Source organism: Mustela nivalis (genome assembly GCF_964662115.1).
Source record: "Mustela nivalis genome assembly, chromosome: 11".
Classification (NCBI taxonomy): Eukaryota; Metazoa; Chordata; class Mammalia; order Carnivora; family Mustelidae; genus Mustela; species Mustela nivalis.
In genome coordinates this window covers 102,434,411-102,552,617 of record NC_139030.1, presented here as the reverse complement: position 1 = coordinate 102,552,617, position 118,207 = coordinate 102,434,411, and the positions used below count along the sequence as shown (strand labels likewise).

The window sequence follows — 118,207 nt, the reverse complement described above, 5'->3', positions numbered from 1 at the left end:
TTAGGTTACATACCGATACAGTAAAGCAGGGGGTGTCACAGCAGATCACACAGTAGTCCCACCAAGCATGTAAGAGAATACAGGAAAAAAGCTGGAGAGGTAGTTTAGACTTTACATGCTGGCTAAGGAGTCAGTAATTAATTTAGAAGGCAACTGTAGTGTAATTAAAGGCAGCAATTAGCAGAAGAAAACTATTACAGCAACTGTAATATTCTGAGTGAGGAGTTACAAGGTCACCTTTGGCAGATAGTATAGACAAGCAGACAGATCTGGGACACTTATTGGTGACATGATCTTGAACATGTTATTTAAATTAACAAACCCCAAATTTCCTAATTTATTTTAAAAGAATGCTGTAATTAAATTTATGTAAAGAGATTAGCACAGAGCTTGGCATGTACCAAGTGCTTGAATTAATCAGTGATAGTTCAGCTGCCACTGATAAAAATTCAAGTCAAATCAACATAAGTAAGTAAGGGAAATTATTAAGAGGCTAGTGACAAGATTAGTGGAACAGAATAGAGAGCTCGGAAATAGAACCACATGTAGATAATCAAATGATCTTTGACAAAGGAGCAAAGGCAATACAATGGAGCAAAGATAGTCTTTTCAAGAAATGGTGTTAGAAGAAGTGTACATCCATATGTGAAAGAAAGAGAAAATGAGAGAGAGAGAGAGAGAGAGAGAGAAAAGAAAGAAAGAAATCTAGACATAAATTTTATACCCTACACAAAAATGAACTCAAAATGTTAGCATAGGCCTAAATGTAAAATGCAAAACTAAAATAGGCCTAGAAGATAACATATGAGAAAATCTAGATGGCCTTGGGCTTGGTGATGACTTTGTAGATACCTTACTCAAAGCTCAGTCCATGAAAGAAAAATTGATAAGTGGGATGTCATAAATATTAAAAATTCCTATGAATTTTTGTCAAAAACACAAAAAACTTCTGTGAATTTTTGTGAAAAACACTGTTAAGAGAATGAAAAGACAATCCGCAAGCTGGGAGAAAATCTTTGCAAAACACTTATCTGGTAAAGGACTGACTGGTGTCTGATTTCTATACAGAACTCCTAAAACTCAGCAATAAGAAAGCAAACAGTCTAATTGAAAAAGGGCAAAAGATTTGAGCAGACACCTCACCAGAAAAGATATAGAGATAGCAAATAAACTTATGAAAAGATACTCAACGTCACATGTCATCAGAAAATTACAGAATAAAACAATGAGATACCATTGCACATCTCCTAGAATGGCTGAAAGCCAAAATGCTGACAACACCAAGTGCTGGCAAGGATGTGAGGCAGCAAGAGCTCTCCTTCATTGCAGGTGGGAATGCAAAATGGTGCACCCACTTTGGAAGACAATTTGGCAGTTTCTTACCAAACTGAATATTCTCTTACCATATGATCTGGCAATTACACTTCTTGCTACTTACCTAAATGACCTAAAAACTTGTGTTCACACACAAAAACCAGAGCACGAGTGTTTATTGTAGCTTTATTTATGATCGCCAAAACTTGGAAGCAGCCAAGATGCCCTTCAAAGAGGTGAATGGATAAGCAAACTGTGGTACATGGGCACAATGGAACATGATCTAACCATGAAGAGAAAAGAGCTATTATACCATGAAAAGACATGAAGGAAACTGAAGGGCATACTGCTAAGAGAAAGAGGTGAATCTGAAAAGCCAATATACTACATGATTTCAAATATATGATGTTCTGAAAAGGGCACAACTAGAGACAGTAAAAAGATCAGAGATTGCTAGGGGTGGCGGGGGGAGGTTTGAGGGAAGGATAAATAAATAGAGCACAGGAGATATTTAGGGCAGGGCAACCATTCAGCATGATACTGTAGTGGTTAGTATATGGCATTATACTGCTAACAAAGTCCATAAAATAAAACATAAAAAATGAGTCCCAATGTAAATAAGCTATAAACTTTAGTTAAAAACAATGTAAGAATATTGGCTCATCAATGGCAACAAAAGTACCACACTAATGGAAGATGTTAATAGCAAGGAAACTACAATGGAAAGATAGAGGGAATATGGGAATTCTTTGTACTTTCCATTCAATTATTTCTGTAAACCCGAAACTGCTCTGAAAATAAAGTTATAAATTTAAAAATTCACCAAGCAGTATATATAAAATTCATGCAGTTTAATAAAAAATAGAAAAGTTGAGGTGCCTGGGTGGCTCAGTGGGTTGAAGCCTCTGCCTTCGGCTCAGGTCGTGATCTGGGGTCCTGGGATCGAGCCCCACATCGGGCTCTCTGCTCAGCAGAGAGCCTGCTTTCCCCTCTCTCTCTGCCTGCCTCTCTGCCTACTGTGATCTCTGTCTGTCAAATGAATAAATAAAATATTTTTTAAAAAATGGAAAAGTTGTGTTTAAAAGAAAAAAAAAAAAAAAGCTACTCAGATAATTCCCAGAAACAAAGACAACCCAGAGCTTTAGGGACTAAACCTGGGAATTTGATTTCTCTTTTCTTCTGTTTTAACTCTCTGATAAGTAAACAGGTTTTCTTTACATGTCAGAAATAATGACGTTCCCCACTCCCTCCACCCAAAAGGACCTAGACTGGTATCTGAGGCTGGTGACAGTGTGGAGAATCTGGGATACTTAGTCAACAGAGAAATTTTACTGAACCCCTGAACAATAATGACCCGTGTTACATGATAGCAAACAATGGGCATTACTGTTGCCTACAGTAAGGAGATAAAAGGGGAGCCTAATGAAATGTTAAAAAACTGAACTTAGAGAAGTCTGGGTGGCTCAGTCAGTTAAGCGTCTGCCTTCCTTCAGGTCGTGATCCCAGGGTCCTGGGGTCGAGTCCCATATTGGACTCCCCACTCAGCAGGGAGCCTGCTTCTCCCTTTCCTACTCACCTTGCTTGTGCTCTCTCTGTCTGTCAAATAAATAAATAAAATACTTTTCAAAAACCCCTGAACTTATTTTCAAATTGTAGATTCATGTGCCATTATTCCTGAGGTATTTTCATTGGGTATAGGATTCTGGGTTGACAGTTCTTTTCTTTCAGCACTTGAAAAACATTGTTATTTCATTCTGACCTCCATGTTTCTGATGAGAAATTTGCCGTCATTCCCATTGTTTTTCTCCCATAGGTGAGGTATACTTATATAAAATTAACAGACCTTTTAGAATCTCTAGCAGTAAGAAAGTTTTATTCCAGCCCAAGTTAGGACGGCTGTGAGGGATACACAAACTTCACAAAGAAGACAGTGCTCCTGTAAAGGGACATTTGGTGGAGAGTTATATACATCTTTTTACATTAAAATGTTACAAATTATCAGACAAAGGACATTTCAGAAAGTTGAAGACCTTATCTTAAGTTTCTAGTATATGCAGGGCTGTATGGCTTTATGGGAATCAGGGAAGTTTCTTTCTTTTCCTTATATTTTGTGTTCAGAATGTTCTTTTTTGGTTATTTTAACAGAATAGATGTACAACGTGTGCTTGGGGCAGAAACAGACCCAGGATTTGGAGTTTTGTCAAGTCACTTTCACCTTGGTTAATGTTAAAGAATAGCTTCCCTGGGAGCCCAGAAGCAGGGCCCACGAACACTGGAAGTTGAAAATTTCCTTTATCACGTGTCAGTTCTTTCTAGGTGCTGTCATGATTTTTCCTTCGTCTTCAGTTTCCACAAGTTTAAATATGATGTATATTGGCATAGATTCCTTTTGTTATATCCCGTTTGGGGTTCATTCAGATTCTTGAGTCTATAGGTTATGTTGTTAAATTTGGTAATTTTTTAGCCATTATTTCTTTAAGTAATTTTTCCACACTACTCTCTTTCTCCTCTCCTCCAAAACTCTAATAACATGAATGTTAGATATTTTGTGAAAGTCTCACAATCCCGTATGGTTCTGTTTATTTATTTATTTATTTTTTTTAGTCTATTTTCTTTTTGTTGTTCAGATTGGGTAATTTCTATTACTCTATCTTCAGGTTCACTGACTCTTTCCTCTATTTCCTACACTGCTTTTGAGCCCATCCAGTATGGTTTTTATGTAAGTCCTCCTTTTCCTCCTCCTTCTCCCCGCCCCCTCACCACCACCTTCTTTTTTTAATCTTCTATTGGATTGTTGAGACTTCATTTTTCTTGAGGCACTCTAATTTTAAATATTTTTTCAAGTGTGTTTGTAATTGCTTGGTGCAGCATTTTTATTAGTGCTGCTTTAAAAGCTTCAGAAAATTCTAACACCTCTGACGTTTCACTGTTGGCATCTATTATTTGTCTTTTTTTCATTCAGTTTGAGATCTACCTCATTCTTGGTATGACAAGTGGTTTTTAAACAAAACCTGGAATTTTTCATATTATATGATTCTGTATCTTATTTAAACCTTTGGTTTTAAACGTTGTCTGATACCACTCCAGCAGGGGAGAAGGGTTGTTACCCTGTTACTGCCACGTAGTGGTAGAAATCTAGATTCCCTGCTTGGCCTGATCTGACAGTGGATGGGAAAGAAGAGCTCCTCATTACTACTGGGTATAGACAGATGTTCCAGCTCTCCACATGGTCTGTAAATGACACTGTGGTAGGTTTGGCCTCATTATTCCTGGGTAGTGGTGAAGGTCCTGACTCCCCATATGGTAACCACTGACAATATGAGGAAAGGAGAAGGCTTGTTACTGGTGATGGAGATGATAGTCCAGGCTCTTTATATGGGCTTCTCTGATACCACCCAAGCAGGGGTATCAAGGCATCTCATTTAACTTGAGGGTAGAAGTCTAGGTCCCTACTCAGCCTTCGCTTCTTGGGTAGCCCACAGTTTTTTCTGAGATATTTTGCTGGAGTAGAGCAGTCATTTTCTGTTTTGCCTAGTGACAGCAGCCTTTTCTTGAAACTTTTGTTGTTTGTGCCTATCAAGAGTTTCTGAGTTGTTAGATTCTTTAACTTTAATTCTGTAATATATGAGGCAAAAGAAAAATCCAAAGCTCTCATCATCAACACAGTACGGTACTGGCACAAAAACAGACATGCAGATCAGTGGAACAGAATAGAGGACCCCAAAATGGACACTCAACTCTGTGGTCAACTATTCTTCGACAGAGCGGGAAAGGCTATTCAATGGAAAAAAGATAGTGTCTTTGACAAATGGTGCTGCATGGGACAGCCACATGCAGAAAAATGAAACTGGACCACTTTCTTACACCATACGCAAAAATACACTCAAAATGGATGACAGACCTCAATGTGAGACAGGGATCCATCAGAATCCTAGAGGAAAACACAGGCAGCAAACTCTATGACTTTGGCTGCAGGTCTCTCTTGTGTTCCCTCTCTCACTGTCTCTCTGTCAAATAAATAAATAAAATCTTTAAAAACAAAACAAAACTACTCACTAAATCTAGCCCACAAAAAAGGGAAAAAGAATTAGTTTCTACTTCTTGAAGGGAGGAGTGTCAAAATTCTTGTGGACATATTTATTTATTTATTTATTTAAATTCAATTTAGTTAATTTATACAATAGTATTAGTTTCAGGGATACAATCCAGTGATTCTTATAACACCCACTGCTCATTACATCACATGCCCTTCTTAATGCCCATCACCCAGTTACCCTGTCTCCCCGCCAACCCCCCTTTCTTCTTGTTAGACATGTCTCCAAAGGCAAGAGAATCAGAAGCAAAAGTGAACTATTGGGACTTGATCAAGTTAAAAAGCTTTTGCAGATCAAAGGAAACAGTCAACAAAACTAAAGGCAACCTACAGAATGGGAGAAGCTAGTTGCAAATGTCTTATCAAATAAAGTTCTAATATCCAAAATTCATAAAGAACTTATCAAACTCAATATCTGCTCTGCCTGGGTGGTTCAGTTGGTTAGATATCTGCCTTCAGCTCATTGTCGTGATCCCAGGGTCCTGGGATTGAGCCCCAGGGCTGGCTCCCTGCTCAGCAGGGAGTCTGCTTCTCCCTCTCTCCCTCCCTGCTGCTCATACTTTCTCAAATAGAAAATTAAAAACAAACAAACAAACCTCCAAGACCAAAAAAACAAAAACAAAAACAAAACCCTCAACATCTGTAACTGTCCCTCAGAACAATGTACTGACCAAACATGCTTGAACATGTACCAGCAACAGGCCTCTGGGGGAGAGGATGATATACATCCTGGAAGCCAAGCAGCAGGGAACGCCCAGCCCACTCAGCTCAGGGTGGAAACCCGCCTGCTTCTTTTTTCTTTTATCTCCCCTTCTCCAAGAGATTACCCGGAGTTAATTAGATGATTCCTTTAACTGTGTTTCCTCAACCACAAATCCTATACTGCTTGATCAGACACATCTTGTTTATCTATAATTTCCTTGACTCCTTTGTTGATTGTTGTCTTGTATCTAATAAATATGGGACCGAGGAGTTGTTCGAGGTGGCAGGCAGTCTTCTCAACTGCCAACCCCTGCTCCCGTTCTCTTGAAGCTGACGTGTTTGCGCCTCATTCTTCTCCTGTGCACTGTTGGAAATCAGCAAGTGGCTGTTAGAAAGCAGCAAACACCCAAAAAGCAAAAAATCCAGTCAAGAAATGGGCAGAAGACAGGAACGGACATTTCTCCAAAGAAATGGCCAACACTTGAAGAAATGCTCAACATCACTCGGCATCAGAGAAATACAAGTCAAAACCACAATAGGATACCACCTCACACCAGTCAGAATGACTAATAATTATAAGTCAAGAAACAACAGATGTTGGCAAGGATGTGGAGAAAGGGGAACCCTCCTATACTGTTGGTGGGAATGCAAGCTGGTGCAGCCACTCTGGAAAACAGTATGGAGGTTCCTGAAAAAGGTAAAAATAGAGCTACCCTATGACCCATCAGTTGCACTACTAAGTATTTATCCAAAGGACACAAACAGTGATTTGAAGGGTCACCTGCACTCCAATGTTTATAGCAGCAATGTCCCCACTAGTCAAACTATGGAAAGAGCGGAGACATCGATGGACAGATGCATGGATAAAGATGTGGTGTATGTACAACGGAATACTACACGGCCACCATAAAGAATGAAATCTTTCTGTTTGCAATGACATGGATAGGACTAGAGGGTATTATGCTAAGTGAAATAAGCCAGAGAAAGACAAATAACATATGCTTTCACTCAGATATGGGACTGAAGAAACAAAATAGAAGAACATAGGGGAAGGGAAGGGAAAATAAAACGAGATGAAAACAGAGAGGGAGGCAAACCATAAGAGACCCTTCACCTCAAGAAAACAAGCTGAGGGTTGCTGTGGGGGGAAGATTTGTGAGGGGATGGGGTAACTTATTGATGGGCATTAAGAAGGGCATGTGATGTAATGAGCAATGGGTGTTACATGCAACTGATGGATCCCTGAGTTGTACCCCTGAAACTAATAACACTGTATAAATTAACTAAATTGAATTTAAATAAATAATAAATAAACAAACAAACAAATAAATAAATCCACAGGAATTTTGATGTTCCTCCCTTCAAGAAGTAGAGACATGGGGCACCTGGGTGGCTCAATGGATTAAGCATCTGCCTTCGGCTCAGATCATGATCCCAGGGTCCTGGGATTGAGCCCAGCATCGGGCTGTCTGCTAGGCAGGGAGCCTGCTTCCCCCTCTGTCTCTGCCTGCCTCTCAGCCTACTTGTGCTCTCTCTCTGTCAAATAAACAAATAAAATCTTAAAAAAAAAAAAAAAAGAAGACTAATGCTCTTTCCCCTAATTGTGGGCTAGATTTAGTGAATAGTTTTTTTTTAAGATGTTATTTATTTTTTATTTATTTAAGATTTTATTTATTTATTTGACAGAGACAGAAACAGTGAGAGAGGGGACATAAGCAGGGGGAGTGGGAGAGAGAGAAGCAGGCTTCCTGCAGAGCAGGGACCTGAGCTGTCAGGCAAACGATGCCTGAGTCACCCAGGTGCCCCTGGTAAATAGGTTTTAACTAGTCTCCCTCCTCCCCAGTTCTATGCAACCACTAATCTACTTCTGTGCTATAGATGTGCTATTTCCAGACACCTCATATAAGTGGATTTATAGGTCTTTTGTAACTAACATTTGCCACTCAGCATAATACTTTGAAGGTTCATTGATGTTGTTGCATGTATCAGCACTTTATTCCTTTTTATTTCATTGTATGGCTATACTACATTGTATGGATAAACGGATATAAAACGTTAATGGAAATTTTGGTGTTTCCACTTTTTGGCTGTTTTGCTGCTACATAGTTACGCTATGTAGTTCTGCTACTACAAACATGTGTAAACAAGTTGCTATGTGGATATATTTTCATTTCTCTTGGGTATATACCTAGGCGTGAAATTTCTGGGCCACACGGCAAATCTATGTTTAAGATTTTGAAAAACTGTCAAACTGGACAATATTGCCTCATCCACAAACATGAGATATCTTTCCATTTATTTAGGTCTTCTTTAATTTCTTTCAACAAAGTTTTGTAGCTCTCAGTATACAAGTTCTTCATCTTTTTCATTAAATTTATTCCTAAGTATTTATTCTTTTTGATGCTATTATAAATGGAATTTTCTTACTGTCACTTTTAGATTGGTCATTGCTAGTGTAGAAGTACAACTGATTGTTATATATTGATCTTGTATCCTACAACCTTTGAACTTGTTTATTATTTCTAATAGTTTTTAGTGGATTCCGTTGAACTTGTTTATTATTTCTAATAGTTTTTAGTGGATTCCTTAGGATTTTCTATATACAAGATCATGTCATCTGCATGGTTTTACTCCTTCCTTCCCAATCTGGAATTTTTTTTTCTTGCCTAACTGCCCTGGCTAGAACCACTAGTGCAGTGTTGATTGGTAGTGGTAGGAACAGACATCTTTATCTTGTTCCTGTTTTTAGGGAGCAAAGATTCAGTCTTTTACCACTACTAATGTTAGCTGTGGGCTCTTCATAGATGTCCTTTATTAGGTTGATTTGGATTATGGATTTTGCTGAAACATGTATTTAAATCATATGCTACCAGAGCAGTGTAGAGTGTCACTTGGCTAGTGAAACTAGCCAAAAAACAAGCTTTCAAATCCACATGATTTTTTCTTCTAATCTTGTTTTATTAGGCATTTTGGGGGCAAAATTATATGATAATTGCATACCTCATCTGAAGCCTGGTCCTTTCAGTATCCAATTTTGGTAGAGAGGTTTATGAAAACACACAATATACCTGTCCAAAGCCAAGAAAAATTGAAAAGAATTCAAACATTTTTGGAATCTCTCAAAGAATATCAAATGGGATCTGATTCAAATTCCAAGAAAAAACTTTAAAAATATTTCTTTCTTCATTCCTATCCCATTCAGTCTCCCACAGGAACCCCATTCTTTTTTCCCCATTCTCTGCCTTTCTGTATCCATTCATTATATCACAAATTGCCCATGTGTAACACATAGGCCAGTCTATGCCTGCATTTAATTTGATAAAACATCTTAAACACAAATTTAATTAGTTGTTAAGATTTATAAATTAGGAAATGACACATAAAAATCTACATATCTGGGGTGCCTGGGTGGCTCAGAGGGTTAAGCCTCTGCCTTTGGCTTGGGTCATGATCCCAGGGTCCTGGGATCAAGCCCCACATGGGGGCTCTCTGCTCAGCAGGGAGCCTGCTTCCTCCTCTTTCTCTGTATGTCTGCCTCTCTGCCTACTTGTGATCTCTGTCAAATAAATAAATAAAACCATTAAAAAATTTTTAAAATTTACGTATCTGATTTCCCTTTAAAATTTTGAGTTTGTGAAAAAAAATTGAGTTTGGCAAAATGTGGTCTGCACTTTACCACTAAATGGCAGTGAATAGTGGGTATCTCCTTCAAATATGACATGTCCTCGAATTTGCTGCAGTCTTTACCACTCCCTACTGTATTACACACGGCCAATTTTACTATTTATGATACAGGCTTAGCTTCTGTAGATACTGGGATTCATGACCTTTTAATGCCATCCTTTCCAATGTATATTAATCACACTCTCTCAGATTCCTTCCAGTTTTGCAACTTTTTCTATTTATTATACTGAACAGTAAAACAAAAGTTCTGAAAGGATCCTTTGACAATTGTCTAGAGTCCAGAGATAAGCTGTGGCCTTTTGGGCCGTATAAGCATATTAAAATTCCTGTGGAGTTCTCTATCTGATGAAAAGGAGGGGGAAACTCAAACCAGGGGTTACACTAACTTTGTATATGGAAGACCTTTCAGGGAAGAAAAGCCCATCTCAGAGAGAGAATAAAAGGGAAAAGCCCTGGGCAATCTGTGCCTATTGTTGTTATAAAAGTAGTGATTTACAATATTGGTCTTTCTGGAAAAAGGAAGAGGGGATGGAGAAAGGAAACAGATGTTACAGACACATCAATGGGACCTATGAAAAGCAATTACAATGTCAATGACTTAATATAAATGATATACATACCTCAACTGATGAATTAAGAGCTGTTATTTTCTCTGGAAGTGGCTACTTGACTATAGGGGAAAAAAAACCCAACTTGCACTTATTTCAGTCTGTTTCTTCTCTGACCTTTAAATCTTTATTTGTATTTCTTAAAGACCTTAATTATCTTAGAATGACTGGGACAACTTTGCAGTATTTAACATTTACTACAATTAATCTTCTTTCTAAAGCACGAGAACTCCCATCCTCTTCAATAGTGACAAATTCCATTAACAGGTCAACCCAAAAATAAGACTACAACAATCAAAAGCTGCATTTGAAATACATGTATATATGGCTGGGTTTTTGGATTACATTTCAGTAATCCTCTACCTAACAAGAGAATGTAACAATATGTATATGATTCACAAAACAGAGTGAAGGCTTATTTCCTAAATATGGTTATATAATTGGCCTCAGTTTCTTTTTAGCCAGTAATTGTTAAAAAGCAGATCTACTTAATAATAATAATCAGTTTCTGATTCATTACACTATTATGATGTCAGATGGAACCCAATAATTTGGACCACAGGTTAGTATATTAGACCTCTATGAATTCATTAAAAATAAATAGGAAAATTATATTTTATCATTTGTGTTCATATTTCCAGACTATTTGTTTTTTTCTTTAAGATTATCTATTTTTGAGAGAGAGAGAGAGAGAGAAGCACAAGTGGCACTGGAAGAGGGAGAAGGACAAGCAGACTTCTGGATGAACACAGGACTCGACACGGGGCTAGATTCTAGGACCCCAGATCATGACCTGAGCTAGTCAGATGCTCAACCAACTGAGCCACCTAATGTCCAAGCTTATTTGTGACTATTTGATATGTGAAATGAAGTAAACAATGTGTGTGCTTAAACACATACATATGTAGACTCACAACAGTTAATAATACGAAGTGCTCAGCTTGTCAACACAAAATGAGTAATCTTTTATAATTTCTCAAAGAAAGAGTTTTATTCCTTCTCAATTTAGGACAGTTGCCCAGATGCACAATCTTCATAAAGAAGACAGTGCTCCAGGGAAGGAACATTTAGTGAAGGATTATATACATTGTTTGCATAAAAAATTACAAATCATTAGATAAAAGACATTCCAGAAAGAAACAGACTTTATCTTAAGTTTAGTAGATGGAGGGCTTCATGACCTTAATCTTACAGGAACCAGGGAAGGTGTTTTGGTTTTTGTTTATTTGTTTGTTAACTCTTTTCTTTATGTATAACTTCCTTTTTAGGTTATTTATAAACAAAGCAGATGGACAATATGTGCTCAGGGCAGAAGTAGACCCCATGCTTTGAGATTTTTGCAGACTCTGGTAGTTGTTAATGTATGCTTTCCCTGAGAACCCATGAGCGGGCTCAGAAATACTAAAAGTTGAAAATCACTAATACTGTGTCCTATAAAGCACCTTATAGTGCCTTGCCTCACCAACAGTTTGAGATTTAGAATACGGAACCATTTCCCACCCCCCAGCCCCGTCTTGAGCATACATTTGGCCAAAACTTACTGCTCCACAAGGGGCCACCACACCGGAGTCTGAACACTCTAAAGCAGCCGATCCCATTGGTTGCAAACACCAGGGACAACAAATGTGTAACAGGTAGTGACCTGCCCCATTTTTCCTGTCCCAGGTCATGGGCCCTGTTCCCCACTACCAATCAAAGGTGCATTGGATTTCGTTTCTAACAGCAAATCCCCATGAACCTAGAAATCCTCTGTATCCACAAAGAAAACTCGAGCTTGTGAGACAAGGAAGATTCCCTTCATTTAGGGCTCAAAGAACTATAAAAAGTCTCACCAGAAAGGTGAGCCTACAGAAACGGGAGCACAGTGGACTCAAAACTCTACCCAGTCCTTGGACGACGGCCTCCGGGCCGCTCCTGCGGCGGTGCTCACGCTACCACTGCCGCCCTCCGCCCGGAGTCCCCAGTGCATTCCCCCTTTCTCGGCTCTCCTCCAGCTCCGCGCCCGACTTCCGCTCGAACTTCCCGCGCAGGGAACCCACCAATCACAAACGTCCTTCCTGGGGCCACGCCCCCCGCCTCCGGCCCGGGGAGCCGAGTCCAATTTCTCGTACACCCCCGCCCGCCCTTACGCACGCTGCGCGCGGACGCCGGCCTCTGACGCCGTCGTCGCCCCGGCGCCGCGTCCCGCCCTGGCCGCTCCCGCGGACCGTTGGGCGGCCTGCCCAAGTCCCTCCTTCGGGACCTCCCCTCACCCCCGAACCGCTCTCGCGGCAGCGACCCATGTGGGAGTTCAGGCTCCTGCGGTCGCCGCCGCCGCTGCTGCTCCTCCTGCCGCAGCTCAGCCTCGGAATCGCCGCGTCCCGCTCGCAGGCCGACACCATGAACCTGGGCGGCGGCGGCGGCGGCGGCGCGCGGTGCTCCTCCTCGGCGGAGGGGCGCCGGCCGCAGTGCCTGCAGCTGGCCGCGGTGCCGGGGGCTGACCCGCAGCGCAGCAACGAGCTGCTCCTGCTGGCGGCGGAGACGGCGGGGGAGGGACCGGAACGGCGCGCCCTGTCTGGGGAGCGAGCGAAGGAGGAGCCGCAGCCAGCGCGCCAGCATCACGTTCTCTATTTCCCCGGGGATGTGCAGGTAACCTGGGGCCTGCCTGGACACCTGTTCCCTCCCCGTGTGCATATGCGAATTCCCTCAGTGTCTCCCTTGCACTGGTGCCGGGTTCCTCGCCTCCCCTGAACACACCCACACATGCGCTCCCAGCGTGGCTCTTGAGTTACTCCACGAAATCCAAACCCGCCCCTGCCACGCCCCTGACCCCCTGCTTTTGGAGCCCGGGAGGGCAGGTGTCCTTGGAGGGTTACGACCGACCTCGGAAGAGCCTTCTGTTCGTCCGGGCTTGGGCGGGGATGGGGGTGATTTTGAGACCGAACAAATGAGGCAGGCACATCCGTGTGTTCGTGCTCTAACTTGGTTTCTCCGAGGTGCGCGCGCGTGCATGTGTATTAGGAGACGGGATGGCTCTCGGATTAGCGCGCAGTGTTCCGAAAACGCTGGCAGTGACTTAAAAAAAAATTTTTTTTTTTTTTTTTTTTACAAGGATATGACACTTTCAGTAACCCTAGAAAAGGCAGAGGGGGTGGGTGGAAGAAAAGGGTCATTAATTGCTAAGCGTGTCAGTGTTTTGTGCTCACCTAAACTCTGTACTTTTGTACGTGATTTTATCTTTATTATTAATTTTATATCTTCAAATATTCGTGGATGTATTGCCCTGCAAAGCTGGGTCTTAATGTAGATCTTAATCCAGAACCCTGTTGCCTTATATGGTAGCCATTAGTTATATGTGGCTATTTAAATTAAATTAATAAATCCAATTCCTCAGTTGTACTAGCAGCATTTCAAGTGCTTAGGAGCACCTGAGGTCTGTGTGTGCCCTAATGGACAGCGCAGATACAGAGCATTTTCACAGAACATTTCCATCATCACGGAAAGTTGTTGAGTAGTGCTGGTGTGGACAAGGAAAGATCAAATGTGGCTAGATGTGTTTCTTCTACTGTGAAACAGTATTAGTTTATTGTTTTTGAAATTGTTGCTTGAAAATGATACAGTTACAAACTTTGTGCCATGTGTCCAAAGATGATTAAGATATATGTAGTTTTTTTCTCTTGTTCTTAGAATAACTAACTGGGTTGATGGCTGATAACAACTATGTAAAAACTAGTATTTGGATTTAAGAGAAGGTACTTACTCAGTTAATGCTGGGTTGCTCAGTGTGGGAAAACAGGATGATATTACTCATGGCCACTTGCAGAGATCTGAGGTACAGCTCGGGTGTGCATCTGTAATGATGATGATGGTGATGATAGTAATGGTAACTAACCTTTATTGAGCACCTACTAAATGTTTATAAAGTGTGACAACCCGAATACAATGCAGGTCTAAAAAGTCTAAATATACTTAGAGTCATATCTCCTTTTGTTTTGACATCATCCATTTCCTTATGTAGCCTGAGATTCCATTAGCTTTTTGGACAGTGATATAGTGTTTTATGCAGAGTATGAAGTGCTTTAAAAACCCAGGTCCTTTAAAGATAATGCATCAGAAGGCTTTGGCCAGATTGCCTAGGATTGAACCCTGATTCTGCACTTTTTAGCTATGAATTCTCCAGCCAATTGCGGCTACCTCAACTATAAAATAGGAATAATAATTTATAGAATATCAATGAGGACTAAATATGTGAACACCTGATGAGTGACAGTTCCTTCTCATCTTTCTGATCACCTTTTTTATTGGGCGACCCTAGTGCTCAGTTTGTGGACTTTTCTCTTCTGCCTTTACTCCCTTAGTGATCTCTTTGAGTCTTGTAGTTTTATATTCTTCCTGTACTCTGATGACCTTCAGCATTTGTGTATCTAGCCTATGTAGATTTCTGGAACCTTAGGCTTAACCTAAGGCATGCACAGTATTTCCTTTTGGATAATTAATAGATATCTCAAAACTAAAATCTCTGGATCCTTGCTTTTAAATCTGTTCTTCCTTCTGTCTTCCTCATCTCAGTTAATGGAAATTCTTTTTTAGTTGCTGAAGTTAGAAATCTTGAATTATCTGTTAGCAACCTCTCTTTCACACTCATACCTCCATCAACAAAGTTGCTTCCCCTTCTAGATCTTTCTGGAAGTGATCAGATGAGTCCGTTTAAAAGTAAGTCCAATCATGCTACACCGCTGCTCAAAACTCTGCAGTAGCTTCCCAAATCACTCAGAGTAAAATCCAGAGAATCTTGATGTTTTGAAGGGCTCTTCACTGTCGTCACCTTTTTCCACTCTGTTGCTTTTCTGACTGTCTCCATTTTCTGTTCTACTCTGCCCTAGCAGCAGTATTCATACTTTTCATGGTAGATACACTTTACCTCAGAAGCTTTGCACATACTGCTCCGAAAATCTTCCTGCAGATATCTATAGGATTCATTACCTCATCTGTTTGAGTCTGTTCAAAAGTTGCCTTCACAGTGAGGCCTTTTCTGACCACCCTATTTAGTAATCAGATGTATCCACAAGATCCCTATTAGATTTTCTCTTTTATTTTTACCCATTTCATTTACTGTATTATTCATTTTGGTTTTTGTCTGTCTTCCAGCACTACAGTATAAGCTTTATGTCTGTTTTTTTCACTAATATATCTATGTGAATAGATACATGCCACTGAATGGCATGTAGTAGGTGTTCAGTATGTAACTTGTTGAATGAATGAATGAATATATGTAAGTTGCTTTGAGCAGTGCTCAAAGTGCTTGATCAATCTTGGCTATTATATGAAATGCTTTGGGCTCAGATTTCCTCATCTGTATCTTCGTACTTGATTCTTATCATCTTCATGTTCATCCTTGTGGAATTTACTGTTAAATACAGCTCGTCTTATCAGTGTATCGAATCTTTTATAGAACCATTGTTCTGGTTATATCATATATAGAGTAAATAAGCATACTTTGTGTATCTTTATTCTTATTTGGAGAAATACTGAACAGAATTGGGCCAATAGAACTTTGTAAGGTACCATTAGAAAATTTACCTCATGTTAACACCAATTTATTATTTGGTATCAGATCTAGTTGTCTGTACTTTTAAATTTTAATTACCATTGCTTTCTTTTTTTTTTTTTTTTTAAGATTTTATTTATTTATTTGGCAGACAGAGATGACAAGTAGGCAGAGAGACAGGCAGAGAGAGAGTGGGGAAGCAGGCTTCCCGCTGAGCAGAGAGAGCCCGATGTGGGGCTTGGGGCTCGATCCCAGGACTCTGGGATCACGACCTGAGCCAAAGGCCGAGGCTTTAACCCACTGAGCCACCCAGGCGCCCCTTACCATTGCTTTCTTGATGTTCCTTTTGCAATCATTTTTTTCTTGTTATGTGTCCTTTTTTATTCTGTACTTATTAGGCTTTTTCATTTGAGTTAATAGGCAAGCTGAGAACATAGTAATTCATATTTCTTAAGGTACTTTGATTTTTTTAATCCATCAGTAATGATTTTGGAGGGGGGAGTCAGGATTTTTTTAAATAGGCGCTTTCCAATTTTCTTGAGTTATCTTGCTTTTAAAAGCCTCAGGATATAAAATTAGACTTATCTCTCTTTTTTAAAGTATAAGCTTACACTTTGATGAATTTTGACAGATGTTATAATTATGTAACCAATGCCACAGTCTTAAAACATCTCCATCACCCTAAAAGGGACCCTCATGCCCCACTTTTGTCTCTCTTCTCAGCCCCAGGCAACCAGTGACCTTTTTTTCACTATTGTTTTACCTTTTCCAGATTTTCATGAATTTGGAATCATAGTATGTGGTCTTGTGTCCGGCTTCTTTCCCTAGAATATAATGCTTTGAAATTCATTCTTACTCTTGCCTGTATCAATGGTATGTTCCTTTTTATTGCTAGGTAGTTTTCTATGTATGGATATACAATTTGTTTACTCATTTAGCACTTGGTGAACATTTGAGTCATTTTCCAGTTTTACCTTTAAAAATTTTTTGTTTTCCTAAAGGCTAGGATATATAGATGATTGTGCCCTAAGTGTATGTCCTGGACTCTTTTTTCTCCTGTGTCATGCCTTTACTACTCACACTACTGCCACACTCAAACACTCCTGAAACTTAATATGTGGGTTTTCCCCCATACCAGGTGATGCTCTGTGACTCCAGCTGGGTATCCTAGTACTTAATCTTACAGTATCTACCCGCGGTTATTGTCACAGTTCATAAGTTAAGGGCTCAGTCCCATAAGACTGTCCCCCATTTCAGATGCCATTTGCAAGTCCCAGGTTGTCACCTGTGCTGCTGCTGACTGGTTATAAATTGGGATGGCCATGATACCCTCCTTGGGTTTAGTTAATCTGCAAGAGTCACTCATAGAACTTAGGGAACGGTGTGCTTGCTGTTTTACTCACTATGAAAAGATGTGATAACGAATACAGATGAACACGTAGATGGAAGAGATACATACGGTATGTGGGAAGGGGTGTGGACCTTCCAAAGCTTGCTCTTCGCACACCACTCTCCTAGCACCTCTGTGTGTTCACCAACCTAGAAGTTAGTAGAACCCATACTTTGGGGATTTTTAATGGAGGCCTCATTGCATAGTCACTGCCAATCATTAACATCCATTTCCAGCCCCTCTTTGGGGAATGGAGAGTGGGACAGAAAGTTTCAAACTTCTAATCATGTCTTGGTCTCTCTGGTTGACCAGTTCCCATCCAGGAGCCCACCAAGAGTTATTTCATTAGAAGAAAGTTGTTCCTGTCACCCAGGAAATTCCAAGGGTTTTAGGAGCTCTCTGCCAGGAACAGGAGCAGATAAAAATATATGTATTCTATTATTTCACACTTGATCTTGTGCCCTGGGGCTTTCTGTGCTCATATCAGGCAGCCTTCTTAGGCTGGATCCTGTTTTAGTCCTTCTAGCTTGCCTACTTGGGATGTCTACTTTATGCTCAGCAGAGGCTCCCCCTCCCTCCTTTTTTCGATGGAAGTACAGCTCATATCCAATATAGTTATCCTTGCTCTGCTATAAGACTATAACGCCTAGCTTGAAACTTAATCACAAATGTTTCCAAACCGTTGGAGACACATGCACATCAAGTTTTGCTAAGAATCTTTTATACCCTTACTTTAGAAGCAGTATGGGGTGGGCCTGTAAGTTTTTGCAGGTCAGTAAGCATCTTCCTGTGAAATGAGCACCTTAAGCTCTCCAAGAGATTCTTTTGCCACTTGCTTCACTGGTGATGAGAAGCATCATACTCCCCCCCCCCACCCCCCCCCTGCCAAGCATTTCGCACACTACATTACATTCCCAACTGGGATGAAAATTCTCAAATGGAAATACTCTCTTTCTATCGCCTTACCCTCTTCTCTAGAGTGGCCCTGGGTAATAGCCAGAGTTCCAGAAACAGTTTTGGCCAGCTGTTAGCGAGTCCTAGGGGATGTCCTGTGTTTCTTATTAGAATATGGGAGTATTTATCCACTGTTTTGGGATCTGGGTTTTGATCTGGCATCAGTGACTATTTTTATATTTCAGTGCACACAGTTCCTTAGTATAAATTAAACATTTTTCCATTCTGATCATGTAACCTGGAACTAATCAAAGAAAAGATCAAGTTTTTAGATTACCTCCTATGTGGTAGAGGCTAAGCTGAGAATTGTAGACTCTTGAGTTCATTTTGGCTCATTAACTAAATAACTATAATAGAAATATAAATAACTATAATAGAAATACTATTTAGTTTCTAGCACCTCAGTTTCCTTAGCTATACGAAGGATTTAGATGAGCGCTTTGAGATCTAAGTTCCTGTTTTAATTTTATATCACAAATATGAATGTGCAAAGGGCAGTAGCAGAATCCATAAAAAGTTAAATGATAGCCTTCTGGGAGTAAGTATTTTTTAAATATATATGACAAACTGTTAATATTAATGAGATTATGAACTGTTAAGAAGGACTTGAACATCCAACTGGGAAAATTTTAAAGGACATGAACAGAGGTTTAACAAAAGAAAAAAAAAGAAAATTGTCAATAAACAACCAGCTTAGGAATCAAAACATGCAAATTAAATCAAAAGTAAAGTATTTTATCACAGTAGTGAAGGTTTTTAAAAAATTAATGCTAATAGCTAGTGTGGGTAATGTGGGTAATACTTTTTATAAAAGTATAAATTCTTTTATACTTCCAGTGAGAATGGAAATTGAAATTAATCTTTTTGATGGGAAGTCTAAAAATTATGCATATCTGTATTTATTGATTTGGAACCAAGCCTGTAATATATTACTAGGGAGAAGTAAGAATGCTGTCTTAAATACATATTTACAAATGTGTATGTATACTGAAGAAAACTGGAATGCTAGACTCATTTTAATAATGATTATTTCTAATTGGTGGTTCTATGGATGGCTTTTCTGTCTTCCTTATACCTTTGTATATAAACTAAATTTCTGTAGTTAGTATTACTTTCATTAGTTTTAAGATTTTTAATAGAAAAATATGTGTATTATTAACAATCAAGTTTATTTAAGGTTATACGTTGAAAAGTATAACCTTTTCATTCCGGTCTCTCCGGTCTCCCATTTCTCTTTCCCAACGCTACCGCTGTTGCTGATTTATGTGTTCTTCCACAGACATTCTGTGCTGATGCACACTTTTTTTTTTTTTTTAAGATTTATTTCTTTATTTGAGAGAGTGAGAGTGCACGCGCAAGCTTGCATGTACACGCATGCGCACTCAGGGGACGTAGTACAGAAAAGGTGGAGTCTGACTTGGAGCTGATCTCAGGACCTGAAATCGTGACCTGAGCGGAATCAAGACACGGACCCTCAACTGATTGATCCACCTCGGTGCCCTGCAAACTTTTTTTTTCTTTTTTTTTAAAAAACACATAGCTTACAAGGGTTTTTTTAGCCCTTATTTTATAATGCATATGAGTACTCATAGACTTGATTCATTCTTCTGAAACAGAAATAACCTTATACACGCTTATTTATTTATGCATATATGCAAGTATATCACTGAGATAAATTCCTAGAAGTGGAATCACTAGGTCAAAAGAGAAGTACATGTAAAATTGTTCAACAGAGATAGTATATGGCTGTTAGAAATAAAGGAAAATCACAACTCTGTTTCTCTTTCTCTCATACCCTATATCCAGTCAATCAGCAAATGCTGTTGACTCTACTTTCAAAATATAATCAGAGTCTGACCACTTCTTACCACTTGAATTTCTACTACCACTCTTGTTCAAGCCACCTTTTCTCGTCAGGATTATACTTCAGGAACCTTCTACTGGTCTTCTGTTTCAGCTCCTGACCCTTCAACATAGAAGCAAGAGTAATCTTTCAAACCAAATTACATCAGCCCTGTGCTCTGAGCAAAGGCCAAAGTCCTCACACCTCCCCCTCTCCCCAACAATCTCTCTGGCCTTGGCGATTATTATTATTATTTATTTTTAAGATTTTCTTTATTTGACATACAGAGAGAGAAAGAGTGCACAGGCCAAGCAATGGGGGCAGGCAGAGGGAGTGGGAAAAACAAGCTCCCCGCTGAGCAGAGAGCCTGATGCCCAGGCTCCATGACCTGAGCTGCAGGGATGCCTAACAGACTGAGCCACCCGGGTGCCCCCACTTTCTTTTTGTTCCTACTACAGGAGCTACTCCAGTCTCACTGCTGTATCTTGGCTGTCCCAGACATGCTTCTGCTTCAGGGCCTTATGGTTCCTTATGCCTGAAATAGCATGACTGACCTGCTTGGTTCCTTCAGGTACTTCTCAACTATGGTATTATTGGAGACCACCCTGGGTTTCATATAATCTTGTCCTTTCTAAAACCTTGTATCTCTTTTGCCCTGCTTAAAAAAAAAAAATTATACTCCATTGCATTCATTTATTTACTTTTATTTTATTTTTTTTCAGTGTTCCAAGATTCATTGTTTATGCACCACATCTGTTGCTCCATGCAATACGGGCCCTCCTTAATACCCACCACCAGGCTCACACTTCCCCTACCACAAAACCCTCAGTTTGTTTCTCAGAGTCCACAGTCTCTCATGGTTTTTCTCCCCCTCTGATTTCCCCTAACTCACTTCTCCTCCATCTCCCCATGTCCTCGAGGTTATTCCAGGTTATTCCTTATGCTCCACAAGTAAGTGAAACCATATGATAATTGACTCTCTGACTTATTTCACTCAGCATAACCTCCTCCAGTCCCATCCATGTTGATACAAAAGTTGAGTATTCATCCTTTCTGATGGAAGCATAATACTCCATTGTATATATGGACCACATCTTCCTTATCTATTTGTCTATTGAAGAGCATCTTGGCTCTTTCCACAGTTTGGTGACTGTGGCCATTGCTGCTAATGAAAATTGGGGTACAGATGGCCCTTCCTTTCACTACATCTGTATCTTTGGGGTAAATACCCAGTAGTGCAATTGCAGGGTCATAGGGTAGCTCTATTTTTAATTTCTTAAGGAATCTCCACACTGTTTTCCAAAGTGGCTGCACCAACTTGCATTCCCACCAACAGTGTAAGAAGGTTCCCCTTTCTCTACATCTTCTCCAACACGTGTTGTTTACTGTCTTGTTAATTTTGGCTATTCTAACTGGTGTGAGGTGGTATCTCAATTTTTTTTTTTTAAAGATTTTATTTATTTGACAGAGAGATCACAAGTAGGCAGAGAGGCAGGTTGAGGGGTGGGGGGTGGGTAAGCAGGCTCCCGGCTGAGCAGAGAGCCCGATGCAGGCCTCGATCCCAGAACCCTGAGACCATGACCTGACTGAAGGCAGAGGCTTAACCCACTGAGCCACCCAGGTGCCCTCGATGTGGTTTTGATTTGAATCTCCCTGATTGCTAATGATGATGAACATTTTTTCATGTGTCGGTTAGCCATTTGTATGTCTTTTTTGGAGAAGTGTCTGTTCATTGTCTTCTGCCCATTTTTTGACGTGATTATATCTTGTGTGTATTGAGTCTGAGGAGTTCTTTATAGATCTTGGATATCAGCCCTTTGTCTGTAGTGTTATTTGCCAATATCTGCTCCCATTCCGTGGGTTGCTTCCTCGTTGACTGTTTCCTTTGCTATGCAGAAGCTTTTGGTCTTGATGAAGTCCCAAAAGTTCATTTTCTCTTTTGTTTCCTTTGCCTTTGGAGACATGTCTTGAAAGAAGTTGCTGTGGCTGATGTGGAAGAGGTTACTGCCTATGTTCTCCTCTAGGACTTTGATTGATTCATGCCTCATGTTGAGGTCTTTTATCCATTTCAAGTTTATCTTTGTGTATGGTGTAAGAGAATGGGTCGAGTTTCATTCTCCTAGTTGTCCAGTTTTCCCAGCACCACTTATTGAAGAGACTGTCTTTTTTCCACTGTATATTTTTTCCTGCTTTGTTGAAGATTAATTGACCATAGAGTTGAGGGTCCGTATCTGGGCTCTCTACTCTGTTCTACTGGCTGTCTTGGTGATCACAGCTTTGTAGTAAAGCTTGAAATCAGGCAATGTGATGCCCCCAGTTTTGTTTTTCTTTTTCAACATTTCCTTAGCAATTCGGGGTCTCATCTGGTTCTATACAAATTTTAGGATTGTTTGTTCCAGCTCTTAGAAAAATGCCGGTGGAATTTTGACAGGGGTGGCATTGAAAGTATAGATTGCTCTAGGCAATATAGACATTTTAACAAACTCTCTCTTAGCAGATGACATGATACTTTATATGGAAAACCCAAAAGACTCCACCCCCAAATTACTGGAACTCATATAGCAATTCAGTAATGTGGCAGAATATAAAATCAGTGTATAGAAATCAGTTGCTTTCTTTTACACTAACTGTGAAAATATAGAAAGGGAAATTAGAGAATCAATTCCATTTACTATAGCACCAAGAACCATAAGATACCCGGTAATAAACCTAACCAAACAGGTAAAAGATCTGTACTCAAGGAACTACAGAACATTCGTGAAAGAAATTGAAGAAGACACAAAAAGATGGAAAAGCATTCCATGCTCATGGATTGAAGAATAAGCATTGTTAAAATGTCTCCATTGCATTAGCCACCATCTTAATATTTTATGCTGCCTGTTAGCGACTTGTGGCTATCGATCACTTGAAATGTTAGTCTAATCAAGGAGTTCAGTTTTTAATTATATTTAACTTTAAATTTAAGTCTAAAAACTGGTAGTTCAGTTCCTAAAAAACTTTTAAGTATATTTGAACAACTTGAATATGTGAATCTACTTTTTCAGCTGTAAATTTTATGAAATCTAAATTCAGATCCAGTAGTTCCAATGAAAATTTACCATTCAAATTGAGATGTCCTTTAAGTGTAAATACACAGAGGATTTCAAAGACTTAGAAAAAGAAATATGATAATCTCTCATTGGTTTCTTTACATTGGTTACATGTTTAAATTATAATATTTTGATATATTGGGCTCAATAACATTATTCAAAGTAGTTTCACCTGTTAACTTCTTACTTTGTAAAATGTAGCTACTAGAAAATTTTATGTGGACCATGTTATATTTCTGTTGGACAGAGTTGCTCTGTTTACTTTGTATCTCTGTACTAGAATGTAAGCTAGAATGTTTACTTTGTATCTCTGTACTAGAATGTAAGCTAGAATGTTTACTTTGTATCTCTGTACTAGAATGTAAGCTAGAATGTTTACTTTGTATCTCTGTACTAGAATGTAAGCTCTGCGGGGGCAGGGATGTAGTCTGTTCTGATCCATACCCAATCAGTAGGTATCCAGTAAATCTCATAGAATAAATTTGAAAGATTTTCCCCCTTTTAAAAATAGCTGCTGTGAATATAAATAGAAAGGAAAAAAATTTATATGCATTTCCTAGAACCTATACAAAAAGTTACTAATATATATAGAATGCTCCTAAATAAACAAGATCCAAATAAAAAAGGTCCAAAGTTATGAACAGACACAAATAGAAACCCAGGTGGCTAATAAATATATAAACAAATTACAATGTAATTCAAATCTTCAGTAAGTCCAAATTAGAATAAGCTATCCTTTGCATAAGAAATTGAATGAAGAGCTAAGAATTATACGTAACCTCTCTGGAAGACAGCATTGTAGTCTGTATAACTAATCTTAAATTATGAGTATTCTTTGACCCAGTTTTTCCATTTCCAGGAATTTATTTTTATTTATTTATTTTTAAAAGATGTCATTTATTTACAGAGAGATAGCTGGGGAAGAGCCAGAGGGAGAGAATCTCAGGCAGGCTGCCCACCCACCATAGAGCCCATGCACGGCTTGATCTCATGACCCTGAGATGATTACTGGCACCCAACTTAACTGACTGAGCCACCCAGGTGCCCCATATCCAATAATTTATTTTTATTGATGTAATCATAGATGTATAAAAAGATTTTTCTAGAATGTTCATTGCAGTTTTGCACACTTTTGACCCTTGAACAATTTAGGGTTTGGGGACACTAACTCCCACACAGATGAAAATCTACATGTAACTTTGATTCCCCCAAATCTTAACCACCTGATGGCCTGTTGTTTACTGTAAGCCTTTCTGATAATGTAAACAGTCAATTAACATATCTTTTGTATGTTCTATGCATCATATGCTTTATTCTTAAAGTAACATTTTTCTTAAAATACTATTATACAGGCACCTGGCTGGCTTAGTTTGGTGGAGCATGGGACTCTTGATCTCAGGGTTGTGGGTTCAAACTCCACCCCGGGTGCAAAGATTGTTTAAAAATAAAATCTTAAAAAAATGTTATTAAGAAAATCACAAGAGAAAATACATTTACAGTATGATTACTTATAGGAAAGAACTCACTTGTAAGTGATTTGCACAGTTCAAAGCCATGTTCTTCATGGCATTTTAAAGTTCTGGATTGGTCGAAACTCTGTTTAATAAACCAGGGTTCTGGGATCAAGCCCCACGTCAGGCTTCCTGCTCATTGGGGAGCCTGCTTCTCTCCCCCTCTGCTCTTACATTCTCTCTCTCTCCTTCTCAAAAAAAACAAAAAAAAACAAAAAAAAAAACCCAATTTTTATTTTCAGTTAATGTGTTAAGAATAGGAGATTTTATGTATACTAAATAAAATTTATTTTAAAATGTAATCCTTTTAAAGTAAGTTTTATTTTTAAATTTCTACTGTTTAGCTGTATCTTATAACCTGTCTTTTATTGTTGGAAGTAGTTTATTTCTTTTGACAGGTTATAAGGATTTTAGGTTTAAACTAAGAAATTATTTGTTTAGAGTCTTATTATCAGAAAGTAATGATGGATTTATAGTTTCCATTTCTAGTACATTAACCATTAGTCCTATAACATCCCAATTTCCTCTGCAATAAAAATAGGAAACTATACTGTGGAAATAATTTTATATAAATGTGTATTTAATGCTTGTTTCATCTTTCTTACCTTTCAGAATTACCATGAAATTATGACCCGTCATCCTGAGAATTATCAGTGGGAAAACTGGAGTCTAGAAAATGTTGCCACCATTTTAGCCCACCGGTTCCCTAATAGTTATATTTGGGTGATAAAGTGTTCCCGAATGCATTTGCACAAATTCAGCTGCTATGACAATTTTGTGAAAAGTAATATGTTTGGTGCTCCAGAACACAATACTGACTTTGGAGCTTTTAAGCACCTTTATATGTTATTAGTTAATGCTTTTAATTTAAGTCAGAACAATTTGTTATCAAGGAAGAATGTGAAAGATTTGAATAAGGACTCCAGAGCATCTAACTGCAGATCCAGTTCTTCTCACACTACTAATGGTTGCCAGGGAGAAAAAGAGAGGACCTGTGAGAAATCTGATGAGTCCACCGTGAGTTTTTACCCACCATCACTAAATGGTGCTTCTTTTACTTTGATTGGATTCAGTAAAGGTTGTGTTGTTTTGAATCAATTGCTTTTTGAATTAAAAGAAGCCAAGAAAGACAAGAACATAGATGCTTTTATCAAAAGCATAAGAACAATGTACTGGCTGGATGGCGGTCATTCTGGAGGAAGCAATACTTGGGTTACTTATCCAGAAGTCTTGAAAGAATTTGCACAAACAGGGATTATTGTTCATACCCATGTAACACCTTACCAAGTATGTGATCCAATGAGATCTTGGATTGGAAAGGAGCACAAGAAATTTGTTCAGATTCTTGGAGATTTTGGTATGCAGGTGACTAGCCAAATTCATTTTGCAAAGGAAGCTCCTTCCATAGAGAATCACTTCAGGGTTCACGAAGTATTTTGAGACTGCAAGAATATTAATGTACGTGTTCAGTGGAAGAGCAAAAGCACTTTGAGGGTTATAAATTCAGATAATGAGATATAATTCATAGATGCACTGTCAGTTTTTTGGGGTGGGGGTGGGGGGAGGAAGCACACATTCCTAAAATGAGTGTAATGTGCAATAGTATTCCTTGCTTGTGAATGTGAACAGTTTTTACTTCAGAATGGGTTAGAATTAGTTCATTTGCAAAGTAAAAGATGGTTTGTGATGATCAAGGAGGATCATCCTAAAGAATGAAAATTACGATATAGTCCTTAGAAAAGGTAATGAAAATTGTTATTGTGGGAAGTAGTTTATTTTCTGAGTACTGTTTGGAACTAATTTTGGTGACACTAACAGTAATTAGTTATTTGGCACTCAAAACTCCATTACTTGTCAAATAAAGCAAAGGCACACTGATGTTTTCCATAATTGTAGAATTAACTGTACCCCTGCCTCTTCTGTTTTATAAACTCCTAGTCATTCTTTAATGTGCCACCAAGTTTTTTTCTTAGGAGTCAAAATATATTTGTTTCCAAATTTCCAAGAACATGCAGTAGTGTATAGTTGGTTTTTAAAATCATTACACTTGAGGACTATGGCTTAATTTTTGACAACTTTTTGGTTTTTGACTCTTGGCCAAAAACCAGTTCTTTTGAAAAATTGTTTTAAATTGAATGTAATTAGGTATATTGGGTAAAAATACCCTACAGATTTTTATCATATTGGACTTTTGAAAGAGATCAGCTTAGGTGAAATAAATGTGTAACACTTTATTTGTTACTGCTCTATTGAAAAGGAGACAGATTCTATAGATCTAAGTCAGTGTTTCTCCAGAAGCATGATTTTATCTGCCAAAAGAAAGCAGCTCTCTTTGGCCAAAATGCAAAATTATATTGCTATAAGAAAAGTTACAGGGAAAGTTTGAAGACACAAATGATTTAATTTTGGCTCAAAAACTGAATTTGCTTAACACTGCTACATAATTTGGGTGAGGTTTCCTTCTGCTTGTTTTTCTTGACCTAGATAAATATATTTTGAGAAACCAAGATCTAATGAATGTCAACCAACATTGATAGCTGTGTGATTACAATAAAAGGTGAACCCTTTATTAATAATAATTAGCTTTTGCAGGTCATGAAATAATTAAGCAGGGAAGTAACATTGCTGCTTTCAGACTGAAAAAAAAAAAAGACACTGAAGCTTAATATCTTAATAACCCAGAGGACCTAAATTTATAAAATATAGAATTAAAATGTTAATCTCTTGGTTTCTTCCCAGAATTATATTTTAATGACTCTATAATACATTCCAAATATTCAGACTTATAAGAATTCTTACTCACCAAATGCTTAAAAATAACAACCCTTTATTCTATAAAGTACAGAATAGATCTCTCAATTTTTTTAAGGACAAGTTAGTTTATATTGCTTCATTTTCTTTAAATACCTGTTTCTTTTGAGACCAAAAATTCCCAACAAGGAGACAAATCCTGATGCTAGCATTTTATTACCTAAACCTAAAGTACCATGCCTGGTTGGCTTCTTTCAGTGTTTAATAATCCTTGGTTAAATTCACGTGAATCTAATGTTAAATAGCTAAGGTAGCGAATGCACTAATGGGGGTAGGGCAGGAAAGGCACTTATTTTTATAGGATTAACTAAAATGGGAGAAGTAGAACTCTTCTTTTTGCAGAAGAGTTCACTGAAAAAATCTGAGGTATTTAAAAATCTGTGCTCTTTAGCTATCTTGTCATGTGACTGCTTACTTACATTTGTCTGTTCAATGGATATGAAGAATAACTCACTGGACACCTGGAACCGCCACTGCGGCAAAGTGAGAGTGTTGAAAGTATAAGTCTTTTCTTGAATGAAAATATATTCCAGTTGATCCATCTTCAAATAGTTTAAGACTTCAAATTTGTCTTCTCTACATTTGTTTAAAACTATTGTAAATGTTAGTGTATCCTTTTGGACTGTGCCTTTGTGTTTGTGTCAAGAGAGTCAACTGAGAAGTCCTACAGATAATGTGAAAGTTGTTACCGCCACAGCATGAATGTACAATTGTATTAAATTTAATCCGAGAAGTCTGTTTGGATGTGCTTTATGTTACCAGATTTGTTAAAACTTCAGATTGTTACTTGGAAGGAAGCTATTTCTTTCCACTTTGCCAGTTTAGGTTTGTGTATGTTTTCATTAACCCTCCATGTTTTTTCATATGAGCAACTTTGAACCTTTCCTTGTAAAAATACATTTCTTCTCACCTTTAAATTGTCCCACAAAAATTCACTTTATTTCCATTTCTTCTTTTAAATTTCTTGGGAGAAAAAAAAATTGCTCAAAAATAAGGTTTTTCCTTTTATGTGCTAATCATTTCAGGTATCTGTATTCCTTTTGCTGTCATTAAGAGACTTAGTTAGAATATGGTGTGGTCTGTTTTTCATTTCATTCATCTAATATCTAAGCACCTACCAAAGGTAAGAAAGATCTAGACACAGACAAAACAGTCCCAAGCATTTGAGTATAGAAATATATAATAGACTTAGGCTTAAAAGTGAAAATATGAAACAAAAGATAGTATTCTTAAAAGAACTATTCTGTTAGACTTCATTAAAGACTTTTAAGAGAAACATGTTTTAGAGGATAAGATATATATAGATAAATAGACCTTATCTGTAAATTCAGGTTGGTCTTTTCAAAGGCAGAGACCCAGCAGCTCTTAGTGGTAGAGATGTGCGGTCACTTAAGGATGGTCATTTTAGTATCCCATTTAATGGAATTTAAAAAAAAAAGAATACAACTTAGGTGTATTTAAAACACCCAAATAGTCATGGACTACATGCTTGAAATAAGACTTTAAGGTGGTCTGAGGGATATGTGGGTGACTGCCAATCTACGTTAGTTCCTCCTCACTGCATTTTAGCACTGGAGGAAGGAGTCACAGCAGCATAGTTCCAACTCCATCCAGACCTGCATTCCAGCTTTCTGCAGGTTCCTTTTTTTTTTTTGTCAACTTCTTAGATGTCTGTTGGCAACTTTAGATAGGTGAGAGAAAAGCCTCCCTACTAAGGTTCTTTCCAAATGTTCACATAGCTGCTGTTCAAGAGGATGGAAAGATACAAAATAAGCCTTGTTGACTTTATTTCCCTTTTAAAAAATACTTTGAGTGACAAATTTTAAACTAATTACAGAATAAATAGAATTTCAGTGGAATTATGTGCCAAGACGAACACTTAATGTTCATGAAAAACTTTTATAGTCTACACATGTATTTTAAAGTTACCTTGAAAGAATGAATAGAGGGACCCCAAAAAAAGGTCAAATAATACACAGCTGCAGATTCTAGTCTGCCCACCTAACTTGTCTACTAACTTCTCATAGGCGATCACTTTCATTGGTTTCTCGTGTATCCCAGCATAGGTAAACATATACATATACAAATGTTTACTTACAGAATGCCTTTGTTTTACACAAATGGCAGGATGCTATACCCAGTTTCCAACCTTTTTCTCATTTAATTACCTTGGAAAAATTTCTTGCCAGTACTACAATACCTGTCTCATTCTTTGCATAGTATTCCATTTTTATATTACCCTTTGCTGTCTACTAGCTCATTAATCTTATTTTGTATCCCTTTGTCTTATTTTGTATCTTTTGTCTATGTGGAACAGTGAGTTGCTTTGCTGGTAGAGGAAAAGGATTCCTTTGTAAATCAGGTCAAGCCCCCAAACTGTAGCCAAAGAACAACAGAGAGATGAACTGCACCTAAGGGAGAAAGTGTGGAGAATGATCTGGTCACAACTGTTAATTCCAGTTCTGTTACCCAGCTGTGTAAACCTACACAATCACTTAAGCAATCTAGATTGAGAAAATGATTTCTAAGATCCCTTTCAGCAATGAAGTTCTAAGATTTGGAATTCCTAAGAAGTTGCAGCTGACATATACTGTTTAATATTTTATACATTAAAAACATCTCATTTTGTCTCAATAAGGTCAGCAAAAAAGATAAAAGTATTTTGCATTTAAACTCTAAAGATTATGATCAAGGAAATAATTTTAAGGCTTCCCAAAGTCTTCGCTATTAGTGTTCTAGATATAATTTAATATTGCAACAAGAGCCATCTCATCTGAAAGCTAGCATCAGCCATCAACTGTCCTTGCCCTGAATGATCTCTTTGTATTTTTGCAGCAACCCCAAAAAGTACAAGTTTAAAGATGAGGAAAATAAGCTTCATAAAGATTAAGTTATTTAACTCACCTAAGGTCTTCCAGTTTGCTTCCCAAATAAACTGAATTAAAATGAATATGCATGGAAGATTATCTCAGTTTTACTTCCAAGTTTCTACATGACTCTGGATATGTACTTTGTACTGATTCTTTTACTGGTTTTTAAGAAAAGAAAACCAAGGAGGGTTTATTTAAAAGCTGACTGTAAGTACTGTTCAAGCTAACAGAGGTTTTATCTTTTTTTTTTCTTCCCAAAGGAAAAAGAATCATTAAAGAATTTCTTTACTTAACTAAGAAGTAACCAAAAATGAAAAAAAAAAAAAAACTAAACTAAACTAATAATTAAATCGAATGTAACAATTCCTTTTCTAACAGACTATCTTTTCATTTTTTGACCTAACTTTAGTCTCTCTTCCTAAAGACACCTAGGAAGTTCAGAATAACTTTTTATGTATTTTTCCTTTCTTATTTATTATATTGTTTTTAATACTTGAAATTAATCCAACTCCAAACATAGGATATGAATGGATGAATTTTTTTAACAAATTATTTTCTTCATAATTAAAATGCACCAACTTGATGCACTGATTACTTTAGATGAGCACATTTGCATTCAGTAAATATTTCTAGTCTTTCTTCAATGACACTGAAATAGAATTACTAGGTGCAAAACAAAGAATGGCACAGAAACACATACAATGGCTCATTGTCTTCAATGATGACAACATTACTGGGATCTCTCCTGTATTTCTTCTTAAAAAAATAATTTTTCTAAAAAAGGGATAGGTGGAAAAGCATCTAGTGGGGAAAACGAACTGGGTTGAAGTTTAGCTATAGGTATAAATTAAAATTAAGACAGATTTGAATATTTCTGACATTGAAAAAGTGAAAAAAGAGGCAGGCCTGACATTGAGTGCCAAGAAAAACCAGGATCAGATTAAACATGTTTTGGATGAATCACAAAACTAATAATCCAAATCACTATCATCTGATCCAATCGTTCTAATCCTGATTATACATCAAAACCTATGAGGTTTACCAAATACAGATACTCTACCAAACCCCAAACATACTAAATCAAAATCTACAGAGTTGGGGCCTAGACATCTGTGTTTTAAAAAGCTCAAAAGGGGATGCCTGGGTGGCTCAGTCAGTTCTACAGACGTCTGCTTCAGTTCAGGTCATGATTCCAGGGTCCTGGGATAGAGACACATGCCAGGCTCTCTGCTCAGCTCTCCCTCTCCCTGCTGTTCCCCCTGCTTGTACTTTCTCTCTCTCCATCAAATAAAATCTTTAAAAAAATAAAAAATTTAAAAGACAAATGTAGTAGGTAATGGTTGCTCACCTTTTCCCCTAACTGAATCCTGATTTAAAAAATTATCCATGCTGTCCCCATATATATATATATACACACCCCATGTGCCTCAGAGGAAGAGCATTCTAAGCTCCTAGAGAGCCAGCTGGACTAAGGGTTATTCCATACCCTTTCCCAGTGACTGGCTGAGGGATGGAGAGGTCTAAGCTACTTTAAATCTTTAAATGAGACCCAAGGATTTGGTGGTAAATCCTGGGAAAGCTTTTGCATATTAAGAGAAGGCCCTTGGAATCCAGCCTGACTCCTCCACTGCATGTAAATGAAGATGCACGTGGCTCAAACTGCTACTGGCGATCATCCCATGACCACAAGGGTAGCCAGCCTTAGGATGATGCCAGTGCTGCAGTTGAAAATGGGAGAAAAAAAACTAGGGGCTCTTGGTGATACCTCTGAATCACTGGATCACAAATACTAAAGCCCCATTCTATTAGCAGACATCTGTATAATGATTCAATACATTTTATTAAGTCATTTTCAGTTGGATTTTCAGTTATTTGCATCTGAAAGCTCGAGTGGTCCCACCAAGGATAGCAGGCTTTGAACCATAACAATCTGTATTAAATAGAAACCATATAAACACCAATTCATATTTAATTTACAAATCTCAGGCTTTTCCTTCCTATTTTAACAAGGAATGAATCTTCTAAAAAATAATTTATATGGTGATATTTTTCCAGTATTTGAGCTGAACTGTATTTAAAAGTTTATATTCATTGCTTCCACTTCATTATTTACTCAAAGTTTCGGCTATAGGCTTTATCTTGAATGTGTAAGACCATTCGCCGTGCATAGAAGTCCCTGTATTCCTCTGGTAATTCAGCCAGTGTTTTTAAAGCTCTGTCCAAAATTTGTGCAGCTCTTGATGCTGCTGTAGGATCTTTGTTTCCATAGGTATCTGTTTTGTCATAGCATTCAGATGGAAGGTGCTTCCAAAAGATATTCACTCCCACTCCAAACTCTTCAGAAATCACGTTATGGAACCATAAAGCTGGAGAAAGTTTAAAGGAAAAAAAAAAGTTAAAAATAAAACCTAGAGTAAAAAAAAAAAAAAAAAAAAAAAAACAAACCAAAATGTCAGCGAAATATCACAAATTGCATATAGCCAATGCAAAATTCTTGTAACTAGATCCCTTCGTTAGCACACTCCCAGCTTTTTAACAGAATCATTTTAACTTTTATGAATTGCCAACCAATTTAAAGTGTCAATAACACAACCCTACTTTTAAAACCTTTGGAAACAGCAATTTTTCCTTTTAACTGAAAGACATAATAAAGTTATATTTGTTTTGGAGTTCTGTAATTTGTGGCTATGTTTTGTGTTACTTGTTTACACTTCCTGAGTCATACAACCACATTAAAAATGTTTACTTTTTGTACACAGAACATTTCAATTATTTGAGGAGTATCTTTGACCTTTTCTGTCTCAGCACAATACTTTTGTTCTCAGATGTCCCATTCAAGCTGCACTGGTTTTCTAACTTGCTTAATTTTGCACTCATTGTAGCCTCCTTAGTTTTATACTTCTATTTGGAATGCAATTATAAATACCATATTTCTTTCAGCTCCTGTATAGTAAGTATATAAAACTAAAGCACATATTTTGGTGGTGGAGAAGATGAATAAACTACCATATGATATAGCTAATTAATATTTCACTTCCTCTAGAACGTTTATTTCTTTGTTTTCAATGGAGTCTAAATGTTTTCAGACAATAGGTGCTATAGGAATGTGAGAGCAACATCACAATATAACCAAGACGAAATACTAGGAATGTAAATGGGGCTCCTAGGTGGCTCAGTCGGTTAAGCATCTGGTCTGCCTTCTGCTCAAGTCATAATCTCAGGGTCCTGGGATGAAGCCCTAACTGGGACTCCCTGCTCAGTGGGGAGTCTGCTTCTCCCTCTGCCCTCAAGCCTCAGTACTCTCTCTCAAATAAATAAATAAAATCTTAAAAAAAAAATACTAGTCACGTCAAAAACTGTTTAATCTTATGAATGGGAAAAAGTAAGATTTACAAGATGCTAAATTTTAGAAACAAACTCATTCTAAGAGTGCTCTAGGAAAAACAAAAGCTTAAAATATTTTGATTTGCAAAACTAGTTTCAAACATGGATTTAATCTTAACTATTCTTTCTTTCAGAATCTTTTTCCTCATTCAATATAACATGAAAAAAGCTAACCATTCTGTTAAATTTAAATGCAAAGATGGGGGTTTTGCTTTTATTTCAAAATATATGCAAATGTTAAGTATTTCTGGCTTTTTTTTTTAAAGTTTTATACAGAATAAGAGAAACTGCATAGCTCTTAACCATTCTCTGAAGATATGAAACCAAAAAATTTAAGCAATACTAATGGATTTAAAGACTAGTGTGTTGACTGTTTACAAAAAACATCAAAATAAGAAACTACTGTATCAAATTTTTATAGACAATCAATTATGTTAAAGACATTGTAACAGGCCCCTTGGAGAATACAAAGATTGCTAAAATATAGTTCCTTATCCTCAAGCAATTTATAATATAGCCCCAAATGGGATCATCATATTTTTATTAATACTTTTTTTTCTTAATTCTGTCACTGAAAAAGAGGTGTATTTTTTCCCCTAAATTTTATTTATTTATTTGAAAGAGAGAGCACAAACAAGGGGGAGAGGCAGATTCCCCGCTGAGCTAGAAGCCAGGCAGGGGGCTCGATCCCAGGACTCTTAAGATCATGACCTGAGCTGAAGGCAGACGCTTATTCCATCTGAGCCACCCAAGTGAGGTATTAATGATTAAAACTATATTAACTTAAATATGAGAAATGTGACTATACAAACAGAATTTGTTAACACATTCCTTTAATCTTAATTATGGTTTTTATAATCTTAAGGTAATCACTTTTGAATAATTATAGATGTTCATTACATCACTAATTACTAAAAACGAATACCTAGTTATTATACAAAGAAATTAAGTGATACTAATTCAGACCCTAGAAAATAATGCACACATAAGACATCATAGGTGTTGGGATTATAACAATTTAAATATTTAATAAAATCTCTAATCTGTTTTGGCTTTGAAATACACTTACCATTTCTTGGCAAATACTTAAGTGACTTAGTTCTAAAACATGCAATTTTTTTTTTTTTAAAGATTTACTTATTTATTTTAGAGAGACAGAGAGAGGGGAGGGGAAAGTCTTAAGCAGACTCTGTGCTGAGTGCAGAGCCCAATGTGAGGCTTTAATCTCACAACCCTGAGATCAGGACCTGAGCCAAACTAGAGTTGGACGCTTAGCCCACTGTGCAACCCAGGCATCCCAATATGCAAGTATTTTAGAAATGATTAAAAAGAACAACAAGGTATAATCTTTTCCCAGTTATAAAATACCTTGTTTGATGTCACTTAACAACATAATTTAAGAGTACAATGTTATATTATAGATTGCTTTTGAAAAGCAAGATTGTTAATTTTATAAGAATTTGCTTAAGCAGGGCACCTGGGTGGCCCAGTGGGTAAAGCCTCTGCCTTCGGCTCAGTTCGTGATCTCAGGTCCTGGGATGGAGCCCAGCATCGGGCTCTCTGCTCAGTGGGGAGCCCACTTTCCCCAGCACCCCCCTGCCTCTCTGCCTGCTTGTGAACTCTGTCTGTCAAATAAATAAATAAAATCTTAAAAAAAAAAAAAAAAAAAGAATTGAATTTGCTCAAGCATACTTTAAACACACATACACAAGCTGTATATAAAAATCAACTTGTATAGGATAGAATACATGTAACATACACTTCTGTACTCAAAAAAATCATGTAATGGATGAGTGACAGAACACAGATTTTATAAAAAGGAAATGAATGAGGTCTAGAATCTTACCAGGAATGAATAATACATCTCCAGCTTTCAGGGAACATTCATACCTTCTAGCCTTGGAAAACAGTGGATATTTAGTTAAGTCTGGGTTATCTATATCCAGCACTTCTGATTTAGTACCTTAAAGTTCCAAAAGAGATTAATACAGAGTAAGCAAAGTTAGCATTTCTTAAAAGGTAACCACAAATATAGACTTGAAAATGTATTCTTTTCTGTACAATTATTTATTGTATCCACAATGTAAGAACGGTTACTATTCTGAAACCTAAGATGATTTTCAATGATCCATCCTTTATGACTATTGACATTCATGTACTATAATTAAGAAAACCTGAAAATTTCATTGTTCACATATGTACACATGGAGGACACAAATACTTCATTTAGAAAGAAGCCCTTAGATGTTTTTCTATGAAAATAAAGGTTTCCCAAAAAGTGTAACTGAACAGACTAGACTTTAGAAATACAAACTTAAAAGAAAAGTACCTGATAAATATAAATACTGGGCATCTCGAGGACTGAAGAGCACAACACGCTTTTTTCCTGTCACTTGTATTAAGAAGTTATCCATGACCTGAAGGATAATAAGAACTTACGGAGAAGCAATATCTAAAATTTAAATAAACAAAACCAATGGTATATTCCAAAGAGTTAAATATAAATCCTAAAGACTTGACTCACATTATCTAAAACAGTTACACTAATATTCTAACAATGCAAACATTTGTACTGTAAATACAGCTGTACCTTTATTAAAGATGTTTCCTGCAGCACTGCCTTAAAATGGAAAAGCCTGGCAAGCCATGAGGAAATCTGAGCACTATTTGCCCCTGCGCCACCACTCTGACAGGGAGGCTCTCCTTGGTTAGTTCATACTTATCTGTCAAGGAATGCTATATAGCCAATATCAGGCAACAGACTGAAAGCACCTGGGGAATAACTACCTTTTCCCAAGGTAGTTAGACCTTGAGAAAACAACACAAGGTAACTGCTGTAATCAACCATTAATTAAGTTAAAACTCTTTAAGTATATATGGGCAACCATAATTTATTTGCAGGCATCTTCATTTCTAAATTATTTCTACAGGATTACTTTCTTGATGTACTTATTAATGGAGTAATCTTAACTATTTCTGCACTTTGTAGAAAATGTTAAAAGGCAGAGATATGTAATTCTCAGCCAAGGAATTAAAATACATACTAAGAAAGATATATTCATAATTATTTACATATCATTTCTACCTAAGCATTTTTCATTACTAACCCTTTTCTTATGTAAACCTTAACTACATAACAAGCATTCCTTTGACTTATTTTTAATGTAAGAAAAGCTGTATAGAATTCTATTATAAATCTAGATAAAAGTGATACTAGTTAAAATTTAAGTCACACAATACAATTAAAAATTTATTTAAGTTACCACATCATTTTTTATCTATATCATTTATGTAAAACCTTTAAAAAATAAGCTAATAATTTATGTTTATCTCATTTAATTAGTTATGATGTTAAAATCCTCCCAAGGGGTCCTCTGCTGAATTAGAACATAAAACTTAATATAGCTTGATTTAGAGTTTTTTAAAAAAATTATTTTTAGAAACCTATTAGGTATTGCTTTAGCTTCCTATATTTCTCTACCCAATACCAAACCATACACAATATTATACTTTTAATGTGTTTAAAATATTTATATGCATATATTTAAGCAAGTAAAATTATAATACCACAGAGTAAATGATCAGGGGCAATATTCTATACATCTTCCTGCTCAACAGATACAGTGTACATTTCACATTCTCAAGGGATGTATAATCTAAGGCCATCAGAAATCCCCAAATTCTTATACCTGGAAATGGCTCTCCACAAACTTCTGCTTTCTCTTGAATAATAGTTCCATCTAGTTAAGTATATCATTTCCACATCCTCATTGTCACAACCTTACTGCTTTTTCCACTTGTACAACTTTCCCCCTCATCTGATGGCCATTTTTCAGATACTCAAAATCCGCTTCATAAAACTTAACAGACACACACACGCACAAAATATAACAAATCAAGAACACTATCACAGATCAATGCAAGTGTGAGACACTAACTAGGCTACGACATTAAATAATTTATTCCCATATCATCAACTTGCAGAGGCCCCGTTTTCAAATCTCATGTTTCAGCAAATTATGTCTCCAAGATCTTTAGGGTAATCTACAGAAAGCTGAAACTGTAAATGCTATGTCTCTAAAGACTAAATATCTACTGTAGCTTCAGATTTCTCATTTATGTAGCATACATCATAGTGGGTCCAAAGTTGTAATCCTGGTGAGCTAATTCGAAAAACACTGGAGAAGAACTGCTCCTCCTTGAAAAATTTTGGAAACTTAATATCTCCTTCCAGCAAAGGAAACTGCTTTCTGATATCTGCAACATCCTGCATTGAGAGAAACATGGTAAGAATTTTAACAATAATTGCAACTTTAATGTTAATAATAAATGCAGTATTTATGTAATGCTTGTTTTATCTCAGACTGCCATCAGATCCCATGGTATTAAGGAGGAATGGGGTAAAACTCTGTTCACTGCTGTAAAATACTAGTAAGGGACCACAGTCAACACATGAGCTTTCAAATGAAGGAATAACAGACTATGTAGCAGACTGCAGACTCAACGCCATCAGGACGGGTAAGCTTAACATGCTTCATTAATCGGTTCTTCCTATTTAGACAACAATCATACACTTGCCATCTACTCCAGTAACAAGGATTTAAAACTTAGCAGTCAACAATCTGAATGTTATCAAGTATGTTAAACCTGTGGGTTTTACCAAGGGAAGAGGCTAAAAGAAGTTAAAGAACTAAATGGAGACAGAAAAAGGAAAGAACAGAATCTTACTTAATCATTTTAGGGACCATGCCCTAACACTGCACCATATTAATTTGACTCTGAATACATGTCAAAGCTTGTATTAGTAAATTAATTATTCAGTAATTTAATAATTAGTTTAGATTATATTTTATTCGCTGAACGGCTATCTGTAAAATATAGTAGAAAGAATTTTTTAATTGTATTGAGACTAGAGGAGATGACTTTATAAACACTAAAATACTATGGTCCTACTTAAAAACTAATCAACTTTTAATAATTTTACTTCTTTTCTTCTTTTAAAGATTCATTTACTTATTTTAGAGAGAGAGCGAGCACACACCCATACAAGCAGGGGAGGGGCAGAGGAAGGGCAGAGAGAGTGAAAATCTCAAGCAGACTCACTGCAGAGTGCAGAGCCTGACTCAGGGCTTGATCCCAGGACCCTGAGATCATACCCTGAGTCAAAATCAAGAGTTGGCCACTCAGCTGACTGAGCTACTCAGACATCTGCTAATAATTTTACTTCTTATTCATGGGCAGAAATCATTGAGAAAAGAATGGGAAAAAGAAGAAACAGGTCATATGTCAGGCAATAAGTATAAAAACCACAGTGCCAGTTTAAATATACACATCCATTAGGTTTTAAGCGTTTGTTTTACATTCAGAATTCTTACCTTTCTAGGGTCTTCCCCAAGCGACCGTAGGTAATACTTCTCATCCTTAAACACCCGAAAGAAAAGTAACATAAATATTCATGTCAAAATAACAGAAAGTAAAGACAGAAGGAAATGAGTTTTAAAATCTAACCCAGTTGTTTCTGAAACAGTTCTGTCTTCTTACCCTTTCTACTAATGCTCTCTGGTGGCCATATGAAGAAATGCCTTCATAGGCTACATGTAATAATGACTGGATCCCTAAAATATTACATAAATATGAAAGGCAACACACACCTACTATATCTAAAACACAAGCTTCATTTGCACTTTAAATTATTTAGACTCTTAACAGCAAGTCTTAAAAGAATTCTCATTTGTAAAACATACATGATCTCAAGGTATTGTTGAGGTCAATAACAAACTTGTTAATATAAGGCAAATGTAGAATAGACGATAAATAAGATGATTATACTTTCAGTAATACATTTTTTTAAAAATCTGGAACACTGCATTTTACCAAGTTAAGCCCACCACGAGCATATAAAATCTCAAGCCAAATCCTTCACAGTCTGCTCATGTATGAATTAGAAATATGTCATTTCAAAAAAAAAAAGTCATTTCAGAGTAGTACATTTATGTTGATACTTGAAAAAACTGCCCATTGACCTTCACTGAGTAGCTATAAGAGGGAACTGTTAGAATTGTAAAGCACTACTGTTGTTTGCATTTCCTCGAAGAAACAGGAGAACTGCGCTGCTGGGTCAAGCACAAGGGCAATCCAACTCAAGAATTCTGCCTCTTTTATACCTTCACTGACCACAGTAACACAACATTCAAAATTCCATGTTATTTACCTTAACAACATATTATAAATCTATGACCAAAAATTTAACTCTATTCTCAGATCCAGTGCTTTTCTATTTTTAAGCAGTATCAGATAATTTCTATAAATTCATTGGCTAAATAGGTTAATTGCGCTTAACTGACTGCGCAACCCAGGCGCCCCAGAACAAAGCATATTCAAAAAAAGTATGATTAATCGCTAACATTTAGGGAGTAGCTTCTACATGTCAGGCATTGTGCTAAGTACTCTACAGATTTTATTTAGTTAACTGTCACAGAAACCTTATTAAATAGGTACTTTAACTGTTCCCATTTTATAGGTGAGTATACTGAGGCACAGAAAAATAATTTGGCCAAGGTTTGAGATCTAATAAATAGCAAGACTAGATCTACTGGCATACAAAACCAAACCTTAAAAATAGCTCTCAGAGAAGGCTACAGCTCTTTTATATCTAATATTCTTATATAAGAAAATCCACCTAATATATACATATTAATGTTTTCTAAAGAAAATAGGTTCAAATCAGTTACCTCTGAAATAAAGAATTCTTCATGCTTTTCTTCAGCTGCCCTCTGAACCAACTTATCAAAAGGTAAAGTTCTGAAATAAAGACAAAGAAGCCTTGGACTCAATAAATCAACTAGTAAATACCCTTATCACTATACATACAGGCTTGTTGCAGTTGTATATGCTTTGCTATTTTATAACAGCTGTAATTTTATCATAACCTATTATGTGGAATTCTAAATTTTCAAATTCATTTAGGTCCTTTTTATTTGACCTACATTGTCTGAAATTACAATTTTATCATAACCTATTATGTAGAATTCTAAATTTTCAAAATTCATTTAGGTCCTTTCTATTTGACCTAGATTGTCTAAAATTACAATTTCAAAAATTAAGAACTTTTAAATCTATGCCACAGATGAATCCTTCTTAGGTCAATACTCTCCTATTCCAAGTTACTGTTAGAAAAATATTTCTGTGGTATCCGGTTACCTCTGGATATACACAAACTTTCAAATGTGCTACTTCAAGTGTCGTGGCAAAACAAGTCTTGGGACTGTGGAATGGGACAAACTACCAAGTGCCCCTTTGGAAGAGACCCCAGGCAAATGGTCCAGAGAGATCAAGTTCTCACTCACTCATCTTCCCGCCTTTTGGCACGACCGGTGGAAACAGAAGCTCACAGCACTGCTCTCACTCTCCCTCACCATCTGTCATTTGAAGTCTTAGGAACACCTCAAGAAGTCAGGGAAGTGACCAAGTTTTATTCTTCTTCATTATTTCTGTTCAAATGGCTACCTCTTTCCCTTGTGGCAAACAGGGCTGAACATCACATAAGCAGTTCGTTTCCTTTTATGTCACTCTTGAGCCTGGAGGGCTACCATTTTTCTGGTTCCCATCCTGTCCCTTCACCATCCCAGAAGCAAAAGTACTGACCCTGACATGAAGTTGGTAACAGTAACATCAAGACAATGACCTCCTAAAAAGCATCTGGGTCAAAAGCCTCTCCCCCTAATGCTCACTGCACTCCGGCCTCCAAACCTCCGATTAAGAGTAGAAGTCTTGGGGCACCTGGGTGGCTCAGTGGTTTAAGCCACTGCCTTCGGCTCGGGTCATGATCTCAGGGTCCTGGGATCGAGCCCCACATTGGGCTCTCTGCTCAGCGGGGAGCCTGCTTCCCCCTCTCTCTCTGCCTGCCTCTCTGTCTACTTGTGATCTCTGTCTGTCTATCGAGTAAATAAATAAAAATCTTTAAAAAAAAAAAAAAAAAGAGTAGAAGTCTTTTCTCTTTTTTTCTGTTAGTCTTTTCACTCTTACCACCAAATATCTTTCCACTAGAACTCTGTACTGAGGAAGTGGGGAGAAAGTGTTAGCAAAAACCCTTTCTCCTCTGTAAGATGACCTTGGGCTTACCTTTTCCTAGCACTGCTTTTGTAGAAACCTGCTGGGTTAAGATAAATGTAGTGTCACCTGTGATATCAGTTAACATTGTTTGTTGTAAGAAATGACCCCTGATTGATGAACTATGTCTAGACTGAAAGGTCGATGTGTGGATTATAAATATTTGTTAAGAAGGGAAAGATACGGCTTCCCTGTGTGGTGTAACTCTTGTCATTGAGTTTCTCCCTTGGAGGAACCTAGAAGCTAAATTTCATGGGCCATTTCATGTCATTGGTTTCTATGGACTAGGTGGCTTAATTTAGCCAAGGTGTTTCTATACCTATCTTTATAGTCATGTTCCCTTGCAATTAAGCTGTCACTTGGTGAACCAAAAAAATGGCTCCTGGACTGGTGTGAGAACTCCCACTGATACTACACTGCTAGAATGGGAACTCCTGTGTAAAGCTAAGAGAATCTGATGCCAGATTATGGACTAGTGGGTCCCGTGGGCATGAATGTCAATGTGAACTTGAGGACACTGCTGATTATGTGTAAGAGTGAGCACTGCAGGAGAGAAGAAAGGAGTCTGCCACCTAAAGACCAATTTGCTGCTACAGTTTCTAGTTAATTATATCAACAAATTTACTTGGCACCCTCCTGTGCAATGTTTTCCACTTCTTACCTCATCACAAACCCTTCATTCCTACGAAAGCAACTCTGAAGAGTCTGGGGGAAATATGGAAGCCTCTCGGGTCCCGAGCTATCCCTTATTTGGTGCAGTTGCCTCGGCTTATCTTTGTACTAGATACTACTTGAAAACTCTGAAGTGTTTCAAGACCTTTCTAAGAACAGGACAGACAGAGTAACTCAACCCAGAGGAGCAGAACTTGGGTGCTCTCAGCTGTTTTTTCCCTTGGGTAATGGCGGTTGTCAGAGCTGTAGAAGCAAAGCTAAGAGAAGAGGAAATGAGGTAGGAATTAGGAATTCCTTAGACTCAAGGATTTAATCTATCCCATGCATGTTTCAAGAAGAAGGACATTTGCCATTTAAGTTCCATCTGTCTGGACTGGTAAACAGACCAGTAAGGGAGGTAGTATCAAAGAGGGGTTAGGATCATGGGTTCTGTGGAGTCAGGCTAATTTGCGTACAAATTTGGTTCCATTATTTTAAGCTGTATGGTCTTGGGTAAGTTACTTAATGTTTTTAAGCCTCCATTTTCTCGATTGTATAATTACTGAAAACAAAACAAACAAACAAAAAACTACCTCACAGACTTTCTAAATTAAATGACTAATATATGATCTAGGATGCATGGCACAGTACTTGATATACAGTAAGCGCTCAGTAAAGGACAGGTGGTGGGGTTAATAACAATGGTAATGTACCCTTCAGCAGGACAAAAGTAGTTACCAACATTAAGAAAAAAAAAATCTCGCACTGTCCTGTTTCTCATCTGCAAAGGCTGCTTTGCAAAATCAAGATCAGGATTAATAAAAGTATAATAAATAATAAGAGCAGGATAATGAAAGGGATTAGATGATGTGACAGACAGAAGCAATTAAAGCTCTAAGAGTCAAACTGATTTATTTCTTTAGATCTATGACCATAAGAATACCAACAGTATTCCTACCGCACAATACTCTCACGCATAGTACCCTGATTCTGAGAGCCACCAAGAAGAAAGAAGTAAAAGCTAAGACCTGGAAATGTACTGCTCTTCAAATATTTAAGTAAGCAGAAATGCAACCTGGCACTGAAGTGGTAACAATGATTCATGTGTGTAGGATGTCTTCCTTCTAGACTTTCTGACCTAGATGCCTCCCTTCTTTGCTACTCCCTCGTAATTGCCAACAATGACTAAATTTATTTTCTTCTTGCACTAAGAAAATAATCTTGCAACTCCAGTAGCTCCAGTGAAAGGCTTGAAGAAAGCTGGGATAGGAACTATTACATAATATATGTGATACAAAAACAAGTTTTGAAAGGTTTATGGAACATGACAAAACAGCAAAGCAATTCAAGATGAAGTTTCAATACCCATTTGTTACGGCTTTGGACTCTCTGGAAAATAAACATCATTAACTGCTGGCTTAAAAATGTTCACCATTCCAGCACTTTCTTCCACCTTTTTGATTTAATAAAAAATGAAAAGTTCTTACACTCAGAAAAACTTAGGCAATTAAATTCAATTCACGGCCTATTAAAAACCAAAACTATAATGGTGAATATTCAAAGGATCAAAAACTAAGAAATACTTTGGCAAGCTGCTATATGAGCCTGGAAAACTCTAATGAGAAAGGAATGGCTCTGGACATTAGAAGCTCTGTTTAACTCATCTCTAAACTCTGGAACGAACAGTGAGAACCACCTTTCTTTAAAAATCACTCTTTGTGAACTACATGGTTTTTCAATAGACTGAATTTGCTGGAAACTGCACATGCTCAGAATATAATTTGTTTTTTAGCATTTTTAATGAAACATGGGAATAAATAACGTATTTATGAGATTACAACATTTAAAACTTTCAAGTTTGGACAGTCAGCAGTGTTCAACTATCTTTTTTACTTTTAAGCCATCCCAAAGCATAAAATGACAACCACAAGGGAAATCAAAAGTATTAAAGGTTATTTTGTCAAAAGAGAAAATTTAGTGTGATTTTTTTTTTTTTTCAAAGCTTTGAAGTTGATGAAAAACTATATCAAACATAGCAACTACCTGTCCTTTATTTCTGAAGAGGGCAGAAAAAGAAAACATGGCTTATGTATCTGTCACAATTATGAATTAGAAAATCTTCTAAATATAAGAGCATTAAAAATCAGAATAGGTTATGAGGGAAAACTTTAGAGTTCATTACTCTATAACAATTACTAATGAGGTCGGATCTCTTAATGAAGCATGAGTGAGGATAGCACACCCAATGTTAGAGGCACTCTAACTCCAGTTACAGAAATCTGGTTCCTTCCATAGCTCCAGAAGCTCTAAGCCATATACCCTATTTGAAAAACATGGTCTTTGAAAATGTCTTTCTATAACTGTGTGAACTCAGAATTCGTGTCTTTTAAAAGCTGTTCTTTAAAATTACAAAGCTATTCTGTAATGATATCCAAGTAGCCAAAAAGGGGAAATGCCATATAGTCTTTGTAAAATAACACAGAAATATCTGCAAGGTTCAAAATAAGTTACTTGTAGTCCCAGAGTAAACCTCAGAAGAAAATACCTATACACAAAGTTCTTACTAATGAAGTCCATCTGGGCAACCGCAGCGACATGAATCTTTACTTCTTTTCTCCCTCCAACCTGGCTCAGGTAATCCACTGTCCATTTGCTTGTACATGCCCCCAAGTCAATTCCTTCCAACACCAGGGGTTTTCTCTATAAGTGGGGAACAGCATACAACAAAAAATTAGGGAAAATGAACAATATATCGGGAATTATATTTATATTATTATTTATATTATATTATATATTAATTATATTATTTGGCCATAGGACAAAAACAATTAAGAAATTATTCTTGATCCTAAGATGCTCAAACTCACACCTTTTGACAATGCATGCCATAGAGCAGGAGAACAGCAATGTAATATACTTGGAATGAAACTTTAACATTAGGAAAACAAACTAAATGAAAGAGCAGTACCAACAGTAGCTGAGAACCAGAAATCTGAACATTATTTAAAGCATTTTCAGGGTAGCTGTGTGCCTCAGTGGGTTGAACATCCGACTAGTGGTTTCAGCTCAGGTCATGATCTCATGGATCATGGGACTGAGGCCAACATCTGGGCTCAAGTGCTCAAGGGGGAGTCTGCTCAAGATTCTCTTTCTCCCTCTGCTCTCCCCAGCCTCACATTGTCTCTCTCAAATCAGTCAACCTTTAAAAAAAAAAAAAAAGGCATTTTCACAAGTGTTATTTATGATAAAATATAAATGATGATTAAAATTTGTATTTTATAGTCAAATACTGTTCGTAATTTTTTATTTTGATACTATTTCAAAGCTGTGGAAAGTTGCAAGAACAAAGAACCCCCATATACCCTTTACTCTGGTTCACCAACTGTTAATTTAACATTTGCCCCATTTACTTTATAATTTGCTCTCACTCTCACTATGTGTGCATAGAGAGGAACATAGTACTAAAAATAATTAAATTTTTTCTTAACTACTTCTAAGTTGCAGATATACTCCTTTATCTCCAAAAACTTAAGTATATTTCCTGAAAAAAAAAAAGACATTTTCTTATATAGCCAGAGTAATTGTCAAAATTACATTTAGCACTGATGTAATACTACAACTTCACAGTCCATATCCAAATTTTCCTAACTATCCTAATATTATCCCTTATAGTGTGTTCCCCCCTATTTCTGAGATACCACATTGCATTTAGTTGCCATGTCTCTTAATCTGAACAGTTCCTCAGCCTTTTTCTTCCATGATCTTGATGTTTTTGAAAAATATAGACCAGTTATTTTGTAGGATGTCCTTCAATTTCGGTTTATCTGATGTTTTTTCATGATTGGATTCAGGTTATGCATTTTTATTTTTATTTATTTATTTACTTTCCCCAAAGATTTTATTTATTTATTCGACAGAAAGAGAGACAGCGAGAGAGAAAATACGAGCAGGGGGAGTGGGAGAGAGAGAAGCAGGCTTCCTGCCAAGCAGGGAGCGTGATGCAGGGCTCAATCCCAGGACCCTGGGATCATGACCTGAGCCGAAGGCAGATGCTTAACCACTGAGCCACCCAGATGCCTCTGGGTGATGCATTTTTAGAAGGAATGTACCAAAGAAGCAATGTTGTATCCATCTCAGTGTAACACATCAGGTAGCACAAGATATTTTGCCCTATTATTTATGATGTTAATTTTGATCAACTGGTAATTTGTTCCTGAATTAAATATTGTTATGATGAAGGCAAATATTATGATTTTTAAAAACTCCATCATCTTCTACATTAATTGGCTAATGTCAAAATGAACTAATTTATCTCCACCTATTAATTTTATTCACTTGGTTATAATCTACTGATATTAATTTTGATGCTCGAATTATCTTATGTTTGGCCAGGAGGATCCAAATCAAGCTGGCTCTTGTGACTTTTTACCTTAACACTTCCTTATTTTATAGCAAAAAAACACCACAATCCAGAATCCTTTTATACTCTTTCACTCCCAGCCCTATAGTCATTTCTTCAAGCAGCTCTGGTTTCTTTTAAAGGGAATGCTACTTAGAAACCATGATCTGCATGTCAGAGGTGTTCATTGCTATTAAGGTCATTACTACCAGGCCTTCTCAGTGGACAGAGCTAGGAAATATGTGCAAGAATGTATACTCATTCCCCCTTTTCCCAAATATGCGTGCGTATGCATGAGCACGGCCCCTCACCCCACCTATGTATTTATATGTATCGTATAGCTACCGTATCTATTTATCTCTCTCCAAGCATACATATATACTATAAACACACACACACACACACAATGGATATATGTATGAATGAACCATGATACCTCTAATACGGATACCTCAATTCCGATCTTATATCACAAGACTCATCTTAATTTTTATTTATATATTTGTAGCTCCTTTCTCTTAACAATGAGAAATCTCATTCCTATCAATGATTCATCTTTAATTAATTAAATTGCATAAATTCACAGTAAGTACTTTTATAATTGCTAAGTCATACCACTATAAAAAGCAAGTCTATTAACTAGAGCTCAGTGTTTGTTTAATATGTAAAAGTGACTTGGGTTACTTATCTTCCTCCGAGTTTTGGGTTTTTAATCATCCTTACCCTTGCTAATTTTATTATTACTATTACTTTAGAAGGTAAAACATTAATGGGATCCCAAAAGTTGAAACTATACCAAAGGGTCACCACAGCCACATTCTTCCACCCCATATTCACTCATCCTCTGTAGTTAACCAGTCTCATTTCTGGCTTATCATTCCTGTTTTTTTGTTTTTTGGTTTTTTTCAAAGGGACCAAAAACATACATAGTGTATTGTTTCCCCTTGTTTCACAAAAAGGTGGCATGTTACATATTTTCTTTTGCAATTTTATTTTTTAATTTAAAAACATATCCTGAAAATCACTGCTATCAGTACAGCTAATCTCCCTCATTCTTTTTCACTGCTTTGTATACCATGTGTAAATGAGTAATTTAATCAATCACTCTCGTACGCATAGTTTTTATTTTAGGTTATTTGCAATAATCATCAAAGTAAACTCCTAAAAGGATGGCTGGATCATAAACATATATACAATTTCATTAGATATACCAAATTCCCCTCCACAAGGGTTGTACCACTTGGCATAAAGTGTGAGAGTGCCAGTTCCTTCACAGTCTCACCAAGAGTAGTATTACTAAAAATCAGCCTTTTGATTTTTTTTTGCCAGTGATGGATAAGAAATGGCACATCAGTGTGGCCTGAAGTTCTCTTATTAGGAAAGTTGAACATCTTTTCATGTTTATAGGCCATTTGATTTTTTTTTTTTTTTTTTTTTTTTTTTTTTTTTGGTCAACTGCTCACATTTTATCAGATTTTTGGTCTTTCACACCCCACCCTGTATTTTTTAGAAGTTCTTAAGTACACGGGCTTTTATGGCCCTTTTATGAAATATGTTGTCAATATTTTTTCCCAGCTTGTATTTTATGTATTCAAATGTTAAATCTTTTACTACATCTGAATTTTCATAATTAGAAAGCCCTTTCACAGGCCCACAATATAGAAGAATTTACCCGTGTTTTCTTTTAGTACTGTTTAGTTTCATTTTTTTATATTTATATCTCTGATCCATTTAGAGATTACTCTTGCATGTGGTGTCAGATATAAATCTAATTTTATCATTTTTGCAATGACAATCCAGTTGCCCCAGTATCATTCATTTAAAAATTCCTCTGCTCCAGTGATTCTAAACATCTCACGTTCATCACATACTTCAATCTCCATATAAATGGAACTTTATTTCTGGATATATGTAGATCTCCAGACTTTTATTTCCCTGACCTACTCATGCACGTATTATCACACTGTTAATTATTAAAACGTGTTAAAAATATGAAGACTCTGTCCTCTTGTAGATTTTCTTTAGTTTCCAAGTAGAAAGATCTTGTTTCACCATTTCATTCATTTCTAATTTTACTACATTGTGACAAGAGTGCTGTCTGCCATTTTCCAGTTGGTGAAACTTCCTGATGCAACAACACACCATCCAGCATTAGACCCACAAATAAATGAAGGCTCAGATCCTCTCTGTAGGTTGCCAACTCCTAAAAGGAAAAACGTCATCCCTGCTTCTTTAAGACTGAGAACTGTACTCTTACTTGTAAATCAAGTAAAACTGCGGGGAGAGAGGAGAGTTCGACCGGAAGCGTTCCAACTAGATCCTTGTGGATCAGTTTTTCTTTAAGTACCTGCTGGGCTATTTAGTCTCAGTTTCTCTCGTATGGGTTCCCTTACAAAGCAGTGCACGTAGAAAGACTTCTCGTTAATATTTTCCTCCTGAGTCTTCTCTAAAAGAACAAAGGTTCGAATTGCACACACGGGGGCTTCCAGCGCCGGAACTAGAACCCGGGTTGGTGAGAATCCGAGACCGGCGGAAGCTTCCTGAGGGATTCCCACGGCTCCCCCTTGGGCTCAGGGCAGTGAAAAATTGCTCTTCTGAATCCAACAACTCGAAGGGACTCACAGGCCCCTTTTGCGCCTCCGGCGGGGCGGTGAAACCTCCCCTAAACTTCAGGAAACCCGAAACGAGATGGGGTGGGGGTGGGGAGCTCCCTTCGTTGCCACGGTAACGGAAAGAGCGTCCCAGAGTCCCAGAGAGGCCACTCCTGGCAGTGAGCGAGCCGCTTCTCGCACTCGGGTCTCCGCTGTCATCCGGCTCCCCACAAACGCGGAGCTGTTCCCTCTGGAAAACTCCGCAGATGAGCCATTCCTCACCCCCATGCGTCCTCTCCCCTCGCCACAGAGCCAACCAGCCTTCCTCAGCCGCCCGCTGCCTCCGCCCCATACCCTGGGTCTCAAGAAACCAATCTGGAGCCGCCCCGGTGGTAGAGAAGGGGCTCACCTGTGGGTAGAGGTGCTGCACGAACTGTTCCTGCGAAACGCCCTCAAGCCGAGGCACCGGGACACTCTGCCAGGCCATGGTGGCTCACGCCAGTCCTCTTCCAAGTCCAGGAAACCCGGGCCTGACGCGTCGCTCAGAATACCGTCCGCCCGGAAACGCGAGCCGGGGAGAAAAGGCCCGCGGCAGCGGCGGACGCGCGAGCGTGGCGGGTCGGGGAGCGAGACTGGGGGCTAAAAGGCCTCTGCGTGAGCGGCGTGCTGGGGGGCGGCACGGGGCCGACTCACCAGAGGTGGCAGTAGCACCTCTGGCAGCTTTACTCACCGGTCTCTCTCCCCGGATGCTGCGCTGCTGGTTTCCCGCCGGCTTTCATTCGACACAGCACAGACGGGGCCTGGGGTGAAAAGTCATAAAAATGGCGCTGGCCGTGCGTCTTTTGCCCCGCTTTCTGCTCTCTCCGCCTCTGTCCGGCGGGGCCGCTCGACCCCTGATTCCCGGTGTAGCCGAGGGGAGGCCGCGGTTGGCCGGACTCTGCTGCTTCTGCCGCCGCCGCCTCGGCTCCGGAGCGGCCCCATTTCCTCGCGTCACTTGGGCGTCGGCGCTGCTCGCTCGCGGCCCTCCGCGGCCCCTGCTCAGCCCCCCGGGACCCCGCGCCGCCCTCTCGGTCTTCCCTGCCTACCCTCGGCGCCGCTACAGCGCGGAGGAGCAGCCCCAGCCGCGCCAGAAAACCAAGATGATCATTCTGGGCTTCTCCAACCCCATCAACTGGGTTCGGACTCGAATTTACGCCTTCCTAATCTGGGCCTATTTCGACCAAGAGTTCAGCATCGCAGAATTCTCTGAGGGAGCGAAGCAGGTTTGTTTCTTGACTTGGGGTTGACCCGTTAGCCTCTCGGGCATTCGGCTGTTACCACGCAGGAGGTCTTGAGCGAAGAGTTTTCCTCCCTGGGTCCCGGGTCTTCCCACGTGGGTAGTGACCCAGGCACCGAGCCCCTTGGCTGCTTCTGGACTTGTATTAAGCTTCAGCCTGTTTGCATGGTCGCCGACGGGGAGGGGTTCGGACGAGACACCGGGGTCAAGTCCCCCAGTTTCTTTTTCCGCTCCGCAGGTTCTGAATCGGATAGAAATGGATTCGACTCCAACCATTTTCTGCCACTTGAAAGCTTCATGGCTTTGTCTTTTCTGAATGTGATTCTCTGCAGAATTAAGACAGTGCCTGGCACACAGTAGACACTACACAAATTGTTGAATGAATGAATGAGTAGATAAGATTGTCTCGAAGAGTAAACCAGATAATTTCCTATTGCAATAATGTAATTTTGGTAGAAAAACGAAACTTCGGGCTAGCTGTTTGGTGGAGCTTCCTTGCCCCTCTCCCTACCCTGCAACCCCTCCCTATCATCCTCTTTAAAGAGTAACCTAGAGCGAAGCAATTTTACCCTTTCCAAGAATTTGCTGAGGCAACCTGGTCGCTGATGAGCGCACAGCGCCCTGCGCACCGAGTTTAAGCCCTGTCTGTTCTGTTTCTTTTCGAGTGACTGGTAATATCCTGTCTGACCCTTGTCACACAGTGGTCACTTTGGGCCCTAAGATTGCTCATGGATTTTGTGTGCACATGCATTTTTCTAGAATGAAAGTGCATCTATAAATTTCTTTTGAATCCCTTTGAGGGTTTGTCATTCCCAAGCATTTCAGAACCGGTGATAGAAGTCATGGCTTGTTTCCCAGTTCCTACTGCCATATACCTTACACTTACGCAATTAGTGGGATCATTTTCCAATACTGATACATTTGTTCCTAATTTATTTCAGATTATTTCTGTAAACTACAGCCATTTATATTTATTTGTGTGACCCATCGATCATAAATCATTTCCAACTTTACATAATCCGTGTTGATATTAACTCCTGGTTCCTGCTTCCCTGAGTCAACTCTTGCCTGCTTTATGTGTTTGTAAAAAAATTAAAAAGCAAACACAAAGCTGGACTTACAGCATTATAAGAGGTAAACCTCTGCTCATATCAGTTCTCAAAATCTTTTGTTCATGCAGAGGTCAAGTGGCATGATTTTACTCTCCTCTGCAGTGCTCACTGATGATACGTGAGTTTGTCTGCCTCATAACATTGTATAACTGTACCAGCTCATTGATATCAGTAAGGAATGAAATCCTCTCCCCAGACTCTGGGGAGGATGCATGGAACACACTTTAGCCACTCTCTCATCCTGTTTCCCCTGTTAGCTATTTTAGCCCTCCTTGCTATGAAGTATCTCCACCCCCTAATCAGCCAGTCTGTAAACAGTTTTTGCCTCATCTAAGTTAGTTTTTATGCATTCAACCACTGTTATTTTCAAAAGCAATATTGGGTCATCCATGGCAAATCAATTCCCTTAAACCACTGGTTACTTAACATTCCTTTTGTATCAAGCAAATCACTTCTTCAACACCTATGATTTAAAACGACATGGCAAAAAAAACCTCCCTCCTAGATCTTAGTGCAACTGTATCTTTTTTTTTTTTTTTTTTTACATGGGTTACATACATACATACATAATTCTAGGGCTTGGGAATAATTTGGTACAAAAACATTAGCTAGTTCATCTCCTCTCATGGGCTCCACTTGCCCTTTCTCCTTAAGCTAACCTCCCAGCAATAAAATCTTACCTTGGTTTATGAAATCAAGTGATCATTAGATCATTTTCATTCAGGTTTTTTTTTTTTTTTTTTTTTTTTAAATCAGAGAACATGAAAACAAAAAGGCATTTTAAGGTTCATGATTCTAGTCTAACTCTTCTTTGCCAATGATAAAACAGTGGCTCAAGGATGCATTTTAAGCACTGTGCTGTGACCCAGTCTACAAGCAGTCACTAGAATTTGAGATGGTTAAGTACAATCTAGTCAAGTTTTGATTCATTACATGAGCCAAGGGAATAGGTGGTCCAATGCTAAGCTTTATTAGCGACATAGACCCTGCTTTTCATTAATATGTACACATAACAGGGTGTACTCACTGGGTGGCTCACTGGGTTAAAGCCTCTGCCTTTGGCTCAGGTCACAATCCTAGCGTGCTGGGATCAAGTCCCACATTGGGCGCTCTGCTCAGCAGGGAGCCTGCTTCCTCCTTTCTCTCTCTGCCTGCCTCTCTGCTTACTTGTGATCTCTGTCAAATAAATAAAATCTTAAAAAAAATTGCATATAACATGATATCTTCCCTAATACTGCCATTAAACCATGTTAGTCATATACTGTATGTTTTCTTATATATCTTGTTTGTAAGTTTTTAGCCTTTTCTATGAAAAAGAGGGCTATTTCCTAGAAGTCTCTCCAGGTTAGACACTCCTGTGTCATCAAGGCCTGCCTCCTCAGGGCATAATTCTACAGCAGTTCTGACGCTCACTCCCTGAAATTAATGCCCACAAGTTAGGGCTCAGTCCCAGATGGCTGCCTCCATTTCGGGCGCTAATCACAAGTCAGGGCTCCAATGGACTGGCCAGTGCACCTTACTTGGTATTTCCAGTTTTTTTTTCAAAAGGATACAGTTCAGGAACAGCCAAATAGAAGAGATGCATAGGGCGAGGGATGTGGGAAGGGTGTGGAGCTTCCGTGACAGCAGGCACCTCATTAGCCTAAACTCAGCTAGGGTTGAAAGGGGCTTGTTTTAGGAGCTCTGTGCCAGAAATCAGAACAAAGAACAAACTTCTATTTTCTTCTGTCACAGTATAGTACTACTGATGTGTGCATATGATCTTCCCTGTTACTGCCATCGAACCACATTAATCATACCGTGTTTATTTTCCTGTATGGTGCTTGCCTGTTTTAGAGGGCTATTTCCTAGAAGCCTCTTTGGGTTAGACAATCCTGTATTATCAAAGCCTTCTCAGAGCAGCCTCCTAATGGTTCATTATTATCTTATCAGATAATTTGCTCAGGTGGGATCTTTGGCCCCACAAATATCACACCTTGGCCACAAATGAGAATATAATGGTTGGGTTTCCCCGTGATCACTGTGGTCTTCGTTTCTTCTTACCTAAATACCACCATCTTCCTCACATGAAGGCTTAATATATGTAGTGTCTCAGAACCCTCAGGGCAAGGGGTCCTTGAATCTGTTTGGATATATGCATTTTCTCAAAATTCAAGTCTCTCATTGTCTGCTTTGCTGGTATAACAAAATACCACAATCTGGCTTACTTAAACCAAAGAACTTTATTTTCTCACCATTTTGGAGGAAAGAAGTCCAAGACCCAGGTATTGGCAGGTTTGGTTTCTTCTGAGGCCTCTGCCTGCCTTGCAGATAAATGGCTGTCTTCTGTGTCCTCATGTGGTTTTTTTCCCCCCTCTGTGTGGGTGTCAGAATTTCTTCTTATAAAGTCAGATTGGATTAAGGCCCATCCTCATCTTAATCATCTTTTCAAAGACCCTGTCTCCAAATATAGACCTCTTCTGAGATGGGAGTTCAGACTGCTGCATAGGAATTTGGGGGAAACTGTTAATCCCGTAACATCTCATCCCACACACCTGCTTGTCCTGCTAGTTCTGCAGATTTCATCTTGGATGTTCCTTCCTTTCAGAGGCCCTCCCTGGTCCTTCCACATTGGCTCAAGTGGCTTTTCTGCTCAGGTCATTCTGTTCCTACCCCTGTCATAGTTCTTGAACTTGTCAGTTTACTTGTCTCCCTTCTCAAGCAACCTGAAAGCTCCTTGAAGACAGGTGGAGTCTTTTAACCGTTTCAGTCTCACTGCTGAGAATATGGAGTAGTGCGGTTGGTTCCCCCTACTTTACAGTGGCATCTCGTACTTCAGAGTTGGCATCCACTTAGACTGTAAACTCGTTCGTTATCTTTCCTCCCACTTTCCCAAACCTACCTTACCAATCTTTTTTTTTTTAAAGATTTTATTTATTAGACATAGAGAGGTCGCAACTAGGCCGAGAGGCAGGCAGAGAGAGAGGCGGAAGCAGGCTCCCTGCTGAGCAGAGAGCCCTAGTCAGACCTTCATCCCAGGACTCTGAGATCATGACCTGAGCCGAAAGCAGAGGCTTAACCCACTGAGCCACCCAGGTGGCCTGCCTTACCAATCTTAATGAGGGTCAGATTGCAACCCAAATCTCCAGACTCCCAGTACAATCTAGATTGCCCGGCTTCTCAAATTCTTTGTGTTCATAGTTAAGGGGGGGAGGTTGTCACGTCATAGTCATTACAGTAATAACAGTGATTACTTCATTATTATTTTATAAAGGAAAGCTATGGGAGGATTTGTGTTGAGAGCTCATGTGTACGCACACACTGTCTTTCCCCTGGTCCTAAGAGTGGAGACGTAATTGGCAGTGAGCTCACTACTGTATATGTGGGAAGGTCCTATGAGAAGAGAAAAGCCAACCAACTTTGAAGGACTCATGCCTGACAATGATATCATAATATTTAACATTGTTTATCACCTTTATCATAAAACAGTCTTTGTGATACTAAGCTATTTAAGTATGAGCATTGTACATTGTATGGTATTTTGCATGGTGTTTTGAAATAACGATTATCAACCTCTCCCCACTTTTTTTTTTTTAAGGCTTTTGCTCATGTGTCCAAGTTACTGTCACAGTGTAAATTTGATCTGTTGGAAGAACTTGTGGCCAAAGAGGTGAAGTATACTTTTAATTTTCCTTTAAAAATAAATGTATCATTCTCCTGCAATAGAATAATACATGTGTTACCTTTATTTATGCTTAAAAGTAGTATGTGTGCCATCAGCCGAAGTAGAATCCCTGTATCTTTATTTTTCGGTGCTTTGGGTCATATAAATGCATAGAATGATGTGCTATTTAAGGAATAAGTAAGTAAATGTGATGTTTTTCAGTTGTCTTTATACTGAATGTTCTGTTAGGAATTACCTATTGAACAATTTGATGCCTTTCAACCTTGCTTTTGAATATGAGGAAATACAGTAGTAAATTTAAAAATAGGCATAGAAAAATTCATTCCATAAGGAACTCATCTGCTTTTTGAAAGGCTTTTGAAAATTCAGCGGGTGAACTATGATTTGCTTTTTCCATACTTAGGTGCTCCATGTATTGAAGGAAAAGGTCAGTTCACTACCTGACAACCATAAAAATGCCCTTGCTGCTGACATAGATGAAATTGTATACACATCAACAGGAGACATCTCCATTTACTACGACGAGAAAGGTAATGCTAGAGAGTAGTCAGTTTAAATTTATGATAAATAATGGCCCAGGAAAGCTAATCTAGTGGGTAATCATGAAATAGTGGGGATTTTGTTGGTTCAAGCAGACTTCAGGAAAAATAATATATTCATTCTTTCAAGACCAGCTCTGGGAAAGTTAAGATATGGTAATAACTTAAACCCTTCTATCTAGGACCTTCCTCTACTACTATTCATTCAGGAGAGATGGTATCATCACCTAAGTTGATGAAAATTGTTTAAGGCTGCTCAAATAGAAAATACTTGGGGTTTCAGATTTCCTAACTTGAAGGAAACAATTCAGCATTACCTTTTAAATATATGTTAAATATATTTTGAATATATGTTAAATAGAAGGAGTAAAAGAAAAAGTTGATAATACCAGTTAATGACTTTTTTGAAAGTAAGACTGGCTGTGCGACTCCCACATTGGATTTGTTTGGAGACAATGAAAAGGTTAAAAGGAACTTTAGTAGTTATTTCGTTCTTCTCCTTGGCCAATGCATCCATTTTCCCTATAGCATTCTTAAAAAATGTATTGACTTCATTTATTTCTTCTAAAATATTTGCTCATAAATGAATGTATTATGTGCCAGGCACACAGGAAATCTAGCTTTTGCTTACATACTTTGCAAGGCAGTTCTGATATAGGACTCTTTAATGGTTGAACATTTTTCATACACATGTTAATTTAAAACATTTCTATAGATACGTTTAGTGATAAATATTTTCTTCTCCCCTAATATTTCAAATTGCATCTCAGCATCATGGTCACAACCTGATTTTAGCATACTACATTATTGTAATCATTAGGCACACAGAAAGTGAATTAGGGTACATAGTACATGCTCAGGAAATCCCAACTGTTATTTCTGAGATGCAGAGAAGAAGGCAAATACATCATCAACGTTAAGAGAATGTTTTAAAAATAGAAAGTCACCTATGTTACTATCAGACTAGACTAAGTATGAAATGTGATCTGTAACAACTGTGTAGCTATTGCCAACTTCTAATTTCATTTTGGATATATGGATGATAGATTTTTGTGATTTGTATTTGTATGTGTGTATGTGTGTGTTTTTTCTCTAAGGAAGGAAGTTTGTTAACATCCTGATGTGCTTTTGGTATCTAACCAGTGCCAACATCCCCAGTGAAACTTTAAGTGGAGCCAGTGTGTTCCAGGTTAAGTTGGGGGATCAGAACGTGGAAACTAAACAGCTTCTTAGTGCAAGCTATGAGTAAGTCTAATCTCATTTCATTGTTTCCTTTCTCTAGAAAATGGAAGGTAGTATGAAGGAAGTATGAAGGTATGAAATCTAAAGGGAGCTTTAGGAAGAAAAGGATTGACATTTGACAAGTTATTTAAGAAGAGAGAAAGTCATAAAGACATACTGGACATGAAACAGAAGTGTTGAGAAGTTAGAAAGAGGTAATATTGCTGAATTTAATTAAAGGATGTTTGAACTGTCTATTGCTGTGTTATAAACCACTCCCAAACTCAGTCACTTCAAGCAGCAGTATATTTTGTCTGCTGTTTTCCTGCTTAGGAGTTTTGGGAAGGCTCAGCTCTGGGTCTTTCTTTGTGGCGGGGCTGGAGGATTCATTTCCATAGTGGCTTTGTCACTCACACGTGGATTCCCTTGGTGCTCCTTGACTTTTCCACATAACGTCTCATTCTCCAAGGCCTCTCTTCGTGGCTTGGGTTTGTGGCGATCTCAGGCTATTCACATGTTTGATGTGGTCATTGGCTAGACCAGGTAAAAGACTGTGCCCAGGATGGGAACATTTTCACCCTAGTCTGCCTGTCAAAGCAGTCCTAGGACCTGCACATTTGAAAGGGCAGGAGAGACTCCACCTCTTTATGGGGCAAAGCAGGGTCACATTGCAGAAGAACATGTGTGATGGGGCATATGGTTATAACCATCCTTGGAAAATACAATCTGCCACAGTTGGCACATGGACCATCTACTCTCTAGACATTTATTAATCATTTCCTGTTTACCAGGTACTCTGGTAGGGGTTCACGTATAAAATTGAAGTGTTCCTACGTATAAAGAGGTACTGTATAGTAGGTTAGCAACTTACTTAAATACACTATCATGTATTTTTCTGCTAATAAAATTTGGAACAGTGAACCAGGTCAAGCAAGTCCATGGAAACACAATTTAATATTCATTTAAAAGAAGATACTATCATGTTGCCAAAACTATGTAAACTTGATTTAAAAATAACAAATCCCAAAAATGACCTAAGAAAGAAAATATATTCTGTTTCACTAAGGTAAAAGGTAGTCTGACTTTTTCACTTTTCTTGAAAGGACTGCTTTTTTTCTTTTTTCTTTTCTTTTTTCTTTTTTTTTTTTTTTGAATTTTGTTTTATTTATTACTATACAAAATCTGAATCATCTCCTTTTAAAGACATCATATATAATTAAAGAACGATATAACCAATACCTCTGCTTCTTCTGATTTTCCCTATTAAGACCACAGACAGTTCATAAACACTGTTATTTCCAAGACTGATCTAATGTATATAAACCAAATTCCACTAAAGTACCCTTTCCATTATGGTGGTCCAATTTATTTTTCTTCATATTAGGCATTTGTGATAGCTATTATTTAATAGCAGAATAATAAGGATATTAATAATAATAATTGCTATTATTATTACTATATAATAATAATTATATAAGGATAATTACATCCTTCTGCTAAAGTTGGCAGTTCTTGGACTGTCTATTAGTTGATTAAGATACTCATTTTAGGGGCACCTGGGTGGCTCAGTTAATTGTGGTCGATTCTTGATCTCAGCTCAGTTCTTGATCTCAGAGTCGTGAGTTCAAACCCTACACTGGGCTCTGTACTGGGTGTGGAGCCTACCTCAAAAAAAAAAGAAAAGAAAAGAAAAACAAAACTCATTTTAGTGGAGAATATGGTAATTTTGTGAGGATTTTTTTGTGTGTGTGATTGAATTGGTAAATTAAACTTGTTTTGTTTTGATGTTTATTTATGATTAACCATTAGCTATTGCTAAAAACTGTCTCTAATGTACACTTGCAAATTATATAGTTACCCAAGAAATACTTGGACTAATGTTAAGATTCATATTATTTGTAATTTTTTCCCCTAGATTTCAGAGGGAGTTTACACAAGGAGTAAAGCCTGACTGGACCATTGCACGGATTGAACACTCAAAGTTACTAGAATGATCTTTCTTGGAAAAACCAGCTTACTGGACTTCTGGCAATTACTATGAAAAATTAAGGAAAGAAATTTTGGACGAGTTGATCTTCACTTAGTCAAGACTGTGGCTCACTTTTGTATTATTTTGAAATATTTCTTGTAGTATATCGGCATGATACAATAGAGCATTTTCCACAGATGCCACGTTCTATAAAAGAGATCAAAGTAAAAAACGTATAACAGCCCATTGTTGGTGTCATATTCCATATCATTTCTAATGTTACTTGTACACAAACTAATTTTATAGGCATAAAGAAAGTCTTGAAAAAACATTTCTAAATTAAGTCCTTAAATATTTGTCATTAATACGTTTAAACCAGTAGTTCAAGTATGTCTAAGATTTATTTTTAAAAATCATTGCTGCTATTTGATTACTTCTGGTCACTAGCTAGATGAGAAGGACTAGATGGAATTGTACTAGATTGGTCACAGCAGAAGCAAAAAGATCAGTGAACTTGAAGCTTACTATAGCACCAAAAGAAAAAAATAGAGTAGTGCCTTAGGCACCTATGGGATAATATCAAATCCTCTAACATACTTGTATTTGGATTCCTAGAAGTTTGGGTAAGGGAGGCAAAGACAATATAAGAAATAATGTCTGAAATTTTTCCTAATTGATGAAAACTATAAACTCACAGATCAAGAAATTCAATAAGCAGGGTAACATAAAGAAAACCTCATAAAGGTATACCATGATCAAATTGTTGAAAACCAGAGAAAATTGTAAAGCAGCTAGAGGAGAAAAAAAACACATTCTATACAGAGAAGGACTATATTTCTTTTCTCCAAGTGCAAGTGAGAGACCTTGTTAGAATATCTTTAAAGTGTTATAAGAAAAAGCATATTACCCTAGAATTCTATATTCAGCAAAAATAAGAAAAGGTGAAGAAAGGCTTTTTTCAGACAGGGAAAAGATGAGTGAATTTGTTGCCAGAAGACCTTTTTTGGTTTTTTTTTTTTTTAAGATTTTATTTATTTATTTGACAGACAGAGATCACAAGTAGGCAGAGAGGCAGGCAGAGAGAGAGGGGGAAGCAGGCTCCCCGCCAAGCAGGGAGCCTGATGTGGGGCTCGATCCTAGGACCCTGAGATCACGACTTGAGCTGAAGGCAGAGGCTTTAACCCACTGAGCCACCCAGGTGCCCCCAGAAGACCTGTTGTATAGGAAATGTTAAGTGCTGGGACCCCTGGGTGGCTCAGTTGGTTAAAGGTCTGCCTTCAGCTGAGGTCATGATCCCACAGCCCTGGGATCGAGTCCCACATCGGGCTCCCTGTTCAGTCTTTAAAAAAAAAAAAAAAAAATTGTTAAGGGCCAATGGACAGAATAGAGTCCAGAAATAGATCTATGCCTATTGGACAATTGGTTTTTGGCAAAGGCGCCAAAGCAATTGAGTGATGGAAAGGTAGTCTTCTTAACAAATAGAATAACTATACATTCAAATGGGAAGTCACCTCAGCTTTTGCCTCACACCATACATGATTTTAGTGCAAACTTTGGATTCCAAAATGGGTCATAGACTTAAAAGCTAAAATTCTAGAAATTGTAGAAAGAAACTTTGCTATCTTGGAATAGACAAAGATTTCTTAGGACACACAAAGCATCAATTGTGAAAGAAAATAAGTAAATTAAAATATATCGAAATTAAAACTTACACTCTTTGAAAGCAGTAAGAAAGTGAAAGCTGGGTCACAGATTGGAAAAAATACTTGGAAATACTTGGAATATTTGACAAAAGACCTATATTTGGAAAAAGTAATGCTTATGAAGCTCAATGAAAAGTTAACCCACTAAATATTGGGCAAAAGATTTGAATAGATTCTCCATGAAAGATACTCAAGTTGCCAATAAACACATAGAAGGATGCTCTATATCCTTAGTCAATGGAAAAATGAAACTACATGCAGACAAAACCCACTACAGACCCACCAAAACAGCTTTGATATCAAAAACTGCCAGTACCAAATATTGGCGAAGATCTGAAGCAACTGGAATTCTCAAATACTGTTAGTAACAATGCAAAATGATACCAACAACTTGGAAGATATTTTGGCAGTATCTTATAAAGTTAAGCACATGCTTTTAGGATCCAGCAATTCTGTTTCTAGGTATTTAAGAGAAGTGAAAACCGACATCTATACAAGGTGTTGTTTGTGAGTGACCATAACTTTGTTCTTAATGACTCCAAACTAAAAAGACTTCCAAACGGTTCGGTAGATGAACAGATAGACAAATGAGTGAAGGAAGCCAGACACAAAAGAGTGCTTAACTGTACAATTACATTTCTGTGGAAGTCTAGAAAAGTCGAAACATGTCCATTGTAACATTATTTACAATAGCCGAGACACCAAGTTGGAGGCAAGTTATTTTACCTAAAGGGACATAAATTTGGTTTGACTTCTAGCTAGTTTACTTTTTAAAGCTCTTTGAAAATGTTCCACTACATATTGGAACTCTCCAAATTGGCAATTTTCCATTTCTTTGTACTTTCTCTGATTAAGTCCCCTATTTTGGGTGTGAGCCCTTTGACAGAGAACAAAGCCCCTTTCAGGTGTTTGGTGTATAGTGTCTCCTCGGTTTAAAAGTTTCCTGAAGTTTATTCTTAAAGTCTGTTGCTAATATATCATCACTTCCTTTACAATTTTGAATCTGCCTTCAATTACGTGTAAAGGAGAGACTACATGTCCCTAAGCCATGCATTTCAGATATATATGTTCCCCTTTCAAAGCCATTTTCTTATGTACAATTGGGTTATTTAAATCTCCTCCTGCTGTTCCCCATCCTGCTACTTTTAATCATTTTTTTGCTTTTTTCAGGGGCTAGCAATTAAGCAAACTAACTATAAATTAGCCCAGGAATGAAAATATATATATATATATGAATAGGGTATAATATATAAAATATATCCTTATGTGCTAATATATATGTGATCTGTATTATACATATACATGTGCTAGAGATGGAGAGGTATTAGGGAATTTGTTTATGTGATGTGGAGGGAGGCAAGTTAAAAATCTGTAGGATGGGTGGGGGTGGGGGCAGGCAGGAGACCCAGAGAAGAGTCAGTGCTGCAGTTTAAGTCCGAAGGTGATCTCCTGACAACATTCATTCTTCCAGGGGAGAGGTGTCCTCGTCTTCTTTTAAGGCCTTCAACTGACTAAAGGAGGCCCACCCTATAGTATGGAGGATAATCTGCTTTACTCAACTCTGCTGATTTAGATGTTAATCTCATCTAAAAATACCTTCATAGAAACAGCTAGAATAACGTTTGGTCAAATATTTGAATATCATGACATAGTCCAATTGACTCATAAAATTAATTGTTGCGACTACAATATAGACTACCTACTCTCCCCTTAGAAACAAAATCATGTACGTTTTGCCATATTGTTTCATCTCGCCACCTCCCCCTTTTTTTTCTTAAGATTTTATTTATTTTTTTGACAGAGACACAGTGAGAGGGAACACAAGCAAGGGAGAGAGAGAGAGGGAGAAGCAGGCTTCCCACCAAGCAGGGAGCCCGATGCGGGACTCGATCCCAGGACCCTGGGATCACGACCTGAGTGGAAGGCAGAGGCTTAACGACTTATCCGCCCACGTGCCCTCTACCCGCCTCCCCTTCTACACACGCACAGTTTTTATCTAAAATATTTGAAAGTAAGTTCCATACATTGTATATTTCACTCCTAAGTATTTCAACATGCATTTCTAAAAATAAGGACATTATCCTATGTAAATATGAGTATTGGCAATAATTCCATAATATCATCTAATATTTAGCACAAGTTTAAAATTCCACCAATTACCTTTTTTTTTTTTTACCCACCAATTATCTTTTAACCAAGATCCAATCAAGGTTCACATGTTGCATTTAGTTATTATGTTTCTTAAGTTCTTTTAAAAATTTTTAGAATATCCTTGGGACGCCTGGGTGGCTCAGTTGGTTAAGCAGCTGCCTTCGGCTCGGGTCATGATCCCAGCGTCCTGGGATCGAGTCCCATATCGGGCTCCTTGCTCCGCAGGGAGCCTGCTTCTCCGTCTAACTCTGCCTTCCACTCTGTCTGCCTGTGCTCGCTCTCGCTCGCTCTCTCTGACAAATAAATAAAATCTTTAAAAAAAAATTTTTTTAGAATATCCTTTTATTTTTATGACCTTGCAATTTTGAGGAGTCTAGGATGGTATAACATATAGCCTAGTAAATATATAGTATGTCCCATATGTTGAATGTGTTTGATTATTTTATTATGGTGTCATTTCTCTAAACTGGCTGAAAGTTAGGGCTAGAGGCTTGATTAGATTCAAGTTAAACATTTTTGGCAAGAATATCTTACAAGTGATTTGTGTACTTGATATTATAGAATAAATATATACAAATATATGTAAGTATATACATATGTATATGTATACATACACACACACACACATTACAAGTACACATACATACACTGTACCTAGTGGTAGGCTTATAATAGTCTCCAGAAATGTTTATATCCTAATGCCTGGAACCTAGAATATGTTACCTTACATGGCAAAATGGGAATTTGCAGATATATTAAGGATCTTGTGATGGGGAGAATATCCTGGATTAGCTGGGTGAGCTCGATGTTATTGCAAGGGTCCTTATAAAAGGGAAGCAGATAGGTCAGGGTCAGAAGGAGATGCAGTAATGGAAGCAGAGGTGGGAGTGATGTGAGGCCATGAGAGCCAAGGAATGCAGACAGCATGTATAAAGTAGAAAAGACAAGAAACAGATTTTTCCCTAGAGTTTGCATTAGGAGCGCAGCCAGACTTCTGACCTCCAGAACTGTAAAATAGTAAATCTGTGTTGTTGTAAGCCACTATGATTGTAGTAATTTGTTACATTGGCAACAGGAATTAATATACCAGATGATCCTTGCAAGAATTCTACCTTAGTCTACAAAATAACGATTCTATAATTCTGTAACACACCTTCTATTGGCATTCTATATAACAGTGCCTCTTCCCTTTAAGAAATCACCACTCATAAACTTTAGTCATCCAATGTAATATCAATTACAGTTACTATTCTGATGCTTAAATAGCCACAGTTTGGCCAGTGAGAGCCCCTGTAATGTGTTCACTGTGACAGGTGAAGACTCTTACGACCATAGTAGTTAATCCTTATATGGTTCTGTATTTTTTTGGCATAACAGCCTGTCCCAGGATCTTCATGTTCATTTCCTGCCTCAGACCTGAACAATCAGTGTTTTGTCCAAAGAATCGTGATTTCTTTTCAGGGTGATTGCTATAGACGGAATGTGTCCTCCGCAAATTCATATGTTGTCATCCTAACCCCCAGTATCATGTCATTAGGAGATGAGGACTTCGGGAAGGATTCAGATGGTGGAATCCTCACGAGTGGGATTAATGTCTTCAAAAAAAGAGATCCCAGAAGTTCCTTTGTCCATTTGAGGACACACCTACAATCCAGGAAGAGGGTTTGTACCAGACACTGAATCTGCTGTCACCTTGATCTCAAACCTCTCCAGAACTGTGAGAAAAAAATGTTGTTTCAGCCACCCCATCTATGGTATTTTTGTTACAGCAACCTGAATGCACTAAGACAGGGTGTTTACAAACCAAGCTTTGGGCATCTTGAAGCATCTTAGCATTTAATATATGCAAGATAATGCTTATATTTATATATATATTTGATATTTGGGTCATTTTTCTAAAGTAGCTTTGGGTGAGTTAATGTAGATTTCTTGCCTTTATTTCTGTCGACCTTATTTAAAACAACTCCTCCCCATCACTCTCTGTGCCCTAAACCAGATTTATCTGCTATTGTAGTATATATTATTTTGTTGATTTATTCCATTGTCTATCTCTCCAACTAAAGGAAGGACTTTATCTTGTTCACTACTGTATTTCCAGGGCCCAGAACAATATCTGGCATATGGCAGAACTTAGTAAATATTGCTTGAACGAATAAATAAATGAGCAAGCCTCGCCTCTATTGAGTTTCCTAGCTCACATGGCAGGAATATTTTCCCTCTTGCTTTTTTTGGTGTCCCAGCAACCTGGATGTGGTTTCTTTTATCATGTACAAACCCCTTCTCAATGGGTAAATGATACCGCTTGGTAAGTGACCTTGCTTTTATAGTCCCATAATGAATGTCATTTATCATAAGTACCACACGGTGGCGCTAATTGTGTATGGAATCTGAAGGCCAGGATGGGCAGTAACGTTTGACAGGGTCTGAAGTCACGGAGAAATGGGAGAATTGCTTTCTTTGCTTACTGACAGATTTTTGTAGGTAGATGTGTTGCAGGAAACCGCTTAACAAAAAAGCTTCATGAACAGAATTTATGGATGTTAAAAGGGTTAAGTGCATGAGTCAAGTCAGGGAGAACTTACCCACACCTCTTCTCTTACTGTTGGAACCATAGATTGTATCATTCAGTTCTGCTATGATCACTCCCATCTTCAGAAGGTATTTTTCTGGATGGGGTAGTATATCAGTCAGGATAATGCCGATTGCAATAACAATCTCCAAATAGTGGTGGATTGAAGCAAAAAAAAAAATTTATATATATGTATATATATGCATATATATATATATATACACATATATATACACAAAAAGTGTATATATATACACTTTTTGTTCACACGACTTATCCAATAAGAGATGCCTGGGTGGGGACTCTGCTTAGCAGTGAAAGCGTGTCACCTGCCCTCGTGGACACAGCTGACGGGCCACCACTACCTGCTATGATGCGAAATGAAAACTACAACTCTGCATGAGCAATTAAATACTAAGCTTGGAAGTGATACAGCTCATTAGCCAGGACATGACCCTACTCAACTACAGAGCTCCATCAAATGCAGTTAATCATGTGGCTGGAAGGCAGAGATTGAGAAGCATTTGGTGAGCAGTAACAATTGGTACCACATGCGGCAAGGAACTACCTGTCTTATTTTAATACTAAGATTGGCTATTGTGGAGCCGGGATACTATTGCATCAAAAAGATCAGGAAGCTCAGTAAAAAAGAAAAAAAAAAAAAAAAGGGACTTCCCAGATCTTCTAGTGACTTATTTTTAGCTGAGGATTATTGACTACTCCGCTATAGGGCCTGAAGATGAGGGGCTCTATTAATGGATACCAATGATTGCAGATGCCTTAGACCAGCGTCAAGTGACAGAGGCCATAGAACACCTGAATTCCATTCTCTTCTGTGATGAGACCTGCCAAGTGCTTTAAAACACCCTTTGGATTAATGGGGGCACCATGTGGATTCAAACTAAGACCTTACACAGTGTCAATCTTATTATAAGTTGTTCATTGTTCCAAAATAATAATTCTGAGAAACTTAGATAAAATAAGACTTTATGAGAGTACTTAATCTTGGCCCTTCAATATCAATTTAGGTAGATCATGCAAATATTGGGGTATCATTTAGGATTAGTTCTGACTGCATGAAAGAAAAACTTTTAAGACCGTGGCCTAAATAATACAGAAGTAGTTGATTTCTCTCACACATAAAAGAAATTCAGAGATCGAGTACTTTGGGCTGGTATGTAACTGCACAGAGTCCTTCCAGTCAGGCTCCTTCTAGGCTCCTTCAAGTGAGCACTGTCTTCCTTAGAGTATGACCCTTGCCCTCATAGTACAAAATGGCTGGTAGAGCTCCAGCCATTATATCTATATTCTAGTGTCAGAATGGGGGGAAGGAAAGAATAAGCAAAGGGTATACAACAGCTGTCGTTTGAGATGTTTTCTCAGAGATCACACAAAACACTTCCATTTAATTTCATTGGCTGGGAATTAGACATAGGGTCATACACGGTTTTGCTAGGACTGGGAAATACACTCTTCTTGCTGGGTACATTTTATTGCCCAAATAAAACTAGGGGTCCTAAGACTAAAGGAAGAGGAGGAGGCAACTAATAATTTGTCCTAATTGGGTTACTTGAGTCATGTGTCGGTGTGGACTCTGGTTAGATGGCCGACAGATTTGCTTTGCCTGCTTCACTGACTGAGACCACCACATACTTTCCAGCTGGGGTCTTGTAATAGTCCTGAATATCACCAGCTACTTTTTAAAACCTGAATGTAATACAGCACCTAGAGAAAACTTGGAGCCCACAGCTGCTTAAGAACACTCCAAATAGTGGGGCGCCTGGGTGGCTCACTGGGTTAAAGCCTCTGCCTTCGGCTCAGGTCATGATCTCAGGGTCCTGGGATCGAGCCCCACATCAGGCTCTCTGCTCAGCGGGGAGCCTGCTTCCCCCAATCTCTCTGCCTGCCTCTCTGTCTACTTGTGATCTCTCTCTCTGTTTAAAAAAAAAAAAAAATGCTCCAAATAGTATGGAGGCCTCACTTCCTGTTGTTTATGCCACACAGACATTCCTGCCCGGAGGACTCTGGATAGTTTATCCCATCTTCAAAAATAGAAACCTCTGGACTGTCCTTCCCTTCCCCCACTCTATAAACCAATCAGGCTATGGGACATTTTATCAACATTTACTTCATTTACTTGCTTAATGAATTCCAACTCTGGTTCAATTTTGTATGAGAGCTAGTTAAAGTATCCTGTGATACTTTCTGCCTTTATGTGAAGAAATCCATCAGGAACCATGGAAAACGTAGATAATCAGATCCTGTGATGAGCCTTCCTCAGCCTCTGACTGTGAGCATGGGGAACTATGGGCAAAGCTCTACAGGTTTAGCGGAGCACCTCTCTGCCCTCCTCCCGCCCCTTATCCTGGCTTTATTGATTCTCAGAATGTGTGCTGTAATATGGCATTAAAAGTGCCAACAGAGGGGTGCCTGGGTGGCTCAGTGGGTTAAAGCCTCTGCCTTCAGCTCAGGTCATGGTCCCAGGGTCCTGGGATCAAGCCCTGCATCGGGCTCTCTGCTCAGCAGGGAGCCTGCCTCCCTCTCTCTCTCTGCCTGCCTCAGTCTACTTGTGATCTGTCAAATAAATAAATAAAATCTTCAAAAAAAAAAGTGCAAATAGAGCAAAATATGATTTATCTCAAAAAAGAATAGCTAATTCCAATAACTGGCCTTGTTAATTAATTTATTCCTAGGAAAGAGACTCCCTATTATTCCTCTCTAATGAAGAAATAAACACAAACTTTTAAAACCAACGTAAAGTTTTTACCATACAACAAATCACATATTTTAGTTACCATCAAGTATTTTTAGGTAATATTTTTTCTGAAGAGTAACACCAAGAAGTAGCATTGTCTGAAAGAAGCCACTCTGTGTGGCCTTACAGGAATTTTACTTGCCTCCCTATCTGGCCCTTCCCACTAGTCGCTGGCTTCCCATTCTTTCTCTTCCTCAGGCACATTCAGGTTGTCCCTACCTTGGCATTTTTGGAAGAACAACGATCCCTTTGCCAGTTAGATGCTCTCTGTTCAGATCTTCACTGGCTGGTCACTTCTTGTCATCCAGGTTCCAGTTTAAATGCCTCTTCCTCCATGAAGACTTCCTGCTTGTCCGACCTAAAGCAGCCCGACCCGATCAGGTTCTGCTGTTTTATTCTCACAGCATTTACTGTCACCAATACTTTGTTTTTTTCTTTATTTGTTTATGGTCTGGCCTCCCTCTGCTAGGATGGGGGCTTCCCATTTCAAGGTAGTGCCTCATCATATCTAGGAAAATATCCTTTACGTCACTGCTGTTCAGTTTCGGGTAGAGTTTCTCAGCCTTGGTACTATGGACACTTGGAGCTACATACTTCTTTATTGTGGGAGCAGCTGTCTTGTTCCCTATAGGGTATTTAGTGATTTCTCTGGCCCCCTAGTTGTGACAACCAAACACGTCTTGACCTTGCCAAGTGTCCCTTGGGGAACGAAATTGCCTGCAATTGAGAAACATGGGTTTAAGCTATTGGCAGCTGTGTTGTTGTGTTAGGGTTCAGGAGGTGGTATTGTCAATGTTGTCTGAGAGGGATAGTACCTATCATTTATTGATTGCCTCCAGGTATTGGGCAATGTTCTATGGGTTCTACATGTAATCAACACAATATCCCTTATCATAGGTACTATTATTATCCTCGTTTTACAGTTTGGGGAACTGAGGCACACAGTGATTGGTTAACTTTTCTAAATTCACACCGTTAGTATGTGGTGATGCCCGGGATTCATACCAGACAGCAGCCTCCAGAGCTCGGTGCCGAGAGGAGCGGGCACTGTTGTGGGCATCTCACTGCCCTACCTCGGGTGGAAGGGACTGGGCATCAGATGGGCTCCATCCCTCCAACCCAAACGGCTGTTCATCCAGCAACCATGGGCAAGTGACAACTTTCCTCTCCAAGCCTCATTTACATCGGCATATAAGAACAAACAAACAAATTAATTAAAAAACCCCATGCAGAGTTGCTTTAGACATCGATTGCAATAGCCTATCTGTAAACACCCTGGTTTGTGACACCCAGTAAGTCCCGAATTCATCTCTGCTCTCCTTGCCTTCCCCTTGGCTCCATGCTCCAAGTACTGAAGGCAGGTCCTAAAAATCTTGGTTAGACAAATCCATGGGGATATCTAACCTTTAAGCAATCTGCAGGGTTTTTGTTGTTGCTGACCAGGAGCAGGTGAAAGCATCCCTCTTCGAGACAGCCTGCCCAGCTGGCATCCTCGTCTGCTAAAGACCACTAGCCACATCAGAGCTTCCCCAGAAAGCCACATGGAGATTTTAAAACTGTACTAACTGGCTGATGACTAGTTTCCCAGCTTCATTTCTTGATGTGAGTGAATTAATTGCCTGACCTATTGTTTTCTAACACCACCAATTACTGCAGTTTGCAGATGACTGGCTTGAGCTCTTTGGCCAGCAGGGGCCCTCCTTTGCCAACATAACCAAGTTGGTGTTCAGGCTGGTGGGCAGAGCCCACTGGAAACTGAGTACCTTTGAAAAGTTTGCTTAGAGGAGGAGGAGCAAGATGGCAGAGCAGTAGGAAGCCTAAGTTTCATCTGGTTCCAGGAATTCAGCTAGATAGTTACCAAACCATTCTGAACACCTACAAACTCAACAGGAGATGGAGGAGAAGAGTAGCAGCAATTCTATGAACAGAAAAGCAACCACTTTCTGGAAGGTGGACATGCAGGGAAGTGAATCCGAGACAATAAATGGAAAGATAGACCATGTGAGGAGGGAGCCTCTGTCAGCCAGCTCCTGTAAGCAGTAGAGCAGTGGAGCACAAAGTCAGAACTTTGAGAGGACTGCTCCACTGAGGGACATCGCTCCAGAGGCTAAGTGAGGGGTGAAGCCCTCGCAGGGACAGTGTGGTCTCAGGACTCAGGGTCACAGAAAGGCTGGGGGTCCCTGAGTGTGGCAGAGCTCCCAGGTATTGGAGTAGGGAAACCACGGCAGAGACAGAGCCGAAGAGTGGGCTCTCAGCTCGGGGTTACCTTAAACCATGATCCAAGGCACAGCTGGGCCACTGCTCTTCAAGCAGGGACCCTACAAGTGGCACTTCCGAAGAGACCCCCTTCTTCCTTCCCTGGGGGGTGTGACACGGGAGCACATGGCAGGAATCTGCTGGGTTTGGAGACTCCAAATGGGGTTGTGTGCCAGAGACAGAAATGCTCCGTCACAGGCTGGGTGAGTTCAGATCACAGCTGGAGACACCAGGGAGACAGGAGTGATTGAGAGCTTTTCTCTGAGGGCGCACTGAAGAGTGGGGCCCTGATCTCTTGGCTCCTCTGGGCCGGAGATTGGGAAGCCGCCATTTTCATTCCCGTCCTCTGGAAATATATGGAAAGCGTTCAGGGAAAAAAAGCCCACGAGAGCGAACCGGAGCGGATTACTTAGCCCGGCCCCTGGCAAGGCTGGTGCAATTCCACCTCAAGCAAAGACATTTGAGAATCATTGCAACAGGATCCTCCCCCCAGAAGATCAGCAAGAACATACAGCCAAGACCAAGCTCACCGATCAATGAGAACTACAAAACTCCAGTGCTAGGGAAAAACAGCACATAGAATTCATGGCATTTTACCCATGATTCTTTAGTCTTTCAAAGTTCATTTTCAAAATTTTCTTTATTTCTTTATTTCATTTCTTTATTTCTTTTTCTATTTTTAAAAATTTTTCTTCTTTTCTTTTTCAACAAACATCAATACCTTTTTACATTAATACCTTTTTAAAAATCTTTTTGAATTTTAATTTTTACAGTCATATTCTACATATTCTACATAAATATTACAGAGAATATTACATATTCTACATAAATACATATTCATTGTATTTAACCTTATTTTATATATATAAGTTTTTCTTTCTTTAAAAATTTGGGATACAGTTTATTCTAACAGACCAAAATATACCCTAAATCTAGTGTATGGCTTTGTTCTAGTCTCCAGCCTGATCACATTCTCTCTCCGTTTTTTTTTTTTCTTTCTTTTTTCCACCAGCTTCTTATCTTATTAATTCCTTTCTTAAAATATTTTTTAATTTTCACCTTTACAGTCATATTCCATCCCTTCATTGTATTTACCCTTGTGTGTGTGTGTGTGTGTGTGTGTGTGTGTGTGTGTTTTCCTTCTTTAAAATTTTGGAACACAGTTTCTTCTAGCAGACCAAAATACACCCCAAATCCAGTGTATGGTTCTGTTCTATTCACCAGCCTGATCATATACCTTTTTAAAAAATTCCTTTCTACTCCCCCCACCAACCATTTTGAGTCTCCTCTTATTTGTTTAGGGTACATTTTTCTGGGGCCATTGTTACCCTTTTAGCATTTTGTTCTCTCATTCATCTGTTCTTCCCTAGACAAAATGACAAAACAGAAAAACTCACCTCAAAAAGAAGAACAAGGGGCAGTACCGAATGCCAGGAACCTAATCAATAGGGACATTAGAAAGATGTCAGAACTAGAGTTCAGAATAATGATTATAAAGATACTAGCTGTGCTTGAAAAAAGCATAAATTATACTAGAGAATCCCTTTCTGGAGAAATAAAAGAACTAAAATCTAACCAAGTTGAAATAAAAAAATGCTATTAATGAGGTGCAATAAAAAATGAAGTCTCTAACTGCTAGGAGAAATGAGGCAGAAGAGAGAATTAGTGATATAGAAGACCAAATGATGGAGAATAAAGAAGGTGAGAAAAAGAGAGGAAAAACAACTACTGGATCAGAAGGGAGAATTTGAGAGATAAGTGATACCATAAGATCAAACAATATTGGAATGATTGGGATCCCAGAAGAAGAAGAAAGAGAGAGAAGGGCAGAATTGCAGCAAATTTTAAGAGAGAACTTCCCTAATCTGGGGAAGGAAACAGGCATCAAAATCCAGGAGGCACAGAGAACCCCCCTCAAAATCAATAAAAATACATCAACACCCCAACATCTAACAGTAAAATTTAGAAGTCTCAGAAACAAAGAGAAAATCCTGAAAGCAGCTCAGGACAAGAGGTCTATAACATACAAGGACAGAAATATTATCTGGGCAGCAGACTGATCCATGGAGACCTGGCAGACCAGAAAGGACTGGCATGATATATTCAGGGTGCTAAATGAGAAAAATATGCAGTCAAGAATACTATATCCAGCTATACTGTCAATGAAAATAGAAGGGGAGAGAAAAACCTTCCAGGACAAACAAAAACTAAAATAATTCAAGAATACCGTGCAAGCCCTATAGGAAATATTGAAAGGGGTCCTCTGAGCAAAGAGAGCGCCTTAGAGTAACATAGACCAGAAAGGAACAGGAACAATATACAATAACAGTCACTGTAAAGGCAACATATGGCTCTAAATTCATATCTTTCAATAGTTACCCTGAATTAAGTGGGCTAAATGCCCCAACAAATGGGCACCACAGGGTATAAGACTGAATTGAAAAAACAAGACCCATCAATACGCTGTCTGTAAGAGACTCATTTTAGACCCAAAGACACCTTCAGGTTAAAGTGAGGGGGTGGAAAACCATTGGCCATCCTAATGAACATCAAAAGAAAGCTGGGGTGGCAATCCTTATATCATATAAATTAGATTTTAAGCCAAAGACTATAATAAGAGAGGAGGAAGGACACTATATCATACTTAAAGGGTCTGTCCAACAAGAAGATCTACCAATTTTAAGTATCTATGCCCCTAACATGGGAGCAGCCAATTATATAAGCCAACTAATAACAAAATCAAAGAAACACATTAATACAATAATAGTAGAGGGGAATTTTAACATTCCCCTCACTGAAATGGACAGATCATCTAAACAAAAGATCAACAAGGAAATAAAGGCTTTAAATGACACACTGGACCAGATGGACATCACAGATATATTCAGAGCATTGCATCTCAAAGCAACAGAATACACATTCTTCTCTAGTACACGTGGAACATTCTCCAGAATAGATCACATCCTGGGCCACAAATCAGGTCTCAGCTGGTACCAAAATATTGGGATCATTCCCTGCATATTTTTGGACCACAATGCTTTGAAACTAGAACTCAATCACAAGAGGAAAGTTGGAAAGAACTCAAATACAGGGAGGCTAAAAAGCATCGTATTAAAGAATGAATGGGTCAACCAGGAAATTAAAGAGGAATTTTTAAAATTTGGGGAAACAAATGTAAATGAAAAAACAGCTGTTCAAAATCTTTGGGACACAGCAAAGGTGGTCCAAAGAGGAAAATATATAGAAATACAAGCCTTTCTCAAGAAACAAGAAAGGTCTCAAATACATAATCTAACCCTACACCTAAAGGAGCTGGAGAAAGAACAGCAAAGAAAGCCTAAACCCAGCTGGAGAAGAGGAAAGTTTGCTTAGAACAGAGGTTCTAAATTTGGGGGCTACCCATTTCTGTGGATAGAATTCTGTGAACTTTGGTGAGGAAAAAACTGTGTATTTATTTTCAATTTAAGATTTTCTTCAATTATGAATGTAGGCAACAAATCATAGGTTATTTATAGATCCCACCATAGGGGCTGCAGAGATCTTGAACTATTGCTTGTATCCCTCATGTCTTCAAAATTATGGTAGCAATAGGACCTGCTGCTGGAGCTTGTGATTTAATATAGTAATAAAAAAGCACATATGGACCATATCATACATTTGTTGTTTTTGTTGTTGATATTTTAACATTGATATCATTAGTTTGCTATTTTATTTTACATTTTTTTTAACATATTCTGAGAAGAGGTCCATGAGCTTTACCAAACTGTCAGAAGTATTCATGGTGCAGGGGTGCCTGGGTGACTCACTCAGTTGAGTGAGTGAGAAATCACTCTTGATTTCAGTTTAGTTCATGTTCTCAGAGTCATGAGATCGAGCCCCATGTTGGGCTTTATGCTGAGCATGGAGTCTGCTTGAGAGTCTCTCTTCCTATCCCTCTGCTCCTCCCTCTGCTCATGCTCTCTCTCTCAAAAGAAAGAAAGAGAAGAAGAAAGAAACAAAGAAAACCAGGGTATAGAGAGAAGATTAGGAACACTTGGCTGAGAGACCACTAGGCTAGTTTCTGGAAGAAAGAAGTTAGTCTTCAAAGGATCTTTATAGTTAATAATTTCTAGTTGTGCCTCACTTCTTGCCCTTCCGTCTCCTCTGATGACATAAAGATGTGTCAAACATGTCAAAACTACTAGTTACAATGCTTGGCAGTGTACAGTTTATATCAGAATGAAATTTTAGTGTATTCAGAATCGTGTTGACTAAATTTTAGACCATTCAGGATGCTAGACATTCTGGCCTTGGGGAGGAAGGGGCCTGGATTTTTTAGCTATCTCTGACTTCACATTCTTTGCTATACTTGGTTGATTTCCAGGGCTCAGGAATCACCTGAAATCATGAGTCTCTCTTTATGCTCAGCTCTAAGAGACAGAGTCACTTTTCAGTGAGAAGGCATCAGCTCATGGGAGTGTTGCTTCCAGATTCTATTCCTCTTCCACTCCTGTAAGAAACATTCTGAAATACATATATCGGAAGTGGGAATGTGGAGAGTTCCTTTCCCCAGATTCTTGTTTCTTTTCCCTCAGCGAAGTAAAGCCAGACCAGGCCAGGCTGAGATGTCTAATTTTCCCAACCAACGCTGATAGCTTATCCTGGATCTTGGCCCTTGGAGGCACAGAAACCAAGCAAGCTCACACAGTAATTGTCCCTTTAGCACTTTATCCTCTCCCTTTCTGAATCTCCTCCTTTCTCTCTCCTGGGTCTTTATGCTCTCCCTTCCCCTACTACTCCTCAGGCTTGCCTTTTCATTCCCAGATCTAAACTTTTTTTTTTTTAATTCTCTAGGAAAACAATGGTTCCTGCAGCAGCGATAGTAACAAAACCCATAAAAATTCCTTTATTCATTAAACATCTGTAACACGTAAGCATTGTATGAAATACTTCTCATTTAATGCCCCAAACAGCCATCACAGGTTGATGGTAACTGTACCCCCAACCCATTCATGTCTACTCGCAACCTCAGAATTTAACCGTATTTGGAAATTAGGCTTTTGTGGATGTAATTAGTCAAAAATCAAGATGAGATTATGAATTAGGGCTGACCAAAATCTAATGACTGATGACTTTATAAGACAAGGGACACAGAAAAAAGAAGGCCATGTAAAGATGAGGCAGAGATTGGAGTTATGCTGCCATAAACCAAGGTATGCCTGGGGCCACCAGAAGCTGGGAGAGGCAAGGAATAATTCTTCCCTAGAGCCTTCAGAAGAAACTTGTTCCTGCTAATGCCTTGGTTTTGGACTTGAGCCTCCAAAACTATGAAAGTAAATGTTTCTGTTATTTGAAGCCACACACTCTGTGGTACTTTGTTACAACAGCCATTGGAAACTAATATACCAGCCAATGAGAGGGGTTTTATTGCTCCTCTTTGTCAAATGAAGACACCCAGGCTTAAGAGGCTATATCCCTGCATAGATCTGTAGAGCTGATAGACCTGGGGCTTGAGCCCTGATCGAAGAACCCCACCGTGCCTTCAGTAGAAATATTAGATTCAATAAGTTGTTGACTTTGATGATTGGTTAAAGTAATTTCATTTTCACATTTGAGAGAGACATTGGGCACATTGGAAAGAGGGTAGAGAATTCCCAAAGGACTCCCCCAGTCTATCTATAGGGGGAAGAAAAGAAACAGGAACAGCTCTCCACCCCCTTGCTCAGCTGTTGCTGGGGTAATGACATGGAACTATGCACTCCAGGACCATTCCTTGGGAAGGCTTTCTCTCCCCTCGCTTTCTTATCCAAACTCTTTCTGGGGCTCTACAGATGTTCGGATGAAGAATCATAATCTCTCTCTGAGGCAGGTCTCTTGTTATTATAGTGAACGCTCTATTTCCCAGCAGATAGTGTCCAAAAGGCTAGTGGGAACTTTATCATAATCCCAGTGTGGCACTAGAAATGTTTTGGCTAAAATCATCTGAGGGTGAACAGAAAAGACTGGCGTTGTCCCAGATGCACAATTTTTTCTTCCCATAGGAACATTTCTAAGAAAATGGGTGTCTGTCCTTATAAAAATCACTCCATTCCTGAGGCTCTTAGGGGATTTGTCATATTCTACATATCAGGCCCAGTAGTATGGTGTGAAGTTCCTGGGGACACTGGACACCTATGGGCCCTAACAGCATAGTGGGTGGCTGGGCTGTCACTAGCTTTGGTGACATTTTCAGGGATTCAGTGGTGTCAGGTCATTTGGCTGAGGGGCTGGCAGTTTGTTAATGTCCCTATCCCTAGCTTGTCAAGAGTTACAAGGTTACACAGTGACAGGAGCATTTTTATTTAAAAAAATAAGATTTCTAAGACAAGATCAGTTTTAGTCTTGGCAGCCCTGGTACTGTCACTATAGGTAAAACTCATCATAAGTTCAAATCCCAGCTCAGTTCTTACCAGGTGGGTGTCCTCAGGCAAGTTCTTAAGGATCCTTGGTCTCTGGACCTTTCTGTTTTGAAAATGCCAACCCATCTCAAAGGCCTGTGGTAGACTGAACATTTAAAAGTCAAACAGGATATAAAAATGGGAAAAGCAAAGTAATAAAAAAAGTGTGTTATCCCCTCCACCATAATATTAAGGGTTATAGTCAGATGTGGAATGACCACAGAGTCACAGCCCAAAAGCAAGAAACAGATCACTCTAAATGATTTTTTTTTTTCTAAAAAGCTGCTGATCCCCTTCCTTTTGTTTCTCATCTAATTCCTAGCAGGGGAATGGATGATGGGGAATGAGAACCTCGATCGAGCTGGCAGGTTTTGTACTTGGGTACAAGATGGTGCTATTATTAGTCTTGTGAGATCAGGGGTCTATAAATATGTGAGAGAGACTTTCTTTGTAGTTACGTTTTAGTCAGGGCCCTTGAGTTCTTTTGTATTAGGATCCTAGGGTCTTGCAGAAACAGCCTTCAGCACCAGCTGGTCCAACTTCCCCAATTTGACAGAGAAACGAGACCAGAGAGTCATGGCCCCTTCAGGCTTCATTTGCCTCATTTGTAGAATGGGGATGACAGTCCTTACCTCAGAGGGTTTTCTGTACTGTAGGGCCTAGAAAGGTGTCTGGCACGTGGTAAGCCTCACATGAACAAGTGGGAGGTAGCAAACCTTGAAGCGAAGAGAAAATCTCTGTATCAGACAGCTGAGTTCATACTCTGGTCTTCATCCCCCTCCCCCTTTTGTGGCCTTGGGTGAATTAACTCAAGTCCCCTGTCCTCACAGAACTGCTGGAAGGATTAAATTAGTTACTACACATTAAAAAAACAAAACCAAAAACACTTAGTGCCTGACACCTGATAAGCACTAGACAGGGATTAATTCTTACTATTGTTATTTTAAGAGATTACATCACTTACATAAGATTGAGCATTCAATGGCAGAGCCAGGGAAAGTATAAAATCTGTTAGCTCCGAAGTGCGTGTACTCCCTACCAAACCAACACTCCTTTCCAACGAAACAGTTAGACATCAGCACAGGGTCCATTGCTAACCTCTTTGAGGCCATTTCCGACTCCTAGGATTAGGATAGACCTGAATTGCTTATTTCACCCACGAAGATCCTAGAGTTTGCAATACAACTTAGTTGGGAAGCTGTGAGTAAAGTGCATCAACACGCTGTGCGCAGTTCCCAAGGACTGAGGGAGAGGCTCTGCCCTTTTTCTCCCTTAGGGGGCGCCAAAGAGGAGAGAGGTGGAAGGAAGAGGAAGAACTCGCCGCTTCCGGCTTCCGGCTTCCGGTCCTTCCTGTTCCTGTGGGGGTGGCCCGGCAAGGGCCCTTCCCCCTGACTCTTCCCCGAGGCGTGGATTTCAGCTTTGTCATTTTTCGAGCCTTGCCTGACACCTCTAGTGGGAGATCTGAACTCGTCCCCCCAAGATCCTGAGGCGCCAGCACGGGCCAAGCTCTCTTGCAAACTTTTGGAATGTAATGATGCGATCTCCCTTGATTCCCCGCCCGAGGTGGTGGGGGCTTAGTGCAGTTAGTGCCTCTGTTACGCTTTTAATTCTGTAACACCTTGTTAAAAATTCCTTATGTTAAATTCTCACTATAAAGGAATTGGGGTGGTTTATGTCTTCTGAGACTCTGGCAGATACGCACGTGAGCATGCATTTACGAAAATAAAAAATAATCCACGCATGGGGCAAATCAGAAGTCCTCAATAATCGCCTCTCCCTTCTCACACTCCGTACTGGATGTCATGCAAATGAAGTCTTTTCTGAGGGTTTATCAGTTTAGTCCATTCCTTGGAGGAAATCCGTTATTAGCAGGTGTCTGTCCTTCCAGAATTAAAAATAAACAAATAAAAATTTCCATACATATCTGCACACAGTCATGTATTGTAGAGTAGGATTATCTAATGAAAATATGATGATATAATGTAGCATAAACACAACCATATATTAGCATTTAGGGTCCCTTTTTTCTAAGAAAATTGATTTCTTCCATTTTTTCAAATCTTTTTTTTTTTTAAGATTTTATTTATTTATTTGACAAGCAGAAATCACAAGTAGGCAGAGAGGCAGGCAGAGAAAGAGGAGAAAGCAGACTCCCTGCTGAGCAGATAGCCTGATGCGGGGCTCGATCCCATGACCCTGGGATCATGACCTGAGCTGAAGGCAGAGGCTTTAACCCACTGAGCCACCCAGGCGCCCCCATTTTTTCAAATCTTAAATAGAGTTAGACCCCAGCTCTCTCATTTTACTTATTCCTGCTTTATTTCCCCACTCAAAATGCCATAGTCTTTCATTTTTTTCCTTTGTTCTTGATGTGACTTATGCTAGGTATAAGGTAAACGCAGAATAAATGGTGTCACGAGGAGAAGAGAATGCCAGAAGAGCTCAGGATAGGAGGAAATCACTTTCAGCTGAAGAAGCCAACAAAGACTTCTTAAAGGAGATAGAATTTGGGTGAATCTTGAAGACTGTGTTGAACTGGAAGTAAGAAAAAAAGCCAGAGAGAACATTCAACAAGCCTGATACATGGGATCTAGATTCTCTGTCACAGTGAGATGACTTGCTTTCTGCATCCTGGAACAGGATTACACAAAATTTGCAATGAGGTTGGTCAAAAAAAAAAAAAAAAAAAAAAAAAAATCAAAGCAAAAACCAACATGTCCATACAATAAAACCACGAGATGGACCCAAGGAGAAAAATACCCATTTCTAATCTAGAGTGGGATGAGTCTCTGCTGCCCATGTCAACAGCTGTAAGATTCATTTTCTTCTTTGTTTATCCTTCCCACCATTCGGACAGTAGCTCCATTGTCCCCCTCTGCCCCACTCAACACCCCTCAGGGCCCCTCCCCAGTTCAAAAAGCCCAAACCCTCCACCATATCATCTTCTTCTTCTTCTTCTTTTTTTTTTTTTTTTTTTGCATTTTTCACCTGAATTTGCAGACCTAGGTCTTACATTCAAAAATCAAGCAGCCCTGTTGCATTATCATTTGTAATCCCTTTAGATTTTGCCTTAACATCTCAATGAAATTCTCTCATAAATCCCCTTCTTTGCTGACCAAGTGCTGTGCAGTTGCTGATTTTGCAAGATACGTGCTAATGTAAAGTATGTCTCCTTTGAGTCTCTTTATCACTTGGTTGCTCTCTGCTCCACCTTCTCCATATTTATGTCCTTATCAGAGCCGCACACAGTATTTCAAATGAGCCTCAGTGTTCCTCCCGCTGGGCCGGAATATTGACAGTAACCCGATAGCCAATCTCAAAATTGGTGTGGGCGGGGGAGCGCTTCTTTTTCTCATTGTGGTTAAAAGAGCTTGCCTTGTAAATGCCAGAATATATTTGTGCAGATTAGGGTTTTTACGAAGAACGGTGTCACACCCTTTCTGGAAAGGTGTTTAAATGATTTGGAGAGTCCGCTTCAGCCATGAACATGTTCTTTGCGGCTTCACCTCGCCGGTTTGCAAGAGTTTCCCCACTGAAAATGGGTGCTGATTTCTTTGTAATTAAACATAACTTTCTTAGCAATTCCTACATTCAAGCTGTGGCTTAGAGCTTCAAAACACTTTTCCCCTGCTGTTGAAATCAGGAAGCCCATGGTCTCCCAGATACTCTCTAAAAGCCTCTCTTAACAGAGAAGAAGCCTTCACAGCTTCTGTCTTATTCAGCTGTTGCCACCGATAATTTCAAAGACATATTCACAGACTCTGCTCGACATCAGGCAGCTGTTATGTGGTTACTGAGTGTTTGTGGGAGAGTCGGCGGCTTCGTGCCTCCTTTCAAGTTTCCACTTGCATGGAGGATTGTCTGTTTGAGGAAGGTTTTGTACTTTCCCCCCAACCCCCCCTCCCCAGGGCAGTGTGTTTCCTGTTTTCCTGGGGAGGGCTCTGCGCTACATGTAATCATTTTTCCATTCCCAGTGCCTTCGAGGCCGATTTACTTAACTGTTTTGACGCCTTCTCTGTGTCTCAATTTGCATTTCTGCAATTCACTTTTGGTGTTTGTTTCCTACGGGCAGAGCGCATTTCGCTTGTGTCTCACCCCTATCCTCTCTCTGCTCACTTCTTCTGTGCCCAAGCCGCCTCCTTCCAGACCCGAGACCCGAAACCCGAAACCTCAGTTTCGCTTTTCTACTGCTTGGACTGATGTCAAGATGATTTATAAAGCGCTCTGGTCGCAGTGCCATGGGCCGGCGATAGCATCAGTCTACCAGCTTCTGGACTGCTTACCTGGACTCGCCTATTGATTGGGGCCACTACCAGAGGAAGCTCCTGCCCCCTGGTCCATCCAGCAAGCCCTGGTTGATAAGCCAGTCATTGACGACGGGCGTCATTTCAGTCACCATGGCCCGATGTGCCCGTGGCACTGTTTTGATTCACATTCACAGACCGCAGCCACCCGTAATTAAATCCTGTTGCTGTGGCGTGAATTATTTTATCTAGTCTTATTTAATTCACCTCTCTCTTCTTTTGGAAATCTCAAGTGAGCTTCAGGCTTCGTCCTGTAGATCTTTTGTCTATTTCTGAAGCTAAAGCTAGATTGATTACACATTCTGGCCTTTGAATCCTTTGTGCTAGTCCTCATGCCAGGAATAAAAAGCAACCTATTACCAATCTCGTTTTCCTCTTTCTTTCTTTGGCATGATCCAAGGTTTTTCAGATCACTGCAATCCACCCAAAAATGGTTAAGTGTTTCCTGAGACCAGTGCCTCTCAACTGGGATGATTTTGTTCCCTGGGGTCCTTTGGTGGTTTCTGAAGACATTTTTGGCTGTTTACAACCACTGGGGAGGATGATACTGGCTTCTCGTGCGCAGAGGCCAGAGATGCTGCTGACCGTCCTGCAATGCACATGATAGCTTCTCACGACAGAGGATTTTTCAGCCAGAAATTTCAGTAGTATGGGGGCCGAGAAGCCCACCCCTAGACCATGTGGTTCTAGATGCCCTCAAATGTGGTTATGATATATCTCCACACATCCCTTTCCACATCCCTGATACCTGTTCTTTGGGTTCAGATGCCATCAGACTATCCCTTAATAATAGATCTCTACTTCCAGCCCCAGCTTTACATTTAAGCGTGGGAATGGTTGCAACTGTGTGTGCAGAGCCCAGATTTGCTGTCCATCCTGGCTACTACCCTCTTCATTTAGTTACACGTGATTCTCTTGACCAGAAAAGAAATAATACAGCCAGCCTGTGGACACTCACTCATTCATTCAAGGGTGTTTTTTGCGGGCCTTTTATGTTGAGCGCTGTGCTAAGTGCTGGGAGACAAAATCAAAATGCTCTTTTGCATTCTTGGAATTTACAGTCTAGTCAGGAAACCTGGCAAAATTCAGGAAAGCATCATGAAGAAAGCCCAGTGCGGTGATACAGAGTAATGGCAGGGAAGGAGAAGGGGACATGGGAAGTGCTTCTTGGGGAGGGGTGCTGGTCAGAGAAGCCCTCTCTGAGGGGGTGACATTGTGGCCACGGAGGATCCAGTCATGCGGAAGCAGAGATGGAGGGCAGAGCATGTGCTAAGGACCCCAGGCCAGAACGAGCTCAGCTTGTGGGAGGGACCAGCATGTCCATCCCACAGTGAGCAAAGGGACCGTGGACCTATTTCAGGGCAGAGAGAAAGAGGAGGGCTCCCCCATGCTGGTGTTTTCAAGCCATAGGATACAGTAGATTTTATTCAAAGTGGTTAGAGGTTTCCTCCATCCCCCGTAACCACGTCAGTCCTTCCTCCGCTCATTCTTTAACAGCTGTTTGCACAGTATTAGGTCAGCGATACCGAACAGTCCTTCCAACCTGCACAGACGTTCTAAAGCTGCCAGTGCAGTGGAGGTTTTAGTAGGACAGAGGTTATCATCTGATTTGCATTTTAAAAGATGATTCTGGCTGATGTGTGGAAAATGGGAAAAAGAGAGAAGATAAGGAAGTGTCTGGGATTGCTGTCACCAGTCGAGGTTTGGGCTGGGTTGGTGGCCGTGGGGGTGGGAGAAGGAGGTGTGTTTGAGACTATCTAGATCCACGTCTTGCCTGTGTACTGAAGCTGGAGCGAGGGGACGAAGGGAGGAACCATATCCGTGCCTGCAGCACTGCGGAGCTGCAGCGAAGGACGTAAAAGGACTTTGGGTCACTATTGACTACAAACATCAGTCCAGAAGCCCCCTAAGTCCTTCTGGATCTCCCAAGTGAGTTACGCTGGATGGCAGAGGAGAAGAAACTGAGGAGGAATTCATTGAGTCATGAACTCTGACCAAGTGACTTCTGCTCACCTAATCTAGCAAGGTAGCACTCAAGAAGACAAGAGGCAAGGAAGCAATAGAAGTGTGATAGTGTGAAAAGAAGTGTGAAAAGAAGTGTGAAAGAAGAATAGAAGTGGTAGAAGTGTTGGGAGTAAAAGCCTTGCAGAGAACATGAGTACAGCTCTCCTTGTCAGAGGGACTGCACTGAGCCTCCAGTAGACAGGCCCCAACTTCCTTCAAAGACTTGGCTTACAAAGGAAGAATGTTGGGAGAGGCAGTGAGCTGGGGCAAGGATTGGCCTTATTTGTCATTTGGGGGTAAGAGGAGAGCCACAGGAACAGCAATAACCCCTCGTTTCTCCACCTTACCATGGATGGTGGGACGGTCCTATCTCTGTTCTTTCTAGAATACCTGACATGTATCTCACTCAGTAACCCACAGAAATACTGATGCTGACCATTCCATTTATAACCTCATTCCCCATTAATTTAAGCAAGCAAGCAATGGTTCAACCTCTCTATAAACTATAAACTCTTCTGTATTTAGAGACCAGGTTTTCTTGGCTTGAATGGTCTAGAATACATCAACTTGTGCTTACAGCAAAAGAGAACCCCCATCAGCAGCAGAGTGCACTTTGCTCTGCACTCTGGGGAGTCAGCTGTTATGTTCCTTGGGTAATCTAAACACGACCTTTCCAAATGTTTTCATCTAGAGCAAATGATTTCAATCTCTTTCACCAGAGGAACATAGTTCCTTTTATTATTTTCATTATTCCTTCTGAAATGTGTGAGGTTTCCTGTGTGCTCGGAGCTGTTCTTTGGAAATCAAGTCTGACCATTCGCATTGGTGTTCCATACTTTTACATCCACATGGGGATTCTTATTCTTCCTTGGCTCTAATGTTAGCTTGGATTAGTGTGAACGTCTTTAAATCCTTTCTACAGCTCACACTCTACCAGATTTGGTTACTTGGGCTACCTGAGTCAACGTATAACAGGTACAGCGTGAAGGGGTGGGGGATGGGAGGCTGCAGACCCAGTCAAGAGGAATCTTTGCTCAGACTCCGAAGTTATGACTCACTGAGAATCAAATCCGTGGGCCTCTGGCCTTTCCACAGGAATGTTTTGGAAAACGACCAAAATAATTCCCCAATCATCTCTATCTCCATCTCTGTTTCTGTCTCTGTCTCTACCTCACTGTCACTCTAACATCTCTATCTCTCTCTGTCACTAATAATGTAGGCACTTGTAGCAATCAATATCCTTCTCTTAATTGAGGCACAGAATAAGCAGGTGAAATAGAGTAAAAAATACATATATTTTTTTAATCAAAACAACCTGAAGCTACTCCATTTCTAAGGGGACTCACCTAGTTCTTTATGTGCATATTTGAAAGGCAAGTGTCACCTTTCCCCCTCCCATTTGCTCCCTCCCACTGCCCTTTGGTTTAAAAGAGCAGGAAGAGAGCGCTAAGCTGATCTCCAAAACCAACGAGGGGGAGAAGCATGGGAAAGGAGAAGAGGGACCATGAAATGTCACCAGTGAAAAATCACCAATGGCAGGGCGGCAGCGGCAGCTCCAGAACTTGTAAGGATAGGAAAGTTCGATGTTGACATTTAAAGCTGTTGTTTCCTTAGTGCTGTAGTGTAAACAATGTTGCTTCCCTCGCCAACTAAGGTTCCACTACCTCTGCTTTATCCTCAAACCCTGGTCAGGTGGTGTTTGAGGCCAGAGAGAAAGAGAAAGCCATTTCTCATCTGCGGCATGTTAGAGCAGAAATCTAAGAACAGCTTTATGAGAAGAGTTGTGAATGAGGCTGAGAATTTACAGGAGCAGCAAATTAAAACCAGAAGTGCTCCTGAGAACACAAGACACCAGGAATTCATAAACATCCTGAGGAGGACATTAAACTTTTGCAGGAAAGAGAGTTCCTCTCAACTATATGTAAATCTGAAGAAATGGCTACCTCACGCTGATATCTGAGTTACTTCACATCCAAATAATTGTGAAGTAGGACCAGATATTTTAAGAATGCACATGTAACTTGACAGGTGAAGTGCATCTGAGTCATTCCTTCATTCTTCAGTAAATACAATATAGAGCAAATGCTGGTACCCATACCAGACCCAGGAGCATATGGTGGTGAACAGGACAGACACAGCCTCTAGTTTTATGGAATTAACAAGTATGTGGGAAGACTAGATAAAGAGATGGGAGAGAGACAATAAACATTTGAACAAATGGTCAAAATAATGATAGATTCTACTCGATGTTAATTGTAGTACTTTAATAGAAAATACCAAGGTGGGCTATTTTATGTAGGGTAGTCAATAAGGTCTCTTGAGAAAGTGATATTTAAGCTGAGACCTAAAGGCTGAGAAAGAATCCTCCATTCAAAGAGAAAAGAGAAGAACACTCCTAGGCAAAAAGAACAGTAATTGAAAAGGCCTGAGGTGGATGGAAATTGGAAATTTCTAGGACTTCATGGAAGACCAATGACTGAAAGTTAATGAGAAAATTTGAAATGGTTATGAAATGAGGTCAAAAACTTAGAAATAGCCTTTCAAGGCTTTGTAGGCCAAAGAATGGAGTTCATATTTCCTTGAAGCCCAGTGGGAAGCCTCTGAAGGATTTTAAGCAAAGGAGTGATATCTTCTGAGAGTTAAGTCAAGCTCACAGCATTTTAGGGTTAGGGGGATAAGCTGTATGGAACAGGGTAGAGTTGAGAGTTAAGTCAAGCTCACAGCATTTTAGGGTTAGGGGGATAAGCTGTATGGAACAGGGTAGAGTTGAGAGTTAAGTCAAGCTCACAGCATTTTAGGGTTAGGGGGATAAGCTGTATGGAACAAGGAGTGATATCTTCTGATGCTGTAAAGAGAACAGGTTGGCAAGGAGCAAAAGGGGAAGTACCAAGACAAAAAGAAAGGCTACTTCAGACATCCAGGTGAGAGATCATCCGAATAGTGGCCATGAGATGAAGAGTCATGAGCAGGTGGAAGTATGGTTTGGATTGGACGTGTAATTAATCAGATTTGCTGATGAATTGGATGTAGAGCATGAGAAAAATTAAGGGAATCATTTATTCAACAAATAAATATTGAGTGCTTACTCTGTGCCAGTCACTGTTCTAGTTGTTTGGGATACATCAACAATGAAAACAGACAAAAGATCCCTTCCGGTGTGGAACTTAAATTCAACAAGGATCACTGGCCTGAGCAACTAACTGGGTAGAAGCATTACGCCTTTTTCTTGCTTGAGGAAGGCTAAAGAAGAAAGAGGGGCTTAAGGGCATCAAACATTTTAGCCATTTGCATATGTCCATGAGAAACTCAATGGAGAATTCTAGTAGTGAGCTGATCTACAGTTTGGGGTAAAGTTGGAGGAATATTTGTGAACTGAGGAGTAATCAGTACATAAATGGTATTAAAGAGACCTAAACCCATGAGAATGGAAGAGACATATCTGGCCCTCAATAGAGTATAAAGAAAATAATAAGGCTCTGGGCTGAACAAGGAGAACTCCAATATTTAGGGATGAATAGAAGAGGGTAGACTAGCAAAGGAGCCAGAGAGAGGGTGATTAGTGAATAGAGATGAAAACCAGGAGACAGCTGACATTACAGATGCCAAGGAGGGAAGGTTAAAAGAAAGAGTGGAGACTGTCTTTTTTCCACTGTATATTTTTTCCCATTTTGTTGAAGATTATTTGACCATAGAGTTGAGGGTTCATATCTGGGCTCTCTACTCTGTTCTACTGGTCTATGTGTCTGTTTTTATGCCAGTACCATGCTGTCTTGGTGATCACAGCTTGTAGTAAAGCTTGAAATCAGGTAACGTGATGCCCCCAGTTTTATTTTTGTTTTTCAACATTTCCTTAGCTATTCGGGGTCTCTTCTGATCCCCTACAAATTTTTGGATTATTTGCTCCAGCTAAGACAGTCTCTTCAATAAATGGTGCTGGGAAAACTGGACAGCTATATGTAGAAGAATGAAACTTGACCATTCTCTTACACCGTACGAGTACAAGTACACAAAGATAAACTCAAAATGGATAAAAGACCTCAACGTGAGACAGGAATCCATCAGAATCCTAGAGGAGAATATAGGCAGTAACCTCTTCAATATCAGCCACAGCAACTTCTTTCAAGATATGTCTCCAAAGGCAAAGGAAACAAAAGCAAAAATGAACTTTTGGGACTTCATCAAAATCAAAAGCATCTGCACAGCAAAGGAAACAGTCAACAAAACAAAGAGGCAACCCACGGAATGGGAGAAGATATTTACAAATGACAGTACAGACAAAAGGTTGATATCCAGGATCTATAAAGAACTCCTGAAACTCAACACACACAAAACAGACAATCATATAGAATAATGGGCAGAAGATATGAACAGACACGTCTCCAATGAAGACATACAAATGGCTATCAGACACATGAAAAAATGTTCATCATCACTAGCCATCAGGGAGATTCAAATTAAAACCACATTGAGATATCACCTTACACCAGTTAGAATGGCCAAAATTAGCAAGACAGGAAACAACATGTGTTGGAGGGGATGTGCAGAGAGGGGAACCCTCTTACACTGTTGGTGGGAATGCAAGTTGGTGCAGCCACTTTGGAGAACAGTGTGGAGATTCCTCAAGAAATTAAAAATAGAGCTTCCCTATGACCCTGCCATTGCACTACTGGGTATTTACCCCAAGGATACAGATGTAGTGAAAAGAATGGCCATCTGTACCCCAATATTAATAGCAGTAATGGCCAGTCACCAAACTGTGGAAAGAACCAAGATGTCCTTCAACAGACAAATGGATAAGGAAGATGTGGTCCATATACACTATGGAGTATGATGCCTCCATCAGAAAGGATGAATACCTAACTTTTGTAGCAACGTGGACGGGACTGGAAGAGATTATGCTGAGTGAAATAAGTCAAGCAGAGAGAGTCAATTATCATATGGTTTCACTTATTTGTGGAGCATAACAAATAGCATGGAGGACAAGGGGAGTTAGAGAGGAGAAGGGAGTTGAGGGAAATTAGAAGGGGAGGTGAACCATGAGAGACTATGGACTCTGAAAAACAATCTGAGGGGTTTGAAGGGGTGAGGGGTGGGAGGTTGGGGTAACCAGGTGGTGGATATTGGAGAGGGCACGGATTACAGGGAGCACTGGGTGGGGGTGTAAAAACAATGAATACTGTTACGCTGAAAATGAATTAAAAAAAAAAAAAGATAGTGGTCAATGTCACTGAAAGCTGATGTGAAGCCAAACAAGACGAAGATAGAAAATATACCCCAAGATCTGTCAATGCAGAGATCTTTGGAAGTCTTGATAACAACTGTAGCAACAGAGAGAAAGGAATGGAAGCCACAGTGGATTGTGTCATGGAGAGAATGGGGATGAAAAAGAAGAGACAGACGTTACTGACAATTCTTCTAAAAGGTTCTGAGAAATAGGATAGTGGTTGGAGGGTGATGCAGAGTAAGGAGAGGATGTCCATTTTGTTTTGATTGTTTGTTAACTGGGAGATGACAAAGTATGTTTGTATGGTGTTAGGAATGATCCAGTCTGAAGGAAGTGTTCATGGTGAAAAGGAGAGAGGAGGTAATGGAAGGAAACCACTTCAGGGACTGGGATCTGAGCTCAAGCAGAGGGCTGGCTGTAGGGGTCCTTGCCCTATGGCTGGAGGAAGAAGAAGACAGATTCTGCAAGTGTGCCTTGTTGAGGAAGCAAGTCAGGATCAGGAGAAAGCTCTTCTGTGTCTGCCACTCCAGGCCTCCATTGTTAACTGGACTGGGTGTGGCAAGGCTCCTCTGGCCACAGCTATTGTCACTGGCCAGAAGCAGCTGATAGGGGAATAAGGAAGGCTATGTACAAACACATGCAACAACCCAGAAGGAAGTTCCTGAGGTTCCAAGTTCTCCAGGTAGCCCTGCATCCTACTCTAATCCAAGAGAAGATTTTCGTCACCGTGGGGGTATTTTAGAGGGCCTTCAGGATCAGGGGACATTCAGTTACTAAGACCACATGTTTTCACAGTTGTGTATTTACCGTCACCCTGGACCGGCCAAGCCCAGGTCATCTGGACTGAGGTATCACTTAGCCAACAAGCAGTTTTTTGTGGTAGGAGAAATTAAAGACTTCCTCCGTATGTCTCCCTGGGGCAGGGAGAATTTGATGCGGGCCAGACAGCTGCTAAGAAAGGACATTCTGGGGCTGGCAAGAAAGAATTGGATAAGTAAGGGTGGGGCTTAGCCAGAGTCACAAATAGCAGCAGAGAGGGAATTCATTGTTGGGAATGGTGGGGGGGGGGTGGGCAAGGGTTATCAGACACAGCAGGTCTTCCTGGGTGAGTCCTACACGTGACTCAGTGTTTCCAGTCAGGGAGAAGGGACAATGGGAGGAAATAACAGCTTGGATACCTGACTGGGCCGGAACGGCTCTAGTGTTTTACACGTACTGTCTTGACTTGAGCCTAACAGCAACGCTGTGAGGTATTTCCCCCTCCCCTTCATTTCACATGCAGGCAAATTAAGTCTCAGAAGGTTACTGACTTTGCTCAGTGTTTCGGACTCCATAACTAGTAAATAACAGATCTGGAATTTTAACCTGGTTCTACTTGGCTCCAAACCCTGCGCATTTGCCATAATGGCGCTCCGTCATCGTGGGTCTATAGTGAGTGGTAACTGGTGGAAAGGACAGATCCATGAGATCATCCTTCCGGTGAAGGACTTACCAGGTGGGGCAAGTTGGTGCTGGGATTCAGCCTGAGTGGCCATGTTGCTGGTGTCCCAAGGGATTTGAACTAACGTCTTTTCTTCCCTAAGCTGTTGCGTGATGACATTCGGAACACTTTCATCAACAAGCTCCCAGAATGTCTTTGACTTTGAGGGGTTAATCAGGAAGGAAAAGGACAGAATCTCACAAGGAAGACTCTGCTCCCTATTTTTCCCCCTTTTCCTCATTTCAACTCCCTCTCCTTCCCAAATTTGCCGTATTGGGTCGGTAGGATTTAGAACCGCCCCTCCACCCAAGAACTGGATTAAAGCCCTCCCAGGACCCATTTGGCCGAAGCAAACCTCGTGTGAGTTAGCCATGCAGAGCACATCCTCAGTGTTTACATGTTGAATAGTTTATGATTTGCTCTACATCTGATCAGGCAGAGTCAACTACCAAAACTGCTGATCCGTGGAAACTTCACAGCCTTTCCGGGCATAATAACGGCTACAGCTCATTCAAAGAGAGAAATAGCCTTTGATGAGCAGAGCAAGGACAAATTAAGACGTGACTCTCACCCAGTATCTAGATAGTAGCCTACTGCTGCGGGCTTCACTAGAAAAGAAATAGGACTGGGGAGTGGGGGAGGTTTCCATCACCCTCTCCTAAACAGCAGCAGAACCAGGGTGGAAAGGTGTCCAGACCACCGAGGACTTCTCAGTGTATCAGAAGCAACGAGAGGCTGTTGCTAAGGCAACTCTCTCTGTTCCGTCTTCTCTTCCAACCTGTGGCAGAGTCCCTAATTGTCTAATTGTCCTTATGTTTCCGTCCTTTTCTTTAGCAATCAAATCCCTCACATTTAGGAGAGTGAGGAGGAAATCCTAGCTGATTGGAATATATGCTATATTTCCCAGCCTCTTGCAGTCAGATATGGCCACGTATCTAAGCTCTGGGCAATGAGATGGCAGTAGAACTGTCCCATATGACTTCTGGGAAATGTTCTTTTTTTTTTTTTTTTTAAGATTTTATTTATTTATTTGACAGACAGAGAACACAAGTAGGCAGAGAGGCAGGCAGAGAGAAAGGAGGAAGCAGGCTCCCGGCTGAGCAGAGAGCCCGATGCGGGGCTTGATCCCAGGACCCTGAGATCATGACCTGAGCTGAAGGCAGAGGTTTTAACCCACTGAGCCACCCAGGTGCCCCAACTTCTGGGAAATGTTCCTAGAGGGAAAGGTATATACTTTCTTCTTCTTCTTTCCAGCTTGCTAGAACGTGGTTGTGATGACTGGAACCTGAGCAACTACTTTGAATCATGAAATGGAAACTGTTATTCAGAATGACAGAAGAAGCCTGGGCTCCTAGGGATTGTGCCACCAATTTTGCAGCCTCGACTGCCACTCTATAAGCCACTGATACTTTTTGGCCCTTGTAGTCAAATCTAATCTATCTAAGTGTACTTCCATAAGCACCTGATGGCCCCTGGAAAGCCATGTATCCTACTAAAACACCTTACCAGGAGAGGGAGAGGCAACCACCTTTGCACCGTGAAGAGCAGTGATTCCAGGGGTACTGCAAAGCTCCACTGTCTTTAACAACATTCTACCATCTGTCAGCTGGTATGGAAAATTCCACTTAATCTTGTTTCTTTAGCTCAGTGTTGTTCAAGTTTCTGCTGTTTGTAGTTTTTCGATCAAACTTTACATCCATATTTCTAGAGGTCTGCAGAACATCTCTGTATGGGGTTCTGCCCAGCTCTTCAAATTGGACACCTCTAAGACCAAATGTCTTCATTCTCTCTCTTCTAACAGCCTCTCAGCATGGAAGAGAAGTTCGGCACTGAATTTTCAATCTGGACTTCAAGTAGACTAGGAGGGTATATATGTCCAGGTAAGATAATAGAATGTGTCTTATTTAGCATTAGTTGGCTTAGTGTATAACTTGAAAACATTTAGATGTACTAGAAAAGGACCTCCATTCTTGCTTCTACTTGCGGCGCAGGTCCTCCCAATGACACCGCCTGGGACACGGGAGCCTATTGCCCCAGGGAGGGCATTGCGAATCCCACCTCTTCCGGTGGGACACGACTAGTCAGGTGCTCTAACTGGGGGAGCAAGAGAGTGTAATGGAGCTCAGGTCAAAATGAAGTCAGGACACAGGTTCTGCCAGAAGCAGGCAGCAGAAAGAGCGCACCAGGGAAGACGAGCAGGGCTGGAAAGCAGGTGGAGCAGGAGGTGCTGAATTCAGGAATTACAGGACTGGAAGCATGGGAACGAGCGCCTAGGCACAAACGTGGAAGCCAATGGCTATCAGGGCTGGAAGCAGGGAGGGCAGAAGCCAGATGCGGAGGACGCTGCTTGAATCACAGTCTTGCTTCTGCCTCTCTGTTTTTGCATCTAGTCTATCCATATAGCTAGTCTGATGGCTGTCCGCTGCCCAGGAAGTGAAGGGGAAGAAGAAGCCCAGACAAGCTCGGTGGGGCCCATGCCGGTGGCTGGGGTCGAGCGTGGGGATTCAGGCAGCAGGTTTTGGCCCAGCGCAACAGGTGGTGAGACGACGGCGCATCTGGGAGTTTTAATGACGGAGGCGTCAGTCCTGGAAAAGGAGCCGGCAAGGGCTTGGAAGGGTGTCAGCGCTGCAGTCCAGGACACTGGGGGTCAGGGAAGTCTTCCAGCTCCGGCGAGCCGACAGGGGCAGAGCATCAGTTGTGTGGACTTGGCCAGTGTAGCGGGGAGAGGCACAAGCTATGAACAAACAGAGAGACAGAAAGAGAGAGCGAGAGAGGGAGAGAGAGAGAGAGAGCAATGCCAGCTCCAGGCAGAACGAAGGCCATAGCAACTGCGCAGAGCCTGTGTCTGTTTTTGCCAGTAGAACGGTTGGTTGATTGGATAGTACTCGTGCCGTGTTTGTTTTATAAGAGCTTTAATATCCCCACCAATCTCTTCTCGAGTCACAGCTTGCTTTTGAAGTTGGAGAAAGGGAAGTGGTAAACCTGACAGCGGAAGGGATTCCAGGAAGTGAGTCGAAGGAGTCTGCAGGACCAAGGGAAAGTAGCCATGAAAGGGGCCCAAGATTCCCTGCTGGACCGTACTCTAGGTATCTAGATTCTAGAAGTCTCTGCCCAAAAGGCCCTTACCCTACTTGCAGGTCCCGTGCAAACCTCTGTCTGCGTCGGCCTTACTGAGTAGGACCATACACCCCCGACACACGCCTCAGCCTCGCCAGTGGCCAAAAACACTAACTTTATGGGGAGTGTGGGTAGACCTTAGGCATGAGAACAGAGATATCCGCCTCAAAGTGCAGAGGATGGAAGAGAAAGGGTGAGCCCGAAGCCAGCATGTTCTGGGAAGGAACTCTGAGGTCTGAAGAATTCTAAATTCGAAAGCAGCCTTCAAGGTCAACGTGAAGGTGTATTTGTCAAGATAGAAGAATGTACTGTATTTTACTTAACCGCTATATTCAGTTATGTGATACTTCAAAAATATTTATACACAAGACAGCTGAGTTTCCATTCATCCTCTTGCCCCAGACCCCGCAAATGTCAGGGGTGTGTGTAAGAGGAGTGGAGAAACTTTTTTGGTAGAGGGCAAATTTCTGTAGGCACAGAAATGGTCTAATGATCTAATGTCACAAATAAATGAAACACATGTGGCCCATGCTAAGAAGACCTCCCCCAGCACGGCAACGGGGACATTCAGAGCAGAAGGTGGTGGCACAGGCCCCGTCTTCCCAGCTGCTGGGACACCGAGGCTTGGAGGGCTTGGCGTGGGCTCCTTGTCTCTGGGAAGCACGGCAGCCACGGTTTCACTAACCTATTACTGAGTGTAGGTGAAATTTTATCTCCAGAGACAGCTGCTTTTTATAAACAAAGCTTCAGTGGCCCAGTCAACACTTGATAATGTTGACACGCATCGCTTTGAAGTTTTCATCTTGAGTTTTCAAAATCCCTTCAAAAGCGCTACCTCGTTTATTCCTCACACCCAGCCTGTGAGTGGCAAAGCAGGTTTCATCATTGAGGGGAGGTTCAGTAACTCCAGGATCTCAGAGAAAGCAGAGGGGAACAGCCTAGCTGGGAAACCAGGCCTGGTTACTCCTGCCTGAGAGCCCCTGTCCCCTCCTAGAGCCCCAGCCGAACTCAGAAATAGCAGGGCCAGAAGAAAACTCCAGAATTGCTTTTCTGAAATAGCTCGTGGACTGTATTTGCTCAAAGGTTGGCATGTGTATTTACAGGACTTCTTTATTCCCTTTGGTTAATGATATTTAATCACAAGCACCTTGCAGTAAGCCGGCATAATGGGGAGAAATGCACAAGGGTCAAGTAACACCATGTAATTTGATCAAACCCCGAAGCTTTTAGGGAGCAAAACTGATGCATTATATAAGGTTTCATAAGCCAAAGATAAAATTAAAGTCAGAGAAACTGCCTAAAAATGTCAGGTAGGTGTACTGGACCGTGAAGTTTCTTTTTCTCAGGCGGTTTCAGGATCTGATAACTTAGCAAGATTGAAACCTTGATGTGTGAAAGTTGGGTATATAAAACAAGCCAGTAATCGGAGCGGCCGGCTTTCCTCTGGAGAAGGTGGGAACTTTGATGTCTCCAGTGAGCCGGATAATGAAGCTTGCCACACGCTATCCCAGGGAACGCGCAGCGGCTGTTCCGCGGTGAGGTTCCTGTCGCTGAGAGCTAGAGTCACTACATCGGTTCACCTGTGTCATGTAACAAACCGTCCCCGAACTTAGAGGATTAGACCAGCAATCACGGAGTAGTTCCTGATTCTCCACGCTGGCCATTGGGCTGGACTCACCGAGGCAGTCCTGCCGGCTTCCCCGGGCTCCCTCCCTCCTGCGGTTGCGATCAGCTCCCGACTGGATGGGACGGCTGTGGCCTATTCAAGTTCAAGCTTGCTTCCATGGTTTCCGAACAGCGATTCTGAATCCTCGTGTGCAAGCCCATTTCCAGCTGCTTCATGTCTGCTGTGTCCTACTGATAAAGGCAGCCCCCAGGACCCAGCATTAGTGGCATTCAAAGAGAACGAGACCCTTTTTTTGCAACTCTACTACGGTTTTCACAGGTCACTTGAAAGTTTCCTGTCATTTTGGTACCAGACTTGAAGTCTAGGATTATCATCCAAGTCATGTCCTGCAGCAGACAGACAGGTGAGCGTTTCTTCCTCCGGAGACCTGTGAGTTAGAACTACAAGGATCTCCACTCCCTCCCCCTACTCACACCCACCCTGCATCAGTGCTGAGACGGGACGGACACACCAAACACTCTCGTGCGTCAGGATGAGGGGCAAAGAGCAGGCACCAGTCATAGCAATTCTGAAATCCAGTGGGGGGCCTGCCGCCAGGCTCCCCGTCTCTGGAGTACTCCCTGGGAGTGCTCGCCTGTCCATCGTCTTGTACCGATCCTGTGAGGAAGCACGAGATAGGTTAGAAAACATCCCTGCCCTCTCGGGTGCTGGCTGGCTCAGTGGCTTAAGCAGCTGCCTTCGGCTCAGGTCATGATCCCAGAGTCCTGGGGTGAGTCCCACATGGTGCTCCCTGCTCAGCAGGGAGTCTGCTTCTCCCTCCTTCTGATTCTTGCCTTGCTTGTGCTCCTGTGACCTCTCTCAAATAAATAAATAAAATCTTTTTTTTTTTTTTTAAAGATCCCTGCCCTCAAAGGGCTTAACTACTTAGATTATGCAAAAGTCACAGAAGGTCAATATTAAATGTTTAACCTGCAAGACACAAAATATTCTAGAAGGTCAGAAGCACAGAATAGAGAAGTATCAGATGCCATGTGAGTAGTTTCTCAGGTGGATGATGCAACCGAAAATGGGTTAACACTTTCTGTCCTGGACTATTGATTAAAACCAAGCAGGTCTGGCCTGTAGAGGTTGGTACATGATTTTGGTTTTCAACAATATAGCTACTAGCTCTCTAAATCGAATGTCTAGTCATTCTTATTTGCTCTTGGCTTAAATTATTTGAGGGACCCTCAAATTGTCTCCTCTCTCCCCGCCCCCAGATTTGAGTCTTACAGGCTGGAGACTTTTACCATTAAATATATGCTGGAGACTTTTACCATTAAGACTATGAAGAGACTGTGTAAGGGCCAATTAATTGATCCTTATATTTTAAATGGTATTTTATACTAAGATGTCCTCATATAGTGGCTCTCAAGGATGCCTTCCCCTAAGACCATTTGGAAATATCGAGGAGAATTCTCAATTGTCACAATGTCTGGGGGTACAATGGCCATCCAGGAGATGATGGGTGCCAGGGATTGCGTATTCTCTGCATTATACAAGACAGTCTTGCAGAGTGAATAATTGATGCATGATCTACACGCCTTTTAAAGTCCCAAAAGACATCCATGTAGGTGAAAAACCCATTTAAGCCTAAAGCCCAACTCTACTTTATATTAAAACAGGCTGTATTAGGTATAGTTTAAATATATACTGAATTTCCCCTGAGTGCAACTACCATGCAAATGGATGGAAAATTATACTTTGCTTTGTTGGGAATTTAATAAAAGTTGTTAGCCACTCCAGAAAATTGTATCACTGATAGCAACACTGCTTTGGGGCACTTGAGCTGCAAACATAGCGCCCGTTACTGTTGGCATTTTTAGCTGTTGCAATCATAGTAATTCTACATATAGGTACAGGCATCTGACTTTTTCGTTCTTTTAATACAGGCATGTCTGAAGTTTACATATTGGAATATATATTATTTCATTATAAACTTTTATTTCTTAAAATTACAGCTGTGGCATTATATTGATTTTTTTTTTTTTTTAGTTACGAGTGAAGATACATTATCTGTGATTATCATTTCAAGATAGGAAAGGAGATGCTATAAAATACTTGCTCTGAAAGGAGATACTTCATCTGTCAGGGTTTAGAAGCACTGCCCTAATACCCGAGTATCTTTCAGATACTTTCAGAGGCCTAGGTGGCAGAATTTAAATACGGTAAGGGCTACGCCATTTATGAAGTTAGACCCAGGCTCGTGGGTAAATAGAAAACTATCCTTAACACTGGAAATGCTTAGAAACTAGATGAGGCTCTGATAGATTTTCTTAGCACACTACTAAATAAAGCATATGATTTTTTAAAAAATAAGAGTAGAAGGGTATTTTCTTATTAATTTTTATGTCAGCACATTCCAGAATTTAGCCACGTGTTTGTGATCTCCTTAGATTATTTCAGTAAGTGACCTTGGGTTCCAGATGTGTGGATGCAACTGGTAGCTCAGTTTCTTATCCCCCTCCTCCAGACCCAGGCTTGGTTGTGAGGTTGGAGCTATTTTTGCCCAGGCCATGGGGAGCAATGCTTTGCAGCTAGGCACTTGCCTCTCATAGTGTTCCGAGAGAGGATGAGCCAGTCTGATGCCTGAACAAGCCGGTTCTGGCTCTGAAGCTGGCTTGTCTCCAATTCTGCCCCACATCTTGTTTCCTGGGTTTGACCCACATTTTGGCCATGTCGACTCTATCTATTGAAGTTAACCTTCATCGAGTTACAGATTCTTTCTGGGGCTTTTGGTATCTCCTACTCCAAAAAGGTGGATGAGAATACTTATGTGGTCTGTGATATCCCTCATTTTAGATAAGAAGTGGAAATTTGGTTATTTAGTTCCAGAGTCATTGTTTGTCCCAACTTGTGAAAATGAACCTTAAACGATCTGGATTCCCAAATCTGGACTGACTAGATCTGATCATGATGGATGGCAATGTTTTCATCACAATAGAAAGAAGTCGGTCAGTCCGCTCACTCAGCCCCCTTTCATCAGCTTGGGTCCAACAGGAACATTTCACTCCGCTCGACTTCCAGGCTTGCCTTGGCCCAGCAAAGCTGTTAATCTCCCGTAGATAGTAAATCAGCTATTTTACTTTTTTGACACCTTCCTTTTCCATCTCTGCAGCACTGATAGAGGCTATAAACTAACCCGCTGGCATTTTAAAAGAGCCCTTCTTCCTTCAATCCTAAATTATGTCTTTCGGGAGGTAGATGTATCTTACTTGGCTTTAGAAGTTTCCTTTTTCAAAACTTGGTCTATCATGCTTGGTGGGTAGATTGTAATCCATGGCTAGCTTTGCACTCTCTGTACCATGTCAAGGTGAGTCAAAGGACATTTTTAAAGCCATGAAAGCATTTGGGCTGAAGAATGAGCCATTCGTTTGGGATGGAGAGGCAATACTTCTAGCCACTGGTGGAAGTGTTATGGTAAAGTACTAAAGAAATGGTTGCCAGGCATGGTTCTATTCAAAACAATAGACAGAGGGGTTCCTCAGCGTCAAATGATACCTCTCAGTTCAGGGCCATTTTCCCTTTTCTTTTAGAGAAATGTGCTACAGGAAGAGCGGGGGGCGGGGCAGGGACAGTCCTCAGCAGCCTTGTTATTTCAAGTAGATTTTCCTTCCCGCTGAAGCTGAACGATACAGCCGTGGACGCTTGACCTAAGCTAAGCAAATCAGATTCCGAGGAAATCTCCAATTTGGGATTTTTGGATGGAGATGCACAGCGGCGGGACCACTTGGAAAGGACCCACGCCAGTGGTGGCTCTACGGAGAAAAAGTGCATGGACTCCGGCCGCCGAGATTTCAGCCAGCGGGCTTGGCTATTTTCTTCATCCTCGGATTTTAGGAGCTGCTTCAGCATCCTTTCAATAAATTACCTTTTTAACTTAACTTCGCCAGAGACTGTTTCTCTCACTTGCAACCAAAAGAATGTTAAGTAACACACAGACTGCAGAAGGGAATACCAATGTTGCACAATGTCCGCCTCACGTAATGATGGGGAAATGAAGACAGACAGCTCGTACGAAGCAGGGAAGTCTCTTCATCATGGGCATACTAGCGACCTTGGTCTCCAAATTAAAAAGCAGGAAACATGATCTGACTGGTATGAATATGTTTATGGGGAAAATAGCCCAACACATTTGAAAGCAGAAGTCTCTAGAAATATGTAAGATGTGTGTTTACTTGATGTATAAGTGTACACACAAGCCAAAGGAAAACACAACAGGGCCTAGCAAGGAGGGGAATAATAGAGGATACCATTATAAAATTAAATGAAAAAACCCACTTTGCTTCACCCCAGGGTGGTTCTGCTTTCTCCTGGTAACCCCACATTCAACTTTCTCCCAGGAGGAAAACAGGAACAGCATATTAATGAGAGTTCGACTTTACATTCTTATGATCAGCGAGAACAGCCTCATATTCTCTTGATCACATGGGGTCACCTTCCTGTGCTGTTTGTTTGTTTTAAATGCAGCAGAAAAGCTGCTTTGTCTACAGCTCTGGAGGTCACTGGCTCCAAGGGAGAGAGGAAAGGGAGATGGAAGGAGCTCTTCACTGTTGCTTGGAAAGGTGACTTTTCAGATGCAAAGGGTAGCTTAGCTTCCTAAATTTGATTATAGGGGGTCATCCCTAGGAGAACGTGCCTTACTCCTGGTCCCTTGAAAGAGTTAATGTTTCTCCCAAGCCCTGACTCAAAACAACAGAGTACCATGATGTAGATGCCATGGCAATATTTATGATTTGCCAGGTGATCCATTTTTCTTTGTAAATTTAATGTTTTCAGTTCGATAGGTGATAACTCTGATTGGATTTATGCATCCAATAATCAACTGGGAAATAGTCCTGATTCAATAAGATACATTATACGGTTGCATCCATTTCAGTAAGTAATGTCTCTGGATTCCTGTACACTTCTAGGGAATTCATCAAATTTTTTTAAAGAGGGCTCTATCAGATTTTTAGGACAGTATATCTATCTCAGAACAATGACAAACTATTGCCAGTCATATAAGCTGGCTAAGTTAATCTAGTTTGCAGTAATGTAGTCATTTTGAGGTCTAATTCATGGATGCTGTTGGTAAAACCTGAAGTGAAATGAAGATGTTCATAGCCTTTGATCAAATGAAGGATGAACCAATGAGAGTAAATGCACTCTTCAGTATTCCTCTAGTAGTCCGGCTAGTTATAGTTATGTAATTTGGAGAAAATGAGCAGACACCAAAACCGCCTCAGCTAATGGGATGTTCACTTTACAGTCATTGGCATGGGGAGAAATGCTTTAACCCCAGCGGCGCCTCTCCTGCCAAGCTGTGGTAGGCAACAGTGAAACTGTTTCCTCTCTAGTCACAGCCTCTTGATTTCCTGCGAGAAGTTCAGACTGCCTCTTCTCTGAATGGAAACCATCATTTTCAGGGAAATATACAGGCAGTTTCAAAAGTCCATATATCTCTTTCTTCCTTGGTATTTAAAACTTGCACAATAGTGAGTCGAGGCATGAGGACCCACTTTAGAGTTCCTTTTTGGTTTTCTGAAAAAGAAGAGGCTTCTAACATTTTTCCAGTACTTCTGACATATACCAAGTGCTTTTTAAGCACCTTGCATGTGTTCACACAATCAGTCCTTATAGTGGTCCTGCTAAGTGAGTGTTATCACTACCACCATCACCATTTTACAGCTGAGACGTTAACAATCTCATGTAGGATCTCATATATTTCATGTGTGCTGGAATTTCAAGGTCTATTACTGGGATCTCCAGAGGAAGCAGATATGCTAGGAGCCTTGGAGTTGCACAACAAGCAGGAGCGTGTTTCCTCTGAATGTGCCCCACCTCCACTCTCCTGTTTAACCCACCCAGTCTTAGTAACAGTTTTTGCTCTCTTATATATTTTTTGATCACATAATGTCTTTACTTTCCTCTTGCAGTAAATCACATTGGTGCTAGTAAATTGTGCTAGTAAAGCACACCGATTGCTAGTGTAAAGTTTGATGAATTTTGACAAATGTATGCACTTGTAAACCAATATCCCAATCAAGTTATAGAGCATTGCCATCCCCCTAGAAAATTCTTATCCTAGAAAATTCTCTTCAAAGTCTGCAACCACTCCCTTTGGACAGCTACCGCTCTGATTTATATCTCCATATATTACATTTGCCTGTTATCAAATACAGTTTAGGGGTCTAACTCCTTTCACTCAGTAGTCTTCTAGAGATCCAAACACTCATGCTGTGGTGTCTGTCACTAGCTTCTCCCTTTTCATATTGCTAAGTAGCATTCCATTGTGTGAATATGCAATAACTGGTTTACCTACCTCTGTGTTGATGGACAGTTTGATTCTTTCTAATTTTATGCTACAATAAATGATACTGAAATGAATATTCTTATTTCAGTATCTTTCTAGATGTGTTTCCATTTCCTTGGGGGTAAATATCTAGGAATAGAATTGCTGGCCCAAAAGGCAAATATATTGTCAAATGGTTTCCCAAAGTGATTGTATCATTTAACAATTCCATCAGCCGTGTATGGCGGATCCAGTTGCCCCATATAATCCCCATATAATCCCCACACTTGGTATTACCATTACTTAAAGGAAAAGAATTTAAAAATTTTTGACCACTTCTACCTCCTTAGGCTTGCAGTCCCACTTTTGAGTAGAGTAAGTTGACTCAGGCCATGTAAAAATAATGTTCACCCACTGTTTCCCTAATCTGATTTGAGATCCAAACCAAAAGCGAGGCAACTGCATTTCTGATATCTGCTTTGCTTGCTTCTCTCTGAAATTCTGGCAGAAAAATGTAAGTTATTGCCATCTTTAGAAGTCTTGAAAATTAACATAGTGGTTGAACAGTTTCTTATGCGTGGTTGCAAGAAGAAACCCATTTAAGTTGGGCTAATTAAAGAGAAGTTTATTGTAAGGATATGGATGCATTTCAAGGTGTCCAACTTTAGCAAGTAGAGCCAAATTTTACAGAACCAAAAAATGATCAGTAAAATTCTCTTCTTTTGCTCATTTTCTTTCCCTCCCTGTTTCTCTGGCCCCATGTGCTGCCTCTGCTGCACCTGCTTCACACTTTTGTCTTTTGAAAAATATACTATTACGTATGCCCCTAAAAATAGCAGCTTCCATCTCTGATTACAAATGGTATTCTAGTTTGCATATCCAAAACCAAGAGAGAGAATGTGATGGCCTCAGATTTGGAGAGAGTTCAACCTTGGTCCAATCAGCTCACACTTGTCTGATAGGCAAGGACACATTGTTCTAGGGTCCCTTCTGGTCACAGCCAGACATCCTCTCCAAGAGGAGCGAGTGGGCCACAAGAAAATGGTAGGTGGGTAGAGTGGGAGTCTTCTCCAATAGAAGGTTTTGACAAGCTGGTATTCATTTAGTTTCTCAATTGCTATTACCAAGTATCAGTAACTGTCCTATCTTTAGCCTTGTAATTTGGGACAGGTTCACCAAACAATGGACTACTCACCTATTCCTATCTGTCAAGAAAACGTTATTGTATATACACTTTGCTTATAATTCCTTCTAAATTATATTTTATAGGTATTATGGAAAAATATATAAATGGCTCATATTTTCAATAATAATTCTATCTTAAAACCTACTCTCAATACCTCACAACAGTGCTTTGTGAAGCCAGAAAATAATTAACTATGTTTATTTTTGTTGCCAGTGGGAAGCTTTGATAAAAATTTTGGAAATGATCATTCTTAATGAAAGCAGTTGAGAAATGATGCCTCATGTTTAATATAGATGTTCTCTTTCTGGTATGTGACATTAAAATCATGTACTTAAAGATTATCATTGAATTTTTTTTTCCTTTAAAAATAAAAATCCTCACATATTCAAAGTTAGAGAGAGGCTAAAGAGAATGACTTCAATTCCTAAAAGCAAGATTTTGGTAATTACCTTTTAGTGCTAAAATATTACCATAAAATTATCATAAAATTTTAATTTCTTTCTTACTCTCTTTCTCTCTCTCTCTCTCTCTCTCTCTTTCTCACACACGCACACACACACACACACACACACACAGAATTACAGGTATCATAGACCTTTAACAATCGGCTCTTAACAAAAGTCTATATATTTAAGGATTCTCAGTTATCTGGGTGTGAATTACTCATTTGTAATTATTTGTGGCAAACAGCTAATCTTGGGCTAATGCACCAGGGCCAACCAGCATACCTGGGCCATTCCTACTATTATAAATTAGTGTGTGGTCAAGGATAGAAAATGAATTTGAACATTAACCTAGGGAATATGCAATTAGAAAGACCTTGCTGCAAGAAAAAGAAGTAATTGACTATGCTCCTGAACTAGGAGAAATGTGTTTTTGAATGATCTACTCTTGGCATTATCTCCATCTTGGATCCCCCCACACCACCCACCCTGACTAACGCAACTGATTGAGGGGATCGCATTGCTGACAACAGTCCCTAAAACCCGTCAAATCTGTTCTTCATGGCCTACTTCTGTGCAGATCTTAAGCCCTATAGATTTAAAAATTACATTTCCAAAAAACTGTATCAAAATTTTCTTAAACTTACAAAACTGATTTAATATCCTAACAGAGAAAGCTTCTCCCACAGGAGAAAATGTCCTTCGAGTTAGTAGGACCTTTCCAAGTTCCTGTATCTTAACTTTCTGCACAGTATAGAGTGGGATAATCATGCAAGAAGAAAAAAAGGCGGAAACCAGAAATACTCGGACAGGCACTGTAATTACTCATACTCTGGCTTTCCTTGGATTTCTTGGTGAAAAGAATTCACTTTGATCAAGTTCTTCAAAGCTTCCAATTACCTACAGGATAAAGATAACAGATACCAATTTACATTGATTATAATTTAGAGACTCTTAAGTATTTAAAGGTAATACTATAGAATGAATGAGAATAATTAATATTAATATTACATATTTATAGCACCTCAGTTTTCAGAGTGCTTTCATATATGTTATTGAATTCTATTTCCAAATACTCCCTTGTGATAGTCCAAGAACATAAGGATAATACGAAAATATACCTCTGATTTACCAATAGTGAGCACGCACTCTGGCCTGTTTTGCCACTACTCCATTTCTTCTCTAGCCAGTCTTTTTTTTTTTTTTTTCTTTAAAGATTTGTTTATTTTAGAGAGAGAGAGAAAGAAAGCACAGAGTAGGGGGAGTGGCAGAGCGAAAGAATCTCAAGTAGACTCCCTACTGAGTGCAGAGCCTGATGCAGGGCTCCATCTCATAACCCTTAGATCATGACCTGATCCGAAATCAAGAGTGGGACCCTCAACTGGCTGAGCCATCCAGGTACCTCTCCAGCCAGTCGTGTAATTGCTGCCTGATGAACCTTCCTAAGAACACCTTGCATCACCTCCCTCTTCTATCCCTCATCTCCTTTCCTGGAAGGTAAAATCTAGTCTCCTTTACCCGGCATTCAACCTGCTCCATCTTTTTAGTCGTATTTCTCCTTTAGCCTTCTCCACTGAGCCTCAAGTTTTAGTCCAGGTAACCCTTTCCCAGTACTGACTGGGTAATTTCTGTTTAACAAAACTTCTTCTCTTTTATATCCTCTCAATCAGTCAAATCCTGGTGTTCCTGATAGTTTTGAATTAGTATGTTTGGATATTATTCCAACGCTCATAAGTTGGTACTCTTAAAATTTTTAATAGTTTATAGCTTTCAACATTATCAAATAACCCTTTTCTTTTATTTAATGCTTTTCAACTTAAATTTTATCATTCAATAATCATATTGCTATCCCTGCTTTGTTGGTTTGGTTTGGTGTAATTTTTCCAGATTTTTGGTCTCAAAAATTTAACTGATTTTATTTTAAGGTCTTTTTATCTCTCTTGTTTTCCGTTTTCCCCTTGCTTTAGCATAATTTAAGACATAAGAATCTCTTTTTAATTGAGGGATTTAACCCATCTACATTTATTGAGAAAAATGTATGCTTATTTAAAGTAGCCAATACTTACTTGCAAAGCATTTAGGACAGTCCCTGGGACAACACAGGAGCTCAGTGTTTACTAAATCTATCATTAGTTCTATTCCTGCCTTTTTGTGTTATGTTTTCTACTTGAAAGTATTTCTTGGCTTTGGTCTTGTTTACTTTTGTGTGTGTGTCCTTGTTTTCCCCTTTCGTTAATAAAGTTTTCTTTTTGGAAGTTCTGAATCTTTCTTTTGGTCTTAGGTCTTTAATAACCATATTTAACTTTACATTTTCTCTTGAAATTGATATTTAATCCATATCTAAAATCTCACTCCCTTAAAAACTAGGAAAATCTTTTCACTTTATTGTCCAATATTCTTAGGTCTTTACTAACCACATTTAAATTTACATTTTCTGGGCTCCTGGGTGGCTCAGTGGGTTAAAGCCTCTGCCTTCAGCTCAGGTCATGATCCCAGTATCCTGGGATCAAGCCCCACATCAGGCTTTCTGCTCAGCAGGGAGCCTGCTTCCCTTCCTCTCTGCCTCTCTGCCTCCTTGTGATCTTTGTCTGTCAAATAAATGAATAAAATCTTAAAAAAAATTTACATTTTCTCTTAGAATTAATATTTAATCTATATCTAAAATCCCACTCCCCTCAAACTAGGCAAATCTTTTCACTTAACTTCTCTACCCCATTCCCTTCCTCCAGTTTCACTGAAATTACTCTGAATCATAAATTCTAAGTATTCTCAATTATCTTGCCTTGTGCTTATCTTAAAAATTATAGTGTGCTTTATAGACATATTATCAACAATTATTTAACTTTAATTAAAAAGTCTTTTAGTTATTTTTTCCTGGAATTTCACTTCTTTTTATTTAAATTTTTTCAATTTATTTATTTTCAGAAAAACAGTATTCATTATTTTTTCACCACACCCAGTGCTCCATGCAATCCGTGCCCTCTATAATAACCACCACCTGGTACCCCAACCTCCCACCCCCCCGCCACTTCAAACCCCTCAGATTGTTTTTCAGAGTCCATAGTCTCTCATGGTTCACCTCCCCTTCCAATTTCCCTCCACTCCCTTCTCCTTTCTAACTCCCCTTGTCCTCCATGCTATTTGTTATGCTCCACAAATAAGTGAAACCATATGATAATTGACTCTCTCTGCTTGACTTATTTCATTCAGCATAATCTTTTCCAGTCCCATACATGTTGCTACAAAAGTTGGGTATTCATCCTTTCTGATGGAGGCATCATACTCCATAGTGTATATGGACCACATCTTCCTTATCCATTCGTCCGTTGAAGGGCATCTTGGTTCTTTCCATAGTTTGGCGACTGTGGCCATTGTTGCTACAAACATTGGGGTACAGATGGCCCTTCTTTTCATGACATCTGTATCCTTGGGGTAAATACCTAGGAGTGCAATGGCAGGGTCATAGGGAAGCTCTATTTTTAATATCTTGAGGAATCTCCACACTGTTCTCCAAAGAGGCTGCACCAACTTGCATTCCCACCAACAGTGGAAGAGGGTTCCCCTTTCTCCACATCCTCTCCAACACATGTTGTTTCCTGTTTTGTTACTTCTTTTTTTACATGAATTTTTCAGTTTGCCTTATTTCATCTTCCAATAATTGCTCTAGGAAGGGTTCATAAGTGCTAAATGGAGAAATTGCAGGTCCAAACTTGTCCTCTCTCTACATGTGAATGCCAATTTTGCTCAAGAAATGATTCTAGACTCAAAATAGCTCCCTTCATAGCTTTAAAAGCATTACTCCACTGGTTTTTCTGGTTTTTTTTTTTTTTTTTTTTTTTTTTTTAGTATTATGTGCTGCAGGTAAGATGTCAGTATGATTCCTATGCTTTGGTTGGTAATCTACTTTTTCTTGTTATGGTTTTAGGATTCTCTTTTTAATTTTAGACTTCAGAAAATTCAGTATGAGGTGTCTAGGTTTGATTTTTTAAAAATTATTCCTGCTTGGTACTCAGTGAATTCTTTCAATCTGAAGGCTTTTAAGTTCAGTGAAATTTTACATAATTTTTCTTTTTAAAAAGGTTTGTTTAAATGAAAAAGCCATATGTAATATGTTTTGCTTTGCTCCAAAATTTTTCATTTTATCAAAATACACACAAGATAAAATCTACCATTTTGACTATTTTTGAGTATACAATCAGTGGCATTAACTACATTCAAATTATGGTGTAACCATCACCACCATCTATCTCCAGAACTTTTTTCACTTTCAAAACCAAAATCTGTAACCATTCAGCAATAACTCTCCATTTCCACCTTCCTCTAGGCCCTGATAATTGCTGCTTTACTTTCTGTCTCTACAAATTTTACTACTCTAAGTACCTCAGATAAGTGGAATCATACAGTAGTTGTCCTTTTGTGCCTGCCTTATTTCATTTAAGCATAATGTTCTCATGGCTTTTCCATGTTGACATATGTATGAGGATCTCATTCCTTTTTATGGCTGAGAAATATTCATGTGGATATACCACATCTTGTTTATCCCTTTATCCACTGATCAACATTTGGTTTGTTTCCACTTTTTGTCTATTGTAAATAATGCTGTTGTGAATAGCAATGTTCAAATATCTGTTGGAGAACTTGCTTTCAGTTCTTTTGGATATATATCTAAAAGTGGAATTCCTGAATCATATGATAATTCTATGTTGAATTTTTTTGAGGAAACACCATACTGTTATCCACAGCAACTCCACCATTTACCTTCCCACTAACAATGTGCAAAGGTTCCAGTTTCTCCGTATCTTTGCCAACATTTGTCATTTTCTTTTTTCTTTTTTTGATAATAGCTATCCTAGTAGGTTGAAGTGCTATGTAACTGTGGTTTTGATTTGCATTTCTCTAATGATTAGTGATATTGAATATTTTTTATGTGCTTACATAAGTATTTATTCATAATTTCCTCTTGGTTTTCTCCCCTTCTGGAACTCCAATTAGACAAATGTTGGATCTCCTGTACCTATTTTTCTTGTCTCTTAATTTTGCACCTATTTTCATCTCATTATTTTTATTGCCTCCTGAGAGATTTCCTTGGCCAGATATTTTAATTTACTAAATATATCTTCTGCTATGTAAATTCTGTTATTTGAGCCATCTGTTGTTTATTTTGGTGATCATATTTTTAATTTCCAAGGAGTCTGATAAATTCTTTTTAAAACCATCTGCTCTTCTTTTGGATGTGACATACTCTTGACTCCCTTTTGTTTCTTCTATTAACTTTGTTTCTTCGGGAAGTAGTTCTTTCATTCCTGGAATCAGCTCCCTCTCTTTCACAGCCTTCATTTTCTTCAAATGATTGATGATTGTTGGCTGCATATTCATATTTGTTAATGTTCTATGTTGACCTGGATAGGTAACTGAAGTGCATTTCCTCAGCCCCAGTGAAAATCCTTGTTTCTCTGGCATAGACGTGTTCTGAATAGAGCAAACATTCTTTTGGCATTTGATAAGTGAAGTTGAGGGAAAGATGTACAGTTTGCTTGTTTTATTTCACTGGGGATCACATAGTGATCATACACTATCTAGGGAGCTCCATGCTTTTCTGGTCCCAACAACTGCCCTGGGAATACTCTGTATCTGATTTTTCATTTATTTGAGCAGTGGAAGAGTGTATCCTGGGATAAACAACAGAGCCAGCAACTCTGAGAGCAGGGGACTGGTGCAGCTGTTCTGCAGGCTTTAATTATTTACCCAACCTACCTCCCCATAGCCAGTTCTTCTTTTTAATTCCTCCTATCCTTGATATTAGGATTCCAAGATTCTTTTGGGAAACTTCTTTCCTTCTTTCCTTTTAAAATTTATTTTCCTATTTTCTCTCTCTCTTCTCTCCTTTTCTTTTTTTCTGAGGGAGAGGGCTCCTCTCTTTCCAGTACATGGAGTTTCAGGTTTTTCAGCTTTATGGGGATTTTCCATTTGCTGTAAATCTTCCAGAAATTCTTCACTTGCTTCAAGGTACCCCTCTCAGTTTTTCAGTACTTCAATGTATTTGTTCTTCCTTTGACACTACTTATGATATCTTGACGGGCTCTGGAAAAGAAAGAGAGACAAATATATGTATTTAGGTAGAGAAATTTAATCTAAAATATTTAGTTTAAACTTCATCTGTACACTTTTCAGTCATAGTCATGAATTCAAATCGTAGTTCTTCCCCAAAAACCCTTTCTTACCACTTGGGCCCACAGTCTTTCCTTCCTCATGGGCCTGCACACAGTAGTTGTAACAAAGATAAAAATACTAAAATATTAAAATCTAAGCTAACCATAACCATTTCTGCCCCCATCCTAATCCTCAAGAATGGGTGGTAAGATTAATATCTCTGGGGGGAAAATATTTATACTGGCTCAGTTCTCTTGTAGAGACGAGTAAGGAAGTAGATACCTATTGTCCAGTAGCTAGAAAGTCTAGGGATGTGCCAAGAGGGGCCTGGGGCTGAGTTAAGGAGAACTGAATTGCATCACATAATAACATATGACAAACTATTAGAAAGGAGTTAGACAAGGAGTAGGCTAAAATGTATTGTAAAATGCTGGGGCTTGAGTTTTTGGGAATAACAAAGATTTTTTAAAAATATAGAAATAAACACTCTTTTTTAAAACCAGTTATCTCTTCTGTGATGCGAGTCCCCTCATTTTTCCACAGTTTGTGTAGTTTGCTATATAGTAGTGCCCCCCCCATCTGTGGTTTTGTTTTCCATAATTTCAGTTACCCACTGTCTAAATGGTGATTCTCCTTCTAACACACCATCAGATCGTCAATAGGAACCTCATGCTATGTCACAATGACTGTGTCACTCTCCTCACTTCATCTCATCATGTAGGCATTTTATTATCTTATGGCATCACAAAAAGAGTGAGTACAGCATTATAAGGCATTTGGAGAGAGAAAGAGAGAGACCATATTTATGTAATTTTTATTACAATATATTATGATTTTTCTATTATTAGTTATTGTTGTGAATTTCTTACTATGCCTATTTATAAATTAAACTTTATCATAGGTATATATAAAAACATGAAAAAGCATAATATCTATAGTGTTCAGTACTATCTGTGGTTTCAGGCATCCGCTTCAGGTCTTGGAATTTATCTCTGAAGTTAAGGGGGCCTATTATACTCAGATATGCCATTTTTGTTTGTTTGTTTGTTTAAGGGGAATTTTGGTGGTTTGGTATAGAGCAGAGAAAAGGCAGTAAATGTGGTACAGAAATAAAAGTGAAAATAAGATTCTAGAGGTAGTGGATACTAAGATTCAAAAGTGACCTTGAATATGGGAGCCTCTGGATTCTTTAGGAAACTGAGAGGGAAAGGAATGTGTCGTTTCCATTGACGTCTGGGTTACATATTTGTTATTTGAACTTTTCACTTAATTGTGTGTGCGTATATTCATTAAAAACTCCTTACCTGTAGGAAGTTATACTCTTTGTTGGGTCTATCTATCTTTTTACTACCTATGAAGCTAGCACTATAGTGTGCACATAGCATGCTTTCACTGAACAGCATTTAAATCCCGAGCAAATTGAGTTTCCACCAATCTATTCACACTCCTACTTATTATTTTGAGAGAAAAAAAGATAAAAAGACCTATTCTTGTGGTTGGGGTAAGAGGTAAGGCTTAAAAGCAGACTGGCTTCTTTAAGGATTAAATCCATTATGGGGCACCTGGCTGGCTCAATGGGTAGAAAATGCACCTCTTGATCTCAGGGTTATGAGTTCAAGCCCCAGGTGCAAAGCTTACTTTTAAAAAGTTAAATAAGTAAATTAATTAAGTTGTTAAATCTATAACAAAACTACCCTATAAACAGATATTGAGACATTGAAAATGCTTCATTTTAATTAAATGAAAAAATATGTACATAATTGGAAAAACGCACAGTTGAAATTATAACAAACAATTGAACTAAAATATGACTTACCTGATTGGTTTAATAATAACTGATTTTATGATTCATATAATATTTAAGAAATCACTCTAGAAATGAATACCTGTGTGCTTTGTTTGTTTTTGTGTGCCCAGAATCCCTTCCTCTTTCTTCGGGTAAACAATCATTTGGTTTTTCATTGAGAAATCATCCCTCATCTATTGCAGACTTGGTGGGGCTTTTAATCAATGTGTCCTCCATTCCTTGCCCAAGATTTAAGTAGTGCCATTAAGATTCTTCCTGGAATTTGAATGTTAAGTCAATGACTGAAGTGTTAGTGCTGATTCATTCCTACTACGTTGTCCTTAATAGAGTATCCATTCATTTCTGTTACCGTGGTCCCCAGAGCGGTCCTGATTATTGTCTTTTTTGATTCTAAGTTCTTGGATTTTTTTGGTTTGTTTGCTTGTTTGTTTTTTCTAAACAACTCAAATGCAGTGCAAAAGAAGAAATTCTTCTTTTGCTGAAGTCAACCAGGCTCAGTTTCTTTTTTTTTTTTTTCAATTTTTAAGTTTATTTATTTATTTATTTATTTTTAATTTTTTATAAACATATATTTTTATCCCCAGGGGTACAGGTCTGTGAAACACCAAGTTTACACACTTCACAGCACTCACCAAATCACATACCCTCCCCAATGTCCATAATCCCACCCCATTCTCCCAAACCCCCTCCCCCCAGAAACCCTCAGTTTGTTTTGTGAGATTAAGAGTCACTTATGGTTTGTCTCCCACCCAATCCCATCTTGTTTCATTGCTTCTTCTCCTACCCACTTAAGCCCCCATGTTGCATCACCACTTCCTCATATCAGGGAGATCATATGATAGTTGTCTTTCTCTGCTTGACTTACTTTGCTAAGCATGATACGCTCTAGTTCCATCCATGTTGTCGCAAATGGCAAGATTTCATTTCTTTTGATGGCTGCATAGTATTCCATTGTGTATATATACCACATCTTCTTGATCCATTCATCTGTTGATGGACATCTAGGTTCTTTCCATAGTTTGGCTATTGTGGACATTGCTGCTATAAACATTCGGGTGCATGTGCCCCTTTGGATCACTACATTTGTATCTTTAGGGTAAATACCCAATAGTGCAATTGCTGGGTCATAGGGAAGTTCTATTTTCAACATTTTGAGGAACCTCCATGCTGTTTTCCAGAGTGGCTGCACCAGCTTGCATTCCCACCAAGACTTCAAGCTCTATTACAAAGCTGTCATCATCAAGACAGCATGGTACTGGCACAAAAACAGAGACATAGATCAATGGAACAGAATAGAGAGCCCAGAAATAGACCCTCAAATCTATGGTCAACTAATCTTTGACAAAGCAGGAAAGAATGTCCAATGGAAAAAAGACAGCCTCTTCAATAAATGGTGCTGGGAAAATTGGACAGCCACATGCAGAAAAATGAAATTGGACCATTTCCTTACACCACACACAAAAATAGACTCAAAATGGATGAAGGACCTCAATGTACGAAAGGAATCCATCAAAATCCTTGAGGAGAACACGGGCAGCAACCTCTTCGACCTCTGCCGCAGCAACATCTTCCTAGGAACAACGCAAAAGGCAAGGGAAGCAAGGGCAAAAATGAACTATTGGGATTTCATCAAGATCAAAAGCTTTTGCACAGCAAAGGAAACAGTTAACAAAATCAAAAGACAACTGACAGAATGGGAGAAGATATTTGCAAACGACATATCAGATAAAGGACTAGTGTCCAGAATCTATAAAGAACTTAGCAAACTCAACACCCAAAGAACAAATAATCCAATCAAAAAATGGGCAGAGGACATGAACAGACATTTCTGCAAAGAAGACATCCAGATGGTGAACAGACACATGAAAAAGTGCTCCATATCACTCGGCATCAGGGAAATACAAATCAAAACCACAATGAGATATCACCTCACACCAGTCAGAATGGCTAAAATCAACAAGTCAGGAAATGACAGATGCTGGAGAGGATGCGGAGAAAGGGGAACCCTCCTACACTGTTGGTGGGAATGCAAGCTGGTGCAACCAGGCTCAGTTTCTATTGTCTGCATCCAAAGATCTCTGACATAGCTCATATACTGATGGCATGTATTCAGAGTTTCTAAAATATTTGATAAATTAATTTAAAAAATTGGACAGCAATATCTGCTCAAATACAAAAATTGGTTTCGTTGATCAATAATTCTAAGTTTCTGGTTATTGTGGCATTCCATCACAAAGGACTATTTTCCAAGGCTTCATGAAGGGGAAGAAAAGGGGAAAGGCAGGTATGTTTCTTTACTTCCAGAGCATGTAAGTTGACAGAGGAAGGACATATACAAATCAAAATTTGTATTATGCCTTCTCTATTTTTGTTCATTCTACTAATGACATGGCCCACTGTAGTACAAAAACTAAAACTAAGTTCTAATATTATGTGTTCCTTGCTTGACCTCTGAGGAAAACCGAGAGGACCTAAACACAAACCCACCTCCCTGATCCGCTCCCCTGGATAAGGTCTTCCAGCAATTCTTCTCACTGCGGGAACCAGGCATAGTGCCTGGTTATCTTTGAATAGCAGGCTTCGGTTCTCGGTCAGCTCGTGGAATTATTCAAATAAGTCACATACATACCCATGGAAATCAGGGGCCTCTCACCCTCTTCATACTATAGCACTTGTCTCCCAGAGCCCCCCGATTGTTCATTCTCTTCCCGAGTGAACCCTCCTATGGTCACGTGTGATGTGCAGTGTCTTCCTTTCCTAGGCTGTGAGTATATGTGACTCATAAACTGCCGTTGGCCTCACGTGTGCAGTGTCGGTCACATGTGTTTGGTCATCCACATAACTCTTAGGTGGGAATCCCTCCTTCACCGGTGGGGTGAATAGAAATGATTAGAACAACTACCTGTAGAAGAGCTCAAGGCTTTCTCTTTAAGTCAAAAGAAATGCACTTGGTTGTGAGATAAGGACACAATTTGGCCAGGGCATTTCCTGGGCCTCCTTTCTTTCCTTAGGGAACTAATGCTACGGGTTGGAGCAAAAACTCCAATGGGAACAGCAAAAGCTAAAAGCTATCACTCTTCATATAGAACCTCATTTATAATTGGGCGATTAGAAACGCAGGACTATCTCCTGCTTAGCTGCTCTTAGAAGCCAAAGTGGCAACCAGAGCTCACACTGGCCCATCCTACCTCCCAAGGAGACCACACTAGGCTTTGAGTTCTGAAACCAGCCCTGTATTTAGAATGTTACCTGTGCATGTTCTCCTCTCAGGTATGGATTGGAGGGTTCGAAGTCTACACCACTTTTCTGTTGACCATGACTGACGTGTGCCATTTACTGCCACACCCGTTGAGTGGCTCTCAAGGCATTTGGTTGACTTGCTTTTCTTTCCTATGACTTCCACTACTTCCCCCCACCAAGGCCAATCTACCCTTCTATTATGTCCTGATAGCTAGATGCATATGAGGTATCAGTATTCTTTCTGCTCCTTTGAATATTATTTTAATTTTAATCAGGGGCTGCTTCTAAGATATTTACTTTATAGCCCATTTACTTGATCTTGTAGTGGCTCAAAAATTCATTGGATATTGGAGTCTGTAAGGTTGTGCTTGAATCCTGGCTTGGTGAGACTGCTAAACTGTGGGGAGGCCGTGGATGTGGGTTTCCTCTAATGTAAAATGGAGATAATACCCCTTCATGGGTAGGCTGTGGTTCATAGTTAATGAGGTCATACTTGTCAAACCCTGGCACCGTGTCTGGTGTATAACAGATCCTCAGCGTGTGTTAGTTTCCATTCCTCTCCATCCTTTTAATTTGTAAATGGGTTTCTTATTCATTAAAGTTGACTGAGTATAAACAGAGGCAAGAAGACTGGATCTATACGGAGTGTAAGACCCAGAGAAGTGGGTGAAAGCATATTGGAGGGGTCTATGAAGAATGTGTACTACTGCCACCTAGAAGTACCCAATAAAGTTAAGTCAGCATAAAAGAATGGTCAGTGGGTAGGGCCAGTCCTGTGTGGCTGTGCATGCCATTTACAGGCCGGAGGGTAAGAGTGGGTTTGCTCTGCATCTCTTCAGGCAGACTTGGCACCGGTCATAGGGACTCTCATCGTAGCCTTCTTACAGACCCCCGAAGACCTCCCCAAGCTCACTACCATCCTTAAGCTTTGCATACTGATTCCCGTGTGTTTGTTTGTTTGTTTGTTTGTTTTTGGCTTGATACACTTCCTCCCAGCTTTTTATCGAGTTATAAAGGATTTGGAAAACTCATTGGCAATGAAGTTGGTGATTAGTAATACCGTAACACCTGAACATGTAACCCTCTTCAGAGGAGATCGTCATTTAATAAGGGACTGTATCTTGTGTCAAGCAAGTGGGTTTCTAGTGTGAAATTGAAGAGTAAAGAGCTGAGCATATGGTTCAGAACTTGGACTCTGCGGTTAGACATGCCCACATTTGAATCTTGGATTCATCAGTCAGTAGCGATGAGCTATTAAGCAAATTACTTATGGTCTCCAAGCCTCAGTTTCATTATCTATAAAATAGGGACAATTACACCTACCTCATAGGATTATCATGAAAATTCAAGGAAATAATCCCTGTGAAGTAGTTAGCCTCACACTGGCACTCAATAAAAGTTTGTTGTTACTGTCATTATTGTCTTTATCGCTTATGTGAAATCCCATTTCCTTGGCAACAATCAATTCTACTTCTATGTGAGGCCAGCCCAGTAACCAGGAAAGGAGGAGAATTCATTTAATCTGAATTCGTTGCAGAAAGTGGCGTATTGAGGTCACTTGAATCCCTGCCTACCCTGGGTTGAATTCATGGCTCGCACAACAGAGCCAGAACGTTTCTTGTCTTTTTCAGGCAGAGTATAGAAGCTGCATGTTTCACTGCTGATGACTTTAATTCTAAGATAAAATATCCTACCTGTTTAGCATATTGTTAAATTAGGCTGGCTCCCTATCTTCTGAAATGCACATTTCGGGGATTGATGGATTTAGAATAAATTTTTTTTTTCTTTTTTAGGTTTTGCTGAGTCATTAAGTCTTTTCTTCTCCTCTTATATGGATAAACATTGGAAAAAATAAAATCATTGAGGGGCCCATTTGAATAAAATGAAACCATCCAAGGAAAAATATAATGAAGCTTAGGGTTTGGTGGTTCCTGGTTTCCTGGTTTACTTTTTTAAGTATAGCCAGTCAGAGGTTAGGCAGGCTAGGTTTGCCCTTTGTGAATGAACAGGCAGATGACTTGGCCCTCCATTTGGCCAGGCCTTGATCTCCTGAGTTAAAGAGAAGAGTGTAAGTAATTCCTCCTTTGGAGCAACAGCTTCCAGAGACAGCTGTTTTCCAGCTTATGGGGAGAAGAATTTCTGGCTGCCTGCTCGCTTCAGCTGGGGGCTTTGCACATTTCCTGCTCTTTCCCAGTTGGCACTAATGCATTCCTGATTGTCTGTGGTCACGGGAATGCTTTCTTCATGAGGACAGTAGGACTAAGGATCAATTTTCAAAATCACAGACATCTACACGGGTGCAGAATTTGGCAATTTTAGACATTAGTACCTAAACTAAAATGAACAATGTCAGAGGTAGCACAGTATGTTTCGAGGCATGGAGTAAACTTCCCTTCTAAAAGAACTGCCTTAAAGAATAAACAAGGCCTTAAATGAGAGAAAATTCCCATTTTAAAGCCTCCATTTGGACTCACTCTCCTGAAGCATTGTGACCACTCCTGTGTCTTCATCTCCAGCAGGAGCGCGATCACTGAAGCCAGACTCACGGACCAGTTGTGAGAAGTGTATGATTTCTTCCTATTACGCTTTTATCTTTGAAGGCAGAGAAAAATTCCAAGCATTTATCCCAGAGAAAGGAAAACTTAACAGTCACACAAAAAACATATGCACAAATATTCACACCAGCTTTGTTTGTAGTAGCCAAACGCGAAAGCCAACCCAGATGTCTTCCAGTGGGTGAACGGATAAACGGACTGTGGCACATCCTCACCATAGAACACTAGTCAGCAATAGAAAGGCGTTGCTATATATAACAACTTGGCTGGAGCTCAAGTGAATTATGCTAAGTTTAAAAAGCCAATCTGTGAAGGTCACATTCTGTATGATTCTTTCATTTATATGACAGCCTTGAAATGACAAAATCTTAGAGATGGAGAACAGATTAGTAGTTGCCAGGGGATGGAGGGGGGCTGTGGTCATAAAAGGGCAGTAGAAGGGATCCTTATGGTGACGGATCTCTTCTGTCTCCAGACCGTAGAGGTGATCACATGACTCTGTACATGAGATATAAAACTGCATAGAATTAAATACATGATGGGGGCACCTGGGTGGCTCAGTTGGTTAAGCATTGCACGCTTCATCTCTGCTCAGGTCTTGATCTCAGGGTCATGAGTTCAAGCTTCGTGTTGGGCTCCACACTGGGCACAGAGCCTACTTAAAAAACAAACAAATAAATAAATGACTAAGTATATTTGAAACTCATGAAATATGTGTAAGATTGGTGGGTGATGATAATGTCAGTTGTCAGAGTGTGGTATTACACTGCGGCTACATAATATGTTTATTAGGGGAAACTATGTAAAGGGTACATAGGATCTCTGTTATTATTTCTTCCAACTGCATGTGAATCTACAATTATCTAAAACTAAAAAACATTAAAATTTTAAAAATACAGATGGGGGGAAAAAACCAACCAAACAAACAACACCTCTCTCCCATGACTGGCCCAGTAAGATATTAATCTCTCCTTTTTAGGTCATTTGAATTTCTTGATACTTTCTGTATTTGTGTACTTTATCCATCATTGCTATGTGTTTGGAGCAGAGTGAGTTTTCAAAAACGAATTCACACTGCTATATTAGCCTAGCAGACTTAGCTTTAATGAACTAGAGAACCATTAAAAACACTCCTAAGGCTATATTCAGTCAGTGTTGGACAGCAATTCCATTCAGACAGCCCTCCCATGGGGTGAACATCTTCATGCTAATTCAAAGTATTCACAATTTACTAACTTCTTTACAACAGTTTTATTAAGTTACAGGCGTAATTCATGTTCTCTATAGAAAAGATAGAAATTCAAATAAGCAAAAGAAAAAGATCAAAGAACCCAGCTAATTTCTAATCTGATTTTAGAACATAAACTTGTTACCAGAGAACACACTGCAGATCTACTTCCTCTTAATTGAGACTTAGAGCAGAATGTTTATCAAGCTAGAACATGGATTTTCTTAAACAGAACTCAACTTGTGGCCAGAGGTGATTTGGCGCTTCCTCTTACTTTCTACTTCTCATCTCTCCAAAGGAGTGGCTGATATTGAGAATTTCACAGCTCCAGAGGAAAATTTGTGCAGACTCTTATGAAATTACTGGAG

At 39.6% G+C, this 118,207-nt stretch overlaps 3 protein-coding genes and 3 long non-coding RNA genes across 9 annotated transcripts; 4 read left to right on the top strand and 2 right to left on the bottom strand.

Moving 5' to 3' along the window:
* The first annotated feature begins 12,536 nt into the window (after window positions 1–12,536).
* On the top strand, window positions 12,537–28,262 carry LOC309843430 (mitochondrial protein C2orf69). The gene is made up of 2 exons (XM_082688960.1): window positions 12,537–13,029; window positions 25,328–28,262. The coding sequence occupies exons 1-2, from the start codon at window positions 12,682–12,684 to the stop codon at window positions 26,153–26,155; spliced, it is 1,176 nt and encodes a 391-aa protein (XP_082545086.1). The 5' UTR covers window positions 12,537–12,681; the 3' UTR covers window positions 26,156–28,262.
* Window positions 13,039–21,518, bottom strand: LOC309843436. Its single transcript, XR_014300143.1, has 3 exons — window positions 20,131–21,518; window positions 14,141–14,231; window positions 13,039–13,455 (listed from the first exon to the last, which is right to left on the bottom strand). It is a non-coding gene; the product is annotated as an uncharacterized lncRNA (long non-coding RNA).
* Window positions 28,263–32,217: 3,955 nt separating the features above from the next.
* On the bottom strand, window positions 32,218–50,091 carry TYW5 (tRNA-yW synthesizing protein 5). 3 transcript variants are annotated; one of them, XM_082688971.1, is made up of 8 exons: window positions 49,940–50,091; window positions 45,086–45,240; window positions 40,512–40,581; window positions 39,156–39,200; window positions 37,910–38,047; window positions 36,110–36,197; window positions 35,627–35,743; window positions 32,218–32,762 (listed from the first exon to the last, which is right to left on the bottom strand). In XM_082688971.1, the coding sequence occupies exons 1-8, from the start codon at window positions 50,015–50,017 to the stop codon at window positions 32,506–32,508; spliced, it is 948 nt and encodes a 315-aa protein (XP_082545097.1). In that variant the 5' UTR covers window positions 50,018–50,091; the 3' UTR covers window positions 32,218–32,505. The 3 variants fall into 3 exon arrangements, with proteins under 3 accessions (XP_082545097.1, XP_082545099.1, XP_082545098.1); XM_082688973.1 differs by lacking the exon at window positions 40,512–40,581 and having other exon boundaries at window positions 45,105–45,240; window positions 49,940–50,062; XM_082688972.1 differs by lacking the exons at window positions 40,512–40,581; window positions 45,086–45,240.
* LOC309843441 lies at window positions 40,113–44,513 on the top strand. The gene is made up of 2 exons (XR_014300148.1): window positions 40,113–41,541; window positions 41,760–44,513. It is a non-coding gene; the product is annotated as an uncharacterized lncRNA (long non-coding RNA).
* A 37-nt stretch (window positions 50,092–50,128) lies between the features above and the next one.
* MAIP1 (matrix AAA peptidase interacting protein 1) lies at window positions 50,129–59,557 on the top strand. 2 transcript variants are annotated; one of them, XM_082688974.1, is made up of 5 exons: window positions 50,129–50,792; window positions 55,496–55,567; window positions 55,986–56,112; window positions 57,219–57,366; window positions 59,258–59,557. In XM_082688974.1, the coding sequence occupies exons 1-5, from the start codon at window positions 50,352–50,354 to the stop codon at window positions 59,334–59,336; spliced, it is 867 nt and encodes a 288-aa protein (XP_082545100.1). In that variant the 5' UTR covers window positions 50,129–50,351; the 3' UTR covers window positions 59,337–59,557. The 2 variants fall into 2 exon arrangements, 1 of the variants encoding a protein (XP_082545100.1); XR_014300140.1 differs by lacking the exon at window positions 57,219–57,366 and adding an exon at window positions 57,404–57,557 and having other exon boundaries at window positions 50,130–50,792.
* Window positions 59,558–60,390: 833 nt separating this feature from the next.
* LOC309844104 lies at window positions 60,391–65,338 on the top strand. The gene is made up of 2 exons (XR_014300500.1): window positions 60,391–63,025; window positions 64,627–65,338. It is a non-coding gene; the product is annotated as an uncharacterized lncRNA (long non-coding RNA).
* The last annotated feature ends 52,869 nt before the right edge of the window (window positions 65,339–118,207 follow it).

Excerpts from the sequence above, each read along its gene's own strand:
- LOC309843430 (XM_082688960.1), top strand. The coding sequence starts at position 12,682 with ATGTGGGAGTTCAGGCTCCTGCGGTCGCCGCCGCCGCTGCTGCTCCTC. Across the intron at positions 13,030-25,327 it reads ATTTCCCCGGGGATGTGCAG|AATTACCATGAAATTATGAC; the intron begins GTAACCTGGGGC and ends CTTACCTTTCAG.
- TYW5 (XM_082688971.1), bottom strand. The coding sequence starts at position 50,017 with ATGGCCTGGCAGAGTGTCCCGGTGCCTCGGCTTGAGGGCGTTTCGCAG. Across the intron at positions 39,201-40,511 it reads AAGAATTCTTTATTTCAGAG|GATGAGAAGTATTACCTACG; the intron begins GTAACTGATTTG and ends CGGGTGTTTAAG. Across the intron at positions 35,744-36,109 it reads CCAGTATTTATATTTATCAG|GTACTAAATCAGAAGTGCTG; the intron begins GTACTTTTCTTT and ends TGGAACTTTAAG.
- MAIP1 (XM_082688974.1), top strand. The coding sequence starts at position 50,352 with ATGGCGCTGGCCGTGCGTCTTTTGCCCCGCTTTCTGCTCTCTCCGCCT. Across the intron at positions 56,113-57,218 it reads CATTTACTACGACGAGAAAG|GAAGGAAGTTTGTTAACATC; the intron begins GTAATGCTAGAG and ends TTTTTCTCTAAG. Across the intron at positions 57,367-59,257 it reads CTTCTTAGTGCAAGCTATGA|ATTTCAGAGGGAGTTTACAC; the intron begins GTAAGTCTAATC and ends TTTTTCCCCTAG.